Raw genomic sequence first — 111413 nt, 5'->3', positions numbered from 1 at the left:
GGTATGCACAACCCAGAAGGAGAGGGGGTAAGAAATGTGACAGAGCAGACTCTGTCAGAGTAGTTTCTTTTATGGTTTTCATGAGCAAGTATAAGGAGTTTGATTTCAGTCCCACAGAAGGTGCACATTCTGCTGTGACATGTCATATAACTGCTGTACTTGTGTATTTCCATGCAGATGCAGTAATTTGGGAGCGGCCATGATTGCCTGAGCTCTGATTGCTTAATGGGAGCACCTTGTGTCTAAGGTTGTGATTTGCTGACTGCTTTGCCAGGGTGGAGACAGGAGCATATAAAGAGGAAATGGTTCAGTACAGAGGGGGCTGCCATGGGGAGAGGTTGATGCCAACACCTCTGCTTAACTATGATTTCTGTTTTTTGAGTTGCTTTGTTTTTGTTGAAAGATCTAAGTTGTCCAGGCCTGGAACCATATTAAAACATGACTTTTTTTTGCAAGCCTGCCTCAGTCTGATGTCATTTAAGGGTATTTCTTACTGACAAGTAGCCTTTCACAACCCACTCGGTAACAACCAGTCTGGTGTTCAGGTCCAGAACCAGGTCTGGAGTGAACCAGCAGAACCACTTCAGACCCACTAAAGCACGGAGGTGGAGGGATGCTAATCTGGAAACCTGCCGGTCCCTGATGGACCTGGACATGGACCTGGACCTGGACCAGAGTCTCCTGGAGACACATGTGAGGACGTCTGGCTGAAACCGGGTCATGTGAAAAAAAAATATATATATATTTATATATATATATATATATATATATATATTATATATTATATATATATATACTATTATATTATATATATATATACTATTATATTATATATATATATATTATATATATACTATTATATTATATATATATATATATATTAATAAAATAAATATATGTGACATATTTAAAAATATATCATATATATTTTATATAAAAAATGCACATATATATGCTTTAGGTTCTTTACCAGCATGGTATTAACCATTAATATATGTGCAGACAAGGTAAAAAAATAATAATAACATTTAAAAAAATAAATAAATAAACAATACTAAAAAAAAGAAGAACCATGAAAATAAAGATGCATCATTTCTATTTTATTTACCACTTTTTTTTAATACTCTAGCAATATTTGTTTAACAGTATTCAGAGAATTGAACTTATTTTTTACCGGTTATGAAATTATTTTGTGGCATTTTAACTTTTTAACAGATTATTGCTTCTTCCCCAAAGCTGTGAACTTTCTATACCAATAAACTACCTCATACTGTGCAATATTCTCTATCCATTATGTGCAAGATTCTTTACTCATTTATGTGCAATATTCTTCATCCATTATGTGCATTATTATTCTCTCATTCACTCATTTTCATAGTGTATATATATTTGTTTCCTGTTTCTCATTTTGTTTTTTACAGTCTTTGTTTCCATAGTCTTTGCATGTGTGCACTTTTACGGAGCTGCTGCCTAATCTCATGGTACCAGTCTAATGATAAAGGCTTTCTATTCTATTTCTATTCTAAATGATTCCTTGGTTCACGTTTATGATGATTAACTGAACCTTTGTCCTGAAGAGCAAACCTGAATTTCCAAACAAAAACGGGACATAAAGAGGAAATAATGTCACATTTGATGGTTTTCTGCTTTTCTTTGGCAGATATAATCTCTATTTCGTGTTTTCTGGGCTGTTCGAGACGTTTAAGGATGAAGGAACAGCTTCTGACAGAGAATAAATGAATTAAATTGCATTGCATGCGCTTCCTACCTGCGTCTCCTGCTCCGGTACCGGTACCGGGGGTTCGAGCCCAGCGGGCTTTTGTTCCGCAGCTGCAAACCTGCACCGGCCGCTGCGCGTCCCCGATGCGCGTCCCGTCACCCTGCGCGTCCCCGCAGCGCGTCCCCGCAGCCGCCTCTATTGTCCGCCCGAGGACACGCCCACCGCACCCAGGGAGCCAATCAGAGCGCGGAGCGCCCCCTCCGAGACCGTGACGTCACCACGGACCGGAGAAATGTACATTTTCCACCTAAAATGTGATTCTGTAGGGAAGAATATTAGGGTTAGACAGGAGAAAAATAGAAATAATGTTTTAGAGGAGGGAGATTTTTTTTTTCATTGTGCACTTTGAGAAAAAAGTCAAAATGTTGAGAATAATGTTGAAGTACAATTTCGAGGAAAAAGTCGAAATGTTGAGAATAATGTTGAAGTACAGTTTCGAGGAAAAAGTCGAAATGTCGGGAAAAAAGTCAAAATGTTGAGAATAATGTTGAAGTACAATTTCGAGGAAAAAGTCGAAATGTTGAGAATAATGTTGAAGTACAATTTCGAGGAAAAAGTCGAAATGTTGAGAAAAAAATCTAAATGTTGAGAAAAAAGTTGAAATGTTGAGAATAATGTTTAAGTACAATTTCGAGGAAAAAGTCGAAATGTTGAGAATAATGTTGAAATGTCGAGAAAAAAATCTAAATGTTGAGAAAAAAGTTGAAATGTCGAGAAAAAAATCTAAATGTTGAGAAAAAAGTCCAAATGTCGAGAAAAAAGTCAAAATGTTGAGAATAATGTTGAAGTACAATTTCGAGGAAAAAGTCGAAATGTTGAGAAAAAAGTTGAAATGTCGAGAAAAAAGTCCAAATGTCGAGAAAAAAGTCAAAATGTTGAGAAAAAAGTCCAAATGTCGAGAAAAAAGTCCAAATGTCCAGAATAATGTTGAAGTACAATATCGAGAAAAAAAAACAAATGTCGGGAAAAAAGTCGAAATGTCGAGATTAATGTTGAAGTACAATTTCGAGAAAAAAGTTGAAATTTCGAGAAAAGGTCGAAATGTCGTTGTGATTTGATGCAAAATAAATGACGTGAAGCCAAAATGCTTCAAATCTTCCTAGACGTCTCCTCTGGCTGTCTCTGGTCCTGCGGTTGGCAGGACGGCGGAGGCGTCTGCATCTGCACCAGCAAACATCTGGAAGTCGCCCGTGTCTCAGCAGCAGAGGAAACAGCCGTCCTGCAGATGTGAGGCGGCCGGGCAGCAGACGCGACGACATTTCCTGGATTCACCGCTGAGAGAATATTAATGTCAAGTCCACCTCTTTTTCCCTCCAAAGGACGTAAGGACCAAGGCCCATACATAATACATAACATATAAGGCTCTCACACACCAGTCCCCAAGACCTACCACACCCGAAGAGCATAAGTAAATACTGCATATGACACAATAACAACAAGAACAACAATATTAATAATAGTCATTGTCATCATCATTATTATACAATATATATTATACATTATGTATTAAAAAAAAAAATTAATAAAATGAGAAGGCAATACCACCAGAGGCAACTACATGGTTTATTGAGATTGGAGAATAGTGAGTTTTTAAAGAAATGTAATGAAATGAGTTCTCTTATATTGATGGGTAGGTTGTTTCAATCTGAGGGGGCTTTGAACTTAAAAGCCCATTTCGACTTTTTTCTCAAAATTGTACTTCAACATTAATCTCGACATTTCGACTTTTTTCTCGACATTTTGACTTTTTTCTCGAAATTGTACTTGGTGAAACAGCTTTTGGCTGTAAAGCTGCACACAACTGGAATAAGCTGAATTGAAATCAGCCCCAACTGTAAAACAATTCTCTCCTCCTGTGCTTATGATAATACACATTACATTTTAATCTTTTGCTCTGCATGTCCTTTTAATGATTTTAAAGCAAATTGGTATTTTATTTTCTTCCAATGTTTTTTTTTGTTTTCTTTTTCTTTGAAATGTATTTTCTATACGGATGAGTATTAGGGCCAGGCAGGCGAAAAATAAAAATAATATTTTAGAGGTCGAAGAGGTTTTAAAGTTGAAATGTCGAAAAAAAATCGAAATTAATGTTGAAGTACAATTTTGAGGAAAAAGGTCGAAATGTTGAGAAAAATGTTAAAATTTCGTGAATGAAGTTGAAATGTTGAGAAAAAAGGCGAAATTTTATTTTTGAAATTTCAACTTTTTTCTTGAATTTGTATTTCAACATTAATCTCGACATTTCGACTTTTTTCTCGAAATTGTACTTCAACATTATTCTCGACATTATGCACTTCAATAAAAAATAAAAAATAATATTTTAGAGGAGGAAGATTTTTTTTGTCATTATGCACTTCGAGAAAAAAGTCGAAATGTTGAGAAAAAAGTCCAAATTTCATGAATAAAGTTGAAATGTTGAGTAAAAAGGCGAAATTTCGACTTTATTCTTGAAATTGTATTTGAACATTAATCTCGACATTTCGACTTTTTTCTCAAAGTGCACAATAAAAAAAATCTTCCCCCCTCAAATATTTTTTTCTCCTGCCTGGCCCTAATACTCTTCCGTATATAATTGCTTTCTAAAGAAGAACTAGTAGGTAACTGTTCGTCCAATGTTGAGAGGTTTGTTCTAGTGTTCGGCTGTAGGGGGCAGCAGAGAGCAGCCCGACAAACAGATGATAGAAGAAGAAACCCGTGACGTCACAGCCCGTTAAGTAACCCGCGTGTCCGCAGGTCCCAGATCAGCTGCTGTGATTAATCCCCGTTTATTTACCGGTCAGTAACAACAACCGCTGATCCCAGAGCGGCGGAGCCCCGGAATCACTTCCTGGCTGCCGTCGAGGTCCAACATGGTTCCGAGCTGGTTCTGTCCCGGTCTGGGCTGCAGAACCCTGCTGCAGAGCCGGGTCCTGCAGAACCGAGCCGTCCGGCTGACCCACGGCCTGGTCCAGAGCCGAGCCGGCCCGGAGCCGAGGCCGCTGCCCCCGCGCAGAGCCGGCCGGTGCCAGGTAGGTCATGCCGGTCCCCGGAAACCGGAAACACAACACCAGACTCCGTTCAGAAATCAGCTGATTCTGCACTCAATTCACTCAGAAACCCGATAACACCACAGTTTGTGGATGTTTGTTGTTTAATAACATGAAATAACTAGTGCTTTAACTTTCGGCGTCATTTCTATGTGCACAAATGGCATTAAAAAACATTTAAATTGTATAGAAAGTAATGATCCTCCTCCTTATAATAAACCTGTTTGCCATAATAATTGATGCAGTGATGTGTGTCATATTTGGTAAATATATAATGGGGAAAAACATTATGTGTTAACCTGAGGCTGTATTTGCCTAAAATGTCCCAATATGTTCATAAACTCGTAAAATATTGTATTAAAATAGGAAATTGTACAGGGTGGCCTTAAAGACTCCTTAAAAAGTCTTAAAATTCAATTTTTGCTAAAAAAAGGCCTTTAAATGTCTTAATTGGTCTTAAATCTTTGCATTGCATTGCAATATATATATATTAACAAATCTAATTCTAATAATTATTCTTGGCATTATCATGATATATTGTTTTATAGTATATTATATTATTTTACGAGATCTCATGGGATGTTATATTATAGTATTATTATTTTTTTATATATTATAGTATGGTGATATCATTTTGTTATGTTATAATATAAAAATTATTATTATTTATTATGTGTCATTATAGTATTACATATATTACTTTATATTATATCGTGCTATATTATATCACTCTATATGATAATTATCTATTTATTTATGTATTTTTTCAAATTAATATTCTTTATTTACTTTCATTTTATTATTTACACACACACACACACACACACACACACACACACACACACACACACACACACACACACACACACACACACACACACACACACACACACCTAGATACATATTGTAACTCGATGTCGTCTTTTGTGTATACTGTATGTTAATAAAGAAAAAAAAAAAAAGACTGGAAAAAAAACAATTAAATTAATTGGTCTTAAATCTCAATCCAAGGGTCTTAATTTTAGAGCGAATGTATCCAGTCATCATTAAAATGTTTATTTCATCGTTTTGAGGAGAATCTTTAACCTTTGTTGCCAGGTTGGGCAGGTTTCAGCCCAATTGGGCGGAAAAATATATATTTGGGCTGCTTTTCCTGGTTTTTACTAAATATTTAGGAGAATTTATTAACAAAAACGTTTCCATTATGGCATCATAATTAAAACGTTTTTTACACTTTAAAAAGGGAAAGGTTTATTATATCGTTTTGAGGAGAAATACATTTATTTACCGGTTGTTAGACACGCACTTGCTTGACAACGTCAGGGTTGCCAGGTTGGGCGGGTTTCAGCCCAGTTGGGCTTCATTTGACCTTGAGCTGAAAAATATAGGACTGGGCAGGTTGATTAAAATTTGGACTGTTTTTCCTGGTTTCTACTAAATATTTAGGAGAAATTATTAAATAAAAGTTTCCATTTTGGCATAGAAAAGTAGAAAATTACACAATAAACTCACTGATATTTAATTTAATTTACATAATTGTAGTCTTTGTTTTGGAGCCTGAAGTTCTTTTGGCTCTTTAGTGGTGTTGTGAAGCTTGAAGTTTATTATGCATGTAATCATTTACAGTTTTAACATAGAGAATGTATGATGTTAGCTGGTTTTTCATTATTTCGGCGAGTTTTACATCGCGTTTGGGCTGGAACCTGTCAGATCTGGCAACCTCGACCTCAGCGCTGGACTTCTAAAATGACCTGTCTTTTTGGTCTTAAATTTAGTTTGAAAATGGCATTAAAAAGTCATACATTTCCCCTGGTCAGACCTGTAGACGCCCTGGTTTATACGATGTTGTTGAATGAAAAGTGTGATGAATGAAGCTGCATGTTCTCACCTGTCCAGGTGAGTCAAACCTGCAGAGCGACTTCATGGCTTCAACCCGGCTGCAGATCTCTGTCCTCGCTGCCCCCCCCGCCCTCCAAAGAAGAGAAGACCAAGAAGTCTGGGGTGAGTCTCCCTGGGGGGTCACGGACTCCCCCAACCCTGCTTTATGTAGCCCCGCCCCCTGTGATGTCACCTGGCCAGCGGAGCTGTGATTGACAGCAGGTGGGCGTGTCACGGCTGAGTGATTAACCAAACTCGATGCAACGAAAACTCAAAGAAGAAATGCTTCGAGTTTTCGAGCATGTTAATAATGATGGATGCATGTTTTTATTCATATTTTTGTTTATTTTGTTTTCTTATTTACATTTATTTATTATTGATTATTATTGTTTTATATTCACTACTGTTTCATGTTCAAAATAAAATTTCAATTCAATTAAATCTCCGCACGTGTCTGACGGCTCCTGTTTCCTCTTTCAAGCCCGTCACGTGGAAATCTTTAGCAATAACGTTTGCGATCGGAGGATCCTTGCTGGGAGGGATGAAATACTTCAAGAAGGAAAAGGAAGAACGTGAGTATTTCACCGTCTGGTGTCCAGAGCTTTACGCATCCACGGCTCGGTTCAACCGGTGCAGAACTGTTGCTCTGCATTTTACTGTGAAAATCTTTCACATGGGCTTCCTGGTTCATGGTTCCTGGCATAGACATATATAAAGGCTAGATGACTCACGGCGGAGTCTCCAGCGTCGTTCACCCGCGGCCATCTTGCCACAGGAGACTCTCTGATGCGCATGCGTGCGCTATAGTTGTTGCTGTTGGAGGGTGAGTGGTCTGTACAGACAAAAATACTCATAACTTGCTGAAATCTTGACGGATTTACAAACGGATTGGTTCATCATAAACGTCATTAACGTGGGTATGATTCGGGATGCTTGGACATGTTGAAATTGTATCTCTTCGTTGCGAAAAACGACCTAATCATGCAGCATATACAATAGTTGTGTATCACCACTAACTAACGTTACCTGCCCAAGTTATCAAGGGTGACCACCAGTACTCAAGTTGTAAAAAAAAAAAATCAGGGGGGATGGTGGATTTTATCATATGGGGACAGATAATTTGTGCTGATTACAAATAATATAATATATTACAAATAATAGCAGTGACCAAAACACCTGCAGAAATACTGCAGGAATGACATAGCAGCAGTGAAATGCAGCCTTCTGTAAGCTTTAAATATCCACTGGGCTTACATCAAATACATCAAAACACAACAATAAAAAACACTTTTCTGAACTTATCAATATGACTCTGTCCTTCACAGGATAAGTAACATGGATCACTGCAAAAACTCAAAATCTTAACAAGAATATTTGTCTTATTTCTAGTTAAAATGTTTCATTTCAGTAAAAAAATCTCATTACACTTAATGGATAGAGGTGTGTATATATATATATATATATATATATATATATATATATATATATATATAGACACACATATGTAATGTAATGTCATGACGTAAATACATCATAATGTAATAATATATTAATATGTTATGTCATATGAATACATGTTATATGGTAATAATATGTATATATATATATATATATATATATATATATGTTATATGGTAATAATATATATATATGTTATAATGTAACTATAAATATTACTAAGAATACTATAGAAATATTGAATAAATATGAAAACCATGTCATAGCTATCTGTTTCTGGTTATTTTCATATAAAAGTACGTTGTTCAATGTTTATAATTATTCACAAGTATGCAGTGTCATAACTACATCTCTGACGTTCATGATAAACCAAACTGTTTGAAAATCTGTTGAGAATTGAGCAAGTTAAGGTTGTTTAAGCAGTACATGCTCCATTGAACACAATGTTATTCTGAGCGAGCTCTCCTGTGGCAAGATGGCCGCCGTGTGACGACGTCGCTCTGCATTGGCAGCAGCGTGGACGAGTCATCTAGCCTTTATATATGTCTATGGTTCCTGGTGCCAGTCACAGCCGCCGGTCCAGGACGTACCGGACCAGAGTGTCTGGCCCAGAGGCGTAGCCAGAAAAGAGACTCTGGGTGTGCAGCAGCAAAGACTGGGTGTGCCAAATTTTTTTTCAACAAAACTAGACGTTACACCTCCACAAACATTCAAAAGCATGTATATCCAACATTATTAACAGTGCAAAACATATCCACATGTTGTGTGTGCTCTCAATATATAACTATAATAATATATTTAATATAATAAGTAATATAATAACCACACTTTATGCATGTCCTAAAAAAAACATCACAAAAACATAACCACCCACACACATAGCTACCCAATGAAGCAAACAGTGAAATATAACACTCATGCACTCAGAGCCATAACGTATCCACATTACGCATGATCAACAAAGCTATTTAACCAGAGGCAGAACACAACTATTTGGCTTAAGGTTGGCCTGATGGTTTCATTATAAAACCATCAGGCCAACCTTAAGCCAATCGCCTCAGTGGCAAGTTTCTTTCTGCAAGGAGCAGTCAATCACTCGATTCTTTGTCTCTCTTCCTCTCTTCTTTTTTTCTACCTCTCCATAAAGTTACCGTCAATCCAAAACACTCGCGCTCCAGCGCGTGCTCGAGGGGGCGCGCATTGGAGCTGCAGCTCATACTAGTGTGTGTGTGTCGGGGAGGAGAGAGGGGGGGGGCGGGTGAAGGAGCAGAGGGGCCTAATCAATGACGTGCTGCTGTTATTAATCATATACATTACACACAAACGCTGTTAAATACAGAAAATGCACATTTCAAATCTTTTTCAAACATGAGCAACGAGAGGCTCCTCAGTCTCTCTGTGAGCGTCGTCGCTCTGACGGCTCTGGTCCTGTTGACGACTGAAAAAAGGCTCCACGGAGCAACTTGTAACAGGCAATGCTATCAGAATACGATGCAAACAGTTAATCTTGGATAAAACATCTTTGTCGCAGGAGTCTGAGACTTCAATAATGGACGGGAACTCATGTCCGCCATCCGTTTGATGAGTTGTCTGAAGGCTGATTTATGGTTCCACGTTACACCGATGCAGAGCCTACGGCGTAGGGTACGCGGCGACGCACACCGTACGTTAGGGATGGGCGGTATGGACTAAAAAATTTATCACGATAATTTCTGGCATTTATCCCGATAACGATAAAAATGACGATTAAAAAAAAATACTAATTCAACTCCACCTTTGTAACTATAAACCTATCTCATCATCATTTCTTTCTTTCTTTCTTCCAGACTCATTTCTTTCTTTCTTTCAGGCTCATTTCTTTCTTTTTCGCTCATTTCTTTCTTTCTTTCTTTCTTTCTTTCTTTCTTTCTTTCTTTCTTTCTTTCTTTCTTTCTTTCTTTCTTTCTTTCTTTCTTTCTTTCTTTCTTTCTTTCTTTCTTTCTTTCTTTCTTTCAGGCTCATTTCTTTCTTTCTTTCAGGCTCATTTCTTTCTTTCTTTCAGGCTCATTTCTTTATTTCTTTCTTTCTTTCAGGCTCATTTCTTTATTTCTTTCTTTCTTTCAGGCTCATTTCTTTATTTCTTTCTTTCTTTCTTTCTTTCTTTCTTTCTTTCTTTCTTTCTTTCTTTCTTTCTTTCTTTTCTTTCTTTCTTTCTTTCTTTCTTTCTTTCTTTCTTTCTTTCTTTCTTTCTTTCTTTCTTTCTTTCTTTCTTTCTTTCTTTCTTTCTTTCTTTCTTTCTTTCTTTCTTTCTTTCTTTCTTTCAGGCTCATTTCTTTCTTTCTTTCTTTCAGGCTCATTTCTTTCTTTCTTTCTTTCAGGCTCCTTTCTTTCTTTCTTTCTTTCAGGCTCATTTCTTTCTTTCTTTCTTTCTTTCTTTCTTTCTTTCTTTCTTTCTTTCTTTCTTTCTTTCTTTCTTTCTTTCAGGCTCATTTCTTTCTTTCTTTCTTTCAGGCTCATTTCTTTCTTTCTTTCTTTCAGGCTCCTTTCTTTCTTTCTTTCTTTCAGGCTCATTTCTTTCTTTCTTTCTTTCTTTCTTTCTTTCTTTCTTTCTTTCTTTCTTTCTTTCTTTCTTTCTTTCAGGCTCATTTCTTTCTTTCTTTCTTTCTTTCTTTCTTTCATCTTCCTTCCTTTCTTTCTTTCTTTCTTTCTTTCATCTTCCTTCCTTTCTTTCTTTCTTTCTTTCTTTCTTTCTTTCTTTCATCTTCCTTCCTTTCTTTATCGTTTTTACCGCGAGATGGCAATTTCTTATCGTGGGGAATTTTTTTGACGGTATATCGTGAACGGTAAAATATCGCTGTGCGTCGCCCCGTACCCTACACCGTAGGCTACGCCGTCGATTTAACGCGGAACCATAATTTAGGTTTAACAGTCCAGCTGCCGCGACACATCGCCTGACGGGGGGTTTTACATGCAAAAATAAGATTTTTTATTTTGAATTATTTTGAACATCATGATTACATACTAATAGCCTAGATTTAGAATACAACACGTTAGTAAGACTATACCAAAAAACAAAAAAAAAAGCATCACATTTTTGGGTGTGCCAGCTGTCTCTGTGGGTGGCACTGGCACACCCGTGGCTACGCCACTGGTCTGGCCAGGCGAGCGATGAGCAGTAACCGTGATGTCTGTGTTTGCAGTGATTGAAAAAGAGCGGAACAAGTCGATCGGGCGGCCGGCGCTGGGCGGGCCCTTCTCGCTGGTCGACCACAACAACAAGCCGTGTAAGAGCGAGGACTTCCTGGGCCAGTGGGTTCTCATCTACTTCGGCTTCACGCACTGCCCCGACATCTGCCCCGACGAGCTGGAGAAGATGATCGAGGTGGTGGACGAGATCGGTGAGAAAACCCTTCTGTCCTGGTGACTGGTAGTCCAGACTGAGACCAAGACCAGAGAGAATCTAGACCAAAACAAGACCAGGACCAGAGAGTACCAAGACCAAGACTAGTTCAGCTCCAGACCGAGACCACACCTAGTTATTTCCTGATCCTGCATGATTGTAGAACATCAGCTCCATCCTGGTTCAGCTAGTTTCCATATGAGCTTGTATTCAATAGGCCTGTGTTGAAAAAAAATTGATTTTCCGTTTCTAAATCGATTCTCATATTAATTCTAAAAAAATCAATTCGTATGTCTCAAGATCGATTTTTCTTTTTTTTTTTTATTATTTTTTTTTTTTTAATTTAATTTATTTTTTTTCCATCATTACATTACAACTTTTGGTATTTTTGTGTTTATGCCAAAAAAGGAATGTTTTGTTGGACACAATGTTTTTGCAAAATAAGTTTTCAGTTATAATTGCGTACATTGTCTATATTCCATTACTTTCTATACTGTCTTGGGGTTACAATTGCATAAAATGCTAAAACCCAAATTCTCAAAAATTAAAAACCCGAAAAAGACCGAAAATGGAAAAAAAATAAAAACGGAATGTGAGGAAAAAATAAAACCGACCACCAAACCAACTTTTTCCCCCCAGAAAAGCAACTAACAGCAAATTTAGCAACTTTTTCAGGCGTTATTGAATACTTTTGTAGACTCTACCTTGTAAGTTTGTATTTACTCTTCTCAGTGAGCAGCCGGGGCTTCAGCCAACGAACCTCACGACATTGACGTAGGAAAATGTCGAGACCACAAAAAAGAGGTCTGGAGACCAAGACCGGTGTGGAGAACTACAAATCTAGTAAAAACGCTTCAATAAACATCCTGTTTGTGTTGGACTTTGCAGACAGAATCCAGTCTCTCCCCAACCTGACCCCCGTCCTCATCACCATCGACCCCGCCAGAGACACCCCCGAGGCCATGGCTGCATACGTGAAAGGTACGGACGTCACATGACCCGGGCACATTCCTGCTCCTGACTCTCAGTTTTTATGTCGTATTCTTCTCCCCGGCTTCGTCTAATTTGAACAAACTCCACGTAGCAGCAGCGCAGCACTAGTGAGGAGACGAAAGAAGGACATGATGTTATTCATAAGGGTTGATTGTCGCGATGATTCGGTTCAGGAGGATGAAAAGGCCGAGTCTTTGGGAAGCAGAGATGGACGGAGCGTCAACACACGTTACCATGGAAACCTTTAACACCACAGTCCAGAGCTACAGTCAGAACTGACCCTTAAAAAGAGCTGATTAACCCGTTTGTTCCACTCAGGTGTGTCCACTCAGTCCACCTTAAAGCTACCAGGAGCCGTCCCCACGTCTGACCACCGGGGGGCAGCGCAGCACTTGATTGAATTTTTTTTTTTTTGATTGAAATTCTTTATTCAGTCACATCACACTGCAAGCATTATCAACACAAACATTATCGAAAAATTAGTGACTGAAAAGGCACAGGCAGAAGCATAGTGCTTATATTAATGCCTGTCCTACATACAAACAAACAATAGCAAAACTAAACCAGAAAAGGAGGACCAATAAGGTTTACATATATAGTAGTAAAGACATTTTTTATATATATATATATGTATATATGTATATATATATATATATATATATATATATATATATATATATATATATATAAATATCAGAGAACAGCAACAAACAAAAACAAATAAACATTATCATTTGTAACTTTCAAAGATTGCTGTACAAATCTTTTTTTTATAAACCGAAAATGAGCTGCACATTCATAAATCTAACTTCGCTGGTGCTGAACGGTCATGTGGTCGGCTTTGATTGACAGCTCTCCCATCGTTGTGATCCGAGATCATCGTGGTTTCGTCGGAGCAGGAATCTGGAGACGTTGTTAAAAAGAGGTTTTCTGGGGAAATCTGATCGGTTCAACGGACTTTCAGCTCCTGCTTTTTGCAGACGATGTGGTTCTGTTGCTTCATCGGAGCGTGACCTCCAACTTTCCTCGGAGCGGTTTTAGCTGAATAACGGAACGAGGGGAGGGGGCCCAGTAACGAGGGGAGGGGTCAACTCTGGAGGAAGTTCATCTCAACTGTCTGTAAACGCTGTGTTGTTGTTGAGCTCCTGAAGCGGTTGCTGCTCGTAGCTCCGCCCCCCTGACCCCGCCCCTCTTTCTCTCTTCCAGAGTTTTCCCCAAAGCTGATCGGCCTGACGGGGGCGGCGGCCCAGGTGGAGGAGGTTTCTCGGGCCTACCGGGTTTACTACAGCCAGGGGCCCAAGGACGAGGACAACGACTACATCGTGAGTTCAAGCTTCGGGAACCCAGAACTCACCTCCCCCTGTGTCTGTGTTACGCCCACAGAGTGCAAACTGACTCATAGGGTGACATATTTTAGAAAATCATTTATTCTGAAAGAATAAATATAAAAACGGAAATGTGAGTCGGCTGATCGTCAGTGGCTTTTACTGGTCCCGGTGTTAACTGCCAACTGAAGAATTCAGCGCAACCACAGCTTATAAACCACCAGGTCATCTTGTGCCTTTTATACTCAAAAAAAAAAAAAGAAATGCTTAAAATTAAATGGGGGGTTTCTGTAATATGCAATATAAGAGCTAGATATAACGTAACATATTTAAGTGAGCAGGCAATAATCAGTGTTGGGGTAGTTACTCAAAAAAAGTAATCCATTACATATTACTAGTTACTTTAAAAAAAAGTAATCCCTTACACTACTTAGTTACTGGTTGCTGAAAGTAACTAGTTACATTACTAGTTACATTACTTTTGGATTACTCCGCAATATCACCTGAGCTGCACCATAACTCGATTGCCAATGAACAACATGTACAGGACTGTCTCAGAAAATTAGAATATTGTGATTTTCTGTAATGCAATTACAAAAACAAAAATGTCATACATTCTGGATTCATTACAAATCAACTGAAATATTACAAGCCTTTTATTATTTTAATATTGCTGATCATGGTTTACAATTTAAGAAAACTCAAATATCCTATCTCAAAAAATTTGAATATTCTGGGAATCTTAATCTTAAACTGTAAACCATAATCAGCAATATTAAAATAATAAAAGGCTTGCAATATTTCAGTTGATGTGTAATGAATCCAGAATGTATGACATTTTTGTTTTTTTTAATTGCATAACAGAAAATAAAGAACTTTATCACAATATTCTAATTTTCTGAGACAGTCCTTTAGTTGGAACTTTATTACTGCAGTGCCCAGATCAGCACCAGAAGTCCCGTCAAATCCCGTCAAATCCCGTAAGATCACGTTAAAGGCTGATTTATGGTTCTGCGTTACACCAACGCAGAACTTACGGCGTAGGGAATGCGGCGACGCGCACCGTACGGTGTGTGTCGCTGCGTACCCTACGCCGTAGATTTAACGCAGAACCATAAATCAGCCTCAAGTCAGACAAGTGTTGCAGTGCAACGCCTGAAGACGCTTGAAAGGCAAGTTTGATTTTCTTTTCTGTTCTCCCGTTCCACATGTAGCTGAAAAGCTTAAAGTAACTAATGTAACGTATTTTTTCTTGTCTTAGAGTAACTATAACGGGATTACCCAAATTACAACTGTAACGCGTTACATTACTGCGTTACTGGCGAATGTAATCTCGTTACAGTAACGCGTTACTTTGTAACGCGTTACACCCAACACTGGCAATAATATATATATATATATATATATATATATAATTAAAGTTGCAAGATGTGATGAACATTGAAGTTTGACGCGTCGCGACGGCCACACCATTTCACGAAAACTCACGATTTTGATAACTTTTCATGGTTAACATCTTTTGTGTCTCCTGAGCGAGTTTTATGTCGAACAGACGATCCTGCTAGGAGGACTTCGTTAAAGTACGAAACGTGAAAATGGCATAAATTGCGGCAAAATGACACGATTAATTCAAAATGGCCGACTTCCTGTTCGGTGTCGGCCATGGCGCCAAGAGACTTTTCTTTAAGTTGCGACATGATACAGGTGTGTACCGATTTTCGTGCATGTGCGTCAAACCGTATTGTGGGGCTTGAGGCACAAAGTTTTCTAGCTGTGGAGCCATTAGGCCACGCCCATTAATGCAAACCATTAAATATCCAATTTTTCGCCTGGCTTGCGTGCAAAATTTGGTGACTTTTGGGGCACATTTAGGGGGGAAAAAAAGGCCCTCCTTTCGTCAGAAGAAAAACGAGAAAAATAAAAACAACAATTCCTACAGATACAATAGGGCCTTCACACTGTCAGTGCTCGGGCCCTAATAACAATAAAATAAACAACTAATTGAGATAAAATTCACAAATATTCAACAAAATTAATAAATGATACAATTTGAAAACAAAAATGATTAAAGTGCATGTTCCCCCTGTGTCTGCAGGTGGACCACACCATCATCATGTACCTGGTGGGGCCCGACGGGCTTTTCCTCGAGTACTTCGGCCAGAACAAGCGCAGCGCGGAGATCACCGGCGCCATCGCCGCCCAGATGAGGAAGTTCCGGAAGGAGAAGTGAACGACGGCGGCGGCTTCGGCCCACGTCCGGCCCCGGAACATCGGACCTCGTCGGTCCCGGCGCGTCGGACCCGTCTGAAGCCACGGCCACTTTGTAAAGTGACTTTTTAAAGGGATAAAAAAAACGAGTGGAAGTGTTTTTAATCCCCGGATTATAACAACGTGATTCTCTCTGGTTGTGGTTCTGTTTTAAACCCGTCTGGCCCGGTTCCTCAGCGTGAATCCGACGCCAGGCGGATGGAGGGTGTTCTAACGGAGACACTGGACTCCCGGCGGGTCGTGACCCTGCAGCCGGACCCGTCAGTACCGGAGAACCGGTCCCTCCAGGACCTCCGGGACCTGCAGGACTTCCAGGATGGGTCCACAAGGACGTCTTTGTGTGTAAACTTGAAATAAAAACCGTACGTTAAGTTAAATATGGTCAGCGTTGATTGAGTTTGTCCTGAAGGGATCGGGTCGATACCTTTCGTGGCTCGGATCAGGTCCAGTTGAAGGTGAAGTTCTGGTGGTTTTTAAGCTTTTCGGGTTAGTTAGTTAGTTAATATTTATTTCTGTCAATCACAAGCATAAAAATCAACAAACAAGATACAAACATCCACAGGTTTTTCCCTGGTCAACATTGTGATTATTTTGACCGAAAAGGTCTGGGTTTGAAACATAAAGCTTATCTTGCCTTTTAACATAATATACAAAAAGAACACAATTATCATGAGGCTACACAAAATAATAATAATAATAATAATAATAATAATAATAATAATAATAACTGTAATAATAGTAATAATAGTAATAACTAGAAAAATTTCCTCGCAGAAATTTCGAGAGTGCCACGGGGGGCTGCTGCCCATTTGTGTCCATGTTGAGTCCGATGACACCACCCACGACTCTCTATGTCAAACCATTCAAAACTTATTGCAAAAAATTGGGATCGACCAATCAGAAAAAGGGGCGGGACTAATTTGCACCAATTATAGTCAAGGACTCAAAACCGAGTCCGATTACACCACCCACCACTCTGTCAAACCATTCAAAAGTTGTGTGTGTGTGTGGGGGGGATATTTACTTCAAAATATATGGCATTTAGAGGGGGGGTATTTAATATATATAAAATATATATATACCATGAACCGGTTCCAGCTTCCCGGCTGTGAGGCTGCAGGACTGGGGGTCAAAGGTCAGTGGTCAGATTTCACAGAATTCTTTGAGGCGTCTCCATTTTACAGGTTAAAGTATATTATAGACTGAGTCATGTGACCAATTATGGCTGAGGCAATGAGTCAGCAGCTGAACAAGAACCTCTCTTCAGAACCTTCCGGTTTGGCTGTGAGGAAAAACCCAGATTTTAGCTTCTAACAAGGTCTCAAATCACTGATTTGTGATCAAACCGTAGCTCATAGCAGAAAAACGAAAACATCGTGAGAGACATGGAAGCCGGCAGATTCTGACAATCTTAATTTTTTTCAAATATTCATTAAAATGAGTGAGTAAGCTCAGTGCGAAGACAGAGTGAGATTCTTTGAAGAAAACTTTTGATTACATTACAGCCAATGGAGACCGAGACAGGCTCTAGCCCCCTCCCCCCGTTTAAATTTTGTGCATACCCCGCCTGTCAATGTCACATTTTATGAATCCCAACACCTATGTCTACATTCTGACCAAAAATTATTTTTCTCCTTTTTACGGTTTGGCCGTGAGCTCGAGTTACAAATAAAAATTCAGGTTATTTTTTTTACTGTTTCTCCCACCTTAGTAACCGACATCCGCACTCTAGATTTGACGAAAAAGTGATTTCCAGTCCTCGCTTGTGTGCTCATATCTTGAAAAGTGTACATCTTAGGAAAAAACTGGTTGGTGAAGTTTTCCTCCGTTTTGAAGTTTGAATGACATTTCTATGTGCAAGTATGAGAAAGTTAGGTGACTTAGAAAAAAGGTGAATTTTGGCTTTTTTTCACTTTTTCCCATCCGCTTTGAATGGGTTTTTTTGGCCGTTTTTTTGGGAATAACTTTGGGAAAAATGGGAATTTCAACATCAAAAGTCATAGCACACTATTCCCGATCGAGACACACATTTTGATATATAATTCGCCCGGGTCATCCGAAATCTGTAGGAGTAGCGAACCGAAATCTGGGCGGAAAATGAAAAAAAATAAATAAATAATAAATAACTGAAAAGACCCCTCCCCTTTGTGTTATAACCATGTTATAAAAAATATTATAAATTAGTAAATAACTAAAAAGACCCCCCCCCTTTCTGTTATAAACATGTTATGAAGATATGATAAATTAGTAAATAACTGAAAAGATCCCCCCCTTTGTGTTATAAGCATGTTATAAAACATTTATAAATTAGTAAATAACTGAAAAGACCCCCCTTTGTGTTATAAACATGTTATAAAACATTTATAAATTAGTGAATAACTGAAAAGACCCCCCCCCTTTGTGTTATAAACATGTTATGGAAATATTATAAATTAGTAAATAACTGAAAAGACCCCCCCTTTGTGTTATAAACATGTAATAAATGTGTTATAAATTAGTAAATAACTGAAAAGACCCCCCCTTTGTGTTATAAACATGTTATGAAAATATTATAAATTAGTAAATAACTGAAAAGACCCCCCCTTTGTGTTATAAACATGTTATGAAAATATTATAAATTAGTAAATAACTGAAAAGACCCCCCCCCCCCCCTTTGTGTTATAAACATGTTATGGAAATATTATAAATTAGTAAATAACTGAAAAGACCCCCCCTTTGTGTTATAAACATGTAATAAATGTGTTATAAATTAGTAAATAACTGAAAAGACCCCCCCTTTGTGTTATAAACATGTTATGAAAATATTATAAATTAGTGAATAACTGAAAAGACCCCCCCCTTTGTGTTATAAACATGTTATGAAAATATTATAAATTAGTAAATAACTGAAAAGACCCCCCCCCCTTTGTGTTATAAACATGTTATGAAAATATTATAAATTAGTAAATAACTGAAAAGACCCCCCCTTTGTGTTATAAACATGTTATGAAAATATTATAAATTAGTAAATAACTGAAAAGACCCCCCCCTTTGTGATATAAGCATGAAATGAAAATATTATAAATTAGTAAATAACTGAAAAGACCCCCCCCTTTGTGTTATAAACATGTTATGAAAATATTATAAATTAGTAAATAACTGAAAAGACCCCCCCCTTTGTGTTATAAACATGTTATGAAAATATTATAAATTAGTAAATAACTGAAAAGACCCCCCCTTTGTGTTATAAGCATGTTATGAAAATATTATAAATTAGTGAATAACTGAAAAGACCCCCCTTTGTGTTATAAACACGTTATGAAAATATTATGAAATAGTAAATAACTGAAAAGACCCCCCTTTGTGTTATAAACATGTTATAAAACATTTATAAATAAGTGAATAACTGAAAAGACCCCCCCCTTTGTGTTATAAACATGTTATGAAAATATTATAAATTAGTAAATAACTGAAACCCCCCCCTTTGTGTTATAAACATGTTATGAAAATATTATAAATTAGTAAATAACTGAAAAGACCCCCCCCTTGTGTTATAAACATGTTATGAAAATATTATAAATTAGTAAATAACTGAAATTAGTGAATAACTGAAAAGACCCCCCCTTTGTGTCATAAACATGTTATGAAAATATTATAAATTAGTGAATAACTGAAAAGACCCCCCCCCCTTTGTGTTAGAAACATGTTATGAAAATATTATGAATTAGTAAATAACTGAAAAGACCCCCCCCTTATGTTATGAAAATATTATAAATTAGTGAATAACTGAAAAGACCCCCCCCCCTTTGTGTTATAAACATGTTATGAAAATATTATAAATTAGTAAATAACTGAAAAGACCCCCCCCCCCTTATGTTATAGGCATGTTATGAAAATATTATAAATTAGTAAATAACTGAAAAGACCCCCCCTTTGTGTTATAAACATGTTATGAAAATATTATAGATTAGTAAATAACTGAAAAGACCCCCCCCTTATGTTATAAGCATGTTATGAAAATATTATAAATTAGTGAATAACTGAAAAGACCCCCCCCTTTGTGTTTTAAACATGTAATAAATATGTTATAAATTAGTAAATAACTGAAAAGACCCCCCCCCTTTGTGTTATAAGCATGTTATGAAAACATTATAAATTAGTAAATAACTGAAAAGACCCCCCCCTTTGTGTTATAAACATGTTATGAAAATATTATAAATTAGTAAATAACTGAAAAGATCCCCCCTTTGTGCTAGAAACATGTTATGAAAATATTATAAATTAGTAAATAACTGAAAAGACCCCCCCCTTATGTTATGAAAATATTATAAATTAGTGAATAACTGAAAAGACCCCCCCCCTTGTGTTATAAACATGTAATAAATGTGTTATAAATTAGTAAATAACTGAAAAGACACCCCCCTTTGTGTTATAAGCATGTTATGAAAATATTATAAATTAGTGAATAACTGAAAAGAACCCCCCCTTTGTGTTATAAACATGTTGTGAAAATATTATAAATTAGTAAATAACTGAAAAGACCCCCCTTTGTGTTATAAACATGTTATGAAAATATTATAAATTAGTAAATAACTGAAAAGACCCCCCCCCCTTATGTTATGAAAATATTATAAATTAGTGAATAACTGAAAAGACCCCCCCCCTTGTGTTATAAACATGTAATAAATGTGTTATAAATTAGTAAATAACTGAGAAGACACCCCCATTTGTGTTATAAGCATGGTATGAAAATATTAAAAATTAGTAAATAACTGAAAAGACCCCCCATTTGTGTTATAAACATGTTATAAAAATATTATAAATTAGTGAATAACTGAAAAGACCCCCCCTTTGTGTTATAAACATGTTATAAAACATTTATAAATGAGTGAATAACTGAAAAGACCCCCCCCTTTGTGTTATAAACATGTTATGAAAATATTATAAATTAGTGAATAACTGAAAATACCCCCCCCCTTTGTGTTTTAAACATGTAATAAATGTGTTATAAATTAGTAAATAACTGAAAAGACCCCCCCCTTTGTGTTATAAGCATGTTATGAAAACATTATAAATTAGTAAATAACTGAAAAGACCCCCCCCCTTTGTGTTATAAACATGTTATGAAAATATTATAAATTAGTAAATAACTGAAAAGATCCCCCCTTTGTGCTAGAAACATGTTATGAAAATATTATAAATTAGTAAATAACTGAAAAGACCCCCCTTTGTGTTATAAGCATGTTATGAAAATATTATAAATTAGTGAATAACTGAAAAGACCCCCCCCCTTGTGTTATAAACATGTAATAAATGTGTTATAAATTAGTAAATAACTGAAAAGACACCCCCCTTTGTGTTATAAGCATGTTATGAAAATATTATAAATTAGTGAATAACTGAAAAGACCCCCCCCTTTGTGTTATAAACATGTTGTGAAAATATTATAAATTAGTAAATAACTGAAAAGACCCCCCTTTGTGTTATAAACATGTTATGAAAATATTATGAATTAGTAAATAACTGAAAAGACCCCCCCCCCTTATGTTATGAAAATATTATAAATTAGTGAATAACTGAAAAGACCCCCCCCTTGTGTTATAAACATGTAATAAATGTGTTATAAATTAGTAAATAACTGAGAAGACACCCCCATTTGTGTTATAAGCATGTTATGAAAATATTATAAATTAGTAAATAACTGAAAAGACCCCCCCTTTGTGTTATAAACATGTTATAAAAATATTATAAATTAGTGAATAACTGAAAAGACCCCCCCCCTTTGTGTTATAAACATGTTATAAAACATTTATAAATGAGTGAATAACTGAAAAGACCCCCCCCCCCCTTTGTGTTATAAACATGTTATGAAAATATTATAAATTAGTAAATAACTGAAACCCCCCCCTTTGTGTTATAAACATGTTATGAAAATATTATAAATTAGTAAATAACTGAAAAGACCCCCCCCTTGTGTTATAAACATGTTATGAAAATATTATAAATTAGTAAATAACTGAAAAGACCCCCCTTTGTGTTATAAACATGTTATGAAAATATTATACATTTGTAAATAACTGAAAAGACCCCCCCCTTTTTGTTATAAACATGTTATGAAAATATGAAAAGACCCCCCCTTTGTGTTATAAACATGTTATGAAAATATTATAAATTAGTAAATAACTGAAAAGACCCCCCCTTTGTGTTATAAGCATGTTATGAAAATATTATAAATTAGTGAATAACTGAAAAGACCCCCCTTTGTGTTATAAACACGTTATGAAAATATTATGAATTAGTAAATAACTGAAAAGACCCCCCTTTGTGTTATAAACATGTTATAAAACATTTATAAATAAGTGAATAACTGAAAAGACCCCCCCCTTTGTGTTATAAACATGTTATGAAAATATTATAAATTAGTAAATAACTGAAAAGACCCCCCCTTATGTTATGAAAATATTATAAATTAGTGAATAACTGAAAAGACCCCCCCCCTTGTGTTATAAACATGTAATAAATGTGTTATAAATTAGTAAATAACTGAAAAGACACCCCCCTTTGTGTTATAAGCATGTTATGAAAATATTATAAATTAGTGAATAACTGAAAAGACCCCCCCCTTTGTGTTATAAACATGTTGTGAAAATATTATAAATTAGTAAATAACTGAAAAGACCCCCATTTGTGTTATAAGCATGTTATGAAAATATTATAAATTAGTAAATAACTGAAAAGACCCCCCCTTTGTGTTATAAACATGTTATAAAAATATTATAAATTAGTGAATAACTGAAAAGACCCCCCCCCCTTTGTGTTATAAACATGTTATAAAACATTTATAAATGAGTGAATAACTGAAAAGACCCCCCCTTTGTGTTATAAACATGTTATGAAAATATTATAAATTAGTAAATAACTGAAAAGACCCCCCCCTTGTGTTATAAACATGTTATGAAAATATTATAAATTAGTAAATAACTGAAAAGACCCCCCTTTGTGTTATAAACATGTTATGAAAATATTATACATTTGTAAATAACTGAAAAGACCCCCCCCTTTTTGTTATAAACATGTTATGAAAATATGAAAAGACCCCCCCCCTTTGTGTTATAAACATGTTATGAAAATATTATAAATTAGTAAATAACTGAAAAGACCCCCCCCTTGTGTTATAAACATGTTATGAAAATATTATAAATTAGTAAATAACTGAAAAGACCCCCCTTTGTGTTATAAACATGTTATGAAAATATTATACATTTGTAAATAACTGAAAAGACCCCCCCCCTTTTTGTTATAAACATGTTATGAAAATATGAAAAGACCCCCCCTTTGTGTTATAAACATGTTATGAAAATATTATAAATTAGTAAATAACTGAAAAGACCCCCCCTTTGTGTTATAAGCATGTTATGAAAATATTATAAATTAGTGAATAACTGAAAAGACCCCCCTTTGTGTTATAAACACGTTATGAAAATATTATGAATTAGTAAATAACTGAAAAGACCCCCCTTTGTGTTATAAACATGTTATGAAACATGTTATAAAACATTTATAAATAAGTGAATAACTGAAAAGACCCCCCCCTTTGTGTTATAAACATGTTATGAAAATATTATAAATTAGTAAATAACTGAAAAGACCCCCCCTTATGTTATGAAAATATTATAAATTAGTGAATAACTGAAAAGACCCCCCCCCCTTGTGTTATAAACATGTAATAAATGTGTTATAAATTAGTAAATAACTGAAAATACCCCCCCCTTTGTGTTATAAACATGTTGTGAAAATATTATAAATTAGTAAATAACTGAAAAGACCCCCATTTGTGTTATAAGCATGTTATGAAAATATTATAAATTAGTAAATAACTGAAAAGACCCCCCCTTTGTGTTATAAACATGTTATAAAAATATTATAAATTAGTGAATAACTGAAAAGACCCCCCCCTTTGTGTTATAAACATGTTATAAAACATTTATAAATGAGTGAATAACTGAAAAGACCCCCCCTTTGTGTTATAAACATGTTATGAAAATATTATAAATTAGTAAATAACTGAAAAGACCCCCCCCCTTGTGTTATAAACATGTTATGAAAATATTATAAATTAGTAAATAACTGAAAAGACCCCCCTTTGTGTTATAAACATGTTATGAAAATATTATACATTTGTAAATAACTGAAAAGACCCCCCCCTTTGTGTTTTAAACATGTAATAAATATGTTATAAATTAGTAAATAACTGAAAAGACCCCCCCCTTTGTGTTATAAGCATGTTATGAAAACATTATAAATTAGTAAATAACTGAAAAGACCCCCCCCTTTGTGTTATAAACATGTTATGAAAATATTATAAATTAGTAAATAACTGAAAAGATCCCCCCTTTGTGCTAGAAACATGTTATGAAAATATTATAAATTAGTAAATAACTGAAAAGACCCCCCCCTTATGTTATGAAAATATTATAAATTAGTGAATAACTGAAAAGACCCCCCCCCTTGTGTTATAAACATGTAATAAATGTGTTATAAATTAGTAAATAACTGAAAAGACACCCCCCTTTGTGTTATAAGCATGTTATGAAAATATTATAAATTAGTGAATAACTGAAAAGAACCCCCCCTTTGTGTTATAAACATGTTGTGAAAATATTATAAATTAGTAAATAACTGAAAAGACCCCCCTTTGTGTTATAAACATGTTATGAAAATATTATAAATTAGTAAATAACTGAAAAGACCCCCCCCCCTTATGTTATGAAAATATTATAAATTAGTGAATAACTGAAAAGACCCCCCCCTTGTGTTATAAACATGTAATAAATGTGTTATAAATTAGTAAATAACTGAGAAGACACCCCCATTTGTGTTATAAGCATGGTATGAAAATATTATAAATTAGTAAATAACTGAAAAGACCCCCCATTTGTGTTATAAAAATGTTATAAAAATATTATAAATTAGTGAATAACTGAAAAGACCCCACCTTTGTGTTATAAACATGTTATAAAACATTTATAAATGAGTGAATAACTGAAAAGACCCCCCCCTTTGTGTTATAAACATGTTATGAAAATATTATAAATTAGTGAATAACTGAAAATACCCCCCCCTTTGTGTTTTAAACATGTAATAAATGTGTTATAAATTAGTAAATAACTGAAAAGACCCCCCCCTTTGTGTTATAAGCATGTTATGAAAACATTATAAATTAGTAAATAACTGAAAAGACCCCCCCCCCTTTGTGTTATAAACATGTTATGAAAATATTATAAATTAGTAAATAACTGAAAAGATCCCCCCTTTGTGCTAGAAACATGTTATGAAAATATTATAAATTAGTAAATAACTGAAAAGACCCCCCCCTTATGTTATGAAAATATTATAAATTAGTGAATAACTGAAAAGACCCCCCCCTTGTGTTATAAACATGTAATAAATGTGTTATAAATTAGTAAATAACTGAAAAGACACCCCCCTTTGTGTTATAAGCATGTTATGAAAATATTATAAATTAGTGAATAACTGAAAAGACCCCCCCCCTTTGTGTTATAAACATGTTGTGAAAATATTATAAATTAGTAAATAACTGAAAAGACCCCCCTTTGTGTTATAAACATGTTATGAAAATATTATGAATTAGTAAATAACTGAAAAGACCCCCCCCCTTATGTTATGAAAATATTATAAATTAGTGAATAACTGAAAAGACCCCCCCCTTGTGTTATAAACATGTAATAAATGTGTTATAAATTAGTAAATAACTGAGAAGACACCCCCATTTGTGTTATAAGCATGTTATGAAAATATTATAAATTAGTAAATAACTGAAAAGACCCCCCCTTTGTGTTATAAACATGTTATAAAAATATTATAAATTAGTGAATAACTGAAAAGACCCCCCCCTTTGTGTTATAAACATGTTATAAAACATTTATAAATGAGTGAATAACTGAAAAGACCCCCCCCCCTTTGTGTTATAAACATGTTATGAAAATATTATAAATTAGTAAATAACTGAAACCCCCCCCTTTGTGTTATAAACATGTTATGAAAATATTATAAATTAGTAAATAACTGAAAAGACCCCCCCCTTGTGTTATAAACATGTTATGAAAATATTATAAATTAGTAATTAACTGAAAAGACCCCCCTTTGTGTTATAAACATGTTATGAAAATATTATACATTTGTAAATAACTGAAAAGACCACCCCTTTGTGTTATAAACATTTAATAAATGTGTTATAAATTAGTAAATAACTGAAAAGACCCCCCCTTTGTGTTAGAAACATGAAATCAAAATATTATAAATTAGTAAATAACTGAAAAGACCCCCCCCCCCCTTTGTGTTATAAGCATGTTATGAAAATATAAATTAGTGAATAACTGAAAAGACCCCCCCCCTTTGTGTTATAAACATGTTATGAAAATATTATAAATTAGTAAATAACTGAAAAGACCCCCCCCTTTGTGTTATAAACATGCTATGAAAATATTATGAATTAGTAAATAACTGAAAAGACCCCCCCTTTGTGTTATAAACATGTTATGAAAATATTATAAATTAGTAAATAACTGAAAAGACCCCCCCAATTGTGTTATAAACATGTTATGAGAATTTTATGAATTAGTAAATAACTGAAAATAACTGAAAAGACCCCCCCCTTTGTGTTATAAACATGTTATGAAAATTTTATGAATTAGTATATAACTGAAAATAACTGAAAAGACCCCCCCCTTTGTGTTATAAACATGTTATGAAAATTTTATAAATTAGTAAATAACTGAAAATAACTGAAAAGACCCCCCCCTTTGTGTTATAAACATGTTATGAAAATTTTATAAATTAGTAAATAACTGAAAATAACTGAATAGACCCCCCCCTTTGTGTTATAAACATGTCATGAACATTTTATAAATTAGTAAATAACTGAAAATAACTGAAAAGACCCCCCCCCTTGTGTTATAAACATGTTATGAAAATTTTATAAATTAGTAAATAACTGAAAATAACTGAAAAGACCCCCCCCCTTTGTGTTATGAACATGTTATGAAAATTTTATAAATTAGTAAATAACTGAAAATAACTGAAAAGACCCCCCCCCTTTGTGTTATAAACATGTTATGAAAATATTATAAATTAGTAAATAACTGAAAAGACCCCCCCCCCTTTGTGTTATAAACATGTTATGAAAATTTTATAAATTAGTAAATAACAAAATAACTGAAAAGACCCCCCCCCTTTGTGTTATAAACATGTTATGAACATTTTATAAATTAGTAAATAACTGAAAATAACTGAAAAGACCCCCCCTTTGTGTTATAAACATGTTATGAAAATATTATAAATTAGTAAATAACAAAATAACTGAAAAGACCCCCCCCCCTTTGTGTTATAAACATGTTATGACAATTTTATAAATTAGTAAATAACAAAATAACTGAAAAGACCCCCCCCCCCTTTGTGTTATAAACATGTTATGAAAATTTTATAAATTAGTAAATAACTAAAAATAACTGAAAAGACCCCCCCCTTTGTGTTATAAACATGTTATGAAAATATTAATTAGTAAATAACTGAAAAGACCCCCCCCCTTTGTGTTATAAACATGTTATGAAAATATTATAAATTAGTAAATAACTGAAAAGACCCCCCCTTTGTGTTATAAACATGTTATGAAAATTTTATAAATTAGTAAATAACTGAAAATAACTGAAAAGACCCCCCCCCCCCCCCCCCCCCCCCCCTTTGTGTTATAAACATGTTATGAAAATTTTATAAATTAGTAAATAACTGAAAATAACTGAAAAGACCCCCCCCCCCCCCTTTTTGTTATAAACATGTTATGAAAATTTTATAAATTAGTAAATAACTGATTCGATGTACTGGACCGTCGTGGTGAAGAGGGAGCTGAGTCGAAAGGCGAAGCTCTCGATTTACCGGTCAATCTACGCCCCTACCCTCACCTATGGTCATGAACTTTGGGTAGTGACCGAAAGGACAAGATCGCGGATACAAGCGGCCGAGATGAGTTTCCTCCGCAGGGTGGCTGGACGCTCCCTTAGAGATAGGGTGAGGAGTTCGGTCACCCGGGAGGAGCTCGGAGTCGAGCCGCTACTCCTCCACATTGAGAGGAGTCAGCTGAGGTGGCTTGGGCATCTGTACCGGATGCCTCCTGGACGCCTCCCTAGGGAGGTGTTCCAGGCATGTCCCACCGGGAGGAGACCCCGAGGAAGACCCAGGACACGCTGGAGAGACTATGTCTCTCGGCTGGCCTGGGAACGCCTCGGACTCCCCCCGGAAGAGCTGGAGGAAGAGCTGGAGGAAGTGTCTGGGGTGAGGGAAGTCTGGGCATCTCTGTTGAGGCTGCTGCCCCCGCGACCCGGTAACGGATAAAGCGGGAGAAGATGAGTGAGTGAGAGTAGTAAATAACTGAAAATAACTGAAAAGACCCCCCCCCCCCCCCTTTGTGTTATAAACATGTTATAAAAATTTTATAAATTAGTAAATAACTGAAAATAACTGAAAAGACCCCTCCCTTTGTGTTATAAACATGTTATGAAAATTTTATAAATTAGTAAATAACTGAAAAGACCCCTCCCTTTGTGTTATAAACATGTTATGAAAATTTTATAAATTAGTAAATAACTGAAAAGACCCCCCCTTTGTGTTATAAACATGTTATGAAAATTTTATAAATTAGTAAATAACTGAAAAGACCCCCCTCTTTGTGTTATAAACATGTTATGAACATTTTATAAATTAGTAAATAACTGAAAATAACTGAAAAGACCCCCCCCCCCCCCCCTTTGTGTTATAAACATGTTATGAACATTTTATAAATTAGTAAATAACTGAAAATAACTGAAAAGACCCCCTCCTTTGTGTTATAAACATGTAATAAATGTGTTATAACCATGATATAAAAATATTATAAATTAGTAAATAACTGAAAAGACCCCCCCTTTGTGTTATAAACATGTTATAAAAATATTATAAATTAGTAAATAACTGAAAAGACCCCCCACTTTGTGTTACAAACATGTAATAAATGTGTTATAACCATGTTATAAAAATATTATAAATTAGTAAATAACTGAAAAGACCCCCCCCCCCTTTGTGTTATAAACATGTTATAAAAATATTATAAATTAGTAAATAACTGAAAAGACCCCCCACTTTGTGTTACAAACATGTAATAAATGTGTTATAACCATGTTATAAAAATATTATAAATTAGTAAATAACTGAAAAGACCCCCCCCCCCTTTGTGTTATAAACATGTTAAAAAAAAATATAATAAATTACATAATAAACAATAAACACGCAGGATAACTATAGTGCCTCTGGCACTTATACTGATGATAATAATGATAGCTCTGAAAACAGAAAGTGAAAAGATGCTAAAGAAACCGACAAAACCAATTTAGGTTGTCATTTAATCTCATGCATGTGTACATTCTTCTGACGGGGACAAAATTAAACAAACGTGTTTTTAAAATCTGAAGATCTTTTTTTTTTAGTTCTTTAAGGCAGTAAATAGCGAGTCGGACTTCGGTTCTTCCTGATGCAAACAACGAATGTTTGCCTTGGTGAGGTCCAGGACCAGGTAGTGATGCGTTCTCTGCTCAGTGGATTATCGGAACATAGTTAGTAGTGCTGGGTATCGGTTCAAATGTCAAGAATCGATTTGATTCCCATTCTTAAGATTCAGAACCGATTATCAAGATTTTATTCGATTCTATTCCGATATTGATTTGGGTTAGTGTTATTAAAACTGTTTTTTGAGCTGTTGCATGAATTATGATTGTAGTTCTGCAACATATTAATACTAGTATTATATTGAGATTCAACAGCAAGTATTGGCAGCTAATGATGCTGTAAGGACCAATCAGCTCCCAGAATGCTGATAGAACTGCTTTCAGAGTCATTGTGGGGCAGAATTACCAAACAGATCCAGGGAGGAAACAGACGGATGAAATCGGTTTTATTTTTTCCACATTCCATTTTAAGTTTTTCCAATTTCTGCCTTTTTCGCTTTTTAATTTTTGAGAATTTGGTTTTTAGCATTTTATACAAATGTAACCCCAAGACAGTATATTTATACTTTATATAAAGTAAAGAAATATGGACAATTTATGCAATTATAACTGAAAACTTTAATGTCGTCATACCTTTAAACATATTTAAAGGCAAAAACATGGCACCAGTTATTCCAGTGACACCAGAGATACAAATCGATTCTCAGGAATTAATATGAGAATCGATTTAGAATTGGAAAATCGATAAAAAACATTTTTTCCAACATATAAATATATATATATATATATATATATATATATATATATATATATATATATATATATATATATATATATATATATACATATATAGCGCCTCTCTAGTGTATTGAACTATTAGTGAGAGGTGGCTAACCTGAGCTCTTTTTTCCTCTTAAACAAAAAGATTGGTTTTTTATAATAAACTTAAAAAAATAACCCCAAAAGTGCTTGTGAAAAGTTAATTTTAAATATTAGTGTTGCTGGTGACTATCAACTTTTAATTAGTCACTGAGAGAGAATGCAAGGATGAGTCCGACACGATTCTTCCAAACAAAATGCAAGCCGTTGCTGCCAGTTCAATGTTTATTGTTCCTTTCAGTGAAATCAAACTCCATCCTTACATTAAGATTGTGTCTTTGCTTAAGCGGTCAACAGAAAATATAGGCACCCTGACTCACCCTCACTCTCTAACAAACAAAAACTGAAAATACATCCCTGCCCCATGATGACAAGGTGAGAAAATACACCCCTGCTCCTACAGAGTGATATATAATATAAACATCAGTGTGCTTTTTATTTAATGCTTCAACAGGATGTACAGTAATGACACATGACGTGTGATTTGGTTGGTTTAAAGGGGTTTATTACGGGTCTAACATGAAATAACTGGCAAACATTAACACAAGAACACACAGCAAACTGTACTTTAAGGGCAGTGGGGGGAGATGAAACGTGTAAATTATGAGTAAAACTGATAAATCAAAGTGATTAAACTGAACCAGAGATTGTGACGAAGGACAATATTGACGTGGTTTTATGGAGAAGAAGAATGACAGACGGATAAAACACATTCCTGAGTGACTGATCACATTCATGCATATTTGTTATTATCTTTTTATCCAAATCCACACAGATCAATAAAATGAAGTCAGCAAGTGCCATTAATATTCATACTCTATTGATACGTATTGATATGAAAGGAAGGGAAATCCAAAGTTACTTATTTTTGGCTGATAAACACAGGAAAGCAGAAAAACTAGGTGACGCTTCTTAAAATGCATCAGATATTCCATTAAAGTAAAATCCACACTGAAATTCGGCTGCAACACGATAAAGAAATCGTTTTTTCTAGTTTTTGTCTTAACCGAAAACATCATTTCTTTTTTAAAACATGCATTAAAACATCATTTTTCAACGCTGCAGGCTTCGGTTTCTTCTGCAGAAGCAAATCTCACAGTTTGTCTGTTTTGGGGTTGAGACTTTGGGAGATGCTTCTGTCTTCAAGTTGCTTAAATTAATGAATGATTTCTATTTTTTTTTTAATCATGGGAAAGCATATATTAACATTCACATGTAATAATATAAAATTATAGCCATGTGACTGATTTCTATCTCTGTCCTGTTACACTGAAGTTATCTGTGGTTATTTAATGCCATTATTTGTGATAGGACTTCTCTTAAACTTGTTATACTGGGAGATGTGGTTTCAGTTGTATCTTCCCTGATATAAATAATAATAATAATAATAATAATAATAATAATAATAATAATAATAATAATAATAATAATAATAAAATAATCATAATAATAATAATAAAATAAAATAACTATCATCGAAAAATATTTAACAAAAAAATATTTTTTTTAAAGACAATTGAGTTGTGAATTCAGAAAAAAATGTTTTGTTTTTTTTAAATTTTCAGGTAAATGCAATATGTTTCTATAAAACCTAAACCTCAAAACAGTAAAACTCTTAATAAAAGCTTTCTTTTACTATTAGGACAGAAACAGCACCTTCAGCTCTTTATATATTTTCATGCTGAGACATAGATTAAATAATTTAAGCGTGATAAATATAATACTGCATGTGTCCCCTTTGATTTAGGCCGCTCTGCCGCTTAGTCATGAACTAAATCATTGGATAGTTTTATGGACCGTCTAAATCAGGGGTCTTCAACCGGGGGACAGCGACCCCTAGGGGGGCCACGGTGGTACTGCAGGGGGTCCAACAACTTCAATTTTAACCAAAATAATTTGTGAGTTAAAAAAAAAAAATAAAAAAAAAATATATATATATATATATATATATATATATATATATATGTATATATATAAAAATATGATTGAGAAAACTCCATTAACAGGCGATAATAATCTACTTTTGACAATAACTGTTTACTCTAAAACTCTACATAAATTATTCCCATGACGTGAGTCATGTGACTAATGTCGACTTTAGAGCGGAAAAACGAGCTAGCGACCCTGTTAAAGAAAAGAAAATTAGTTGCAAAATTGACTTGGCTATTTCCTATTTAACGCTAGTTAGACCTGAAGGATAAATGTGTGACAATAACGAAGCCTAAAGCTGGAGATTGTAACGTTACAGCTCGGCCTAACGTTACTCCTTCCACGTCTGACGAGGCCAAAGTTTCATCAACCGTAAACACATGTAGCTAATAACCCAGTCAGGAATTGGTTAATAAGGTGATATAAGCAGAATAAAACACATTCAAAAGTTATTATAAGCCAGGCTTAAAACTTGACACATTAAAAACAAAAAAGGGAAAAAATCTAAATTACAAGCGGGGGTCACCTCTCTATTTTTCTCTCATCCAAGGGTCTAAAAAAGGTTGAAGACCCCTGCTCTAACCTGTGATGAACCGAACATTACTTGACATCTAAAACTTCGAGGGACACGCAAGGTTTTGAGGGATTTACGGAGCCGCGGCGCTGTGATGTCACTGGTTTCATGAGGGCGTGGTTTTATTAAAGTTTTTATTAAAGCCGCTACTCCAACGGTCCCTCTGGAGCCTGGAAGACAAACAAAGAAAAACGTGTTAAGTTGTAACCGGTGATGCTGCAGCGGTTTGAACCCTGAACCCGACCTTGATTGATTGATTGATTTGATTTATTTTGTACATGTAAAATAACAACAATTAAAAGAGAAGATAAGAAAACAAAACAAAACAAAAAAATATACAAAGAATTTCATCCTTTAACAATTAATATCTTAATTTACATGTGCAAAAAGGAGTAAACTTATTTAATCCTACACCGATTCACTAATCATTTATTAACACGTATCTATAATAACTAACTATACTATAATTATACTCACACACATATACATACACATAGTTGAGTATTTTATATATATTTGTACACACATGCCCATATCAATATTTATATAAATATAGTTATTTACACCATACTATCTCTATATTAACTCCATCTGCTCTATATTTATATATATATACATACACACATATAGACGAATCCAGCAAAACCCGGAAGTCGAGCGGCCGCCATTACTGCGGTGGCGGCTCCGCTCCTCCGCTCCAGCCCATAGTCATATATACGTATATAGATCCATGCTCCGCTCCCATGGATCTATTACTCCGCTCCCTGCCAGGCTCTCTTAATGTATTTGTATCATCGGAAAACTCCTGTCCCGGTCACGTGCATTTGTTTTGATAGTGAATGAAGACGGGACGGACTTTCAAAACTACTTTTCTGTTTCACCAAGTGAACAGACGGAACGCAAAAAAAAGATGTTAAACTGCTGGAAAGGAACTGGAATTTACCGGGATACCTTAAACAAGGAAGCCAGGGAGCGGTAGGCTATATGGAGAAAATAATGATTATTAACGGTCTGGATCCATATGAAATCACTACTAAAGAATGGAGCTCCGATGAGGATTTACTGCCGCAGTTCTGCACAACCCACGTCTTACTACCTTGTTTAGTGTTTGGAAGCTGCTTTGGTAAATGTTTGACTCGCCATGTGTTTCAATAAATTTGTATAATAGTACAACATAGAGTACATCTTTTTTATTACTCTTACTTCTCTTTTCTTTTTTTTTTACCGCTATATTATGCTGAAGAGGCTCCGAGGCGTGAGCAATATTTTTGTTTTCCTCGTGAGATTATTTTTTTCTTCTGCAGTTACAAATAGAGTTGATATTTTTTCCTCAACAAACTAGTTTTATCTGAAGATTGGGGTTATGTATGTATGTATTCTGTATCATCCGGAGCTGAGATAGTTCTGCCCTTCAATTAGAGACCTGTAATTGCGTTTTTTTTGGTCATCGGACGCCAGGCGATCAATAAAATATTCTTGGATACCTAAAATAAAACAAAACATAAACAGGTGTTGTTGTTGTTGCTTTTAATCACGTAGCCTTTCCATAATGATTACATTTCGCGCTGCTAACGTCACACGTAACGTATGCTATATTACAGTGTTTAATCATACACTCCCTTATCTCCCTATTCCTCTATTCTTCCCTGCTTATCACTCAAACAAATCATTATTTATAAATTAACATCAGCATTAATTTAAGATACCTTCATTATTTATGGAAGGCCACTGTCTAACATCATGAATCCAGCTATAATGATGCTGTAGAGCGTCAGGTTACAATAACAGCGCTGCGGTGGCAGATTGACACCTGCCACCGCAGCAATGGCGCCGCCGCAAGATGGCGGCGCACACAAACCGGTCGCCAGATTCGTGTATAGAGGGAATGTGCAGAAAGACTGAGTGGCAGAAAGACTGAGTGGCAGCGTAAACTTTCAGTTTGAGCAACTGGAAAACATCTAAAATGGGAAAGAGCTGTTGTGCGATCGACTGTACTCATAGATTTAGCAAGAAATCGGAGTTATCGTTTTACAGACTGATGAAAAATAAGCTCAAGAGAGACAAATGGATCGCTGCAATTCACAGAAACAACTGGATTCCAGGCACCGAAACGTGGATTTGTGGTTCCCGTTTTGTATCAGGTAATGTTGGATTTTTGGGTAGCTAACGTTAAACGGTCAAATCATAAACTTCTGTGTCCTCATCACTTTAATTTCTACAACAAATCCTGCCTTGAAGTCGGACCAAGCGTCAAGACTTTTGTAAGCCTTCAAGCTTTGCTTCGTGTATTTCCCCGGTGTAGAAATTAAGTACATATAAATATCAGGAAACTGGATTGGTGTCCAAATATTAATGTCCATGGACCACTGGTTCTTGGTAACTGTACCAAATATTAATGTCCATGGACCACTGGTTCTTGGTAACTGTACCAAATATTAATGTCCATGGACCACTGGTTCTTGGTAACTGTACCAAATATTAATGTCCATGGACCACTGGTTCTTGGTAACTGTACCAAATATTAATGTCCATGGACCACTGGTTCTTGGTAACTGTACCAAATATTAATGTCCATGGACCACTGGTTCTTGGGGTAACTGTACCAAATATTAATGTCCATGGACCACTGGTTCTTGGTAACTGTACCAAATATTAATGTCCATGGACCACTGGTTCTTGGTAACTGTACCAAATATTAATGTCCATGGACCACTGGTTCTTGGTAACTGTACCAAATATTAATGTCCATGGACCACTGGTTCTTGGGGTAACTGTACCAAATATTAATGTCCATGGACCACTGGTTCTTGGTAACTGTACCAAATATTAATGTCCATGGACCACTGGTTCTTGGTAACTGTACCAAATATTAATGTCCATGGACCACTGGTTCTTGGTAACTGTACCAAATATTAATGTCCATGGACCACTGGTTCTTGGGGTAACTGTACGGGTCACTGTCAAGTCCAACTGACGCTAATTTAAGCTGATAATCAGCTGTTATCCCGTCTTCTCCACTAGTTGCAGCTGTTTTTGCCACTCAGTGCGAGTAAGGGGACGTAAGTGGGGAAGTGACGTTAATGCAGACCCTGTATATACATACATCTTCACACACACACACACCCACACACACACACACATACACATACACACCTTTCCTCCGATCTCCCGGCTCTTGGCTCTCATCTTGTTGGCCAGCGACTCGGCCACGTCGGCTCGTTCCTCGGCCTCCTCCAGCTCGTGCTGGGCCTTCCTGAACCGGGCCATGCTGGCGTTGGACTGCTCCTCCTGCAGTATTAGTATTATTATTATTATTAATAAAGCAGCCATCAGTCACTCATCCACCTGCTTCGTCATGGCTTACAGCTTATGAAAACTCAAATATCCTATCTCAAAAAATTAGAATATTCTGGGAATCTTAATCTTAAACTGTAAACCATAATCAGCAATATTAAAATAATAAAAGGCTTGCAATATTTCAGTTGATTTGTAATGAATCCAGAATGTATGACATTTTAGTTTTTTTAATTGCATTACAGAAAATAAAGAACTTTATCACAATATTCTAATTTTCTGAGACAGTCCTGTATAAAACAGGAACTTTATGGGAAAATGTTAATTCGGGAGGACGGTGGGAAATAAAGGTGAAATACGGTGGTTTCCCGGCCAGAACGGGAGGGTTGACGGGTCTGATCCCCGACGGAGTTTCACTCACAGCTTCCTCGGCCTGACGCTTGTACGCCTTCATCTTCACCTGCAGCTTGTCCACCAGGTCCTGCAGTCGCACGTTGTTCTTCTTGTCCTCCTCCGTCTGAGGGCGAGAAACACGGGTCAGTCCCGCCGCCCGGGTTTACCCGTCTCTGGCAGTGTTGTGCATGAACGAGTTCAAATGAAGGCGTTCCTTTCTGTGAGAACGTTGAACTGAACGCAACATATTTGCAAATAAAGAACTTGAACTTGTTCCTTCTGCAGATCATGAACTGGAATTTTAACTGTTCAGATTATGTGAGTTTCAGCTTCACTGTTTAGTAGGGATGGGCGGTATGGACTAAAAAATTTATCATGATCATTTCTGGCATTTATCCCGATAACGATAAAAATGACGATAAAAAAAATACCAATTCAACTCCACCTTTTGTAACTATAAATCTATCTTGCTCTCAGATCCACCATGTTTGTTACACAAAAACGTCATCAACAGGAATTTATCCTTCTTTATTTCTTTCTTTCTTTCTTTCTTTCTTTCTTTCTTTCTTTCTTTCTTTCTTTCTTTCTTTCTTTCTTTCTTTCTTTCTGGCTCATTTCTTTCTTTCTGGCTCATTTCTTTCTTTCTTTCTTTCTTTCACGCTCATTTCCTTCCCTTCTTCCTTCCTTCCTTCCTTCCTTCTTTTTTCCCTTCCTTCCTTCTTTCCTTGTTTCCTTCCTTCTTTCCTTCCTTCCTTTCTTCCTTCCTTCCTTCCTTCTTTTTTCCTTCCTTCCTTCCTCCCTCCTCCTCTCTCCATCCTTCTTCCCTTCCTTCCTTCTTTTTTCCCTTCCTTGTTTCCTTCCTTCCTTCCTTCCTTCCTTCCTTCCTTCCTTCCTTCCTTCCTTCCTTCCTTCCTTCCTTCCTTCCTTCCTTCCTTCCTTCCTTCCTTCCTTCCTTCACGTACGTTGTGCGTCGATTTAACGCAGAACCATAAATCAGCTTTACACAAAAACGTCATCAACGGAAATTTATCGTTGTTACCGCTAGATGACAAATTCTTACCGTGGGGAATTTTTTTGACGGTATATCGTGAACGGTAAAATATCGCCCATTCCTACTGTTTAGGTCCAATTATTACGGAATATACCTAAAGGAGCATGAGGCTCCTTTTAAGAAATGAGACTCTCTAGCGCCACTGTTCACCACGACGGCCGTCGGGGGTACTGCAGCCAACAGTGAAGCCGGCACGGGAGAACGGGGAGAACGTGCATGCAGCGTCATGTGACGTCACATCTGCAGGACAGCGTAGGAAACTCGGAGTCCGAATTGCAGCACATTTTGCAGCACACAGCCTGTTCAAGGCAACGGAGAGATACACTAGAGGAATCATTCTTTTTGGTTTGGAACGCTTCATCTGACATTATTACTAGAAAACTTCAAACGTATACTAATTTTTTTCATAAATCCTGCCTCAAGCTCCTTTAAAATACTCGACGAGACGACGGCTTCACACTACATTACCCACAATGCAGTGCACACACAACATAACAACGGGCACCAGCTCCATGGTAACGGCGGCCTGAGCCCGGTTCAGTCTTTACATGACCAGTGAAGAGAGAGACAGATGATGATCCGCTTATCATTTATCATTATCTGCAGGAATTTTACACATCGTCTCCCAAAGAGTCCGACGGTAAAAATCTAACCTTTCTGTGCAAATTATGTCCACCTGGTCTAAGAAAACAAGTCCTAACGTCTGCCTCGTCAACTTCACATTTGAAACATCATGGGGAGTTAAAGCATCCGTCCAGTTTGAGTCCTTGATAATCAAACAAAGTGATCAGGAAAGAGCAAGAAGACCCAACATCCCCAAACAACCCCAGTCACTGCTGCTCCTTCAGGGGGAGGATTTACCTGCAACAGGTAGAAACACTGATAATGGACGACATTGTTGGAGATTTGCAGACTTTAAGTAAAGTTGAAAAGCCACTAGGACAATACATGATTGTATACAGTGAACAGTTTTAGGATAGGGGGGCGTTTCATTCGTAATTCTCACCTAAAAATATTGAAATTAACTGAATTTGAACTAGTTCAAAGTGAAAATGGTGAACTACGAACGTGAACTGTTCATTTTTAAACCATGTGAACTGAACTTTGAACTAGTTCATGAGAAGTAGGAACTTGCACAGCACTGGTCTCTGGGGTTTACCCGGGTTTACCTGTCTCTCTGGGGTTTACCCGGGTTTACCTGTCTTTCTGGGGTTTACCCGGGTTTACCTGTCTCTCTGGGGTTTACCCGGGTTTACCTGTCTCTCTGGGGTTTACCCGGGTTTACCTGTCTCTCTGGGGTTTACCTGGTAGGTGAGCTCCTTGACCTTCCTCTCGTACTTCCTGACTCCCTTCACGGCCTCAGACGATCGTTTCTGCTCGCCGTCCAGCTCGTTCTCCAGGTCTCGGACCTGAAACCAAGTCGCAAGGCTTTTTAGGAATGTTTTCATGTTATCTTCATGCTTTTAATGGACTTATCGTTTAGTTTCGGGCCTTTCGTGGTGCTGATTCTGTTTTACTTTTTACCCCCCGGGGGTGGGGGGGTATTTATTAATTCATTTACTTATTCATTTTATCTATCCTATTTATTTATTCATTTATTTTTTTTATTTTTTTGCTGCCGTCTCCTAAAATAACCATCATTCATACTCATACTACGGAAGATATCAGGGCCATGCAGGAGATTTATTTTTAATTTTTATTTCGACTTTGAAAAAAGTCGAAATGTCGAAAAAAAAAATCGAAATGTCAAAATCTTTACATGTATGTATCTGTATGTCATATCCAAAAAGTACATGTGTATGTATGTCTGTATATGTGTTATATATGTATATATATATATATATATATATATATATATATATATATATATATATATATATATATATATATACATATATATATATATATATATATATATATATATAGATATCTTATGTTTTTTGTAGACTATAGAAATTACATTAATTAAGATTATAATGAAATAGAGTTTAGGGGGTAGGATGTAATAAGTTTTTACTTCTTCCTACTCCTTTTTTTTGTTTTTTTTGTTTTCTTATTTACATTTATTATTGTTTTGTTTTGTATTCACTACTGTTTCATGTTCGAAATAAAAATTTCAATTTCAATTTCCATTTCACCCACATATAAGAAGAAATCTGAGAAAAAACCTTAGATTTTTTCTTTTCTAGCGTCCCCTCTTGTCCTGTACCTGTATGCGTTTTTGTTTTGCTCCCTTGTATTGTTACCAGTTTTGTATTCTTTAGTGTGTCTCTCTTACGTACCCGGGCCTCCAGCTTCTGCAGCTGCTTCTTCCCTCCCTTCATGGCCAGGTTCTCGGCCTCGTCCAGCCGGAGCTGCAGGTCCTTCACCGTGGCCTCCAGGTTCTTCTTCATCCTCTCCAGGTGAGCGCTGGTGTCCTGCTCCTTCCTCAGCTCCTCGGCCATGACGGCGGCCTGGGGGGGGAGGAGGTCGCCATGACAACACTGATGCTACAGGGACGTTAGTAGGAGCGGAGCGGGACTCACGTCGGTGATGGCCTTCTTGGCCTTCTCCTCGGCGTTCCGGGCCTCCTGCACGGCGTCTTCGATCTCCCCGTGGAACTGCGTCACGTCGGACTCCAGCTTCTTCTTGGTGTTGAGGAGGCTGGTGTTCTGGAGGAGACAGCAGAGACATTTAATTAAAAAAAAAAAATTATAAAAATATTTTTATATATAAATATATATATATATATATATATATATATATATAAATATATATATATATATATATATATATATATATATATATATATATATATATATATATATATATATATATATATATATGCAGAAAATATCAGTGAAACATGAAATGTCACGTTATTACAATATACAAACTTATCACATTATAAGGTGAAAAGTTTATTGTTAGAACAATAAACTTTAAACGTTATAACGTGATAATTTATTGTTCTAACAATAAGCTTTTCACGTTATAATGTGATAATTTATTGTTCTAACAATAAACTTTTCACGTTATAATGTGATAATTTATTGTTCTAACAATAAACTTTTCACGTTACAACGTGATACTGATATTTTTTCTTTTTCTGCTTCTGTATATATATAAATAAATATTAAAAAGATTAAAAAATAAATAAATAAATATATATATATATTAATACAATAAATATATATGATATATTAAAATATATATAGTATATATTATATATTAAAAATGCATATATATATATATATATATATATATATATATATATATATATATATATATATATATATACCATTATATGCCTTAGGTTTTTACCAACATGGTATTAACCATTAATATATATGCAGACAAAGAATTTAAAAGACTCCAGCCTCCCACCTGGGAGTGCAGCAGCCCCGCCCGCTCGCTGGCGTCCACCAGCTCCTGCTCGGCCATCTTCCTGCTGCGCTCCGTCTGCTCCACGGCCTCCCGGAGCTCCTCCACCTCCGCCTGCATCAGCACCGTCCGCCGCTCCGTCATGCAGACCTGCTCCTTCAGGTCCTCCTGCGCCCGGACCGAGTCGTCCAGGTGGAGCTGGGCATCCTGAAACACGGTTACCACGGTTACCACAGTTACCACGGTTACCACAGTTACCACGGGTACCACGGTTACCACGGTTACCACGGGTACCAGGTCCCAGGCTTGTGAGAGGGTGGGGTCCTGATAGTAGTGTTGTTTTTGACTGTTGACTCAATTGTAGTTTCAGACCCCGTCCACACGTAGCCGGGTATTTTTAAAACCGAATATTTCCCCCCTCCGTTTATAAAAAAATTTGCATCCACATTACATCGTTTTTAAAAAAAAAACCCTTCCACACGTAACCGAAGATCTGCGTTTTCAACCACATTCATAAGTATTCTAACCTGTAGATAATCTGCGGCTCCCGGGGAAGCTGCACCTCCGCGGCTCCGCGGCTCCGCGGCTCCGCGGCTCCGCGGCTCCGCTTCCCCGGCAGGCGCGTCTCCTTCTCGGTCGCCACGGAGCTGCCGCGTTATCGACGCAGCCCTACGCCGTAGCCTACGCCGTAGGGTACGGCGTAGGGTGCGCGTCGCCGCGTACCCTACGCCGTAGGCTCTGTGTCGGTGTAACGCAGTAAGCGGTGGTCAAGACCAGAGACCATTTATTTAATAAATAGCTTGGAGAACAGATGCTGGATCATCTGTAGTTCTGTAGTAAACAAAAGGCACACGTCAGAGCAGATTTGTTGTCGTTTTGGCGCATAATGTGACGTTCGAAAACGCAAAACTCCGGTTGTGTGTGTCTACACGCATCTACATAAACGGAGTTTTCAAAAATCTTCACTTTGCCCAGAGTTTTTTTAAAGCTTCGTTTATTTGCATTTTCGTGTGGATGACAGGTCAAAACGTAGGAAAATATCTCCGGTTTAGCAGATATCCGCAGATATCCGGCTACGTGTGGACGGGGTCTCAGTCTAGTCTGGGTTAAACTATAATATTAGGCCACGTTTCCACATAGCCAGGTATTTACAAAAACGGATATTTCCTCCTCTACGTTTTGAAAAAATACCATCATTTACACGAACCCGCATAAATATACTGTTAAGGTGCTATTAGCAGCCAAACCTACAGGGGGCAGTGTAACGAGAAGATAAAGTCATGCTAGCCAATCAGAATCCTGGAAAAAAACATAGCAAAAACGGTGGTGTTTTCATGCGTTTTGGCCGTTCGTTTACACGAAAACGAAGCTCAAAGTCTCCAAAAACCATAATATCTGAAAACTCCGGCCAAAGTAGAGATTTTTAAAACCTCCGTCTTCACGTTTGCTTGTAAACGGAGGGAAACGGACATTTAGGCTTCAGAACGTCACATTATGCGACAGAAACGTCACCAGCGTCATGAGTGCGACCTGTGTTTACAATTAGTTTGGCCACCGTCATTATTTTCTTGTATTTTACCTGTTTTATATTCTAAAGTCACACTTAAAAGTAACTCCACTTCTCTGTCTCTCCAAACGAAAGACTCTCGTTCATCTTGGAAGTAAGTGGAAGTTACTCGTGTCATTTGTTGATGTTTTTTCCAGGATTCTGATTGGCTAGCACAGGGGTCTGCAACCCAAAATGTTTTAGAGCCATATTGGACCAAAAACACAAAAAACAGTTATATCTGAAGCCGCAAAAAATGAAAAGTCTTGTATCAGCCTTAGAATGAAGGCAACACATGCTGCATGTTTCTATATTAGTTGGGGAAGATTTTTTTTTTCATTATGCACTTCGAGAAAAAAGTCGAAATGTCGAGAAAAAAGTTGAAATTTTGTGAAAAAAGTCGAAATGTCAAGAAAAAAGTCAAGATTTCGAGAAAAAAGTCAAAATTTCGAGAAAAAAGTGAAAATGTCAAGATTTAAAAGAAAAGGAAAAAGGAAGAAAAAAAGAGAAAAAAAAGAAGAAAAAAGAGAAAAAAAGGAAAAAAAAGAGAAAAAAAGAAAAAAGAAAAAGAAATAAGAAAAAAAGGGAAAAAAAGGTCAAACATTTTTGAAAAAGCTCCAGGGAGCCACTAGGGCGGCTCTAGAGCCGCGGGTTGCCCACCCCCGGGCTAGCATGACTTTATCTTCTCTTACACTGCCCCCTGCAGGTTTGGCTGCTCATTGCACCTTAACAGCGGATTTATGTGGGTTTGTGTAAATGATGGTATTTTTCAAAACGCAGAGAGGCCTTAGTCTCTCCCGGCGGGTCCTACCTTGAGCTGGCCCTGGACGTTCCTGAGCTGCTTCTGGGCCTCGGCCGCCTGCCGGTTGGAGTGGCTGAGCTGGATCTCCATCTCGTTCAGGTCTCCCTCCATCTTCTTCTTCACGCGCAGGGCGTCGTTCCTGCTGCGCACCTCGGCGTCCAGCGTGGCCTGCATGGACTCCAGCGTGCGCTGGTGGTTCCTCCTCAGCTGGTCCAGCTCCTCGTCCTTCTCCGCCACCTTCCGGTCCACCTCGCCCTTGATCTGGTTCAGGTCCATCTGCACGCGCAGGATCTTGGACTCCTCCTGCTCCAGCGACGCCTGAAAACACCAGAGTCGCCTTGTAGACCTGGATTTGACCCGGTCTTTGTTTTGACAATATACACTGCAAAAACTCAAAATACCAGGAATATTTGTCTTATTTCTAGTTAAAATGTCTCATTTTTAAACTTAAACTTTATTTATTTTAGTCAAAAAATCTCATTACACTTAAAACAAGACTCATTACCAGAATTTTTTTTTACTTGAAATAATTTTAACAAGATTTATCTTCTCATTACAAGCAAAAAATCTTGTTCCACTGGCAGATTTTTCTACTTATTTCAAGTGAAAATCTACTTGAAACAGGTGAAAATTGTTGTTTTTTTCAGTGATGAGTCTTGTTTTAAGTGTAATGAGATTTTTTTTTTGACTAAACCACTTTTGACCACTGACACTTTTTGACTAAAATTAGATATTTTAACTAGAAATAAGACAAATATTCTTGTTAAGATTTTGAGTTTTTGCAGTGTTGAAACGTAATTCTCCTCAGTTGTGTGAAATAAGACCTGGAAACAGACATTGTAGCATAAAATTGTCAAATTGGTTTAATTCACTTCTAAATTGTTACAGATTACTTTTCTAATACTGTATTTGACCCGGTCTTTGTACGTTTTGACCATATACACTGCAAAAACTCAAAATCTTACCAGGAATATTTGTCTTATTTCTAGTTAAAATGTCTCATTTTTAGTCAAAAAATCTCATTACACTTAAAACAGTCATTACCAGAAAAATAACATATAATATTTGAAAATTTTCACCTGTTTCAAGTAAATTCTCACTTGAAATAAATAGAAAAATCTGCCAGTGGGACAAGATTTATCTTCTTATTACAAGCAAAAAAATATTTTCCAGATTTTTCTACTTATTTCAAGTGAGAATTTACTTGAAACAGGTGAAAATTATTGTTTTTTCCAGTGATGAGTCTGGTTTTAAGTGTAATGAGATTTTTTTTTTTTACTAAAAATGAGATATTTTAACTAGAAATAAGACAAATATTCCTGTTAAGATTTTGAGTTTTTGCAGTGTAGAAACGTAATTCTGGTCAGTTGTGTGAAATAAGACCTGGAAACAGGCATGGGGGCATAGAATTGTCAAATTGGTTTAATTCACCGTACGAATTGTTACAGATTACTTTTGTAATACTGTATTTGACCCGGTCTTTGTACGTTTTGACCGTTTAGAAACGTAATTCTTGCCATTGTAAGAATGAGATGTACCTGCTGTACTCTACTGCCCTTACTTTTTAACAACTTGTGCTTTTTACTATTTTACCTCTTTTCTTATCATTTTATTTCCTTTTATTGGCTATTTACTGTTTAATTGTGTCTTGCCGGTTTTAATATTGATGTAAAGCACTTTGAATGACCTTGTGTTGAATATTGCTATACAGATAAACTTGCCTAACCCGCCGCCTGAGACCGGATCGTGTCTGAACTAGTTTGGTACCTGAGACCGGATCGTGTCTGAACTAGTTCGGTACCTCAGCTTCCTCCAGAGCCGCCTGCATGTCGGTCTTCTCCGTCTCCACTTGTTTCTTGAACTTCTCCAGTTCGTGGAGGGTCTTCCCTCCTTCCCCCAGCTGCTCCGACAGGTCCGAGATCTCCTCTGCAGAGTAAATGGAAATGGAAATGTACTTTATTATATAGCCCTTTACAGCCACCTCTAGGTGAGCCAAAGGGCTTTACAGAATAAAACATACAGAAATACAACATACAATCATAAGACAGAGCAAAAAATAAATAGAATAAAAAAGAATAAAAAGAATGCACTAGTTGAAGGCTAATACCGGACTTGGAGACGCCAGCATATAGTGCATTCAAATAGTCTAATCTAGAGCTGATTAGAGCGTGAACAGCTTTCTCCAGGTCGTGACGATTTAAAAAAGATTTCACTTTGTCTAGGAGGCGTAACTACGGAAGAATATCAGGGCCAGGTAGGAGAAAAAATATTTGAGAGGGGAAGATTTTTTATTATTGTGCACTTCATGTTCTGGATCTCTGGAAAGCGTCTAGAGACAACATCTGTTGTATTAGACGCTATATAAATAAAATTGAATTGAATTGAACTTTGAGAAAATAGTCGAAATGTCGAGAATAATATTGAAATACAATTTCAAGAATAAAGTCGAAATGTCAAGAATAATGTTGAAAAACAATTTCAAGAATAAAGTCGAAATTTCATTAATAAAGTCGAAAATTTTGCCTTTTTTCTCAACATTTCAACTTTATTCATGAAATTTTGACTTTTTTCTTGAAATTGTACTTCAACATTAATCTCGACATTTTTACTTTTTTCTCGACATTTCGACTTTTTTCTCAAAGTGCATATTGAAAAAAAATCTTCCTCCTCTAAAATATTATTTTTATTTTTCTCCTGCCTGGCCCTAATACTCCTCCGTACAGACCTGATAAAAACTTGTCCTAAAAACATTATCAACTTGTCTGTCAAATTTAAAAAAAACTATCAAAAATCCCACCCAGATTTTTGACATCAGGACTGAAAGAGTATGTTGAACATCCTGAGGTTTAAACACGACAGATTCCCATCGACACGGCGGCTTCACTCACGTTGCAGGTTCTTGTTCTCCCTCTTCATGGTCTCCAGGTGGTCCAGGGCCTCCTCGTACGAGTTTTTCAGCTTGAACAGCTCGGTGCTCAGGGACCGCGACTCCTTCTGGGTTCCTTCCAGCTCCGCCTGCGACTCCTCGTACTTCTGCTTCCACTCGGCCAGGACCTGTGTTCAGGCGGACGTTAGGAAACGGTGCAACGAGGGAAACCCGTGACGTTCATGAGCGACAAGACAAGCCGGGGAAAATACTAGGGGAAATACGAGGGATGCCCCGATACCGATACCAGTAGGCCTGTGTTGTGCCCGCCCATATGCCCATCTGAACTTATAAAATGTATGAACATTTTGTGATTATGAGGACCTGTAAAACCAGACTTTGCCCCTTCTTCCTGAAGTCCTGCGACCCCCTGCTGCTAACTCCTGGTTATCTCGGCCTGGGTCGAGATAGTCCGTTTACGACCCCCACTGCATGGCCGGAGATCAAAACAAGGACCCAGCAGGGTTTCTGCCAGGGAAAACAGACTTCCTTGGGGTTTTGCGACACCCCCTGGGGGGGAGCCGGATGCAGCGGAGCCCAAAACCAGACCTCAAAATGGTACTGCTTCTTTGAACCCCCCTTTTCCGCTTTAATGTGCCTCATAAAATGGCGCCGTTGCCTGAACTACCACCCCCAGCATGCCTTGCGGGGGGGGGGTGGCGCCTACAAGCGCGCGCATCCAATCGCAATGAGGCACCGATGACGTCACCGCAGCGCGCGTAGGATCAAAAACCCTGCCGCTGCTCCTTTTCTCTCTCTTCCGATCACCCTCTCATCCGAGCTGGATCGTTTGGCTCTGGGCCAAGATCCCATCTCCCTTTCTCCCCCCGGCTGGGGGGAGGTGTAAGGCCCCATCGGGCCGCTCCGTTGGACCTGCAGCCCGTTGAAGCCGCGGTGCACGGAGCCGCCCCCATCTCTCTTCTCAACTTCATCTCATCGGCGCTGGATCTTTGGCCAGGCCAAAGGATCCCATCTCCTCTCTCTCCCCCCGGGCTGGGGGGAGGCAGGAGGCCCGCACCGGACCGGGCCCTGCGGGGTCCGGTCGTTGAAGCGGCGGTCCCCCGGGGAGCCTCCGGCTTCCACTAACTCTGTCCTCTAAGTTCACAGATCCAAGCTTCCGACGCCCACGCGCTCCCGGCAACCAGATCGGGACACAGCTGCGACTCAGACCGAACCCCCCTCCCCGCTCTGAGCCCCTGTCTGCCAACCGGCGCAGGGATCGGGGACGGACGGCCGGCGTCTCGCCCGGCGTGAGCTCTCCCGGGGCCCGGACGGCCGCGCGTCGGCGACCGGCGCAGAGAGGGAAGCACGGCAAGGAGAGACCGGTCCCCCCGCCGCGCCTAGGAATGCGTGTGAGCCTCCGTTTGGTCCGGAACCACGGCCCGGCACGAGGCGGCCCCGCCGCTGTCTAATCCGTTTCAGGGGAAGGGACGGCCCAGTCACAGAACCCGCAGGCATCCGATCCGGATCCCCGAGGAAACGTGAGCCCGGGAACGGTAGATCAGTAGGACTAAGAACGGTTCAGAACTGTGTGAAGTCGGGATCTCTGTTTATCAGTAACTTAAGAACGTGTTACAGAGCTAAATCTGTGTTCAGAGTTGAGATTACATCATCATTGTTATCATTATCATGTTTGAGTATTTGGTAGTCGTTGTTTTCTGCCGTAGGCACGTTTTAAATGCTGCGTTCGCCATCCGGTCCGATTGCACGTGGCCCAGAGGGCGCGTCCATCTTTAAAAGACCACAGAAGCCCCGTTTGAACTGTAGATGTTCTGTATCTTCGTTATTATTGCTTGATTTCTTTTTTTTTGTTTTCATTCCATGCATTAAACTTTCATGTCCTATTTTTCTAGTGATGTTTTTCTAGTTAATTAATTGTTTTATGATACGTAAGCCATTTCTGCCATCAGTTTTATTTGGGTGTTGCGTTTATCATCTTTTGACACCCGTATGTAAATAAATTCTGATTGATTTCTTTATGAGTGGTTGTGTTATTTCATGCAAGATTTGGTCACAGATTGATTTGTTTAAGCAGAGCCTAGTGTTCGGATATCACGCCTTCACTGTTATTCTGTAAGATTTGCTGTTCTGCAGGATAATTCAAATCATAATGAGACTGATTTTCTGCTGTTAGTTATCGAATCCCACCGGAAGTAAGGCCCCGGCGGTGGTGCCCCTACGAGAATGATCATTTTTGATAATACAATTTGATAAATAGTCAACTTTATTAATTATTAATAATTCTTTAATAGAATTATCATTAGCCTTGATAACTGGACAGCCAAGCTACCTTGAGTTGCACAACATAAATGGTGCCCCGTGTGAGGCTCTCTCGAAACGATATTTGTGACCAGTTTGTATGAAATAACAGAACATTAATTTTGATCGGGAAAGAAAATATTTTTATTTTTCTTCCCCCCTCATTATCTGATTCCTACGGTTATTTTAAAACATCCCTGTTCTAATGGCAACCTCGCCTCACTAAAGGGTGATTGCTTTGTTAAGTTCTTTAATTTTATTAATTTGAACTTTTATTTTTCATCACACGATTATTAATCTTGTGATTGATTTCCTCTGCAACCTTGCTTCACTGAAGGTAATGGTTGGGTTTGCTTTAAGTTCTGTTAATTTTATTAACCTGAACTTTTTCTATCACTCAATTTTTGTGAATCTGTTTGAGTAATTTCCTCTTGCAACCAGGTTCCATGGAAACTAATGGTTGGCTCGCTGTAAATTCCTGATTTTTATTAATCTGAACTTTTATTGAGGGATCACTATTTTATTAATCTCTGATTAATTCCCTTTTGCAACCATACTTAACTGAAGGTAATGGTTGACTTAATTTCTTTAATTCTATTAATTGAACTGTTGCTGATTACCCCATGTGAGTTATTAATCTTCTCAGATTAATCTCTACTGTGTTTTAAATTGAATCTTTAATTTAAAGTTATTTAAAGATTCCTCCCTGTTAACTCACTTTATTAATTCCTTTCAGTTGGGTCTTGCTTCTAAGGTTATAACCAATACCCCAGTCTCTCAGGGTTTGTTATCGGTTTAATTTCTTCTAATCTGGGTGATAACGTGAGCTGACTTCGTTAATAAGTGTAATCTCTTGCCAGAATCCCAAGCGAAGCGCTGGGGCCTGGACCGTGAGCTGAGGTGTGGTTATTAATGGCAGAGAGCTCATCGCAGTGGACGGAGAACCAGCAGAGGTGGACATGCAGGCTGATAGAGATCGACCGACAGGCAAGTCTGTTCTTAGGCTGGACCCAAAAGTGGTGAGCCCGGTCATCTCATCCCCTGAGCCCCCTGGTCAGACGCCACCATGAGTAAGCCAAAAATTAATTACCCGAAAGGAGCTGCGGCCCTTCCCAGTTATCACTGTTACTGACGCTGAAGAAGCAGCTCAGCGTCTTCTTAAAGTAAACCAGAGGAGGACAGATCACGATTAACAACCAAGGCGCAGACGCCGTACCTCAGAGCGAGGGGGGTCCCACGTTTGACCTTTTTAGCAAAAGAACACTGAACAGCTGCATTACCTTGTATGCAGCGGCCCCCTCACAATTTTTCTGACCCAGAAGTGGAAGCCCGCTCCACACCTGAAAGGGGGGTAGGATACTTTGGGGCGTTAAAAAAAATTCACGCCTACACACAAATTCCAGGCTTCCATAGCCGACATAAGTTAATTTGTGTGTTTTTGTCGCCTAGCAATTAATCAAAGAGTGGTTAAATTGTTGGTTTTTGATTTTAGGTACAGTGTACATACTGAAACCTAACTAACCCCTCCTTTTATCTTTCATCTACCGCACTTTAAGAGTGATATCACTGTGTTAGGTAAATGAATGATGTTATTGCTTTGAATATGTTTTTCTTTTCATATTTTTGTGCATTGCTCGCCTAGTGGACTAACCAGGCTAGCCTCACGCCCCCAACCAGAGTTTATGACCACATGGACTGGTGCACCGTTGTTAGATTCGACAACCAGACCCTGCATTCCGGTTTTCGATTCGAAGGGGGGATGTTGTGCCCGCCCATATGCCTATCTGAACTTATAAAATGTATGAACATTTTGTGATTATGAGGACCTGTAAAACCAGACTTTGCCCCTTCTTCCTGAAGTCCTGCGACCCCCTGCTGCTAACTCCTGGTTATCTCGGCCTGGGTCGAGATAGTCCGTTTACGACCCCCACTGCATGGCCGGAGATCAAAACAAGGACCCAGCAGGGTTTCTGCCAGGGAAAACAGACTTCCTTGGGGTTTTGCGACACCCCCTGGGGGGGAGCCGGATGCAGCGGAGCCCAAAACCAGACCTCAAAATGGTACTGCTTCTTTGAACCCCCCTTTTCCGCTTTAATGTGCCTCATAAAATGGCGCCGTTGCCTGAACTACCACCCCCAGCATGCCTTGCGGGGGGGGGGTGGCGCCTACAAGCGCGCGCATCCAATCGCAATGAGGCACCGATGACGTCACCGCAGCGCGCGTAGGATCAAAAACCCTGCCGCTGCTCCTTTTCTCTCTCTTCCGATCACCCTCTCATCCGAGCTGGATCGTTTGGCTCTGGGCCAAGATCCCATCTCCCTTTCTCCCCCCGGCTGGGGGGAGGTGTAAGGTCCCATCGGGCCGCTCCGTTGGACCTGCAGCCCGTTGAAGCCGCGGTGCACGGAGCCGCCCCCATCTCTCTTCTCAACTTCATCTCATCGGCGCTGGATCTTTGGCCAGGCCAAAGGATCCCATCTCCTCTCTCTCCCCCCGGGCTGGGGGGAGGCAGGAGGCCCGCACCGGACCGGGCCCTGCGGGGTCCGGTCGTTGAAGCGGCGGTCCCCCGGGGAGCCTCCGGCTTCCACTAACTCTGTCCTCTAAGTTCACAGATCCAAGCTTCCGACGCCCACGCGCTCCCGGCAACCAGATCGGGACACAGCTGCGACTCAGACCGAACCCCCCTCCCCGCTCTGAGCCCCTGTCTGCCAACCGGCGCAGGGATCGGGGACGGACGGCCGGCGTCTCGCCCGGCGTGAGCTCTCCCGGGGCCCGGACGGCCGCGCGTCGGCGACCGGCGCAGAGAGGGAAGCACGGCAAGGAGAGACCGGTCCCCCCGCCGCGCCTAGGAATGCGTGTGAGCCTCCGTTTGGTCCGGAACCACGGCCCGGCACGAGGCGGCCCCGCCGCTGTCTAATCCGTTTCAGGGGAAGGGACGGCCCAGTCACAGAACCCGCAGGCATCCGATCCGGATCCCCGAGGAAACGTGAGCCCGGGAACGGTAGATCAGTAGGACTAAGAACGGTTCAGAACTGTGTGAAGTCGGGATCTCTGTTTATCAGTAACTTAAGAACGTGTTACAGAGCTAAATCTGTGTTCAGAGTTGAGATTACATCATCATTGTTATCATTATCATGTTTGAGTATTTGGTAGTCGTTGTTTTCTGCCGTAGGCACGTTTTAAATGCTGCGTTCGCCATCCGGTCCGATTGCACTTGGCCCAGAGGGCGCGTCCATCTTTAAAAGACCACAGAAGCCCCGTTTGAACTGTAGATGTTCTGTATCTTCGTTATTATTGCTTGATTTCTTTTTTTTTGTTTTCATTCCATGCATTTAACTTTCATGTCCTATTTTTCTAGTGATGTTTTTCTAGTTAATTAATTGTTTTATGATACGTAAGCCATTTCTGCCATCAGTTTTATTTGGGTGTTGCGTTTATCATCTTTTGACACCCGTATGTAAATAAATTCTGATTGATTTCTTTATGAGTGGTTGTGTTATTTCATGCAAGATTTGGTCACAGATTGATTTGTTTAAGCAGAGCCTAGTGTTCGGATATCACGCCTTCACTGTTATTCTGTAAGATTTGCTGTTCTGCAGGATAATTCAAATCATAATGAGACTGATTTTCTGCTGTTAGTTATCGAATCCCACCGGAAGTAAGGCCCCGGCGGTGGTGCCCCTACGAGAATGATCATTTTTGATAATACAATTTGATAAATAGTCAACTTTATTAATTATTAATAATTCTTTAATAGAATTATCATTAGCCTTGATAACTGGACAGCCAAGCTACCTTGAGTTGCACAACACCTGTGTTGAAAAAAATCGATTTTCCGATTTTCCTAAATCAATTCTCATATTAATTTCTAAAAATCGATTCGTATGTCCAAAGATCGATTATTTTTTCATCATTACATTACAACTTTTGGTATTTTTTTGTTTACGCCCAAAAAAGGAAGGTTTTGTTGGACACGAGAATAACTGGTGCCATGTTTTTGCCTTTAAATATGTTTAAAGGTATGAAAACATTTTTCAGTTATAATTGCATACATTTTCTATATTTCATTACTTAAATAGTTATTCTACTCATTTTATTTATTAGGGCCCGAGCACTTACAGTGCGAAGGCCCTATTTTATCTGTAGGAATTTCCCTTTTTTTTTTTCTTCTTCTGACAAAATGAGGTCCTTTTTTCCCCCTAAACGTGCCCCAAAAGTCACCAAATTTTGCACCAAGCCAGGCCTGGCGAAAAATTTGATATTTAATGGTTTGCATTAATGGACGTGGTCTAACGGCTCAACAGCGCCCCATAGAAAACTTTGTGCCTCAAGCCCCACAATACGGTTTGACGTACATGAACGAAAATCGGTACACAGCTGTATCATGTTGCAACTTAAAGAAAAGTCTCTTGGCGCCATGGCCGAAACCCAACAGGAAGTCGGCCATTTTGAACATTTTGAATTAATCGCGTAATTTTGGCGCAATTTATGCCATTCCTTCGGCAGTTAATACGGCCTGAACCGTAACGTGCACCCAGGTGTGTTATACATCAAAATGTGCGTCTCCATTCTGCAACGACGTGCATTACTTTTCTCAGTCAAAAGCGTTACCGTGGCGACGCTAGAAGCCAAAAAGCGCACCCCCCCTTCTTCTGATTGGTCCATATTTGATAGTTCCTACTTTCTGCCATAACTTTTGATTGGTTTGACATAAAGACTCATGGGTGGTGTCATCGGACTCGGTATTGAGTACTTGACCTTCATTGGCATGAATTAGCCCCGCCCCTTCTTCTGATTGGTCGATATGTGATACTTCCGATTTTCTGCAATAACTTTTGAATGGTTTGATATAGAGAGTCGTGGGTCGTGTCATCTGCTAAATGTTCAGGCCTGAAGAATCTACATCAAGTCATACAAGCGCTTCCACTGCATCCTGAACGTGCACAAGGGTGCGAGGGCCCGTTCATCGCTGCTTGCAGCTTTAATTGCATTTTTTAATGCATTTTTAGCCTAGTTATTTTTGTGGTAGAAGTATCGTATCGGTATCGGCAAGTACACAAATTAAAATACTCGTACTCTGTGTGACAAAAACAGTATCGGGGCATCGCTGGAAAATACCTTGTCGAAGCTCCTCTGCCTCTTGTCCAGCGTGGCGGCCAGGCTGTTGGACTTCTCCACGTCCACCATCAGGTCCTCCATCTCGCTCTGGAGCCGTTGTTTGGTTTTCTCCAGCGAGGCGCACTTGGAGTTCACGGCTTCGATCTGCTCCTCGGCCTCTTGGAGGCGCTGGGCCAGTTTCTTCCTGCCGGGGGGACGAGGCCACATTCAGACGGGACAGATAAGATAAGATAAGAAATCCTTTAATAGTCCCCCAGAGGGGAAATTTCCAGATTACAGCAGCAAAGGGGATAGTGCAAAACACAAGAGGCATCAATATTACACAATAATAATAATAATAATAATAATAATAATAAAAAACACTATAAACAGTATATACAATAATAATAAGAAGAAGAGAAGGAGAATAAAAATAGTAATAAATAAAAAATACTAGTATAAATTGGACCATCATCAAGATGTGATACCACCACTCACCGAACTGTAGATTTAAAGCTATGACTTTGTGAGAACCTGAGCTAAACTCACAACGCCAGTGGTGATCAACGTTAGCTAATGCCTCTGTGTTTCTATGTAACAATCCTAATCCGAGTTAAATAACACTCAGTACGTTTACATGCAGCAGTTCAATCGGATTTCTGATCGTATAAGACATCGTTCGGACTTTTAAACTGCATGTAAACACCTTAATCCGATCTACTTTGGACCTATTTCGGACCTATGTCGGACATTTAATAATGGGATAGCAACACCTAGATAATTCGTTCATAGTCGGAATGTTAACGCCATGTATACGGAGACATCGGATATTGCAGTCTGCGCATGCTCGAGAATTTCCTCTGGGGCGTTCACCCGGAAGTGAAAGGAGATGGCACGTGTTAAATAGTTGTTTAAACACCAACATGAAGATCGCGAAAGAGATGGCGGAAGCTTCATCAGGACACCGGAGCAGATCAAAATAAAGTGGAAAAATATACGGAAGGTGCCAAACAATACAGGCCAACCGGAAGTGGCTCTTTATTGAAATGGTTACCATGGTTACAGCGCCACCTAGCGTCACGGAGTCAGCCATGCTCTGGACATTTATCCGATTCTCTGAACAGCATGTAAACTCAGACAAGTGATTGGGTCTTCTGGATGTTTATCTGATACGATCAGAAATCACATTTCTTTGCTGCATGTAAACGTACTGACTGTTGCTTTGATTTATCTCAGAAGAAATGGAGACGTCCCTGTTGACCGTCTGCACATTTAGTTGGCAGCTTAACATTCAACTCTGTTTAGTTTGGATTTAGGAATAAAAAGGTTCTTCTAACAGGCCACTGATGCCCCTATTCCACCAAACTGGTTCCAGGGCTGGTTCTGGTTCTGGTTTTGGGCCAGTGCTGAGTTTGGAACCGGGCTTTCTGTTTCCACTGTCAAAGAACTGGCTCTAATTGGTTTGCTGATGTGCTTGAGCTTTTGCTTTTGCTTTTGAATTTAATTTATGAGACACACTTCACCAATAAAAATGTGGATTTCAAATCTTCTCTTCTTAGTGGATTCAATTGATTAGTCATGCACTGCAATTTTGTAATGTCCTAGAACTCTAATTCTTTATTTGGGGACCTTTAGCAGATATGAGATTAAAATGCGATTAATTAGATTAATTAATTATAAATCCTGTAATTAATTAGATACATTTTTTAATCGCCTGACAGCACTACTTAGTAATTAGGTAAGATTCACTTTAAATACATCAAGTAAACTCCTCTCACAATGTGATGACTGTCTAAAACTCTGGTGTGAGATTACTTTGCCTCCTCCAGCTCTTCGGTGCGCTGGATGGCGTCCGTCTCGTATTTGTTCCTCCAGAGCGCCACCTCGGTGTTGGCCTTGGACAGGCAGCGCTGCAGCTCGGCCTTGGCCTCCTGCTCCTCCTCGTACTGCTCCCGCAGGAGGTCGCAGTCGTGCCGGGCCGACTGCAGGCCGTGGGCCAGGGCGTTCTTGGCCTGCAGGAGACGGCGACGGTCAACGGTGGCACACCAGGGTTAAATAAAGAGGTTTGTAGGTTTGTGGACCTTGGATTCCTCCTCCAGCAGTCGCTTCAGCTCGTCGATCTGCGTGGTGAATCCCTGCTTCCCTCTGGTCAGCTGGGAGATGAGGCTCTCTCGCTCCTCCATCTGCCGCGACATTTCGGCTGCAACAGCCACAACACTTATTGGTTAGTACCCCCTCTTTTAACCATGTATGTCTTGTTCAATTCAAGTCCATTTTATCTATACAGCGTCTATTACAACAGAAGTTGTCTCTAGGATCTTTCCAGAGACCCAGAACATGAACATAAACCCCCGAGCAATTATTACATAAACAATGGCAGGTAAAAACTCCCCTAGTGGGAGAAAAACCTTAAGCCACACAGTGGCAAGGAAAACTCCCCTTTAGGAGAGAAGAAACCTGGACCAGGACCCAGTTTCTAGAGGTTTACTAAACACTAACTACAGGCTTACCTAAACAGAAAGGTTTTTAGTTTGGTTTTAAAGGTGGAAGAGGTGTCAACCTCATTAACACAGATTGGAAGTTGGTTCCATAGGAACGGAGAGCTCTGCCAGGAACATAAGGCACTATCAGGTCTTGCAAATATTGTGGAGCTAAGTAATAACATTTTTAATTAGATTCTGAATTTTATGGGGAGCCAATGGAGGGACGCTAACACTGGAGAGACAAATTGCATTGAATTGAATTTAATTGAATTTAATTGAAAAAAAATATTACGATCTCAGATGAACACCATATAAACTTCTCATTACACTGCCGTGTTCGGGGTCATTCCCTGTCACATGACCCAGTTTGAGTCTCGGGTGCAGGTTTACCGTTTTCCGTCTGAAACCGAGCCCTCTGATTTGACAGATCTGAGATCTGCCTGGTGTTCTCGTCGTTCTTGGTCTTCAGCTCCACCAGCTGATCCTCCAGCGAGCGACACATCTTCTCTAGGGTCACCTGTTAACGAGAACGGCAGGTCAGACCCCCGCGCTGGCGACGCCCGCATAGAGGTTTACTAAAACTAACTAAAGGCTTTACTGAACACTAACTAGAGGTTTACTAAACACTAACTAGAGGTTTACTGAACACTAACTGCAACGTTAATAAACACTAACTAGAGGTTTACTAAACACTAACTAGAGGTTTACTAAACACTAACTAGAGGTTTACTAACACTAACTAGAGGTTTACTAAACACTAACTAGAGGTTTACTAACACTAACTACAAGGTTAATAAACACTAACTAGAGGTTTACTAAACACTAACGATAGGTTAATAAACACTAACTAGATGATTTACTAAACACTAACTAGGGGTTTACTAACACTAGCTAAAGGTTTACTAACACTAGAGGTTTACTAACACTAACTGGAGGTTTACTAAACACTAACTAGAGGTTTACTAACACTAACTACAGGGTTAATAAACACTAACTATAGGTTAATAAACACTAACTAGATGATTTACTAAACACTAATTAGAGGTTTACTAAACACTAATTAGAGGTTTACTAAACACTAATTAGAGGTTTACTAACACTAACTAGAGGTTTACTAAACACTAATTAGAGGTTTACTGAACACTAACTAAAGGTTTACTAAACACTAACTAGAGGTTTACTAAACACTAATTAGAGGGTTACTAACACTAACTAAAGGTTTACTAACACTAACTAGAGGTTTACTAAACACTAACTAAAAGGTTAATAAACACTAACTAGAGGCTTTACTAAACACTAACTAGAGGTTAATAAACACTAACTAGAGGTCTACTGAACACTAACTAGAGGTTTACTAACACTAACTAGAGGTTTACTAACACTAACTAGAGGTTTAGTAAACACTAACTAGAGGTTTACTAACACTAACTAGAGGTTTAGTAAACACTAACTAGAGGTTTACTAACACTAACTAGAGGTTTATTAAACACTAACTATAGGTTAATAAACACTAACTAGATGATTTACTAAACACTAATTAGAGGTTTACTAAACACTAATTAGAGGTTTACTAAACACTAATTAGAGGTTTACTAAACACTAACTAGAGGTTTACTAAACACTAATTAGAGGTTTACTGAACACTAACTAAAGGTTTACTAACACTAACTAGAGGTTTACTAAACACTAACTACAAGGTTAATAAACACTAACTAGAGGCTTTACTAAACACTAACTAGAGGTTAATAAACACTAACTAGAGGTCTACTGAACACTAACTAGAGGTTTACTAACACTAACTAGAGGTTTACTAACACTAACTAGAGGTTTAGTAAACACTAACTAGAGGTTTACTAACACTAACTAGAGGTTTAGTAAACACTAACTAGATTCTTTACTAAACACTAACTAGAGGTTTACTAACACTAACTAGAGGTTTACTAACACTAACTAGAGGTTTAGTAAACACTAACTAGAGGTTTACTAAACACTAACTAGAGGTTTACTAAACACTAACTACAAGGTTAATAAACACTAACTAGAGGTTTACTAAACACTAACTAGAGGTTTTACTGAACACTAACTAGAGGTTTACTAAACACTAACTACAAGGTTAATAAACACTAACTAGAGGCTTTACTAAACACTAACTAGAGGTTTTACTGAACACTAACTAGAGGTTTACTAAACACTAACTAGAGGTTTTACTAAACACTAACTAGAGGTTTACTAAATACTAACTACAAGGTTAATAAACACTAACTAGAGGTTTACTAAACACTAACTACAAGGTTAATAAACACTAACTAGAGGCTTTACTAAACACTAACTAGAGGTTAATAAACACTAACTAGAGGTTTACTAACACTAACTAGAGGTTTAGTAAACACTAACTAGAGGTTTACTAAACACTAACTAGAGGTTTATTAAACACTAACTAAAGGTTTACTAAACACTAACTAGATTCTTTACTAAACACTAACTAGAGGTTTACTAACACTAACTAGAGGTTTACTAACACTAACTAGGGGTTTAGTAAACACTAACTAGAGGTTTATTAAACACTAACTAGATGTTTACTGAACACTAACTAACGTACCTTGGCCTTGGCAACGGTCTCCATGTTGCCGGCCAGGTCGTCGATCTCCATCTTCAGCTCGCTCTTCTCCTTCTCCAGCTTCTGCTTGACGCGCTGCAGGTTGTCAATCTGCTCGCCCAGCTCCGCCATGCCGTCCGCCTGCTTCTTGCGCAGCGCGGCGGCCGTGGCCTCGTGGTGCAGCGTGGACTCCTCCAGGTCGCGCCGCAGCTTCAGGAACTCGGCCTCGCGCTTCTTGTTCATCTCAACCTGCGCAGAGGTGGCGCCCCCGGCCTCCTCCAGCCGCTCGCTGATCTCCTCCAGCTCCCGGCTCAGGTCCGACCGCTGCTTCTCGATCTTGGCCCGGACGGCCCGCTCTGCCTCCACCTCCTCCTCCAGCTCCTCGATACGAGCCTGAAAACACAGGAACGTAGGATGTAGGGACCATCACACGGGGGTTAGTGATAGAGATACACCGATTGATCGGCAACCGATTGGCAGTGTTAACGCGTTATTTAGTAACGTGTTACAGTAACGGCGTTAGTTTTGCGGTAACTAATACTATAACGCATTACTTTTTAAATTCAGTAACGCAGTTACCGTTACTCCGTTATTTCTGGCTACAGTGAAGCTTTTTTTCCCCACACGCGGAGACCAGAGGAAACGTAGTATGTGTGCGTTCAAAAACATGACGGTCATGAGCCAAGAGACGGCGAGTTTCACAACGTGGCGATATTGTCATTACAGTAATCCCTCGTTTTTCGCAGGGGTTACGTTCCAAAAAGAACCCGTGATAAGTGAAATTCTTTTTACAATTATTATAGAAGGCTTCAAATTGCGTAGATCAGCACCACCTCGCACGTATTCCACTGCTCTTCTGAGCCGCTGCATCCCGATTCTGTAGCGTCTTTTTCTCCTAAAGCCGCGGTGCAGGTGTGTTTTTTCGAGAGAAGAAAATAGTTATAGGTCGTTTTGTCGCTTTTTTTTCTTCTGGACAAAAAGATTCTTATAAACCAACATGCAACATTGGTTATATTTGAGACTGTAATGAACGATTCATCAAAGAGTCCCGTTCTTGAGCTGCTGCTGAAGCTCATTGGCCGTTCTCAGCTTGTTGCTAAGCAACCAACGTTATTGACACAGGAAGTGAAGAAGCGGGGAGACTGTTTAGCCAATCAGAATGCAGAAAACAAGGCACAATGCAAATCCATACAGTACCTGCTGAAATGAAGGCTAGAGGGGATTAATGGGAGCATTTAAAAAATTGGTCTAACTTTTGGTCTAAGTAGTTGAGTTACTAACTGAGTTACTTTTTTAATGAAGTAACTAGTAACGGTAACTAGTTACTATTTTTCAGTAACTAGCACAACACTGCCGATCGGTATCGGCCCGATAATGGCCCTATCGGTTTTGATCGGTATTGGAAAATATGATGACGTTTCCAAACAAACCGCGGCCAGCGCCTGCATTCCCACACCTCAGACCGAGACCGACTTCTCTACAAACCATCAACACTGAAAATGGCCTCGCCAGTATGGGAGTTTTACAATGTCCGAAAAGGACAACAAATTTGCAGTTCACAAGGTGTGTACGAGGGAAATACCCTGAGGAGGAATGTTACAAAAGAATTTCAACACAATGAAGCTGATAAGACATTTGAAACTTTCTCACATCAAGGACTATATTGAGTTGCCAAAGTTGGCTGCCGCTAAGGCAGAGAAAGAAAAAGAGCAACCCTGCTAACTCAGCTGAACGTAACAGAGACCTTTAAACGACAGCAAAAAAATAAAGAACTACATCGTAAGGTAATGGATTCATATGCTTTGCTCATCAGCCACTTTCTGTTGTAGAAGACATCGGGTTTAAACGCGTTGTTAGCAGCTTGGATCCGCAGTACGCGCTGCTGCGTCGTAATTATTTCATTGATGAAATTCCGCCGGAGTTATACCAAACAATTTACATCCACAGCCTTATGCAGGACAACAGTCGTGTCAGTCGCTTCACGAGTGACATCTGGATTTCTAGTGTGAGTTTTGCTTCACTCACAAGAGTTTCCTCACACGCAGCGGATGCTATCGCTAAAGCTTTCACAAAGCTTAATAATTCATAATTCTTTTTTATTTTAAGATTTAATTCCTCTATGCCTGAAGGGTGAGGGCCTCCTGGCCGCGTGTCCGGCCCGGACCGGGTGGCCGGGGATTGCCTGGGTCGCGGTCAGCCACGGTCAGCCACCGCCAGATCCCTGGCTGCTTCTTCCCGCGCCGTGGGGGCCCCGCCCGCGGACCCCCTCGGCCGCCGCCGAGGGGGGGCCTCGCAGGCGGTGGGTTGCCTCCCTCCTGCTTCTCCCCTCTGTGGGGTTGCCGGTGGCCTGGGTTCCGGGTTCTTCCTTATCGGCCTCTGGTCTCGCGGGTGGCGGGGTTGCTCCCCCCCTCCCCCACTATAGATACACTTCAGGTAGAGCTTTGTTTGGTTTATTACACACACACACACACACACTCACACACACACACACACACACACACACACACAGCCACTTAGTCACATGCATATACACAAACATACACAGCCACACAAACATATACATACACACACACACACACACACATAGACATACACACTGGCTTGTTCACCTGCATGCTGGCTCTCTAGTTTTTGGGGTTAGGTAGCGGTAGCGATAGCTTAGCTCAGACTGCGATCAGATCTCAAGATTTAGGTCGATTGCTGTTGTTGTTTTGGATGGCTCCGTGCCGGTTTCGTGTTTTGTTTGTGTTTTTTTGTTGCAGATTTCCAGTGCTTGACGTGTGTTTCCGTATGTTCCTGCTTCCTGGATTGGCAGTGGATGTCGTCACCCACCCCCCCCCCCCCCAAAAAAGGGAGATCAGTGATCAGTGATTGGTCCTCAAAATCCTGATCGGTGCATCTCTGGTTAATGAGTTTTACTACCTGGAGCTCCTTTATCTTCTTCTGGAGCTGATTGTTCATCGTTTGCTCATCTGCAATCTTGCTGAGCAGCTGGCTGTTTTCAAACTCCTTCCTGTGAAGACGAGAAGTTCAGTGTCAGTTTGAAGTTTCCTCATCGATGTTGAACGAATCACCGCGCAGCTTACTTCTTAACCTTCTCCTCCGACTGCTGCTTGTCGTTCTCCACGTCCATGAGAGATTCCTGCGTGAGCTTCAGGTCTCCCTCCAGCTTCCTCCGGGTTCTCTCCACATCCATGCGGCTCTTCTTCTCCTGCTCCAGCGAGCCCTCCAGCTGGAAACAGACAAAGTTAGTCAAGTCGCCCAGGCTATCTCTCAGTTTTGAATCAATGTAGATGACTGTTTGCTGGTCTCACTGCGGCGAAAAAGGCTATATTGTCATTGTGGTATAATCCGAATATCTCTTTGACTCACTACTGGATGGCATCCTATCAGAGTATAGCCTCTCTTGAGTGCACTACTGCACGACTTAACAAAGCTAGGCCAGCTACTGTAAAGGCGTGGTCAGGTTTAGCTGATACCATAAGGGATTTCCTCAAAAAAAGGGCTCTCTCTCCTCATTAGGAGTCGTTAGTCAGATATGATACAGTTTGTTCAGGTACCATATTTTTGGGACCATTGGGCGCATATAAACGTCTTTTTTTTTTTTTTTTTAAATGTACTGCGGGCTCAATGACGGAATGCGCACATTGTATTATTGTAAAGGCTGATTTATGGTTCCGCGTTACACCGAGGCAGAGCCTACGGCGTAGGATACGCGGCGACACGCACCGTACGCCGTAGGGCTGCGTCGATTTAACGCGGAACCATAAGGCGGACGTTGTAGTGACCACCATGAGAACGTTAAAGGGGGAAGGGGGCGCGTGCATTGCCCGTGATTGCCCGTCGGCGGCTCCGTGGCGGGACACCTGGAGCGGACGGGGAGACTCGGGCTCGCTACCGAGAAGAATACACCGCAGAGGCGGGCCTGAACGCCGGAGGAATCGGTCGGCGGGCTCCGTCGTTTACTGTTGAAGGATTGTAGATGCATGGGCCGACGTGTCTGCTGGGTTGGACTGTTGTTCGGGCTTTTGCAAAAGCCGGCATCATTTCCGAGGGGCCGCACGGCACGGAAAGTGACTCGGCTTCTCAGCACGGCCAGAGAGCTGCGGGCTCTGCCCGTCGCAGCTGATCAGTTCTCCCGGATCTCAGCGCGATCAGGCTCGGATGAATGCAGACACGGAGGATGACGATTTCGATGGGTTTGATTAATGTAATCACTTAAATAAAGTACAATCAAACTAAGTTTGTGCGGCGCGTGTGTGTGTTGTAAGGCGGCGCTCTGTGTGTTTAGACAGCGCCTTTTCGGTTGGTGCGCCGTATGTGTGTTTTAAATCCAAAAATGACACACAAAACTGAGGGTGCACCTTTCCACACGGCGCGCCGAATGGTCTAACTTTCTTTCTTTCCTAGTCCACTACTGTTTTTTTTTGTTTTTTCTTCGAGAACATGTCCTTTATCTTATTGCTTATTACTGACATGATTATTGATTTGTAAGAATCCACATTGATATCTACGTTTTTATCCTGTTTTATCTTTTATTTCTTGTGTTCTACTGTTAACGAGCCGCGATGTTGTTGTTATTGTCGTTGTCTGTATTGTTTTTGAAAATAAAAAATGTTGATCACAAAAGGCGGCCCGCCGATACTCACGTCATCCACTTGCTGCTCCAGCTTGGCCTTGGCTTTGGTCAGAGAGTTGACTTTGTCCTCCTCGGCCTGCAGGTCGTCCAGCGTCTGCTGCTGGGCTTCCTGCAGAGCCTTCTTCTCCTTGGTCAGCTTGGACATGCCTTCGTCCTGCCCCGCCAGCTCCTCCACCAGGTTTTTCACCTGGACACAGAGGCAGAGACGCCGACTAGAACCGGGGGGGCCATCAATCGGCGATTATTTTATCGATTAGTCGACTAATCTAATGAGTAATTAGACGATTATTCTAATGATTATTTTTCTGTTTGATTAATAAAAACAATAATGTATCAAATAAATATTAAAAATCCTTAAAATATAGTTTATTAAACTATGGAAAAGTATTAGGGCCAAGCAGGAGAAAAATAACCATAATATTTTAGAGGAGGAACATTTTTTTTTCATTATGCGCTTCGAGAAAAAGGTTGAAATGTTGAGAAAAAAGTGGAAATGTCAAGAAAAAAGTGGAAATGTCGAGAATAATGTTGAAATACAATTTCAAGAATAAAGTCAAAATTTCGTGAATAAAGTTGAAATGTTGAGAAAAAAGGCGAATTTTCGACTTTATTCACGAAATTTCAACTTTATTCTTGAAATTGTATTTCAACATTATTCTCGACATTTCCACTTTTTTCTCAAAATTGTATTTCAACATTAATCTCGAAATTTCGACTTTTTTTCTCGACTTTTCGGCTTTTTTCTCGAAGTGCACAATAAAAAAAAATCTTCCCCGCTCAAATATTTTTTCTCCGGCCTGGCCCTAATACTCTTCCGTAATTAAACAACAGTTCTGCAAAGAAAAAGAAAAATATAGAATAAAATGATACAAAAAAAAATGCAGTGCAATGCAAAACATCATGCACTGTGCCATGCAGTGTTTGGCATTGCAATGCAGGTTATCCAAATGTCTCATCTCATCACTTTATGTCTCTGAAAGGTTTTCAGAATAAGAGCAGCACGGCGTTTCATCTCTCATGTACTTGACGGCGACAGTGACCTTGTTTTACCTTGTTTTCGGTGGCGTGTTTCTCCTTCTCCACTTTGGCCAGCGTGATCTCCAGGTCGTCGATGTCTTTCTTCAGCTCGGAGCACTCGTCCTCCAGCTTCCGCTTCTTGGCGGTCAGCTCTCCGTTCATCTCCTCCTCGTCCTCCAGCCGCTCGGCCACCTCTTTGAGTTTGGCCTCCAGCTGGATCTTGCTCTTGATCAGCCCTTCGCATCGCTCCTCTGCGTCGCCGAGGTTCTCAGAATCCTGCAGACGACAGTCAGCGTCAGCATGTATGGAGGATTTTTAATGCCAAAATTAAATAAATAAATGCATCATCAATTAAGGGTGCGAGGGCCCGTTCATCGCTGCTTGCAGTTTTAATTTTTATTGAATTTATCCGTTGCAAATAAAACCTGTCTTCCAATTCATTGCATTTTTCATTGCATTTTTATTTATTTATTTTTGTGGTAGAAGTATCGTATCGGTACTCGGTATCGGCAAGTACACAAATTAAAATACTCGTACTCGGTGTTAAAAAAACAGTATCGGGTCATCCCTAGATTATTATAGACAATTAATTAAAATGGGAATCAAATAAGCATGAATTAATTAAATGTGTCATTAATAAATTAAAATTGGAATGAAATATATCATTAATTAATTAAATGTATTAGTTAATTAACATTGGAATTAATTAAAATACAATTCATTTTAAGTACAAAAATATATTCAATTATTTCAGTATTTAATTAATTAATGGCACATTTATTTAATTAATGACACATTTATTTAATTAATGACACATTTAATTAATGATTTGATGTGCAGGGTAACCAATGAGGTGTTTGGAATCCGCCCACTGAGTTTGACGAGTGAAACTGACAGTTTGACATTTCATGATTCACACGCAACACGAAATCATTAATTACATGTGTCATTAATTAATTAAATGTGTCATTAATTAATTAAATATGTCATTCATTAATTAAATACTGAAATAATTAATTAAATACAGAAATAATTAAATATGTTTTTTTACTTAAAATGAATTGTATTTTAATTAATTAATGACATATTTCATTCAAATTTTAATTCATTAATGACACATTTAATTAATTAATGACACATGTAATTAATGAATGACGTATTTCATTCCAATTTTAATTAATTAATGACACATTTAATTCATTAACAATACATTTAATTAATTAATGATATATTTAATTTCCATTTTAATTAATTAATGACACATTTAATTAATTAATTGATTCATTATGTATTTATTTATTTATTTAATTTTGGCACTAAAAATCTTCCATAACCTTGCAGCCAAAAAGGCCTCCGAGTCGCAGATACTCACGGACTGAACTTGCAGCTGGAGGTTGTTCTTCTCCTGCAGCAGAGAAACCATCTTCTCTTCCAGGTCTTTGCGCTTGGTTTCCGACTTGGCCAGGTCTTCCTTGCACTTGACGAAGTCTTCCTTCATGGTCGCCATCTCCTTCTCCGTCTCGGCGCTCTTCAGGAGCGGCTTGATCTTGAAGAACAGCTTCATCCAGGGCCAGTGTTTCACGTTCATGAATGAGCGCAGGTTGTACTGCAGGATCCACACGCAGTCCCTGAAACAGACCGCACCTTTACCTGAAAGCTTCTTTAAAATCCTTACATTTTTTTCATTCATTTTTCATTTCATTTTATAATATAATAAAAAAAAAATTATAATAAAAAAATAATAATAATAATTTATAAAAAAATTTCAATACAAATACAAATGTTCTTAAATTGTGAATGAAAAGGGAGCAGAAAGAAGAAGAATCTTATCTGATCTGCCCCTTTTTCCAAGAAATAACTTCACAAATAACATAAATTAAAAATACTAATAATAAAAAACAACAACTAAGTGAATAAAAAACTAAAATAAGATAAAATTTAAATTAAATTAAATTACCGCCACATCATATACATTTATAGGACATTATGACACATTAGGACTAGGGCTGCCAGTTTAGCGTGTTAATTGGATTAATTAATTACACTAATTAACGCGTTATGAAAATTAACGCAATTAATTATGAGTGGCAAAATACGCGAGTATTTTAAATTTGGCCCATTGAGGGACCCGTAGGCCGAGGTGAGCAAATCTTTGCTAGGGCCTTTGAACGGCAAGTTTATGTATAAAAAGAAAGAAGACGGGACTATCAACAAGAACGCTGTGATTTGTACATTATTTTAAAAAGAATGTTCCTATCAGCGGAGCTGCTCCAGCCTGAATTATCATTTAAACGCTAAACATGTCCGGACAAGTTCCACTGTAAACGTTACAGCTACTAGTACTTGAACTGCTGTATTGAGTCAGCTTTAGTTTTAATTTTGAATTGAGAGTCTGCTTAAGTGTCTATTTGAGACTCTGCCTTATTTTATTTCTGAATTGTATTTATTTAACTGTATTTGTATTCCATTTTTTGAATAATGCACCTGGCCTAATTGGTTTGCTGATGTGCTTGAGCTTTTTCTTTTGTATTTCATTTATGAAACACACTTCACTAATAAAAATGTGGATTTCAAATCTTCTCTTCTTAGTGTATTCAATGTATTAGTCATGCACTGCGATTTTGTAATGTCCTAGAATCCGAATCCTTTATTTGAGGACCTTTAGCAGATATGAAATTAAAATTAAAATGTGATTAATTAGATTAATTAATTATAAATCCTGTAATTAATTAGATTAATTATATATGTATATATGTATATATAAAATAATATACGATACAAACTAACTAACATGCATTGATGGCTGGTCATGGATCATCAAAGAAGTGACTGGGAAATTACATTTTTGAGTTTAGGATATTGTAGGAGGCTAGTTTAATTATGCATTGATCTTTGTTTATTAATTTTTTGTGTTGTATTTCTTAATTTTTTTGTTATTTCTTTCTTTTCTTATTTTATTTTATTTTAATTTTAAATTTTTAATTTAAATTTTTAATTTTTAATTTTTAATTTTTAATTTTTCTATGGCATATATGATATGATATTGTGAGGAAAGGACAGTACTAAATAAGCGTTCTGCTTCCTCCTGTTCCTTCTCCAACACATTATTTTGCTGTTGTTCTTTATTTCTGGATGACACTGTTAAATAGTTTTGCTTTTATTTTATTTATTAATTTTCTGCTCACCTCCGTGCGATCCAGGTGGAGTATTCCTTCCTCATCACGAAGCCTCGGCACAGAGCTTGAGTCTGCGTCACCAGAGAAGCCAGTTTTTCATCTCGCAGCTCCTCCAGAGTGCCGAGCAGGCCGGCTTTGAAGAAAACCTGCGGCCGTTAACAAAACCACATCCGTAAGGGATTCATCCCTTTATTCACGGCTGCTCTTTAAGGATTGGAGACACGAACCTTGGTTGTACCAAAACGGTACTGCGTGTGGTCGACGTCGATGGAGCCCAGAAGCTTCTCAGAAGCTTTCTTTCCATCGATGAACTGACCCTCGGGGATGGCACTCGCATTCAGGATTCTGTACCTGTTTGGAAAAGACACCGGATAATAACTATTGACGATCGTGAACGATCTAGATCAGGGGTCTTCAAACTTTTTCAGCCCAGGGGACCCTTGGATGAGAGAAAAACAGAGCAGGAACCCCCGCTTGTAATTCTTATTTTTTCCGTTTTTTTTTTAAATGTGTCATGTTTTAAGCCTGGCGTCTAATAACTTTTGAATGTGTTTTATTCTGCTTATATCCCCTTATTAACCAATTCCTGACTGGGTTATTAGCCTACATGTGTTTACGGTTGATGAAACTTTGGCCTCGTCAGACGTGGAAGGAGTAACGTTAGTCCGAGCTGTAACGTTACAATCTCCAGCTTTAGGCTTCGTTATTGTCACTAATTTATCCATCAGGTCTAACTAGTGTTAAATATGAAATAGCCAAGTCAATTTCGCCACGAATTTTCTTTTCTTAAAGTTAGCAAGAAATGTAACTGTTTTCAAACATGGGTTAAAGAAACTGTTATTGAAGGATTATCAAACCTAGGTACAGGAAGGCAATGTCTGGCTATGTGTACAAAACAATGGCAATGTGGGAAATTCAGCACTGGAACACCTGGCATGGAAACAAAACATGGAAACAAAACAAAGTCACTATAAAATGTGTGTGTGTGACATTGAGCTCTATGTATGGTCGGAGGTGTCCAAAGCTCGGGAAGAGATGAAGTCAGTACGAGCGGAGGGGGCAAAGGCGGCTAGAGAGCCAGAGGATGGCGACTAATCAAAATCTGCATTGACACACGCACCTCCATTGCAAAGTGGATTGCATGCAAAAAGAGGCTTGGACATAAAAATAACTGAACAGTGGACACAGTAGTAAATCACAGGAACGGTGATCAGGATGGGTGGACTGGACACGTGTACAAACAAACATGCTATCTGGACTGTGAAGGATGAAATTAGACAAATTGCTATGTGGTAAACTATGTATCTTACTGAATTCTGTTGTTGATGTGATCATGAATCTTACATAGAACGGGGCGGGACTTTGATAAGCGTCAGCTTCTCCCGTACCCTTTTCGTCATGTGCTGAGTATGCAATGTATAATGTTCTGGAGATGAAATGTGTCTATATAAACATGCCGAAATAAACGAAAAATAAAAAAAAAAAAATAGCTAGCTAGCTCCTTTTTCCACTCTAAAGTTGACATTAGTCACATGACTCACGTCAGGGGAATCATTTATGTAGAGTTGTAGACTAAATAGTTATTGTCAAAAGTAGATTATTATCGCCTGTTAACCCTTGTGCTGTCTTCGGGTCCAGGAAGGAGGAAGGGAGGGAGGAAGGAAGGAAGGAAGGAAGGAAGGAAGGAAGGAAGGAAGGAAGGAAGGAAGGAAGGAAGGAAGGAAGGAAGGAAGGAAGGAAGGAAGGAAGGAAGGAAGGAAGGAAGGAAGGAAGGAAGGAAGGAAGGAAGGGAGAAAAGAAGGAAGAAAGAAAAGAAGGAAGGAAGGGAGGAAAGAAGGAAGGGAGGGAGGAAAGAAGGAAGGAAGGGAGGAAAGAAGGAAAGAAGGAAGGAAGGAAGGAAGAAAGAAAAGAAGGAAGAAAGAAAAGAAGGAAGGAAGGGAGGAAAGAAGGAAGGGAGGGAGGAAAGAAGGAAGGAAGGGAGGAAAGAAGGAAAGAAGGAAGGAAGGAAGGAAGAAAGAAAAGAAGGAAGGAAAGGAGAAAAGAAGGAAGGAAGGAAAGAAGGAAGGAAGGAAGGAAAGGAGAAAAGAAGGAAGGAAGGAAAGAAGGAAGGAAGGGAGGAAAGAAGGAAGGAAGGAAGGAAGGAAGGAAAGAAGGAAGGAAGGAAGAAATAAAAGAAGGAAGGAAAGGAGAAAAGAAGGAAGGAAGGAAAGAACGGAGGAAAAAAGGAAGGAAGGAAATAAGGGAGGAAAGAAGAAGGGAGAAGGAAGGAGAGAGCAGGAGGAAAGAAGGAACAGGAGAATTAGGTCATTTTGACCCAAGGACAGTACAAGGGTTAATGGAGTTTTCTCAATCATATATATATATATATATATATATATATATATATATATATATATATATATATATATATATATAGATATATATATATATATATAGATAAATGCTGCTTCCAGTGGGGAGTCCGACCTCTGCTTGAAGTCGGCGTAGAGAATCCTGCTGGGGAATCCCTTGGTGCAGATCCTGATTCCCTCCAGCACGCCGTTGCAGCGCAGCTGGTGGATGACCAGACTGTTGTCCATGATTCCTGCAGAACGGGCGACACAAACAGACGGGCGTCGGACACAGGAGCGAGTTTTCGTAAGGCTGGACTTTAGCTCAGTAGGTTAGCTTTGGTGCGTACCAGGGGTTTTAACCTCGTTGGGAATCAGGCATCGCACAAAGTGAGGATGAGTGCTCCTCAGGTTGGTCATCAGCTTCCCCAGATTCTCCTACAAAGGAACAATTGATAAAAAAGAACGGAATTATATCAAACATAATTCACAATAATAGATTTTATTTATAGACATGTTTCACAGGACTCAAGGACACCTTACAAAAAACATCAACTATGCAAATGACAAAAGAGCAATAGATTAAAACATTGGCAAAATGCCATCAAAATGAAACTGAAATACTGAAATAAATAAACAGTTACAAATGCAACTACTAATATATTTATTTTCTGTTTGTTTGTCTGTTTTGTGTTTTTTTCTCTTTGCAAGTGAGAGCTGCAATGTCAATTTCACTGAACTCGTTTAGCCACTATAAAGACATCTTTTTATCTATAGAGGGTTTGCATTGACGTCACTTCCCCACTGGACAAGCCCTCTTACTCACACCGGGTGGCAAAACATCAGCAAAAATGGCTGCAACTAGTCGGGGAAACTGTGGAGAAGACGGGATAACAGCTGATTATCGGCTTAAATTAAAGGCAGTTTGACTTGACAGTGACCCGTACAGTTTCCCCAAGAACCAGTGGTCCATGGACATTAATATTTGGTACAGTTACCAAGAACCAGTGGTCCATGGACATTAATATTTGGTACAGTTACCAAGAACCAGTGGTCCATGGACATTAATATTTGGTACAGTTACCAAGAACCAGTGGTCCATGGACATTAATATTTGGTACAGTTACCAAGAACCAGTGGTCCATGGACATTAATATTTGGTACAGTTACCAAGAACCAGTGGTCCATGGACATTAATATTTGGCCACAAATCGAGTTTCCTGATATTTATATGTACTTAATTTCTACGCCGGGGAAATACACGAAGCAAATCTTGAAGGCATACAAAAATCTTGACGCTTGGTCCTCCTTCAAGGCAGGATTTGTTGGCGAAATTTAAGTGATGAGGACACCGAACTTTATGGTTTGATCTTTTAACGTTAGCTACACAAAAATCCAACATTACCTGATACAAAATGGGAACCACAAATCCACGTTTCGGTGTCTGGAATCCAGTTGTTTCTGTGAATTGCAGCGATCCATTTGTCTCTCTTAAGCTTATTTTTCAGCAGTCTGAAAAACGATAACTCCAATTTCTTGCTAAATCTATGAGTACAGTCGATCGCACAACAGCTCTTTCCCATTTTAGATGTTTTCCAGTTGCTCAAACTGAAAGTTTACGCTGCCACTCAGTCTTTCTGCCTGTGGACAAACCCACTTGGGCCCATATTTCCAGCCCACTTCTAACCCATATGAACCCATTAAGTCTAGGCTAATACATGAGGAATAAATGCAGTCTTCACAAATGATTGTCAGTAAACGTGACCATATTAACCTTCTTCAAAATGGAAACAGCTTATTGTTCTTCCTACCCTGAAAACAGCAGACACCGTCTGAAACGAGCCACCCTTCTTCTTTCCGCCTTTCTTCGCTTTGTCCCCACCCGAATCTACAAGAACGGTAGTAATTAGTTTGTGTCTGCCAAAGCTGGACCCCAGCCCTGCCCTTTAGAAACGCCGTACCTCCTTCTGCACCAGCAAAGGAGGCGTACAGGTACGACAGCAGTTTCGTCGACGACTTCTGGTACAGCTGCACCACCGACTCGTTCAGCGGGTCCTTGTTCTTATCCAGCCAGCCGGAGATGTTGTAGTCCACCGTGCCGGCGTAGTGCACCAGGGAGAAATGAGCCTCGGGCTTGCCTTTGACAATCTTCGGCTTTTGGAAAGCATTGTTTTTTCCAAGATGCTGGTCATACAGTTTGTTCTTGAAGGAAGTGTTTGTGGCCTTGGGGAACATGCACTCCTCTTCAAGGATGGAGAAGATGCCCATTGGCTGTTGAGCGCAACATGGGAGCATGTGAGATATTTGGGTCGTGTCCAGAATAAAGTCTCTGCGTTAGGGATGGGCGGTATGGACTAAAAAATGTATCACGATAATTTCTGGCATTTATCCCGATAACGATAAAAAAAATAACAATACAACGGGAATTTATCCTTTTCTTTCTTTCTTTCTTTCTTTCTTTCTTTCTTTCTTTCTTTCTTTCTTTCTTTCTTTCTTTCTTTCTTTCTTTCTTTCTTTCTTTCAGGCTAATTTCTTTCTTTCTTTCTTTCTTTCAGGCTCATTTCTTTCTTTCTTTCTTTCTTTCTTTCTTTCTTTCAGGCTCATTTCCTTCTTTCCTTCTTTCCTTCCTTCCTTCCTTCCTTCCTTCCTTCCTCCCTCCCTCCTTTCCTTCCTTCCTTCATTCCTTCCTTCCTTCCTTCCTTCCTTCCTTCCTTCCTTCCTCCTTTCCTTCCTTCCTTCCTTCCTTCCTTCCTTCCTTCCTTCTTTCCTTCCTTCCTTCCTTCCTTCCTTCCTCCCTCCCTTCCTTCCTTCCTTCCTTCCTTCTTTCCTTCCTTCCTTCCTTCCTTCCTTCCTCCCTCCCTTCCTTCCTTCCTTCCTCCCTCCCTCCTTTCCTTCCTTCCTTCCTCCCTTCCTTCCTTCCTTCCTTCCTTCCTTCCTTCTTTCCTTCCTTCCTTCCTTCCTTCCTTCTTTCCTTTCTTCCTTCCTTCCTTCCTTCCTTCCTTCCTTTCCCTCCTTCCTTCCTTCCTTCCTTCCTTCCTTCCTTCCTTCCTTCCTTCCTTCCTTCCTTCCTTTCTTTCTTTCTTTCTTTCCTTCCTTCCTTCCTTCCTTCCTTCCTTCCTTCCTTCCTTCCTTCCTTCCTTCCTTCCTTCCTTCCTTCCTTCCTTCCTTCCTTCCTTCCTTCCTTCCTTCCTTCTTTCCTTCCTTCCTTCCTTCCTTCCTTCCTTCCTTCCTTCCTTATTTCCTTCCTTCCTTCCTTCTTTCCTTCCTTCCTTCCTTCCTTCCTCCTTTCCTTCCTTCCTTCCTTCCTCCCTTCCTTCCTCTTCTTTCCTTCCTTCCTTCCTTCCTTCCTTCCTTCCCTCCTTTCCTTCCTTCCTTCCTTCCTTCCTTCTTTCCTTCCTTCCTTCCTTCCTTCCTTCTTTCCTTCCTTCCTTCCTTCCTTCCTTCACGTACATTGTGCATGGATTTAACACAGAACCATAAATCAGTTTTACACAAAAACGTCATCAACGTGAATTTATCGTTTCTACTGCGAAATGACAAATTCTTACCGTGGGGAATTTTTTGGACGGTTTATCGTAAACGGTAAAACATCACCCATCCCTACTCTGCGTTAGTCGCAGCTTCGTCCTACCTTTTCGATGAGCTCGATGCAGGCTGCCAGGTCCATGCCGAAGTCAATGAACTCCCAATCGATCCCTTCCTTCTTGTACTCTTCTTGCTCCAGCACAAACATGTGGTGGTTGAAAAACTGTTGCAGCTTCTCGTTGGTGAAGTTAATGCAGAGTTGTTCCATGCTGTTGAACTGCAACAACAAATCAGCGATAATGTTTGACAATAAAACGCCAAAATACGTCCAAAAGATGGAGAACTGGGAGGTGAAACTCACATCAAATATTTCAAATCCAGCGATGTCCAACACGCCGATGAAGAACTGCCTGGGCTGCTTGGTGTCCAACATCTCGTTGATCCGGATCACCATCCACAGGAACATCTTCTCGTAGACGGATTTGGCCAGAGCCCCAACTGCGTTGGAGACCTGGTGAGGTAAAACAGTCCCGTCGGAAATGTTGAGATTGATAACTGTTTGGCGTCTATCGTCGCCACGGTAACGCTTTTGACTGAGAAAAGTAAGGCGCGTCGTCGCAGGATCGAGACGCACATTTTGATGTATAACACACCTGGGTGCACGTTACGGTTCGGAAGAAGCGGCCGAAGAAATGGCATAAATTGCGCCAAAATGACACGATTAATTCAAAATGGCCGACTTCCTGTTGGGTTTCGGGCAAGACTCTAAGAGACTTTTCTTTAAGTTGCGACATGATACAGGTGTGTACCGATTTTCGTGCATGTACGTCAAACCGTATTGTGGGGCTTGAGGCGCAAAGTTTTCTAGGGGGCGCTGTTGAGCCGTTAGGCCACGCCCATTAATGCAAACCATGAAATATCACATTTTTCGCCAGGCCTGGCTGGCGTGCACAATTTGGTGACTTTTTGGGCACGTTTAGGGGGAAAAAAGGCCCTCGTTTCGTCGGAAGAAGGAAAATAACGAGAAAAAAAAAAAAATTCCTGCAGATACAATAGGGCCTTCGCACTGTCAGTGCTCGGGCCCTAATTAGAGTGACTGGCTGTGGGTTGGGCTGGAAGGATCCGAGGAAAAAGCTCAGTTAAGCAGCAAGCAATCTAGACGATCACAGCCTTGCAGTCCCCTGGGCCCGGTTTTTCAAAAGGTTTAATCCGGATCAAATTGATCCGGATTTAGTAACCCTTTTTTTTTGCTATCCAAGATCACGTAATCCAGCTTACTTTTGAGCCGGTTTTTCAAAGCAACATCGGATTGGATCAATCTGATCCGGATAGAAACTTTTCAGGATCACCAAATCTGGATAACCAGTGCTCAAATAGGGTAGGAAACCTCCTGCATTCTGCCAGAATGAGCAAACAGGACGTGCAACAAGGGAATAGTTAGACACTATTTCTGATTTGGATTTGTTTTGGATTTCAAAAACCAGTGATGCCATTGCCATTGCTTTGTTATTCTGTTTTATCATTGCATGCATCACTAAAAAATCATCTAAAAACAAAACAAAAATATTTTTGATTGTGATGAATTATAATATTATAATTAGTGACAGAATGATATATATTATTTGTGGTCAATATTGACAGCTGTTTGGGGGATTATTTTATGAGGCCAAACTCTTTCTACTTTGCTGTAGGCCTATACTGAAAGGCTGAATACGTTATAACCTACCTAATCACTGTAGCCTGACGGATGAACAAATCAAATTAAAACCTTATGAATAAATAGGATATCTTGTAGGCTATACTGCATGATCCAAATATAGTGTTATTTGATACAATTTTAAAGTTTCATTACATTTTGGGCCTGAAATCTACGCTGAATCCACCCTTCTGATGGGATCAGTTTAATCACGATTTTTTGGATCAAAGTGATCCCAATCCTACTAAAAAGTTTTGAAAAACCCAAACTGAAGGTTTGATCCAGATCAAAACCAGGATTGGATTACGTGATCTAATCCGATTACGTAATCCGTTTTGTCTTTTGAAAAACCCATTTTCATGATTTGATCCAATCCCTTATCCAAAATCCGAGCGGATTACTTTTGAAAAACCGGGCCCTGGTGCTCATCACAGCTGGAAGCTGACTCCTCCTGACTCCGCCTGACTCCTCCTGACTCCTCCTGACTCCTCCTGACTCCTCCTGACTCCGCCTGACTCCTCCTGACTCCTCCTGACTCCTCCTGACTCCGCCTGACTCCTCCTGACTCCTCCTGACTCCTCCTGACTCCGCCTGACTCCTCCTGACTCCTCCTGACTCAGCCTGACTCCTCCTGACTCCTCCTGACTCCGCCTGACTCCTCCTGACTCCTCCTGACTCCTCCTGACTCCTCCTGACTCAGCCTGACTCCTCCTGACTCCTCCTGACTCCGCCTGACTCCACCAGCCGACCCACCCTCCAGGTCGGCCATCCTTTCAGATTGACAAAGTTTGCCTGAAGCTGCAAGGATGCATCATTTCTGGTTGTCAACGGTTACGTACCTGCGGGACGGTCTGGCCCTTGGTGACGTATTCATTCCCCACTTTGACTCGGGGGTAGCAAAGACCTTTCAGCAGGTCGGCCGAGTTCAGCCCCAAGAGGAAGGCGACTTTGTCTGCCACTGAGAGCCAAACAGCACATTTTAGTTCACATCGGCATCATTACTGTGCATTCACACCATGAGCAACAAAAATCGCCTGTGGACGCTCAGGACGCTGCACTGGTGCAGGTGGTGCTCTGCAGAACTGGAGGGAAAAAAGTCTATATAGCCTACATATATCTATATCTATATATATGTATATGTATAGTTCAGGAAGTTCAGGTAAAAACATTTATTTCAGGTAGAAACATTTAGTTCTCGTAAAAAACATTAAGTTCAGGTAAAAAACATTTAGTTCAGGTAAAAACATTTAGTTCAGGTAAAAATATTTAGTTCAAGTAGAAATATTTAGTTCTGGTAAAAACATTTAGTTCAGGTAGAAATATTTAGTTCAGGTAAAAACATTTAGTTCAAGTAAAAACATTTAGTTTAGGTAAAAACATTTAGTTCAGGTAAAAACATTTAGTTCAAGTAAAAACATTTAGTTCAAGTAAAAACATTTAGTTTAGATAAAAACATTTAGTTCAGGTAGAAACATTTAGTTCAGGTAAAAAACATTTAATTCAGGTAGAAACATTTAGTTCAGGTAAAAATATTTAGTTCAGGTAGAAACGGCAGTCACGTCAGCAGAAATGTCAGTTTGCTAGATGAAATATATTAATTCCTGATAAAATAAGTTTGTGTGCAGCTCTGCTCATGTGTGCATGTGAATGAGTGTAGGTTTGTACACGAAAGTACAACGTGCATTGACACTTCGGGAATCCTGGTCTGTGATTGGACGCTGCCTCGGCGTCGCCGCTGCTCATTTGCATAAAGTTGAGATTCTCTCACCTTCAAATTGACGCCCCGACGCCTCGTGCACCGAGCTGTCATAGACAATGAATGGTTACTGGTTAAAAAGGTTTAGAGGACTCACCCTCAGTGCCGTCGGGCTCGGCTTGCTCCTCCCGCTGCTTCTGCTTGAACTTCATGTTCCCATAATGCAGCACGGCCCCCGTGAGCTTGTAGATGGAGAGTTTCTCTTCATTGTTGAAGCCCAGGGTGTCGATGGCACTCTGTAAAACACCAGAGATAACCAAATGAAACGTGCTGACGCGGTCCGTTAGAGGAGCTGAGGCCACGTTTCCACATAGCCAGGTATTTACAAAAACGGATATTTCCCCCTCTACGTTTTGAAAAAATACCATCATTTACACGAACAAATAAATAGCTGTTAAGGTGCTATGAGCAGCCAAACCTGCAGGGGGCAGTGTAACGAGAAGATAAAGTCATGCTAGCCAATCAGAATCCTGGAAAAAAACATCAACAAATGACACAAGTAACTTCCAGTTACTTCCAAGATGAACGAGAGTCTTTCGTTTGGAGTGACAGAGAAGTGGAGTTACTTCTCAACATTTTGACTTTTTTCACAAAATTTCAACTTTTTTCTCAAAATTTCAACTTTTTCTCAAAATTTCGACTTTTTTCTCGACTTTTTTCTCAAAATTTCAACTTTTTTCTCAACTTTTTCTCAAAATTTCAACTTTTTTTTCAAAATTTCAACTTTTTTCTCAAAATTTCAACTTTTTTTTCAAAATTTCAACTTTTTTCTCAAAATTTCCTCTTTTTTCTCAAAATTTCAACTTTTTTTTCAAAATTTCAACTTTTTTCTCAAAATTTCCTCTTTTTTCTCGACATTTCATCTTTTTTCTCAAAATTTCTCAAAAACGGATATTTCCCGCTCCACGTTTTGAAAAATACTATCATTTACACAAACCCGCATAAATAGCTGTTAAGGTGCTATGAGCAGCCAAACCTGCAGGGGGCAGTGTAACGAGAAGATAAAGTCATGCTAGCCAATCAGAATCCTGGAAAAAAACATCAACAAATGACACGAGTAACTTCCAGTTACTTCCAAGATGAACGAGAGTCTTTCGTTTGGAGTGACAGAGAAGTGGAGTTACTTTTAAGTGTGACTTTAGAATATAAAACAGGTAAAATACAAGAAATTATTGACGGTGGCCAAACAAATTGTAAACAGGTCGCACTCATGACGATGGTGACGTTTCTGTTGCACAATGTGACGTTCTGAAGCCTAAATGTCCGTTTCCCTCCGTTTACAAGCAAACGTGAATATGGAGTTTTTGCAAATCTCCACTTTGGCCAGAGTTTTCAGAAATTATCGTTTTTGGAGACTTTGAGCTTCGTTTTCGTATAAATGAACGGCCAAAACGCATGAAAACACCACAGTTTGCTCACGTCGGTCGCCATCAGCTCCTCCTTGTCGTCGATACTGGCCACGGTGATCTGGCCCTGGCTGATCATGGGGAAGTCGTACGGGTTGGTCGTAATGAGCAGCATTTCTGCAGAGAAACACAGATTTTATTGAGGTTGAGTTTTAAAACCGGCTTCACTTTTAAAGACTGTTGGGTTTACCGATGAGCTCGGCCTTGTGTCCCGTCATGATCTGGTAGAAGATGTGGTAGCTCCTCTCCTCCGTCAGCTGGAAAGTTACTCTTGACTTTTCCAGCAAGTCTACGTGAAAGTTCAACGGTTAGAAATTTAAAGTACAGTTGTGACAGAAGTCTTTTTATTCCTCTCCATGTCAGACACTTCAAGGTTCATTTGACATACAAACCGTTAACCTGAATCTTCCTTCATCAGATTTAATTAACATTAAATCAACAAAAAAACATCTCTCCAAAATATACAGAATTATCTCACGTTCAGACAAAACACTCTCCATGCCGAAAATAAAATGGGAACAGGACGTATCCTGATTCCAACTACTGGAGTCAAATCTGTCAAAACGTATCTCATGACAAAAAACGTAAACCTACAGTTAATACAATACAAGATACTTCACAGGACAGAAACTGTTTAAAATGGGAATCTCATCTGAAGTATGTACTAACTGCTCCATTAAAACAACCAGACACTTCCATCCAAAAATGTTTTAAAAATGTTGAGAAAAATGGCGAAATTTCGACTTTATTCTTGAAACTGTATTTCAACATTAATCTCGACATTTCAACTTTTTTCTGCAAACTTTTTTCTCGACATTTCGACTTTTTTCTCGAAATTGTACTTCAACATTTTTTCTCAAAGTGCACATAAAAAAACAATCTTCCCTTCACAAATATTTTTTCTCATGCATGGCCCTAATACTCTTCCGTAGGATTCCCAAAATGTCCAACTTTGATCTGTTCACACAACAATACACAAGTATAAACACTCCGACCTTCGAGGGTCCAGTCTTACGCAATTGAAGCAAATACCAACCAAGTAAAGGTGAGACTTATAATCTCACTATTCTGACATTTTACTACAGAGAAAGTAAATTAATGACGGTTTGTGATAAATATATGTACTTACAGGTTTCGATGTCGGCGGACGACAGTTTTCCCGTGGTCCCAAAGTGAATTCTGATGAATTTTCCCTACAAAACACACCATCTTCAGTGAAACCAGAAAGTATTTCAGGGCAGCAGGGAACCACATATAGCTGGGAGGGAATTCATGAAAATCGTCCACTTGGTGACAAGTTTTTGATATTTGGCATGGTGTTAGGTACAGTATGGACATAAGGTTTTCAAAAACCACTGCAAACAAATGTTTCCCGCCGAAAAGACCAAATATCATCAGCTTCTCTTAGTCCCAGATTGTTGTATATTGTCACTTACACTTTGTATATCGTCACATTTCCTATTTCAAGGTCATGTTGAAGGTCAAATTTAATTTTCAAGGTAATTTTTTGCACAAAAAACTCCATATCTCTAGAATTAAGTCACATAAAAATATGGTATAGGGCTCTAGACCCCTATTTTCACCCCCAAGGAATGCAATTTTCTGTTTATTGGCCAGGTCACCATCACTGTTGTGTCAATCTCCTTGGGTCCACATTTTGACTTTTTTCTTCCACATTTTGACGACTTTTTTCTTCCACATTTTGACGACTTTTTTCATCCACATTTTGACTTTTTTCTTCCACTTTTTGCCTTTTTCCACATTTTTTATGCCTTTTTTCGCCTTTTTTTCCTCTTGTTTTCCTCTTTTTTTCTCCTTTTTTTCTTTTCTTTTCCCCCCTTTTTTTCCTTTTTTCCTTTTTCCCCTTTTTTTCCTTTTTCTCCTTTTTTTCCTTTTTTTCCTTTTTTCCTTTTTCTCCTTTTTTTTTTGAAAACCTTATGTCCATACCTAACACCACTCAAAAACTTGTCACCAAGAGCTGAATCTTTATGATTTTTGACATATTCCCTCCCAGCTAATAGTTTGCTTGCCGTTTGCAGACTCACAAATCTGGAGGAGTTGTCGTTCCTCACGGTCTTGGCGTTCCCGAAAGCCTCCAGCAGAGGGTTCGCTGAGATGATTTGATCCTCCAGAGTTCCCTGGGAAACAGATCCGGCGCCGTCAGAAACACGGACTCTACTTTACGGCGTCGAGGAGCCCCGGTTTCCTGTCGTGGCCCGGTTACCTGAATTTTCCCGGACGTCTGCTCTTTCTTGTCGCCGCCAGAAACCGCGATTGTCGCGAAGTACTGGATGACGCGCTTGGTGTTGACGGTCTTTCCCGCACCGGATTCTCCGCTGCGGATGCAGAATACGAGAAAATACGATGAACTTCCTCGTTCTTTAAATATTTTGAATTAAACTTTTCATTTACCGCAATGGCCCGAATATAAGACGGTGTTTTTTGCATTGAAATAAGACTGAAAAAGTGGGGGTCGTCTTACATTCGGGGTCTAGACATTATACCCATTTACAACGCTAGATGGCACCAGATATCTTTAAAGCGAATGCTGAACTTAACTCCCCAGGCCAGAGCAAACCCCTGTCAGGTAGAAGACAAATAAAAATAGTAAGAAAGTAAGAAAGAAAAGAGAAAAAAATAAGAGAAGAGATAACAGAAAATGGAGAAACGTAGCGACAATCTGGAGAAAAGTGGGTGGAAGATCGGCAAGTTATGATGCAAACTTCAAGATGGCAAAATAACATGCTTTTTCTCTCCAATATATTGTTATAATCATTTGTTTCAGATGTACCGTCATTATTTTCTGTGGACAAATTGAATTTGGTGTTCAAAAAGTCTTTTTTCAAACTTGAATGTTGAAAAAGAGGGTGTCGTCTTATAATCAGGGTCGTCTTATATTCAGGCCAATACAGTATATGCAACAAACTCACGTAATCAGGACAGACTGGTTCTCACGATCTGTCAAGAAATAAAGACAATAAAAATACCAAAAGTTGTAATGTAATGATGAAAAAAAAAATCGATCTTTAGACATACAAATTGATTTTTAGGAATTAATATGAGAATCGATTTAGAATTCTCAAAAAAATCATCGATTTTTTTGGCCTACTTCCCTCGTCCAGTCTGGTGTTTTTAACTACCTGGACCGGTATGGGCTCAAATTAAAGCCATAAATATTTTGTATCTGTAAATAAACTTTGTACTTGTACAAATATTTTGCATCTGTAAATCAACTTTGTACTTGTAGAAATATTTTGTGCATGTGCAAAACATATTTGTCCTTGTAGAAATATTTTGTGCATGTGCAAAACATATTTGTAATTGTAGAAATATTTTGTGCATGTGCAAAAAGATCCAAAGATCGCTGATCGGCTCTTATTATTGGCACGTCAAAACAGTGCCATAATTCGCCATAATTCGTAGTTGTAAAAAAAGTTTGTAGCTTTTGTAAAAAAAGTTTCCACAGCTACAAAAATGTTCTACACATGCACAAAATATTTCTACAAGTACAAATATTTTTTGCACATGCACAAAACATTTCTACAAGTACAAAGTTTATTTACGGTTACAAAATATTTATGGCTTTAATTTGAGCCCATAGACCGGTAAAGGATGGAATACAACTCGGGTCCAAATGAACAGGAGTCTGTGGGACGGTCCGGAGAGAGACCCACCTGTGAGCATGTTCTGATACGCGTTGTCAGAGACGGAGAAGATGTGCGGCGGAGCCTCCATGCGCTTCTTGCCCCGGTAGGCCGACACCACCTGGGGGTCGTACACCGGCAGCCACTTGTAGGGGTTGACGGTGACGCAGAAGAGCCCGGAGTACGTCTGCAACGAGAGGGGGGGGATGAGCCACGAGACGGACGAAGACAACGTCCCTCCGGATCAGAGCCGGACCAAGACATAAGTGAACTAAGAGGCTGCTTAGAGCCCCGTGACCACTAGGGGGACCCCAAGAGTTAGATGTGTGAGTGATGATTCATACTTTATCAAAGGTATGCAGAGGTGCCAAAAGTATTCACATTCATTACTCAGGTAGAAGTATAGATACTAGAGTTTAAAAATACTCCTGTAGAAGTTGAAGTATCAACTCAAGTTTTTTACTCAAGTAAAAGTATAAAAGTATTGCTTTCAAAACTACTTAAAGTATAAAAGTAAAAGTAATGTAAGGGGGGAAAAAGCCATTGAAAATGAATGCATCTTAGTATAATGCAAATATATTAAAGAACCATATATGTGTACTATTGAGCATTAACATGTGTTTCAGAGAGCAGCAGATATGATGACTAGTTGCCTATAAGTATTGTAATGGTGCAAAAAGTCAAACTTCAGAGGCGTGTTATCATTTATCCTAACCTTTATTGGAATGTACATCCAAGTTTAGTTGCAGGAATCTGAGGGAACGGATGTAAGAACAAAACTGGACAAGAACATCTGAAACAACCACAACCAAATTCACTCTATCCGGATGGAGCAATTTAACTGGATAGTTTTTATTTAAAGGCCGAAATTAAATAGAGTAACGACGCTGTTTCTAAAATGTAAAGAGTAAAAAGTACAGATAATTGTGTGAAAATGTAAGGAGTAAAAGTAAAAAGTCGTCAAATAATGACTCCAGTGAAATATAGATAACCAAAATTTTCTACTTAAGTAAGGTAACGAAGTATTTGTACTTTGTTACTTGACACCTCTGAAGGTATGTTATTGTACGAAAACACAATAATTAATATTATTACTAGGGGTGGGACTTTATCGCGTTAATTACTTAATTAATTAATTAATTACAGAAAAATAACGCTACCAAAAAAAATAAGGCATTTAATCGCAATTAACCAAACAGTGCGGAACGTTTCTCAGTGCACGAGTTCCCGGTATAAGTTACCTGTAATACTGATGCACAGAACTCAACACGAGAAACAACAATGGAAACCGATGGGAAGTCGTTGCTGGGTTTGGTGGTCGGAAATTTTAGTTTAAAAAAAACTACAGAGTGGAAACCTGGATAAAAGCACAGCACTTTTTTGGAATATACTTGAAAGTGCGTTTTTTTCATTTTACTAAACAAAAACAAATGTGTTTAAGACATAGGAAGTTTACAAAAAGTCCTGAAAAAGCTTGAATATAGCTAACTTCAATTTAAGTTTGTGCCTTGTGGACAATGCAATCATATTCCTATTCATATTGCACTTTATGTTAAACTCAAACTCAAACTTTATTTATTTATATAGCACCAAATCATACAATATAAATGCAGCACATGGTGCTTTACATACAGAGATAAAATAACAATCAAAAGTACAGTTTAAAACATCCCATACGACCCCACCCCCCACGCGTACACACACACTCACTCACACTCATACACATGTGCACACACTCACACACACACACATACACAGTAAGTGGACTGGTGACATGGCTTATCACTAACGACCACTCAGTTACCACTCAGTTATCAAAATAAACACAATTTTGTTGTTTAAACTGATTTATGTGTCAATTTAATGATTCAGTCATATACCAAAATCCATTTAAATTGAAAAATGTTGCTTCTCGTGTCAAATATTGATATGCGATTAATTGCGATTAATTAATTACAAAGCCTCTAATTAATTGAATACATTTTTTTAATCGAGTCCCACAACTAATTATTACGTAAACAGTATTATGTTAACAGACTAGAGTAGACGACTGCTGCCTCTCGGCTCTTTATTTGTTTATTCTACTTAATAATGTCTGTTTTTGTACATTTGAATTTATTCTTATGTGGAGAACACGAGGTTCTGTTTATCTAAGTTGAGTGATTTTAATTATAGTTCTAGTTTTTGTAGTACTTTGTTGTTGCACATTGGTGTTGCAGTTTATTTAAAACCAAAAATAAAGTAGATAACGTGTTTACAGTAAATGGTTTATAAATAATCTATTTGATTATTTTGTTTCTTTTAGTAGGCCTACACTGTAGATGACACTCAGTATCACACTTGGTACTTTATCACTTTAAATGTTAAGTGTAAATCAACCCCAGGCCGCTCTTGTAGCTGAATTTGCTCCATTTCAGATTAAAAACCATAGATGGTAAAAACCTGCCAGGCTGACAATAGGATGATGGAAACAACACTGCTGCAACTGTGACCTTTGACCTTTGACCTGTTGCTTCTCTGTGGGGCCAGTAGGGGCAGTTGCTGACTTTGATCAATATTAATGGAAAGATTTTTCTGCAAGTTTGTTAATCTGTTGTCTGCTTCCATACGTTAGAGTATTAGGGCCATGCAGGAGAAAAAATATTTGAGAGGGGAAGATTTGTTTTTATTGTGCACTTCGGGAAAAAAGTTGAAATGTTGAGATTAAAGTTGAAATACAATTTTGAGAAAAAAGTCAAAATTTCAAGAGAAAAGTTGAAATGTCAAGATTAATGTTCAAATAAAATTTTGAGAAAAAAGTCGAAATGTCAAGAATAATATTGATATACAATTTCGAGAAAAAAGTCGAAATTTCGAGATTAATGTTCAAATACAATTTCAAGAATAGAGGTTGAAATTTCGTGAATAAAGTCGAAATTTCATCTTTTTTCTCAACATTGACTTTTTTCTCGACATTTCGACTCTTTTCTCGAAATTGTACTTCAACATTAATCTCGACATTTCAAATTTTTTCTAAGCATTTCAACTTTTTTCTCAATATTTCAATTTTTTTCTCAACATTTCCACTTTTTTTCCCGAAGTGCATAATGAAAAAATATTCTTCCTCTAAAATACTATTTTTAATTTTCTCCTGCCCCTAATACTCTCCCGTAGCTTCCATTGTCTTAATCCCTGTGGATTACAATCTAACTACAACAAAAAGTTCCCACTAGTTTTACGAGTGTATTTGTAATGACAGGGAAGAACATGAAATAGGTTTATAGTGGGTGTGTGAATGATCAATAATCAGCATTATTGGCAGTAATAGAATGATTAATAATCAGGATTATTGGCAGTAATGGGGTCCGGAGACTCACGTAGATCATCCAGGCGGCGTAGCGGTCCTTGAGGTTGAACAGCACGGACGGCTCGTTGAGGTGCGTCATCATGGCCATGTCCTCGATCTTGTCGTACTTGGGCGGGTTCATGGCGTTGACGTCCTCCTCCTTCACCGTGACCGTCTGGACGGACAGATGGACAGATGGACAGACGGGGTGAGTTCTGGGTAATAGTCCATGGGCCAGGCCAGATATCAGCAACACTCAAGGTGACCAAACTTCCATGTCTGTAGATGACTCATGTACAGGATATCTGTCAATCTTTCACAATATTGTCCTTGGTATCATTTTAAGCATTCATTCAAGCTAAGATGTGAATCTTTCTGACCAACATAGAGGTCACTGCAGCTCTTTAAACTATAAACAACAAACATTTTTACACAATTTTCGCCTAAATGATATACTGTCTTTTATCCATGTGTCATCTAGGAACAACAAAGACACAAAATACAAAAACTGGAATACTCATAGGACCATAAGGATTCAGGAAACGTATCACATCTTAGCTTGAATGAATGCTTCAAAGGTCCCCTTTTAAAATGATACAAAAGACAATATTGTGAAACGTTGACAGATTTCCTACATGAGTCTAAACCAGGATATGCAGCAGCATCTAAAATGTAATTTTCTGAAGGGGCTGGGTAACTTCATGAGCTGATAACTATGATACAGCTGCCACTTAGACAGGGTCAATTTTCACAAAATCAGAACCCCGAAGGCATTTTGCAAATATTTATAACTGACAACATTTCTAGGGGTATTAAGGGGTGCTGAATCCAAATCTGCTGTATATGAAGCTTGTTTTTAACTATGAATAATTACTCAGTTATGGGCATGCCAAGTAGTGGCATGACCATATTGCAATCGTCCAGAATGGCCCAAAGGGCAATGTTGCTAGCATTTTGCTAACAAGCTAAAGTCGCAAAAGTCCCACGTCACACCAGCGGGTGTACAGCATGACCCTGCTCTGATGTGGGAAAAAAAATCCCCAAAAAATTAAACACGCCCGAAAAAATGAGGAAAAACATGAAAATGAAGGCGATATAATGGTATACAGAAAAGGTTTCCCTTTTCTTCCTTATTATTATTCCGCACATTTTTTCGTCCGTTAATACGGCCCGAACCGCAACGTGCACCCATGCATGGCATACATCGTTGGATGCGTCTCCATCGTGATTCGATGGGCATTACTTTTCTCCGTAATAGGGGTTACCGTGGCAACGCTAGTTGCCAAAAAGCAAAAAAAAAGGCGAAAATTCAGACGCTCATTGCTCGGCCGAACTTTATCGTAGAGACATCGTTCAAACTTTCAAACACTCGGCCCGATTGTCACTAAAGGCCATACAACTTCATCATGCTAGTCATTATGGTTTTTGCGATATTTAACTTTCAATTTAAAAAAAAAAATCTATTTTATTTTGGACGCTTGTTGCTAGGCAACGGTTTATCGTACAGACAACATTACAACATTGACAAACCCGGGACGCGTTGTACTGCAACATATTTTAGTCTCATCATGCTAGCTATTACGGTTTTTGAGATATTCCACTTTGCTCATTTTGATGCTAACGGAATTTTGTACGCTTGTTGCGCGCCAACGCGATATCATAGAGACTTTGATTCAACGTTAAAATACTCGGGTTGCTGTGGACTACAACAGACTGAGGTCTCATTACGCTGTCCTTTACAGCTTTTGAGATATTACAGCCAAATTGTCCCATTCTATCCTATGGAGCTTGTTACCATGGCAACAAAAACCTATGCATTTGTATGGGGGAGCATGTGAATAAACCATCTGTTAATGCTGCCCGGACCGGAACGTGCACCCATGCACGGCATACATTGTTGGATGCGTCTCCATCATGCCTCGATGGGCATTACTTTTCTCAGTCAAAAGTGTTACCGTGGCAACGCTAGATGCCAAAAAGCAAAAAAAAAAGCGAAAATTCGGACGCTTATTGCTCGGCCGGACGTTATTGTAGAGACATCGTTCAAACCTACAAACACTCGGCCCGATTGGCACTAACGAACCGTACAAGCTCATTATGCCAATTATTACACTTTTTGATCGATATTGATCTTTCATTTTTTTCTTTATTTCCGTTTGACTTTGGACGCTTGTTGCTAGGCAACAGATTATCGTAGAGACATCGTACAAAGGTTCCCAGACTCGGCACGCTGTGGACTTCAACATATTCAAATTTCATGAAGCTGTGATTTAAAGAAATTTTATGTCAAAATCCATGCCAAATGGCCCCATTCATTCGGATAGGGTTTTTTACCATGGTGAAAAAAAAACCCTATCCGTTAACGTAGCCTGAACCAGAACGTGTACCCATGCATGGCATACATCGTTAGATGCGTCTCCATCGTGCCTCGATGGGGATTACTTTTCTCAGTCAAAAGCGTTGCCGTGGGGACACTGGATGCCAAAAAGCGCACCCCATTAATAACTATAGGGAGCACAGGAATTAATGCAATACAACCATAAACACCTCAAACTGACATAGAACCACCCCGAACACAACCACTACAGCCCCAAACCAAAGCAGCGAGAGGGGACGAATGGGCAGTAGGGCATGCCCATATCAAAATTTCCTGAAATTTTCTAGTTATTATTATTATTAGGCTACTTACTCTGTATTTTGTTTTGAGGTAAAATATATCAAATGTGCTGGAATGGAACCTTTGCCAAACCCCCAATCTCGATACATCTCAAATCTGAATATGGCATTAAATTGCCCATGTAGGAAAACTTACAAAAGTACATTTAATTCATGTTTGTACCTTGTTTAGTCAAAAAGATATACTGAAAAATAGATTTGAGCCTGGCGGTGGTGGCCATTTTGGATTTCTCAATTTTGAGGCATTTTGGGACATTTTTGAGCTTCATATACAGCAGATTTGGATTCAGCACCCCTTAACACCCCTAGAAATGTTGTCAGTTATAAATATTCACAAAATGCCTTCAGCACTTTAAATAAGCACTTTTTCAGAAATTCTGCCTAGACTAACTCAGGAAGGTTATCATACCAGAATATCATCTACAGACATGGACATTTTCAAAAATTATGAGCAAGTTTGGTCACCTTGAGTGGTAGTGACGAGTGAGATTTTGGGCTCTGGCCCCTGGACTATAAAGGGGGTCACGCCCTGGCGTCGTCCGGGGGTCTCACCTCGTCGGCCTCGGTCTTCACCGTGGCCTGGCCGCCCTCCCTCTTCTGCACGACGCCCTTGATGTACAGCTCCTTGGGGTGGGGCACGAAGCAGGCGGTGCGGGCATCGAACGGCCGGTTCTGGGCCTCCACGCGCTCCCTCTCGGGTTTGCGCAGGAAGACAGCCGCCGGCCCGTACTGGGCCATCTCAGCGTCCGAGCTCATGGCGATACCTGGACAGAAGGAAAGAAGGACACGTCGTCACGGAAACGTTCACGTGACTTTGTGAGATAGACTTTTGCGTAAATTATGACTAAACATCGTCGTCATGAACCTTTATCACCTGAGGAAAACGAGACGCAACGAAAATGCTGGTCATGTGACGATAACAATAATTCAATTATATAATGCAGTATCGTCGACAAATAAAAACCAGACTAAAATGTAGATTACAAAATAAAAACTCTGCTGAAATGTGTCTTCATTTTCGTTGACCAAAACGAGACGAAATGTTCCAACAAAGATCCTTAGGCCCCGTTTCCACATAGCAAAAACGGTGTTGTTTTCATGCGCTTTGGCCGTTCGTTTACACGAAAACGAAGTTCAAAGTCACCAAAAACAATAATTCCTGAAAACTCCGGCCAAAGTGGAGATTTGCAAAAACTCCGTCTTCACGTTTGCTTGTAAACGGAGAGAAACGGACATTTAGGCTTCAGAATGTCACATTATGCAACAGAAACGTCACCAGCGTCATGTGTGCGACCCATGTTTACAATTAGTTTGGCCACCGTCAATATTTTCTTGTATTTTACCTGTTTTATATTCTAACGTCACACTTAAAAGTAACTCCACTTCTCTGTCACTCCAAACGAAAGACTCTCATTCATCTTGGAAGTAACTGGAAGTTACTCGTGTCATTTGTTGATGTTTTTTTCCAGGATTCTGATTGGCTAGCATGACTTTATCTTCTCGTTACACTGCCCCCTGCAGGTTTGGCTGCTCATAGCACCTTAACAGCTATTTATGCGGGTTCATATAAATTATGGTATTTTTCAAAAACGTAGAGGGGGAAATATCCGTTTTTGTAAATACCCGGCTATGTGTAAACGTGGGCGGATAGTTCCTATTTTATTTAGAAGCCCTTGTCTTTGTGTTTCAATTTCTGTCTTGACTTCCCTGGTTCCTAACTACCCTGTTTGTCTGCACCTGTGTCTCTTCAACCCCTCTGTGTATATCTGTTCTTGTCTTTCCCTGCTGGTCCGTACTGTTTCCTCCCTCCGTGTTTTCCTTGTCAGGTTTTGGTAGTTTTACTTGGTCACGTTCATGTTCTGGTTTTTGTATCCTGCTCGGCAGCGCTTTGGTTTTGTTTCTGAAGAATAAATCACTACTTTTTGGAACTCTCCATGTTTTCAGTAGTTTCTCTGGTTTAATGTCCATGTTTTCAGTAGTTTCTCTGGTTTAATGTCCATGTTTTCAGTAGTTTCTCTGGTTTAATGTCCATGTTTTCAGTAGTTTCTCTGGTTTAATGTCCATGTTTTCAGTAGTTTCTCTGGTTTAATGTCCATGTTTTCAGTAGTTTCTCTGGTTTAATGTCCATGTTTTCAGTAGTTTCTCTGGTTTAGTTCTGCTGGGTGACGTTAGTCCTCAATCCCAGTCGCTGCAGCAGGAATCAGATCCAGAAGATGCAGCTGCAGAGTTAGAGGCTGATGCCGTTAACGCAGAGATCTAGATTCACGTCAATTAAAAACAAAGTTACATAGAGAAACACAGGGATCTGCTCTCGGGCTGGAGAAGAAGAAGATCCATTTTTGATACACTTTCCTACATAGACGTGGAAAAGAAAACCCAATGTGTCGTCGAAAAAGAAAAAGATGTAGAGAAATGCAGAAAAATAAATATATTTTAAACTCAAATTAGAGTCTTCTGTATCTGGAATGAATGTATTCTTAAGTCTATAAGGTAACAATAATATAATAATAAGATAACCTTGTTTGAATTGTAAAGTGGGTTTGGCTAAATACAATCTTTGACTAAAATAAGACTAAAATGGTCCTGGACAATTCTTACTAAAATAAGACTAAAATGCTCAGACTTTTAGTCGACTGAAACTAGACACGACTAAAAGGAGAATGAACGTGACTAAAACTAATAAATACTAAAATGATAGCTTGACCCAAAGACTAGACTGAAACTAAAACTAAAACAGGCTGACAGAAACAACACTACCGATCAGTCTGAAGAGGAGCTGCTGCCCCCAAGTGGCCGACACGATAATTACACTGATCATCCTTATTCATTTAAACTCAAGAATCATTTTACATTTTAGAAAACTTGCAGCTGAAACATTTGTTAACTGGGGACTTTTTTTTATCTTTCTCTGCAGCTATTTATTCAACAAGCATAAAGACAAACAAGGCAAGAGGGCAACACTAAGTACCCCCCTTACTGCTCCACAGGGTTTAAGTAGGGAAGTTGTTGCCAGGTGCTGCTAGAAATCAGCTTTTTATGACTAAAACTAAAATTGAAACAAGCTCACAAAGACAACACTACTCCTGCGTGTCACTTACCGGGCCTGCAGACCCCGGGTCCGACTAGTTAGAAGGATTAACGTTGGAGGAAACGAAGCTCCTGAGCACCAGCAGATCTGCACAGGTAGACGGCGGGTGTCAGATTGAGCATCGGCGGGAGGCGGAGGCTGCTTTTATCAGGATCTGCGGACAGCAGGATGCTCCAAACTTGGCAATGTCACTTTGTTGAAATGTCAAATCAAGCTGCATTATCAGTCTGTCCCGACACTTCAGTACGACACGGGATCTTGAAGTGGTAATAGGAAGATGTCAGCAGCGAGCGGCGATGATCCCCACGCACTATTTTTACATGCCTTCCCCAGGACCTTCCCCAGGACCGTCTCCAGCTGCCGGCCGGCAGCGGCGGCTCTCATCTAATGCACCTTTAATGACTTTTATCAGTGCGTCCCCCCCGGCAAGTATTTATGGCTGCTAACGGCACACAAACCGGGTTTCTGCGATGCTCCGTGACCTTCGTGTCCCTCCAGGCCGGGAGGACCAGCTGCTCCGTCACCTCCAGGACACCTTGGGGAGATTTACAGGCTTAAGGTCCCACACATCTCAGAACGTGGACTTGTCGCTGTGCATGATGGGACCGACGGACGGGAGACGGTTTTGGGGGGTTTTCATGCCGGCGCTCTTTAGGTCTGCACTCCGGCGTTGGACCAGCGCCTCGCGCTGACACCTCGTTGGCCTTCGTGCGCCAATCCACGAACTCTGAGGTGGTTCGTTTGTGGTGTTAGGATTTTATGAAATTGTTAAAGGGGACTATGGCAGGGTGGAGGATTGGGCGTGGTCTGCAGGGAGCAGCACACAGGTGGCGCCTGGATCAGCTGATTGGACACACCTGTGCCTAATCAGTCTCTCCACTCTGCCTGGCTATTTAAACAGCGGCTGCACACCAGCAAAGGGTGCTGTTCTGCTCTACAGGGATGACAGAGCTGCTGTGTGCTGGATATACACATCTTGGGGAAATAAAGTTTAAGAATTTCTGCACTAAACCCTGTGTCCTCTGTCCTGTCGGTCCACCCCAGTAGCACGAGCGTTGCTACAGGGACCTATTATGAAAAACATGTTTTCTCTGCTTTAACATAAATAAAGTGGTCTCCTCTCAATCAAATTCTGCAGTGTCTGTACAGCCGCCTGGATGAGCCACCCAGTGTGATGTGGATCTACGAGCCGTTCAGATTCTGCTCCCGTCGTTACGTAACAAAAAATATTAAATCAGTTATTCATGCTTTAATGTGTTTTCAGTTGAAATCATTCGTTTTATAACAAGCCACAGCTGAGCGGCTGAGCGGACTATTTAATCTCTTGTCTGCAGCCGTTGCAGCCTGGTAAGTTACAAAGTTTTTTAACAAGCTATAACTCAGTTTCCTTGGTTACACCTGAGGGTCTGACTAATACCTGGAACAATCACTACCGTCCCATAAGGTCCTTATGCAATGGACACAGTGTTGACTTCTCCAGTAACTAGGACGGACCTTAGGCCACGTTTATACATAGCCCGGTATTTACAAAAACGGATATTTCACCCTCTACATTTTGAAAAATACCACGAACCTGCATAAATACGCTGTTAAGGTGCAATGAGCAGCCAAACCTACAGGGGGCAGTGTAACGAGAAGCATAAAGTCATGCTAGCCAATCAGAATCCTGGAAAAAAACATCAACAAATGACACGAGTAACTTCCAGTTACTTCCAAGATGAACGAGAGTCTTTCGTTTGGAGTGACAGAGAAGTGGAGTTACTTTTAAGTGTGACTTTAGAATATAAAACAGGTAAAATACAAGAAAAAATTGACGGTGGCCAAACAGATTGTAAACACAGGTCATACTCATGACGCTGGTGACGTTTTTGTGTCAGTTTCTCTCTGTTTACAAGCAAACGTGAAGACAGGATTTTTGCAAATCTCCACTTTGACTGAAGTTTTCAGAAATGATCGTTTTTGGTGACTTGGTTTCTGTGTAAACGAACGGCCAACACGTATGAAAACACCACCGTTTTTGCTACGTGTGAACGGGGCCTTAGATACGACTTAGCAACGGGAGATATTCTAGTCCGCTCAGCTCTGCTCGGCTATGGTACAGGCCGTACCATTTTTTTTTCTCTCCTCTTCTGTATCCCAGTCATCAGCCGGCTTCAGGGAACTCCTCTGGTTCGCCTGTTTTGTTTACACGTTAACACGTTAACACGTAACTGCATCCAGGCCGCGTTTCGCAGCGCCGGCAGGTGGAAACACAGGGCGGCCATTTTGAGCCGCATTTAGCCGAGCCTGGGAGCGCAGCGGTAACTAAATCTGTCATCGTGGGGGGGGGGGGGACGACTGCACAGAAGCAAGTGTGAACAGCAGCTCGTCAGCAGCTCGTCGGCTCGGATCCACCGCCGGGTGCAGGAGGTAGCTCTGCTGTGTTCTGTATTTACAAAGATTTGAAGCTTTCTCGTTATCGTACCTCGAAAGATATCCTGTTCAACGAGCTGTTCTGGTTTATCCTGAGACATGAGGATAAAATCTCTTACTGCGTTTGCAGCTTTGTCTTTAACTGTGTTTGTAAATCAGATTCTTTGGAGTTACTTTCTAGTTGTTTTGGGCAAAATACAGCGTCAGTTAGCGAACAAAGAGCTTTGGAAGTCACTTTTCAGCAAAATTACCACAACAAAGAGTTAAATCTAAACATTTAATGTTCCACCTAAATGTTAAATGCTAAATCCATATCTAAAATGAAAATATTAAATCTGCCGATTACTGGAAGTACTAAAATAAAAGCTTGAGGACTTTGGACTGTGTTTATTGGACTAATAACAATAATAATTGTAAACTGACTTATCAGGGAAAATTTACACTTGAATCCACATAATAATAATAATAATAATAATAATAATAATAATAATAATAATAATAATAATAATAATAATAATAACAATAATTGAAACTCGCTAAAATAACAAAAAATATGTTTGGATTCATTTTATTTGAAATTACTCAATAAAAAATTTAAATGACTTCAAACATGTTTTTTTTTTACTGTGCTATGTACAATAATTTATGTCAAAGTGTCCATTTCCAAGATAAGTTGGCTGTAATTCATTATTTGGTTCTTTAAACAGTCCTTGAGCTTTTATTTTGGCACCTCCGTATGAGTTTGCATATTAGCTAAGCATTTGGTTTCACTCTTAAAAGTTGTATTATAAATTGTGGGGATTATTAGGGGGCAGCACGGTGGTTTAGTGGTTAGCACTATTGCCTCACAGCAAGAAGGTCCCCGGTTCGACTCCCAGGACCAGCAGGGTCTTTCTGTGTGGAGTTTGCATGTTCTCCCCGTGCTTGCGTGGGTTTCCTCCGGGTACTCCGGTTTCCTCCCACAGGCCAAAAACATGCAGGCTAGGTTAATTGGTGATTCTAAATTGCCCGTAGGTGTGAGTGTGAGTGTGTCTGGTTGTTTGTGTGTTTAAATGTGGTCCTGCCACATTTAAACTGGCGACCTGTCCAGGGTGTAACTCCTGCCTCTCGCCAGAATATGAGCTGGGATAGGCTCCAGCTAGGCTTGCCACCCGTCCCTTGAAATACGGAATTGTTACGTAATTGGAAGTTGCATTCCGTATTGAACCAATACGGACATATATTATGCTCTTATTTATTGATGTCATAATATACTGGTGGAGGTCGGAAAATTTGAATATATTGCAAAACTTCATTTGTAGTAAATTCAACTAAAGGTGAAACAAATATATTATTTCCAACTTCATTCAAAGTGAGATATTTCAAGCCTTTATTTGTTATAATTTTGGTGATATGGCTCACAGTTTATGAAAACCCTAAATAAAAAATCTCTTTATATTTATAGAGATTATCTATATCATCAAAATTATAACAAATAAAGGTTTAACACATCTTGCTTTGCATGTAATGAGACTATGTAATGTATTAGTTTCACCTTTTAAGTTGAATTATTGGAATAAATTAACTTTTACACCATGTTCCGACCTTCACCTGTAGGTTATATTCTACATCTTGGCTGATGAGGACATACGTAGCATAGGAGGCTATTTCAGTTGCTAGCATGGTTGTCTGTCTGTACAGTCATGCAAGTTCAATGCTATTAAGGCACTTTAAACTTTAAATCAAAGCATTTAGTTTTTTTATATAAAATAAATAAATTTCAATGCAGTTTAGAAGTTTTGGGGATGTCCCTTTTTTTGGCTCCTGCGCTGCTGAAACGGGCCGTCCCTTATTTCTATTTCTGAAAAGTGGCAACCCTAGCTCCAGCAGACCCCCGTGACCCTGCAAAAGATAAAGCGGTTATAGATAATGGATGGAAGTTGGATTTAGATGTAAGATTTAGATTTAATATTTAGATTCATTCAATTCAATTTTATTTATATAGTGTCTAATACAACAAAAGTTGTCTCAAGGATCTTTCCTGAGATCCAGAAATTAACCCCCGAGCAATTATTACATAAACAATGGCAGGTAAAAACTCCCCTAGTGGGAGAAAAGCCTTAACCCAAACAGTGGCAAGGAAAAACATTGCCTTGCCTTTGGGGGTCCCGGCCCGGACTGTCCTGTCCCCGTTCCCGCCTCCCTGGCCCCCCAGCCCCCCCGGCTCATGGAGGTTACCTTCAGTGGGTAAATGCGTCTCTCCCAGATGAAAGTCACCGAGCAGTAACTCTAACCGCGCTTCACAGGGATTTCCACAAATGCCACTAACGTCCCAGCTGCTGCCGATTACCGCAGAGCCGCCGGGATGAGGAGGTTCAGGCCCCCGTTTGTCACGTTTTTAAATCCAATCCTGCTCCCAGGAGTTGCCAGGAGGTGATGGGTCTGCAGGACCAGTCAGAGCTGCAAACATGTTGCCCCAACTTCTACTTTTCATCTTTTAATTATTTTAGCTGTTACAAGGCAAGGCAAGTTTATTTGTATAGCACAATTCAACACAAGGTCACAACGTGCTTTACATCAACATTAAAGGTATTGTAACATCATTTTTAAAATGCTTTTAACACTATTAAAAGTCTTGGCCAACATCCCTCAAATGTGTCTAAAAGAGTGTAACAAGAAAATATTCACTCTAGTACTCTATTCCTGGCTTTTTATTACAGTGTTTTTTTGCGCCGTGAAAAATGCTTCCTTTCCCCCCTTTCCTGTCAATCATTGCTCCGCTCCTCCTCCAAACCTCCTCCTCCTCCAGCCATACGCTCACAGCGGCGTCGGAGAGCGACAGGCGAAGCATGCACGGAAAAGCAGCAGGGAGAACCACAGCAAACAATCATAAAAATAAAGGCATGCAAGCAGCACTGTCCCCTTATCTTAAGTCCAGTCAGTGGCCGCGGGTCTTTCTTAGCAGTTTTCCTCCGGTGATTAGAACAAAAGAGGCTCTAAACACTAAACAGCTCCGTGTTAAGCCTGATTTATGGTTCCGCGTTAAATCGACGCAGAGCCCTACGCCGTACGGTTCAGCGTATGGTGCGCGTCGCCGCGTAACCCTACGCCGTAGGCTCTGCGTCGGTGTAACGCGGAACCATAAATCAGCCTTTATGGTGCGCTGGAGAGGAGAGGAGACAGGGAGCTGGGTGGAGGGGGCGGTGATTTAGCGGGTCGTTACGTAACGATCCGCCACCAAACCACATGCGCCGTTTTTGCACAGTTATGCGGAAAATCCCAGAAAGCACACAATACACTGAATGTTAAAAGTTCGTTGTTTTTTGGGTGTAATTGATGTCAAGACACCCAACAAAACACAAAAAATCAAGAAAAATGTGTTTTTCATGTCACAATCCCTTTAAAAGCGGCAAGACACAATTAAACAGTAAGTAACAAATAAAATGAAATAAAACGATCGGTGGTTCCATCTGCTGCCATTCAAAGAGGTTTTGTTGATCATGATCACTAAGATTTTCCTCTTCCACAAAAGACACAATTTCTTCCAAGTCGTTTGCACAATCGTTTTAAATTCCTTATACTGATAATAATTCAATGCTGATGTGCCAAAAGATTAAGTATTTCCTTATTTGTGAAACCGATACCAAACTATAACTTCACAAGATCCTCAATATTCTTCATTTTAACACAGGGAGAAGATGCTCTTCCTGTTAGAGTTCTTATAAATTACCACTTTATTCTCGTAATATTACGACTTTATTCTCGTAATATTATGACTTTATTCTCATAATATATTACGACTTTATACTTGTAATATTACGACTTTATTCTCTTAATTTTACGACTTTATTCTCTTAATATTATGACTTTACTCTCGTAATTTCCAAATGTTTTTATCTTAGTTTGGCCCTAATACTCCGTCATAGATTTTCCACATAATACACAACAATACAGAAAATACAGAAACCCCATTTGGCAGCACAACGCAAAAACACACAACCAAAAACAAGACAAGGGCAAGGACATTAAAAAGAAAAGAAACACATTAACAAAATGAAAACAAGCTTGTAACAGAAATCATAATAACAATAAAAAAATGTATAGAAAAAAAATAAAATAAAAATAAGAGGCATAATTAAAATGTAAGTGTTTATATAAAGTATAAATGATCTCCAATTATCTACCTCTTCAGGTCACCTCACCGTATATTCATGCTCACAAGGCCTCATCATTATCACCATTTTTAAGAAAAGCTAAGAACTTTCCTCCTATATCATCAAATTCAAAGGGTTTTTTCTTGACACAGTAGGTGAGTTTTTCTAGTGCCAGGCAGGATGTTAGATGTCTCAGCCAGAGGCCTAAGGTTGGACCCTTAACACTTTTCCAGCACAAAGCTATTGATCGTCTAGCTTGTAGTAAGCAGAGGTCAACCATGTTTTTCTCCTTATTGGACAACATTTCTTTACATTCCCTTAGACCAGGGGTGGCCAACCAGTCGGAGGCTAAGAGACACAATTGGTTAATGTGTTACTGTAAAGAGCCACATCAACTACCCATGATCCCATACTCCCTGCTCTCTCTGAGACGCTATTGTTATTGTTATTATTGTTGTTTATTATTATTATTATTATTTATTATGTGGATTCAAGTGTAAATTTTCCCTGATAAGTCAGTTTTAATTCACTATTTAGTCCTATAAACACAGTCCAAAGTCCTCAAGCTTTTATTTTGGTACTTCCAGTAATCAGCAGTAATATTTTCATTTAGATGTGGTTTTAGCATTTAACATTTAGGTGAAACATTAAATGTTTAGATTTAACTCTTTGTTGTGGTAAATGTGCGGAAAAGTGACTTTCAGAGCTCTCACTCCCTTCTGTGTCACTTCTGTTTCCAGCGTTGAAAGATACGAGGTAACAGCGATAATTGAAAAAAATTTTTTATGTATTATTATTATTATTATTATTATTATTATTATTATTATTATTATTATTATTATTATTATTATTATTATTATTATTATTATATTTGATAAAATATGGAACCAGACGACTAAGTTCACACATTCGCCCGAGAGTTTACGTCAACTCTGACAGTCTCCCTGCAAAAGGCTCCACTTTAAAGAAAAGTTCATTATCGAGCAGAATAATCACATGCAGAAGTTTTATTTTCATGTTTATTTATTTAAATCCCAGCAGAAACTTTTAACTTCGGACAATAACGTAGTTTTTCATGCTGCGGTCGTTTATTTAAGATAAGTGAAGCCGAAACGACCAAGTGGGCACTAATAAGTTCCTCCTGCTGACAATCAGCTGTTGACAAACTAATCCTGCCGGATCATTCAGTCGTTAACATAATTCCAAGAAGGAAAGACATCAGTAGATGTCTTAGAGGAGCAGCTGTTGCTGCCCGTCTCACTGGGAAGGGTGTGAAACCCTTTAAAAACAATACAGGGGTCAATATTTAACTGTCAGGGTGATTATTCACAAGTGAAGAACATTTAAGATAGTTGTCCATCTTCCCAGGAGTGGATGTTCCTAAATGTCCAGAACCATGTTTGGAGTAGGGCCGGGGATCGATTCAAATGTCAAGAATGAATTCGATTCCGATTCAGAATCGATTATCAGGTTATTGGTTTTTAGCATTTTATGCACCATTTATGCAATTATAACTGAAAACTTTAATGTTTTCATACATTTAAACATATTTAAAGGCAAAAACAATGCACCAGTTATTCTCGTGTCCAACAAAACATTCCTTTTTTTCGGCATAAACCAAAAAATTCCAAAAGTTATTTGTAGGAAATAAATAACTAAGAAATAAATAACTCAAACAGGCCTTTCAATATCCATTTAAAGTGAAAAAAGAAAGAAATTGCAACAGCTCATGCAGTAAACGAATCATTTTAGCTTGTCTGATTTATTCTGTACGACGGAGTATTAGGATCAAACTAAAGTCCCAAAGTCCTCTAGCAGAATAACCAGCTCCAACACCCCCCTCCACCTCAGAAAAGTCATGAATAGTAAATGTTACTTATTTAAATTGGACTGAATTTGGAGATGAAACCTGATTTTTAAATATTAAAGATTGAAATTACATTATTTATCATTATAGTAATCAGATTACACCGTATATCAGCATCACTGAAATGGACCTGATGCTTAATCAATCACAACGATATGCAAATATTATTCATATATTTATTCAAACAAGGCCGTTATAAACACTAAACTGTAATTAAATACAGACACATGCAGATGCACCAAAACATTAAATCAGATGCAAAATACAAATAGTTTACAAAACTGTACATTAACCAGAGGAAGAACTGCTGACCACCAGATTCTGTCACCCTGGTGCAACGGACTTTCAATTATCCGAGTCTGAGACCGAGACAAGACCAAGAGCACAAAAACTTGTAGTCTCGAGAACTACAAGTCTAATTTTTAGGCAGCTTTCTGCAGACTTTTCCTCCATAACTGAACTTTGTATGTCACACAACTTGGATACTCTCAGTACCATAATATTACCATCGCTGGTATTTCATTATGAATGAATGAATGAATGAATTGTTTATTTCGGTTACATTACATTATTTGCAATTCAAACTGTGTGTGTGTGTGTAAATGACAAAACACTTTCAAACAAGTTTACACTCATCAGTTTCACACAAAAAATAATAATAAACTCTGTAACCGAAAAAGGAATAGGCTGAAGCCAAAGCTTATATTTGCCTACCCTGTACTTTCCAACAGAAAACCCAGATTATCTGCAATATGAAAAGAAACAAAAAGAGAAATTTCCCTTTAAATTGTTCTGCTTAACCAAATTATACTCCAATCATTTAGCATTGTAATCCTTAATTATTTTACTTTTCAATATTTTTTTTAAATTCAACAGAGATTTACACAGTTTCACTTCATCACTAAGTTGATTCCATAATTTGACTCCCAAAAATGAAACACATCTATATTTAACATTAGTCCTCACACGACATCTTTCAAAGACCCACAGCCTTCTTAAATTATAATTTGTTTCTCTTAATTTAAAGAAATGCTGAAAACAAGCAGGAAGGCTATTATTCTTAACTCAAAACAAAATTTCTAATGTTTTGTAATTATTGTAATATGCATTTTTTGCTCAAGTCACTTTAAACTCAAGTCACAATCCATACTGTTTTTAAATGCAGCTAAATCTATTTTGCTACTATGTTTGTTCCCTTATTTGACTGAATTGTTTTTATGTTTTCTGTGGGGACTGCGGGTGGAAACTAGCATTTCTGCTAAAATCTGGTGTATTTACACTGCTTAATGTAGTGTTCATTAATATGCATTGTCCCATCTAAATAAACTTTGATTTGATTTGATTTGAAGTGGAGTCCCAAACCTGCAGTACCGCATTACCGCCACCAGAGGGAGTTATCACCTGACTGTAAACCTGACTGTAACGGCCCTGTTATTATGAGTAATTCCTGAAACGATGTGGAACATGACTAATAAATGGTTTGTTGGTGATGAATCATGATTATGAGTGTTGACGACGAGCTGCAGGGACGTTATTTCAGGGGAGGACAAGCCTCGACGTCCTGAAGCGGCTCAGATTCCCCAGAAAAGCAGCAGATCTCTGCTTCCTCCAGTGCCTGCAGGAGCAGAAGCTGCTTTAATGTCGCCCTGCAATCGATTCTCTCAGCCCATCTCTGCAGCGCCGCCCGGCCGATCAAAGGAACACGATACCGCTCTTTTATCATCCTGGCAATGATCTCCCCCCTCGTTTATGAATCAGCCCCATCACACCCTCCCCCATCAGATGTGACGCTCGGCTGCGTGAGGAGATGAACAGCAGGGGCTCCCTGTAAAGCAGGCCGCGGTAATTTGTGCTCCTGGAGACGGCAGATAAGGTGGATGCCGGCTTTTATCAGTGACTACATTTACATGCAGTCAATAACCCTTTTAAAACCGGAATATTAGCAATAACCCGGTTGCGCACGACCATGTAAACACCAATAACCTCTTTGAATAACCGGAATTTGCTCATATTCTGGTTTTTAAAAACCCAAAAATGTTTTCTAACCTGAATATTTGGTCATGTATATATATATATATATATATATATATATATATATATATATATATATATATATATATATATATATATATATATATATATATAGATGTATATAAATGTGTATTTTTTTTTTGTACTTTTTTGTATTCTTTTTTTTAACATGCATGTTGGAAATAAAATCTTCAAATCAAATCCTTTCCTGCTGCAGGCGCCTGAACGGCGCAGCATCAGCACCACATGAGGGACTTTTCCATAAACTCTCCATCAGACGCTCGTCTGTTAACAGCCATGTCGTGGCCAGACTGCAGGAGTCTTCTGCACTTAAACATCCAGTTGTGCTCAGGATTAATCAATGATGTGAGCAGACTGTTGCCAAGCAAGTTTTTTATTTCCTTTTCCATTTTAATTTGGTTTGTTACCTACCAGTCAAGGTCTGTTAACCTGTGACAGCTAGCTGTTTGACACCATAGACTGAAGAGCAGCTGCCACTCAAAAAACACCACACCTCTTTTTATGAAGGATTTGTGGCTTATAAAACCTAAAAATAAAAATAATTAAAGCTGCAGCAGCGATGAACGGGCCCTCGCGCGTGAAATTTTTACCAATAAAGGTCAAGGACGCAAAACCCGAGTCCGCTGACACCACCCACAACTCTTTATGTCATACCATCAGAAGTTATGGCAGAAAATAGGATCTATCAAATATCAACTAATCAGAAGAAGGGGCGGGGCTAATTTGCACCAATTATGTTCAAGGACTCAAAACCCAGTCCGATGACACCACCACTCTTTATGTCAAACCATTCAAAAGTTATGGCAGAAAGTAGGAACTATCAAATATGAACCAATCAGATGAAGGGTGGGCGCGCTTTTTGACGTCTATCGTCGCCACGGTAACGCTTTTAACTGAGAAAAGTAAGGCCCATCGTCGCAGGATGGAGACGCACATTTTGATGTATAACACACCTGGGTGCACGATACGGTTCGGCCGCATTAACAGCCGAAGAAATGGCATAAATGGCGCCAAAATTACATGATTAATTCAAAATGGCCGACTTCCTGTTCGGTTTCGACCATGGCGACAAGAGACTTTTCTTTAAGTTGCGACATGATACAGGTGTGTAGCGATTCTCGTGCATGTACGTCAAACCGTATTGTGGGGCTTGAGGCACAAAGTTTTGTAGTGGGCGCTGTTGAGCCGTTAGGCCACACCCATTAATGCACACCCTTAAATATCAAATTTTTCGCCAGGCCTGGCTTGGTGCAAAATTTGGTGACTTTTGGGCACGTTTAGGGGGAAAAAAGGCCCTCATTTCATCGGAAGAAAAACGAGGATAAAAACAATTCCTACAGATACAATAGGGCCTTCGCACTGTCAGTGCTTGGGCCCTAATTATGAAATAAATATAATTTTAAAATAATAATAAACAAAAAAATTCAGCGTAGGTCAGCCGAGGAACTGCAGACGTCTGCAGGTAGTTTGTGTTGCAGGTGAAGGTTAAAAATCACCGCTGCGGCTAAATCATCTGTTTCAGGCTTTTTTTTTACGGTACGAAGAAATCTACGAAAAAAGGATGATTCTCTGTGAATCTCACTTTGTTTTCATCTCATCCTCTCGTTTGTTTTACGTGGGTCCAGAAACAACGTGGAGCCGTCCCTCCTCGTCAGCCGATGTGGAAGTGCAGGAGTCACTTCCTCTGCTCTCAAAGATCCAGTTGTGCTCAGGGTGAATCAATGATGCGAGCAGACTGTTGCCAAGCAACCCCCTTCATCCACCGGGTACCAGATCACCATCAGATGTAGGGGTGGGGGGTGACGGAGACTGGAGATACAGTGATCTGAAACAGTGATTCTCAACTGGTGGGTCGGGACCCAAAAATGGGTCGTGGACCCAAAAAATGACAGAGATTTTAAAAGTTTTCATCTTTTATTTAGCTGTTACAACCACTTAATACAACAGAAGTGCACTTGTAGGCGTACTTTGAAATCAATGGAACTGTGAACTGTAGGGGCCTATTTAAGTCTTTATTTGTATAACAGTAAAATAAAAATGACCCCACTTTAATATAAATAAAAAAATTAGCTGCAGCTTTAAAAATAAATATGAAAGAATAGATGCTCTGATATTTTTACGAACAAATCTTTCATATATTCCCCGTCTTTATGGGGAATATATCATCTACTACATATTACGACTTTATTCTCATAAACTACGACTTTATTCTCGTAATTTTACGACTTTATTCTCATATTATTATGACTTTATTCTCGGAATATTCCGACTTTATTCTCATAATATTACAACTTTATTCTCGTAATATTCCGACTTTATTCTTGCAATATTATGACTTTATTCTCGTCATTTCCAATATTTTTTTTGTCTTAGTTTGGCCAGTAGTTTAGCATAGTTTAGTTTACTTTAGCATCTAGAATAGCAGCTGTCACTCAAAAAACAGCTCACCTTTTTATGAAGTATTTGTGGCTTATAAAACCGAAAAATAATTATGATTTTAAAATAATAAACTAGAAAATTGAGCGGAGGTCAGTGGTTGCCCCCTAGTGGTCAGCCGAGGAACTGCAGACGTCTGCAGGTAGTTTGTGTTGCAGGTGAAGGTTAAAAATCACCGCTGCGGCTAAAAAGTTTCACGCTTTTTTATCAGATACGAAGAAATCTGCATAAAAAGGACGATTATCTGTTTGTTTTCCTCTCATCCTCGTTTGTTTATGTGGTCTTCACCTCGTCCTCTCGTTTGTTTACGTGTTTTTCCCTCCGTGGCTCCAGGAACGGCGCGGCGCCGTCCCTCGCCGGCCGAGGCCCCGCAGAGATCGCTGGCTCCACCAAACTCCTCGCCATCTGGTAAAACCGGCTTCTGCTTCCTCCGCCGACTTTTCTGGACACGTGAAGGAGGAGAAAATAAAAATAAACCACCACCTTAAAAGACTTAAAAAGGTCTTAAAAGGCCCAGAGAGATGAAGTGTAGCTTTAGATAGATAGATAGATAGATAGATAGATAGATAGATAGATAGATAGATAGATAGATAGATAGATAGATAGATAGATAGATAGATAGATAGATAGATAGATAGATAGATAGATAGATAGATAGATATACAGACTTTACAAAATTTACAAAATAAAGTATCAAGATATAATAAAATAAAGTAGCAAGCGGTAATAACAAAGTGTTGTACAAAGAGTCAGGGGCGTCAATTGGGTATGGCAAGGTACGGCAGCCGCCACACCTCGGCTTCAAGGGTTAAATGCATAATGTTTGTTTTTTTAAATACATTTATGGAATTACTCTGTGTCTATTTGTATTGATTATTCTATTACTTAATACATATAGAATAACTACAAATGCAAATCAGAACAACATGATCGATTTCACTAGTTATTATACACTGCAAAAACTCAAAATCTTATTTCTAGTTAAAATGTCTAATTTTTTGTAAAAAAAAATCTCATTACATTTAAGACAAGACTCAAAAACAACCATTTTCACCTGTTTCAAGTAGATAAAATAAAATAAGTAGAAAAATCTGCCAATGGAACAAGATTGTTTTGCTTGAGAAGATAAATCTGGCAGATTTTTCTACTTATTTCAAGTGAAAATTTACTTGAAACAGGTGAAAATGGTCAAATAACAAGTTATTTTTCTGGTAATGACATTTTAACTAGAAATAAGACAAATATTCCTGGTAAGATTTTGAGTTTTTGCAGTGAGTGAGACTGCATTTGAAAGAGTTCCAATTTTCTTGACCACACAGATAAACTACTGTACATAACAGACTTCTGTGATGAGTATTTGCTGGACGTGTTGATCTGTGACTTGTAACCTTGCCATATCTTAACTTCGACTGAATTGACGCCACTGCAAAGAGTAAATACAGTAAAAGGCAGTGTGAATAGGAAATAAAGTGCACAGTGACTGCATTTTTCTTGTTTTATAAAGATTGGAACTCAAGTTTTCTTTTTAACGTCTATTTGAAAAGAGTCGACGTCATCATCATCGTCACTAATCTGCCTGTTATGTAACGACAGGATTCCTTCAGCTGACAGAGACACGAGCCGCAGTGTTTTCTTTCTCCAGAAAGGTTCAAAATAAATAATAATAATTAATATAATTAAATTAAATAAGGTTCAAAACAAATCCCTGGTTTTGTCTGCAGCCGGAGGAAATCCTCCAGTGTCTCTAACGAGATGTTTGATCAGCGACGGCGAGGCAGATGGCAGATGGTTTCCTTCGTCTGGCGCGAGGCCCGCACACACTTAGAGGGGGGGCGGCGTTTAACCAGCGATTGTTTTCCTCCCGAGAGATGGAAACTCTGATATCGGCCCGCTTCGGGGTTTATCTCCGATTTGAGGTTCATAAAAGCAGATTTTCAGGTTTATTTGTGAGTTTTTTCTCCCCTTTGTCGGCTTCGTCACACTGAGCATGCTCAGAAGGCTCAGGATCTACTTTTATAGTTTGTTTTCTTTCTGGGTCTTTTTTTCTTCTTTTAGCCTTAAAAAAAACTGGAATAGGGGTGGGTTAAAAATATCAATGTATTGATATTTTATCGATATATTGATTTTATCACACATACATACACATAGCCACATAGACATATACACACACACACACACACACACACACACACACACACACACACACACACACACATACAGCCACTCAGTCATATAGATATACACACACATAGCCACACACACACACACACACACACATAGCCACACAGACATGTACATACACACGCACACACACACACACACACACACACACACACACACACACACACACACACAGCCACACACACATATACACACGCACACACACACGCACACATATAATCATATACACACACGCACACACACACACACACACACAAACACACACACACACACACACACACACACACTCAGCCACACAAACATATACACACAAACACACACATAGCCACACAGACATGTACATACACACGCACACGCACACACACACGCACACACACACACAAACACACACACACACACACACACACACACACACAAACACACACACACACACACACACACACACTCAGCCACACAAACATATACACACAAACACACACATAGCCACACAGACATGTACATACACACGCACGTACACACACACACACACGCACACACACACACACAAACACACACACACACATAATCATATACATACACGCACACACACACAAACACACACACACACATAATCATATACATACACGCACGCACACACACACACACACACACACACACACACACACACACACACACATAGACATACACACTGGCTTGTTCACCTGCATGCTTGCTCTGTAGTTTTTGGGGTTAGGTAGCGGTAGCGGTAGCTTAGCTCAGACTGTGATCGGATCTTGAGATTTGGGTCGATTGCTGCTCGTGTTTTGGTCGGCTCCGTGTCGGTTTGGTGTTTCGTTTGTGGTTTTTGTTGCAGATTTACAGTGCTCGACGTGTGCCTCCGTGTGTTCCTGCTTCCTGGATTGGCAGTGGATGTGAGTTTAGGTATCTGGGTCAGTGTGAACTTCAGAGCAAATCTGTCTTGTTTTCTTCTTCACGTGTAAATGATCGATGTGCTTAACATCATACTGGGGTGTTGATGTGCAGCGAGCCGACAGCTCATGAATCATGAGGACGAGGAGCCACCGGGCAACCGGCAGCACGAAACCGGCAACGTCTTCAGCACGAAACTGGCAACGTGACCCTCGAGGGCAATGGATGATCACGACATCTCAACATGTGTTCTTATGAACACAAGAGGAAAGCTGAGAAAATCCCTAAATTAGGGCGCTGTAGTAGAAATGTTTTATCCTCCATCCTCCTTCTTGGGGTCTAAATGTGAATGAATGTAAATAAATATAATGTAGGAACACTAACATTAAATCTGCTTTGAAGCGTGTCGGCCCTGAAACACCTACATCCCAGAACATCTGGTGGGGCTGCAGAGCCGGACTGACTCTCACCTGGAACCTGATCACCTGTGTTTTCCTCAGCCAGCAACAGATGTCCTGGGGTGATTGGGGATGAGAATCAGCACCTCCAAAACCGAGGCCATGGTTCTCCACCGGGAAAGGGTGGCGTGCCTTCTCCGGGTGGGTGGAGAAGTCCTGCCTCAGGTGGAGCAGTTCAAGTATCTCGGGGTCTTGTTCACGAGTGAGGGAACGATGGAGCGGGAGATTGACATACGGATCGGTGCAGCGTCCGCAGTTATGCAGTCAATGTACTGGACCGCCGTGGTGAAAAAGGAGCTGAGTCGAAAGGCGAAGCTCTCGATTTACCGGTCAATCTACGCACCTACCCTCACCTCACTACCCAAAGTTCATGACCATTCATGAACTTTGGGTAGTGACCGAAAGGACGAGATTGCGGATACAAGCGGCCGAGATGAGTTTCCTCCGCAGGGTGGCTGGACGCTCCCTTAGAGATGAGTTTCCTCTGCAGGGCGGCTGGACGCTCCCTTAGAGAGAGGGTGAGGAGTTCGGTCACCCGGGAGGAGCTCGGAGTCGAGCCGCTGCTCCTTCACATTGAGAGGAGTCAGCTGAGGTGGCTTGGGCATCTGTACCGGATGCCTCCTGGACGCCTCCCTAGGGAGGTGTTCCAGGCATGTCCCTCCTCCCTAGGGAGGTGTTCCAGGCATGTCCCTCCGGGAGGAGACCCCGGGGAAGACCCAGGACACGCTGGAGAGACTATGTCTCTCGGCTGACCTGGGAACGCCTCGGACTCCCCCCGGAAGAGCTGGAGGAAGAGATGGAGAAAGAGCTGGAGGAAGTGTCTGGGGTGAGGGAAGTCTGGGCTGTTGAGACTGCTGCCCCCGCAACCCGGGAACGGATAAGCGGTGGAACATGGATGGATGGATGGATGGATATGGGTTTAACAACCGGGCCAAAAATAAGAGATTGTTTACAAATTTAGGTACCATGATTGATAACTGGAAGAGTGTTTTTTCAACAGACAGAGTTGTTGTGGATAGAGACTTCAATGTAGTTGCAGATGAATGGCAAGGTAGATTCTCTACTCTGGACAATACCTACTCGTTTAATCCTGTCATATCTGATTTTTCAAGATCCCTAGATATATGGCGAAAAATGAATCCTGACAAAATTCAATACACATGGAGTCTGGGGTGAAGGAAGTCTCTGATGGACGTTTAAAGCCCCCAGCGATGGCTGTACACCTCGGAGCAGCGCTTTCAAGAGCGCTGGCACCTCCGCCCACTCAGCTCCGGTGGACTGGGGCCAGCGTGGACCGGGGCCAGCGTGGACCGGGGCCAGCGCACGTGATTTAATTAGGAGGCGGACGAGGGCATCACACGGCAGAGGACCGATGGACGGTACGAGGTGAGACCTGGACTCAGAGGTAGTTCTGGAGCCCCTGGACCTGGACCAGGATCCTGGAGGACCGGCATGTTTTGCAGCACACAGGTGAGAAGTGGGAGCTGCTGCTGGGTGTGAGGCGATGTGAGAGCGGCGCAGGTGTGACAGGTGCAGGTCCGGACGCCAGCCGCTCGTGTTTGGTGCTTCGGGCGGGAACACGACGCCGTTGGCGTCGCCGGTCTCTTTGGGGAATCTTTAACCCTTCATGACGCTGCGTCTGATTGGCTCCTCCTCATCCTCCTGGTCTGCTCCTATTGTAGCTGCGATGCTGTCATGACCGGGGGGGTGGGGGGGGGGGGGGACTAATTGGTACCTCGGTGCCTCAGATCCTCCATCCATCCCCGCGGAGCCGACCCCCGGGAGGTTCCACCCCAGGACCGTTTCACAAAATACTCTTCGGATGTCATTAAATACGGAAGAGTATTAAGGCCATGCAGGAGAAAAAATATCCGAGTCGAAGATTTTTTTTTTTATTGTGCACTTCGAGAAAAAAGTTGAAATGTCGAGAAAAAAGTCGAAATGTTGAAATTTTTTTTCTCAACATTTCACATTTTTTCTCGAATCTGTACTTCAACATTAATCTCGACATTTCGACTTTTTTCTCGAAGTGCATAATGAAAAAAAAATCTTCCTCCTCTAAAATATTGTTTTAATCTTTCTCCTGCCTGGCCCTAATACTCTTCCGTACATTAAATGCTAATTTGTGATTATAAAATATTAATTTGAGGCAACAAAATATTATTCGGATACTATAAAATATAGATTTTGATTCAGGCCAACACATGGTCAAGGTTCCGGGGGCTGTCCACGGGGCCGGGCCGACCGGTGAGACAGTTCGGGGGGTCGCAGGCGGGTCAGGAGACATTGTCATTACTTTACTATAATACTACAATATAATAGAGAACAATAGACAGCAATGGTATAACAATATACTTGAATAACTATATAAGAGTAGATATGCTATATATACTGGTTCATATATTTACCCCCAATTATATACATAAAATTACTATAAATCTATAGATCGACATATCTACATATAACTATAAATCAATATATATTAATAGAGATATAGATATATATCTATATCTACAGGACTGTCTCAGAAAAATTAGAATATTGTGATAAAGTCCTTTATTTTCTGTAATGCAAAAATGTCATACATTCTGGATTCATTACAAATCAACTGAAATATTGCAAGCTTTTTATTATTTTAATATTGCTGATCATGGCTTACAGCTTAAGAAAACTCAAATATCTTATCTCAAAAAATTAGAATATTCTGGGAATCTTAATCTTAAACTGTAAGCCATAATCAGCAATATTAAAATAATAAAAGGCTTGCAATATTTCAGTTTATTTGTAATGAATCCAGAATGTATGACATTTTAGTTTTTTTAATTGCATTACAGAAAATTAATAACTTTATCACAATATTCTAATTTTCTGAGACAGTCCTGTATGTATATATACAGTGGTGGACAGTAACGGAGTAAATTTACTTGAGTACTGTACTTAAGTACATATCCAGAGGATTTGTACTTTACTTGAGTATTAGATTTCTTTGGTACTTATTACTCTTACTTGAATACATTTCCAAGACAAATATTTTTACTTTTACTCGAGTAAATTTCTAGGAAGGCTGAAAAGTACTCGTTACTTTCAGGTCTGCTCTTTTTTCTTCTTCCCTAAAATCCTATTGGACACAAGCTGTTTGTCAAAGGACAGTTTGTTATGCTCTATATTGCTATATTGTACTGGTACATGTCCTTCCTGTTGTGACTTCAACATTGAGTTATTGAAAGCAGAGATGTAGTTTTTTGTAAAGCAGTGGTCTCTGAGGGGGATCCAGACTTAGTTGGATGGTGCAGGTTCATTTGGTTTCAGTTCATGATAGTTAATAAACTCTGCATCATGTGCTGTCCTCTTATGATCCCATTCATTTGATTTGTTTTTGGTGTTTCTGCAGGTTTTATATAACATTGTGGTTCTAAAAGCAGCACATCAGTGCAGCTGGTTTCAAAGAGTTAATTCTCAGAAACAAGAGTTAAAAGATCCTTAAATTAATTTAGAAAAAATATAGTAATTTACTGATGTGGAAAATAAGAAATTTACTCTTACTCTTACTCTTACTTTTACTTAAAGTAAATTTAAAAGCAAGTACTTTTCTACTCTTACTCGAGTAATATTTTGACTGAGCTACTTTTACTTGTAACGGAGTAAATTTTGACCAGTAGTATTTGTACTCTTACTCAAGTACTGGGGTCAAGTACTCTGTCCACCTCTGTATACATATATATATATATATATATATATATATATATATATATATATATATATATATATATATATAGTGTCTGTGCCGCCCTTAGATGGTCAGGGAGATGTATATAGAAAATATATACAAATATATAAATAGTCAGTTGTGGCCATGAAA

The 111413-nt window shown here is 39.3% G+C and overlaps 3 protein-coding genes across 4 annotated transcripts in view; 1 reads left to right on the top strand and 2 right to left on the bottom strand.

Moving 5' to 3' along the window:
* The window catches only part of LOC133421917 (serine/threonine-protein kinase SBK1-like), a 15260-nt gene extending 13398 nt beyond the window's left edge, over positions 1–1862 (bottom strand). Inside the window, exon 1 of the mRNA XM_061711716.1 lies at positions 1769–1862. The gene's annotated coding sequence lies outside the window, so the exon portion shown is untranslated. The remainder of the gene's footprint in view (positions 1–1768) is intronic.
* Positions 1863–4562: 2700 nt separating this feature from the next.
* Positions 4563–16484, top strand: LOC133421764 (protein SCO1 homolog, mitochondrial). 2 transcript variants are annotated; one of them, XR_009770697.1, is made up of 8 exons: positions 4563–4788; positions 6703–6807; positions 7166–7256; positions 11322–11519; positions 12410–12502; positions 13721–13836; positions 15935–16162; positions 16285–16484. XR_009770697.1 is itself a non-coding variant. In XM_061711523.1 (7 exons), exons 1-7 carry the CDS (start codon positions 4630–4632, stop codon positions 16067–16069), a joined length of 897 nt encoding a protein of 298 aa, XP_061567507.1. In that variant the 5' UTR covers positions 4563–4629; the 3' UTR covers positions 16070–16484. The 2 variants fall into 2 exon arrangements, 1 of the variants encoding a protein (XP_061567507.1); XM_061711523.1 differs by having other exon boundaries at positions 15935–16484.
* A 16026-nt stretch (positions 16485–32510) lies between these two features.
* On the bottom strand, positions 32511–88774 carry LOC133422549 (myosin heavy chain, fast skeletal muscle-like). Its single transcript, XM_061712570.1, has 39 exons — positions 88571–88774; positions 85374–85517; positions 82048–82204; positions 81304–81331; positions 80598–80709; positions 80419–80511; positions 79503–79566; positions 78564–78662; positions 78361–78490; positions 77065–77237; positions 76051–76169; positions 73877–74026; positions 73622–73792; positions 71952–72261; positions 71802–71878; positions 70341–70428; positions 70127–70244; positions 67888–68011; positions 67670–67806; positions 65857–66112; positions 64518–64760; positions 63478–63654; positions 61915–62060; positions 61751–61841; positions 58832–59221; positions 56623–56749; positions 55831–55949; positions 55565–55761; positions 53771–53954; positions 46359–46524; positions 45272–45396; positions 43480–43788; positions 41126–41329; positions 40285–40410; positions 40042–40212; positions 39064–39168; positions 36737–36832; positions 36175–36309; positions 32511–33191 (listed from the first exon to the last, which is right to left on the bottom strand). The coding sequence occupies exons 1-39, from the start codon at positions 88772–88774 to the stop codon at positions 33168–33170; spliced, it is 5889 nt and encodes a 1962-aa protein (XP_061568554.1). The 3' UTR covers positions 32511–33167.
* Between the last annotated feature and the right edge of the window lie 22639 nt (positions 88775–111413).

The sequence above is a fragment of the Cololabis saira genome, chromosome 21 (assembly GCF_033807715.1).
Source record: "Cololabis saira isolate AMF1-May2022 chromosome 21, fColSai1.1, whole genome shotgun sequence".
NCBI classification, from domain to species: Eukaryota; Metazoa; Chordata; class Actinopteri; order Beloniformes; family Belonidae; genus Cololabis; species Cololabis saira.
This window is presented reverse-complemented; position numbering and strand designations above follow the sequence as displayed.

Bases quoted from the DNA above. Each gene is read 5' to 3' on its own strand.
- LOC133421764 (XM_061711523.1), top strand. From the start codon at position 4,630: ATGGTTCCGAGCTGGTTCTGTCCCGGTCTGGGCTGCAGAACCCTGCTG. The intron at 6,808-7,165 runs GTGAGTCTCCCT...TCCTCTTTCAAG, and splicing joins AGAAGACCAAGAAGTCTGGG to CCCGTCACGTGGAAATCTTT. The intron at 11,520-12,409 runs GTGAGAAAACCC...TGGACTTTGCAG, and splicing joins CGAGGTGGTGGACGAGATCG to ACAGAATCCAGTCTCTCCCC.
- LOC133422549 (XM_061712570.1), bottom strand. From the start codon at position 88,774: ATGAGCTCGGACGCTGAGATGGCCCAGTACGGGCCGGCGGCTGTCTTC. The intron at 81,332-82,047 runs GTGGGTCTCTCT...ATTTCTTGACAG, and splicing joins GTATCAGAACATGCTCACAG to ATCGTGAGAACCAGTCTGTC. The intron at 72,262-73,621 runs GTAGGACGAAGC...TGCGCTCAACAG, and splicing joins GCATCGAGCTCATCGAAAAG to CCAATGGGCATCTTCTCCAT.